This window comes from Copadichromis virginalis, linkage group LG19, assembly GCF_057382275.1.
Source record: "Copadichromis virginalis isolate Kocher_CV1m ecotype Utaka linkage group LG19, C_Virginalis_male_GT1.1, whole genome shotgun sequence".
NCBI lineage: Eukaryota > Metazoa > Chordata > Actinopteri > Cichliformes > Cichlidae > Copadichromis > Copadichromis virginalis.
The window spans coordinates 32,940,968-33,056,091 of NC_140636.1; the positions used below are offsets into that span (position 1 = coordinate 32,940,968).

Here is a 115,124-nt window from a genome sequence, read left to right on the forward strand (position 1 = left end):
CATTAATTAATCAAACTAGGCAATAAATAAATGCATCCATAATTATTTTAAGTATAAGTGATTTCATTTAAAACACTTAATAAAATATAATGTTTTACTTGTTTCTGATTGTGATTAATTAATGACACGTTTAACCCTCTAGAGTTTAAATCACATGGCCAAGTTAAGATTATATAGTAGCAAGATGCACTCTCACAGAGTCTCTGTTTCAACTTGTGTCAAAACTGTGACTTTTTAGCTTTCAAATTGTGTTGATAGGCCAAGTAAGTCCAGAATAAATATTTTACTCTGAATTCTGTTGTCAAAATTCAAAGCAGGATTTTTTTTTGAGGAAACCCCCAGAGCCTATTTGCAGAAAAACGCATCAACTAATCAAAATGTATTTGGTTGCGTAGGAAGAGGGAACAGTTGTGGGAGTGACGGTGGAGAAAAAGTGAGCGATAACAATAGCGAGTTTTCACATCTGAGAGATTTGTGACATTTAGAATGTTTGCAGTGTATACTTCAAATCAAAAGCAGCCACAAACAGCCAGTTGATCACAGAATATTCATTATAAGTTCATTATTTAACTATTACTTCTTTCCTATTTAAATTAATTAATAACAACTTAAATTATTTAATGATATATTTATTTAACTCATTTTGGCACTTGAGGCTCTCCATACTCATGTGCACTAACTCAGAGATGTATTACATGAAGACATTGGTTTTAGCTGTTTTACATAATCCAACTTAAGTTATATTATAAAAAGATACTTTTAATACCTAAATGAATCAATATATAAATTATATTGTTTGAGTATAATTACACCATGATTTTTTTACTTAGGAGCTACAGCTTTGAAGTAAGTGTCATCATTAATGTAACGGATACCTGGAAATACTGCCGCAAATGCCCAGATTAAATTACAAGCTTCAAAAGTCAAACTTATAGCTCCATACTGTAGCACCCTGTGCTGTGAGTAACACCCATTCAGTATCCAGATACAATGGTGCGAAGCCATGAACATGTGCTGCCACCTACTGGCTACAGATCAGCTTCTGCCATGCTGAAGAATTTCAACTACAATCACTGCTTCACTCAGTAAGTACTTGGAACTTAGGTGTTTTACTGATGTTTTGGCTCTCATTCAGTATTGACAGTCATGTTGCTGAGTTATTTGGCCCTCTAAAGGTACCTTTAAAGAGGGATCTCTTAAGGTTTGGTTCTCATTGGATGCGTCATCACCCCTGTTTGGATGAATGGGGTGGGGATGTCCAACATTACATCCCTCTCTGCTAGATGACCTGCCAATGGTTGATCAAATCTCAGCAACAACAAACCATAGGCCTGGTGTCGTAATCCAAACCTACCTGGTAGCTTTCATTCCTCTCCATGTATTCCTTCCCAGGAACAATCAGCTACTTGATCACCTGCTATAGTTAGGAAACTTTAGCTGTGTCCAATATCTGCTTTTAGAAATCCTATAATTGGGCTGGATGAAACTCTGACAATGTGGTACTCAAACTCCATAAAGAAATTCAGTTAAGGAGGATCATCAGTAGGCCCACACTGCCCACTCCAGTGCCAGGAATATAAATGGCAAATAGAAGCTAAAATTATTCCAGGCTTTAAATGATCATCTTTACATAATATCAAGACAGACACATTTCAGCTCGCAACTGTTCCAGTCATGAGACGGTGAACATAACATACGCCCTGCAGTTTTTCAGTCTCTATCCGTTCCGTGAATAAAGAGAAGACTACTTTTAAACAGGAAAAAAAATCATTTATTTCAATATACATTGCATTTAAAACTATATAACAGTATTTATTCAATATTTTACACAGCTCTCATCATGGAAATGGACTGAAGTTTTAGAAAATAAGACCAAGCTCTGAAATAATATGATATCCCAACCTTTAATTACTGCATGATTCCATGTTTTTTTTTAAACATAAAGATAATTATAGCTTCATACATTATTTTTGTTCTTTATAAAAGAAAAACCACACCTTTCCAAAGTAAGTTCATATGTTTCTTTGATGAAAATAAGATTGATACAGCAGTATTTAGTGATTCTTAATATGTAAAGCCTGAGGAACTGCTTTAAGCCAGAGCAGAATGGATAGGATGTGATATTTCGTAACAGGTGCTCAGTGGTCCATTTTGGCCACTTGAGAGCAATCAAATGTACAAACCAATATACTGTAGCTATGGAAGATACTGTGTATGCTGTCATTGCTGTGGAAGCAGATTTAAGAGCAGAGAGGAAGTCGAGAGTAAATGACATCAATCTGGGAACAAAAGTAATCTGGTCCTGACCGTCAGTACCACCAGAGGAACGGATGAATATAATTCAGTGTAAACACATATCAGCAAAACATTGCTCTTCTGAAAGGGCCTGTAGATGCATTTCAAACAGCAGAGGGATGTCTCTTAAATGTGGAGGCCCACTGCAATTAGTAGTCACAATATTGCACTATAGCATCATGAGAAAGAGAAACCCAGCGAGTATCAACGGGCCTGTATTCCTGTAGGCCAGCACCTGAAAAGGCCTCTGGTTCAAAGCAAATTATACACATTGTGGTGCTAATCAGGGCACTGAGTAATGAGAGGTCAACTCTCCACTAGGGGGCCTTCCAGACCTAACAGTGATGACTAAGAAATCCCTTTTATTCATCTCAGCGTGCAGGAGAGTCCCCGGAGAAAACTCAGTGTGCCGTGGTGCAACAGTAAAAGCAATGGGCACAGCCCATAACCGTGGAGAGGTGAATGGACAGTCTTGTTGAAATTCAGACTCCATCTTACAAAGTGATACAGAATTAGACATTCACTGCCATTAAAAGCATGAAGGAATCTCAATATAAAAGTCGTCCATCGTTCACTTTTGCTTGACTGGGACTGGTGGACTGGTGAAGGTTGCTTTTCAGTTCCAGTGCAGAGCAAATGTTTACTGAAGACATTTTAGTGTTTTTATTACCAGAATTACCGTTATTTACATGTTGATCACAACTTACATTCTTTTGATTAATCCAAGACTCGTGACAGTTCGGGCACAAATATAGGAAGCTCGCTAAAGCATCGGAAATATTTCACAAAGTCCTTTCATTTACACCGGAAGCTAAAAAACGAAAAGGAAAAATAAGAAAGAAGAGGGGGAAAAAGGAGGCCTGTTTCGATTTTGCTACAGAGGACCGCTGCACAATGCCAGTTTAATATCTGTTATTGCCAGCTTTTCCTCTTTCCTGTTTTTAAAAAACATGTACAGGCATTTGTGCATCATGTGGGTGCAGAGAAACCTGCTGACACACCAGAATCTCTTAGAAATATTAAATCGGAATTCAGTGGCTTTTTGTCTGGAATTTCTGACGTGTCATCTTTGAATGGCCATGCTTAGCTGGTACAATTACGACCATTAGGGGTTACCCGAGCAGTGCTGCTTTTGCTTCGTACACAGCTTTCTGTCTGTTGCATATGTCCTTGTTGTGGCAGACTGTGCATTCGCATGGTTTTCTGAGGTCAGATGCCCGCCTTGTCACTGTAGAAGGGCGTGACATGGAACATGTAGCAGTGTGTGCAGACCCTGACAGGCTTCACCTGACCGTATCGAGGCAGCGGAGCAGAATGGGAAGAGCAGCGAGAGCAGAAGATCTGAAACGACACATCATGCAGTGTATCACTTACCATCCACATGATAACGCATGAATTATCAGTTTGATCGAGTTCACGTTAAACCGAACAGATCGTACCTTTCCGCAGCTTCTACAGTGATGTTTCCTGCGGATAACAGTGAACGGAGCCTTGCAGGCAATGCAGGAGTTGCAGGCTTCATCAGGGACCCAGTCAGGAGGGTCTGCACAGAGCCAAAAAGAAACAGTAAACACAAAGCAGAGCTGTCACCAGCTTAACGTTTGCTGAGAGAAGGAGAAAGGAACTGGCTGACATTTCAAAAAAAATCTGTGTGGGTCTGTTTGTGGATTTGCTGACCTTCGAACTGGCCCTCACGGGCCTTGGCTGCCAATTCCGATGAGGAAATGGTCTCCTGACACAGAGCACAGTCCTCCAGGACTGCGCTGCGCATAACAGGCCCCGCTGAACACCATAAAAGAAGAAATGTGTGTTGTGTGACTGATTGTTATTTAGTTTAACAGCTCAGTTATAAACAACAGTGCAAAACTGCTGTTAGCAAAGACCCTATAGTGTTTTCTAAGCTGTTTTCACATATGAACTTAATTAACTGTTAATATGAAACAGTAATGGGAGGATGAAGTGACTAGATAATGTGACTAACAGCATGCAATTTAAGATTGCACTGCTGTGTCCATTACTGTGCAAGCTGTCGTTTTATTACATTTGTCATCAGCTTGTTTTGGGCCAAGCACCTGGTTCTGTTTTGATGTGGTTGTGTATTTTTCTTAGCATATTTTTCCAATATGACACAACCAGAAAAAGCCCCACTAAAACACTGCGTGTACTAGGGAGCTGGCAGTGTAAAAAGACATGCCTGATGTGCACTTGCACCCCTGTCAGGTGCCATCTAGAAAATTTTGGGGCGACAGTGCAGGCCTAACAGCTTTATTTAAAGAAAACAGAACTCGAGGAAAATTTAACTCTACAGCCAGAGAGAGAGACTGAGGAGGAGCTTCTTCCCGCAGGCGATACGGTCTCTCAATCACACCACCACACAGTACTGACCCACACATACAGTTCTTACACACACACTGGACTTTCTGGACTTTGGTTTTGCACAACACTGGTCACTATATTCTTCATTTCCGGTTAATACTTGTACAGCTGCTGTTATTGTGTATATATATATTTATATTTAGATTTCTTCATGCATTCTTATATAGTTCTATATTGTGTATTGTGTATTTTGTTGTACAGTTATTTTATTTTCAACTTTAATTTATATATTTATCTTTATCTTATTCTTCCCAGTTAAATTTACCCTTCATTCTAATTTGTGTTGTACAGTTATTTCATTTTTAACCTTAATTTATATTTTATTCCTTCCTAGTTAAATTTACCCTTTTTAATTTTTCATATTTATTTCCTATCTTATTCATAGCCTTTTCCTTTTTTTGTTCTCTTTAGGTCACGAGCAGTTGTCCAAGCATTTCACTACATATCGTACTGTGTATGACTGTGTACGTGACAAATAAAATTTGAATTTGAATTTGATATTCCTTACAAAGACCCAGCTACCACCATTTTTCGTCAGTTTCCAACCATGCCATAAAGAGCTAAAATGCTAGTAACATTTGCTATTATTTATTTATGTTGCATCTAACTGAGACTTTTGATGCAAATATCAGGTGTTGCAAATGTGGCAATGAGGATAAAGAGAATAGCAGTATTTGAACATGCTCTCCAGTGACTACATTTGTGAATTTTTGTTTTTCAAATGGGGGATTAAATCCCATTATAATGGGATTAAACTATTATTATTTATTTATTTTTAAACAAGCAGTTTTTCACGATCAGAAATGTGTTCTGTTTTATGTTAAGCAGCTTTTTTTGCTCACTTGGGGGTGCGCACCTATCACTGTTAATTTAGAGTTAATTTTTTTCACATGGAGCCTCATTAGGGAAACATCAGGCTCATTAAGTAAGGTGATAGGTATGGTGTGTTTTTAAAGAGCTTTTCACTGAAAGCAGCTGCCTTCAGAAAACGATGCTATTCGAGTGAACAATGATCACTCTCTGCACATAATTAATGCAAGCATTCATTTTTACACTGTCACACGATCCATAATCCATTGTTTTGATTAAAAGAAAATCATATTGTGGCCACTGGTTAAATCTTTATAAGAAAGTTTAATCTTTTGAGCAATATGACTAAATACTAGTTACTACTTCTGCTTAATTCAAAAGGCTGTTTTGACTTCAGTCTTTAGTCTGTTAAAGAGAGAAAGCAAAATATTGTAACACTAAAAATATCTCATAATCAAAAAACACCTTTCTGACCTTTCTTCTGCTTATCATTGTCTCCTTCCTCACACTTGGTTGCCATGACTTCAAAAAGAGTCTTGAGGATGCTGCGAAGGTCACTCGCATAGTTGGTCTGCAGCTGATCAGCAACACCTGCATCACACAAAAACACAGAATGGAGATCAGGCCAAGCGAGAAAAAGAGGTGAGTAGAGAGCGAATCAAGAATGAGAGCTTTTATACCTGATATACAGACAAAGAGACGGTGGATGAGGTCGCTGCTGCTGTGGAAACGAGATCTGATCTTGTTTCTGGCTGCTGCTTTGGCAACTTGTACGGCCAGCTGGATCTCCTGCTGGTCTGGGTCTTCTGATGTCCCTGAGCTGGGAGTCAGACTGCTGACAGGACTGAAGGGAGCGGTGAGACACAGTGAAGGATCATCAATTAACATCTGTCCCCAAACGTCCATACATCATTTTCACAGTCAGTTTACATCAATAAAAGCAGATTTCCATATTTAAAGTGGACCAATTATCCTTTTCCTGATTTTCCTCTTATATATGCATACAAATTCACTATGTACGAGACATCCTGAGAGCCAAACGGTTCAGTTTGCTCTTAATGCTCTGCTTCTGTTTTCTTTTTCTATTCTTGAAAACTGCACAATGTAGATGAGAGTGGATACTCATAATATAGTCACTTCTGGTACACAGCTCTGGCTGTGACAACAGCACCCCTACAAAGCCTCAGTTCAAACCTTCTGTTTGCAAGAGGCAGCCAATCAGAACAAAAGTGGAGTTGCCTTAAAGTGAGAGGAGCTAAAAAAGCTTGATTTAGACAGTAAATTAACTAATGGTCCAAAATAAAATAAATGAGGACCATCTTAACTTTGCAAAGCTACTCTGGTGGAGTCCAGGAATAAAATCTTTGAAGCTCCACTTTAATACAAAGTGGAAATAAATGCACAATAACACCATTTACTCTGCCCAAATTAACAAATGCATCATTTTTTTAAAATTAGCCATTAAAGGTTTCTTTAGTTACTGTGAATGTGAGCAGGAAGTAAGCACAAACATGAGACAGACACACATTTGGATGAATGATTTGTTACCTGGGTGTATATGCACTGCTCGACAGACTACATGTGGTGACCGACACACTCTCACAGTCACTACCTGACACAGAGCTGAGTGGAGAGTTCTGAAAACTAAAAATAACCAAATACAGAGATTCATGCATATATATAAAGACTTAAACAAAACAAACGGATATGAATATTAAGAGAAAAGAAAGTGGAAAATTGTGATGAATTAAGGAAAACAAAACAAACTGGATATGTGTTAATGGAGCATGGAGGAGTCCATGTTCGCCACATAAAATATTGTAAAATGAAACTGAAACACACCTGGAGCTTCTCCTGTTGTCCTCTTTGGTGTACCTCTTCATATCCTTATTTTCTGGATTTTCGTTATCCATCTCCTTGTCCCTCTGTCGGCCGCCACTAGTATGTCTTTTTTCAGTCCTCAGCTGGTGATTACATGGGGAGGCTCCATTTCTGACACTAGAGCTACAATCCTGAGCCTGGTGTCCCAGCCCAGGAGCCTCTTCGAGTGGCTCTGCAGAGCGGGAGGAAGGAGGGCTCAAATGGGCCATGTCGTCCTTATTGTTGTGTTCGTGAGGACGAGGAGGGAGCCGACAAGCAGAGGACTGAATGACAGCGCTGGAGGCAGGCGTCGTACAATGTTTGTCCAATCCCAGAGCGAGCCCTAAACCGAGTCCAGTAGTCTCTGTGGTGATGGCATCCTCGTGGCCATCCTCGCAGCTGCCACAGCAGACGCAAGAGTTGAGCAGGCAGTGAGTGGCCACCAGGGGGCCACAGGGCTCAATCTCAGAGGGAGTAGGCCGAGGTAGCAGCAGCTTGTCCACAGCCAGTTCTGTCAAGCTGGGTGAGTGAGGGTTGAAGATGACTGTAGCAGACAGCTTCATGCCTCCCATACGATGGGCGATGACTTCAGCTGTTTCAGACGCTGTCCCCTCTAAACCCATGTCCCACCCATTGGTGTAAGGCAGAGGTTCTGAACCAGGGACATTAGTACAAGGGGGACACTTTGCAGTTGGGCAGTGTGTGTTCAGGTTGCGTGGCTGTGGACAAGGCTGCTCAGATGTTGTCTCAGAAAACCAGCCGTTCCTAACCGAGTCTGGCCTTGGTGCGAGCTTGCGCTGCACAGGACGAGCAGACTCTTTGGGAGGAGAGGTGACATAACAGCGAGGCTCTCTGGTGATGTGTTCTCCTGCTGCATCCAGGTCCTCCATGAAGAAGACCCTGTCTTCCTCCTCTGTACAAATGCCCGTCCTTCCTCGGCTCCCCAAGATTCTGCGTGGAGAGACCTCTGTGCTGGAAACCCCACTGGAGCCTGCAGGCTGTCCTCTGTTGGGATCGTGGGCTGGAGATTGACCCTGGCTGGGAGGCGACAGCAGAGTCGACATCTCGTCTCCCACGCGGTACACCATCATGTTGAGCTGCTCCAGTTCCTCCTCATCGTACTGCATGGAGCATGCCAGCTCAGCCTCCTCTGCCTCCTCACAGAGTAAACCCTGCTCCTGTTCCTCCTCTCCCCTCACAGTTTCCACCTCCTCCCAGCCTTTTTCCACTCCTGCCAACTCTTCCTCCTGACTGGGACAGACAAGCGCAGCCGGTGGCTCCTCTTCTCCCTCACTCCCCCTTTTGGAGATTTCATTAGCAGGACTGCAGGACGAGTGATTCTCTTGGACTGGAGCTGGTACGCCGTTTGTGGCCAGCGCCTGGCTTGTGGACAACTCCCCTTCTTGAGAAATGCACAAGTTTCTCTCTAGCGTCATCAACTCCTCCTTAGTCAGGGTCTGGAGCAGGTCTCTGAAAAAAGCAGCACAGGATAGCTGGAGCATAGTGATAAACTGTGAAAAAATACATTTGTTGCCATGTTAGATATTCATGGCTTTTACCTTATTTTCTTCAGTAAAGTGCGAAAAGGCCTGAAGAGCTCAGACATATCCTCTGATTTTCGGTCTAGGTTGAGAGGTCCCTCTGGATACACAACCAGCCCACTAAAAACATGTTTAAAATTCTGTAAGAGGGTGCAAAGGAATGGAAAACAAAGAGGGCAGTGAAAGGACAGGCAACACTTACCACACAATGGCCAGTCTGGGAATTGTAAACATCAGTGCAGGTTCATAGTCATCAATCATGTCCTGTGTGAGATAGCCCAACTTTAGGGCCCTGAAATAAAAAAAAGTAGTCAAATTAACCGCATCATCTCTGTGTGGTATTTCACAGAAGAGGATTATTTAGCAGAAAAATGTCTGTCTATAAATTCACCTCTCCACAGTCTCACAGAAGAGCACAATCACCTCCTGCTGTACATAGTATTCTTTGGGAGACTTCACAGGCACCATGGCTGACACGTAGCTGCCAGTGGAAGAAAACAGAAAGTGGAACGTAATGACTTTTTGGCACACTTGCAGAAATATCATTAAGTGGACGATAAATCTAGATTAACCCAGTGCATACCACTGATAATAAAGTCTTGTCTCTATTTTTACCTGAGCTCAAACTCAGCAAAAAGGCTGTCAAAATGTCGCAATGCGTCCTTCATGCGGTCTGTGTACAAGTTGAGGTCTCGCAGGGCCTGGTCTCTGGTGATGTTGCGTACCTCCTCCAAGCTGCGAGTAAGATCCTTAGCTAGGGGTCTCATAGCTATGCTCTCTATCTCCCTGTTCATGATAATGGAGCCTGCAGCCAAACACTGGACAGGAACAAGCAGAGATAATATAATTATGCACAGAGAATTAAATTGTTTACGATGGCACACTTGGCATTCAAAAAACTCAGTGTGTGAAAAAAAAATTAAATATCATTTTGTTTTGAGCCAGAGAAAGGTCATTTTTTCCCAGATTGATGAAGTTGTGAATACACTACCTCGGCTCCAAACCACAGTTGCCCTGCCAAGTTGTCATGACGAATCTCCTCGGGGAACTTGACACAAAAATCTCTGTTGGCCCGGTCGAAGGGGATACATTCATCCATGATCTGACTGATGATGTTCAACACGTTGTCCTGCAGATGAACACGGGAGTGACAGAAAACTAAATTGAACTAGTGGCAGAGAAAAACACGAGCGAGTGAAAGTCTGTTCTTGAAAAGCGTTTTTTTGTTTTGTTTTGTTTAACTAATCTTGGTCAATAATCCGTGCTTAAACATCGGTCACCCTTTCAAGAAGGCCATTATAGCGCAGTGTCTGAGGACCATTGATTAGGACGTGAATGGGAACAACTTGACAAACACATGAGACCATTATGGCCCTCACAGCTACATTTTCCTTCAATAAAAACATTGAACTAAAGCCCATAATTCCAGCAGTGAAAATGCACTGTCACATACAACAAGAGCTAATCAAGAGCTTATGTGCCGCTGGCATGTACAACAGCCATAACAATGACTTACAATGAGCCTTTCACTCAACCGCAGCTGCACTGTGCACTGTAATCTTGTCGGGCACAGCACTGCGTCTTTCTCTGCTCGCCCCGAGGAGAGAGATTAAAAAGCTTTGAGAGGGAGAGCTTAACCACTGATTCCTTTATGGCTGTGTTCTGCACATGTGTCTGGGGCCGGTCCAAGTGCCACCTCAACGTCTGTGAGCGCCTCCCAGCAGGGGACACTGGTGATAACCTTCACTTATGTTTGTTTCCACGTATTCAGGAGTTGCGACTGCAGCGACACCCTGAATATGACACAAGACTAGCTTCCTTCCTCCTTTTTTTTTTTAAGCCCATCTCACTCTCCTTATTGTCCTCATCTGGCCTCTTCTCTGCCTGTCTCTTATGTTTCTCCATCCATCTCAATCTTTGTCCATTTTGAAAGGCACACGCACGCCTGTTCCAGCAGGCCACACTGTAAGAACAGCAGTGCCAACATAATGTGAGCAGCATGCCAGCAACCCCCGCAGAGGTCCATGAATAAGAGCTGATAGCTGCAGTGGCAGGTTCAAGCACAACATTTTGGCTTGAATGTACTTGCTTTCTATTCTTAGGGCCTCTGGGCTATGGGGTATCATGCTGCTTCAGTCATTCTCAAAAAACCTTAATGCCTTCGAGAGAAGCCACTCTAAAAAGCCTCCTCTCTAAATGTATAAGTGCTTAGGAATGGCTGTTAAATATTTTCATTGAAAAAAATCAGAGACTAATTAAAAATCAGCCTAATTGAGAATATAATGGAGAAGAAAAAAAAGGTGGCAGCACGGCAGAGGGAAGGATGGAGAGGAAAGAGAACAGTCGGGGATCAAGTGATGACCTTATTAGGTGGTTCTCCCCGTGCGCTCTGCCAGTGGGGAGGAGGCTAAGGCACAACAGGTCACATGAAAACCTCCCCTACCACCTCTAGGTCTTTCAGCATGACGCAGCATAGCAGCCATCACTCATGCCCAGCATCACCCGCTAATCTCCTCTCAGCCTTGACCTCATGAAAACCTGCAACAATGCGCTGCACGAGCACATAAATAACCCACCATGAATTCACACCTTAAGATTCTTGTTCTGTGGCTCAGATTCAACCTGATTTATATTCAGAAGATTAAAATGAGACCAATAAACCAACTCTAATCCCAAAAGGAAATCATCTCACGTTATAAAATGCCTCTTTCTAAAGAAGCCACTCCGGTAATCATTTACAGAGAGCCCACGTGACACAGGGCTCTGTGTTATCAGAGCAAAGTTAACTGTGTCAACTGATGGCTTCCAAGCAAAGTCTACTTATCTCACTTATCAGCAAGACTGTTTCATGCAGTGTTTACTAAGGCAACAGTCATATCACCGCGCCTGTGTCCGGAAAGGGATAATAGTGGCTGTCTTTATTTTTAGTTGAGAGGCCAAATCAGGTTAGAGTCAGGAAATCATGTCAATTACATTAAAACAAGCAAAGGAAATCAAAACCAAACCCAAAATCGGGGTTAATTTACCTAAATTACAGATTCGCGTATCTACATGCATTGCTTGTAATAAAAGACAGTGAAAGTTTTGCTTGTTATCTGCCAACCTGACAGGATCTGAACTGGTTGACCAGCAGGGTACATCTCTGAGGGTCCTTCCTGCCGTCAAGGCTATCCAGCTCTGTGGCCACCTGGTTCAGCTCTTCATCGGCGTAATAGAACTGGGCCAAGAGCTGAGGGTCTGTCCTCTGCACAGAAACACAAAGCAGTAATTTCAGTATTTGACAATCAAAGCAAGGCAATGTAAATGGCATAAGCTTATAAGTTTCAATTACTTTATGATGTGTATCTATCCTTTTATCACTGACTGTTATTTCTTACCATCGTTCATCTATAGAGATTAGGGGTATTATTTCTATTCACTTCTGTGTTTAACTATTGTGCCTCATCCATCACATAAAGCCTCTTCTCACTTTTTGATAAAGGTAGCCTTAGCTACAAAATTAGCATATTAGTATTATACTAGTATATTAGCATTTTCTGCAAATAATATAATATAATTGGCCATCTTTAGGCATATTTGAGTATTCTGGGTATTAAAACATAAGCACTGAATGGAATTATTAAAGACAGAAAGCATTTGATCCCCCAGAGCAGTAGTTTCTGAATGTTGATCTGTCAGACAATTAAAAAAACCATGAAGTGTTCATTTAATATTTTAGTGAATGTCTTTCATTTAGTAAACATTATTAACTTAGCGGCAAAGCAAGCAGTTCAAAAAGGTTGAGCACCCCGCCTGGTTCTGGACGGGGCACAAGGCACAAAGTCATCTGACCTAATCTTACATGTCATAAAAAGCACAGTGTTTACAGAAGAAATCACTATACATGAAAGCAAACAACAAAACCTTTACTAGAAACAATACAGACAAGGTAAAGCAAGGACTTGGAAGTCTTCAGACACTTTGGTAAGATGTTTGACTCCTGACCCAGATGTCGATATATAAAATATGTCACGTAACTGTTGTGTTTTTACTTTCACAACAGTCGCTGATATCATCTACCCATGCATTTTCTTAACAGCTGATCTTCTTCAGGGTCAACTCTGGACAGGTTGCCAGTCACAGGGCTAACAGCATGATCGCTACCGATGGCTTTTGTGATCATTCTTATGAAGATACATATACTCAAACTGACTTTAGCATTCAGTGCACACTTTATGGTTATGTCTTAGTGTTAGCCTGGATTGGATTTAGACAGACACTCATGCATCTTACCACAGGCCTTTTTCGCAGCAACCCTCTCACATTAAGCAGCAGGGAAACACAGGTGTTACTAACGACAGTGGCGAAGGTTCTGCTCGGGTTTAAATATGATTAATAACACCTGTGTTACCTAACCTTTCATAACAAAATTGGTGCTGTTTAAAATGCCCTAAAAATAAAACACAAGAAGTCATCCAATAGCGGCCATTGTGTTGCGTTTATCAGACATTTGTTACTAAAAAACAGAAAAATTGACGCTCTGCTCACTTAACAAAACGCTACGGTTATACAGCTGAAGCTAAACAAGATTTTTGGATGGATTTGTTGGGTCGGTGAGTCACTCACACTCAGGGTTTGAAGGGGGAATTTCTAACAGCTGAGCAAAAAAACAAAACAGATTTCTAGCTGAAAGATGATGTCACGATTCAAAATGGATTTCCTAATTATATTACTTTCATTACAGGGTGTAGATCATTATTCATCATTGTATGCTCTCTCTCTTGTTAACTGTATGCATTGAGCCTTGTGTTTGGTTGATTATTACTGATTATTATTTCTCCTTAAACATGGCAACATTTAAGGGAATTAAGTGGAATAAGATTTATTGCCAAGAAGCATAGTTACAATAAAGAACCACCCTGCAAATAGAAAGGAAACCAAGTAAAAGTAATAAAAAATATTTTCTAATTTGCTCTTCAACTCTTTACTGAGGAACTAATAATCAAGTAAGAGAACTGTATGTTGTATTCATTCATTACCACTTGTAGACTGCACAGTGGATTTCTAGGTATAAATACATTTTGTTCTCTATCTTACCACTTTCTGCGTAGGCTGTACAAGTCAGTGGTATAATGTATTAAATCTCTGTTGTTATTAATGTTGTTTTACCACTTAACCTTTTGTTAACAGGTGGAGTGTTTATGTAAACGTACTTTGTACCCAGCTGTCAATTTAACGCTTCAAGGCAACTTTTCATTTCTCATACAGGAGCTAATCTCACACGAAAGGAGCAAAATAAAAAGAGCACAACAGAGGGAGAAGTCACGCCAAAGCAATTAAGCACTAACAGGACACAGAGGACGTATAACAAACCAACATACTGCTGATCTTTAGGGACAAAAATAAAATCAGGTAAGTAGGGCGCTGTAAAGGCCAGCGTAACGCAGGTTGCTTTCCCATTTGCTGGGATTGATTTGTGAGAAATACAATAGAAATTCATATTCGTACATACGCACATTTCACAAACACATACAGTATGAGGAAATAAATGACTAACCCTGCTAAAATCTAAACAAAAGGAGCTAACAAAGGTTTATAAGCAATGCTGTGCAAAAGTCTTGAGCCACACCTTATTTCTTTAAGTTTTGTTAGGAAAATAAGAAATCTGAGCAGTGTTTAGAGGCGCAAACATATGAAGGGCATTCAGAGTTGTTCTTTCAAGTTTGGCCACATTTTCTGTCCTCTATCAAGATGATCCAACACTGCTTCAATAATGCTGAACTTGGGGCTCCTGTGTGTGTATTTTTTTTCCTATCCAGGAACAATTTTACTCCATTTGGGGTCATTGTCATATTGAATAATGAATCTGTTGCTTTCCAGATCGTACTGTATGGTGGATCCAATCTGACAATAACTTTTCTGCACTCATAATTTTAATTCTGACAAGATCCCCAACATGACTGGCTGAAAGACAGACCCAAACCATGACAGAGCCTCCACCGTGTTAGAGATGGCTACAGACACTCACTGTTGTACCCATCTCCTGATCTCCTCCATACATTTGACCCAGAAATTAACATTTTGGGTTCATCACTCCATAAGACATGTAACCACTGATTTTCACTCCGGTTATTGGGCCATGTATCCAGTCTTTGCTTAAAGACTTGACTTTCAGATACTGTTCAACAACCTTTCATAGTTTTCAGCCCTGTCACTTCTTTGTGCCATGATATGTCATGTTTTCAGATAATATATCTTTGGGAATTACATTGTTGGTGCAAAAACTATTTCACGCCCATCAAACTGTGTTAAAACTGTGAAAATAAAAACGTTTTGAAATACCCTCAGAAAGCGTGGAAAACTAACTAAACTGCTTAAGGCAACTTTAAGAAATTACAAGAAATTTTGGCTCCTTGGAAGCAAAATACAAGGAAATGAGGAGTGGCGCAAGACTTTTCCACAGTACTGTGGTATAAAAGCTCCCTGGAAGAGCAGGTGTAATTAGAGAGCCTAGCGCTGGTGGATATCTCCTGCCATGTGCTCTTCACTGTGGCGAAAACGCACAACACAGCAAATCACTTCAAGGCTTACCGCGAAGCACACACACACAGCCACAACACACCAGGCAGAAAAAGATACGTTAAAAAAATGGAAACACAACAACGGTTCATCTATAATTGCAATTCAAACTTAACTGGACAATCTAGATACCAAATTTCCATTTCAAGTGTGCACAAACGCATACACACACATCCTGCGAAGGGCTTCTGTTAACCAAAAGGTTAATGGTTCTGAAAACGGCGACCACATACCGATGTGCATCATCACAAACCACGCAGCCTCAGTGATGGCACAGGAGCTCAAAAGGCCAGCATGACTGTGCAGACTGGAAGCAGAGAGAGCTGCACCAGTAAACATTTGCCTGCTGTGCACTGATGGGAAGTGTTTTTTTATGACGTGAAAAACCAGAGAATACTGGTATTTATCGGAACCTCTCACAGGATCTTTTCCCTTAAGTTTGCAGTGTTTCCTGTTGCACGATGCTCTCCCCATGGAGGCGTGCTTCTCTCTCTCTCTGAATATGATACATGGTGCTGTTCCCTCACTCTCTTGCTCATTAATAATGAAACAAACAGCAAGAAGAAAACAGAGATATCTCCTACAGCTGGGTCGCATTATTACTGCGAGGTGGAAAAACTACTGTGAACATGCTGCTCTAGAAAGGTTATTAGCAGTAACCAAACACGTCCTGGCAATCCTAATTAACACGTAGCGCACAATAAAAGAACATTTTGTACATTTTTTTTGTCAAGGTCAAACTTTTATTAGATGACAATGCAATCACAAGGAAGATAATGTGTCTTTCCCAGGTAAAGACCCATGTTAAGATGACTGGAGAACAGCGGCACTAAAGTGAAGCAGATCAGCATTTCAATTCGAGCTTAGGGCTCTTTCAGTAGGGCAGATGTTTGTCATTGCCAATACGACACCCACTTTGTATCCAAACACAGCTTTTCAACTTGCTACGAGTAAAATCAATAATATCCCAGCACATTTTGTTCATGTGTGTGAATTTTTATGCAATGTTTCATATGCCGTGTTATGTTTACTGAATAAGATGGAAGCAGGGAGCAGAGAAGGCCTTAACAAGGTTGCTTTACACCCTACTTACATAGACTATAAATGAATACATGATAAATCCAGGGTAATACTAAAAATATTTTCATGAATGAAAATGTTTTCAGTGACTTCAATCTGTTTATGAGGATAAAAACACCCAAATTGTGAGAAAAATGGTAGATTTATACAGGAAAAGTCAGATCACTGAGACTAAAGGCAGACTTCTGGGGGAAAAGGCCATTAAATGTTAGTAAAAGTCATAATTATAAGATTATCAAGATTTGTTTAGTGGTCCAAAGTTGAGTGAGCATTTTTTACAAGCACTCTTTAAATCTTTAAATGACCATTTGTTCAACCATTTTTTTAAGTGACAAAACAGTTTAGTAAAGAAGAGAAGATGAGCTTTACAGAGATAAGCTGTGTATCACGGTAGCACAAAGTAATCACTGCTATCTTAACACTGACAGAAAATCCCCAGCTCCGCCTAGTTTTTACCATGTGAGCTTCACATTACCTTACTCCTTGACTATGTTGGGAGGGAGAGAAAATTCATATGGTTCCTGAAAGATGAGATAAGTCCATCAGGTCTGCATGAAACTTGGGTGATAAAGGGTTAAAGGGAATATCATCTGATACTGATGTTTAGCTAATAAATAAATGCTTCTGTCATTTCATGAGTGTATTTGGCATCACTGTAATGGAAAAAAAAAAAAAAATATATATATATCTCTATCTATCAGAAGGCAACATTGCAGACATAGAGGACAGTTACAAGTACCTGGGGATCCCGCAGGCGAATGGGAACCATGAAGAGGCCGCTAGAAAAGCTGCAACCACCAAGTACCTGCTGAGGAGTCAGCTGAATGGTAAGAACAAGATCCGGGCCATCAACACATACGCCCTGCCCGTGATCAGGTACCCTGCTGGGGTAATAGGCTGGCCAAAGGAGGAGATAGAAGCCACTGACATAAAGACAAGAAAGCTCCTTACCATGCATGGAGGGTTTCACCCCAAGTCCAGCACCCTGAGGCTGTACGCTAAGCGGAAGGAAGGGGGCCGGGGACTGGTGAGTGTCAGCACCACAGTCCAGGATGAGACAAGGAACATCCAAGAATACATTGGGAAGATGGCCCCAACTGACCGAGTGCTCAGTGAATACCTCAGGCAGCAGAAACCCAAGAAAGAGGAGGGAGACGAGGAACCATCATGGAAGGACAGGCCCCTGCACGGTATGTACCACCGGCAGATAGAGGAGGTGGCTGATATCCAGAAATCCTACCAGTGGCTGGACAAAGCTGGACTGAAAGACAGCACAGAGACACTAATCATGGCAGCACAAGAACAAGCTCTGAGCACAAGATCCATAGAGGCTGGGGTCTATCACACCAGGCAAGACCCCAGGTGCAGGCTGTGTAAAGATGCCCCAGAGACAATCCAGCACATAACAGCAGGGTGCAAGATGCTAGCAGGCAAGGCATACATGGAACGCCATAACCAAGTGGCCGGCATAGTGTACAGGAACATCTGTGCCGAGTATAACCTGGAAGTCCCGAGGTCAAAATGGGAGATGCCCCCAAGGGTGGTGGAGAATGACCGAGCTAAGATCCTGTGGGACTTCCAGATACAGACGGACAAAATGGTGGTGGCTAACCAACCGGACATAGTGGTGGTAGACAAACAGAAGAAGACGGCCGTAGTGATCGATGTAGCGGTTCCGAATGACAGCAATATCAGGAAGAAGGAACACGAGAAGCTGGAGAAATACCAAGGGCTCAGAGAAGAGCTCGAGAGGATGTGGAGGGTGAAGGTAACGGTGGTCCCCGTGGTAATCGGAGCACTAGGTGCGGTGACTCCCAAGCTAGGCGAGTAGCTCCAGCAGATCCCGGGAATAACATCGGAGATCTCTGTCCAGAAGAGCGCAGTCCTGGGAACAGCTAAGATACTGCGCAGGACCCTCAAGCTCCCAGGCCTCTGGTAGAGGACCCGAGCTTGAAGGATAAACCGCCCGCAGGCGTGCTGGGTGTTTTTATATATATATATATATATATATATATATATATATATATATATATATATATATATATATATATATATATATATATATATATATATATATATATATAAGTGTCTCTGAATGTGTAGGCTAATGGTAAATGAACACAAACGAAATATTATTCATACAGGAATACAGCCAAATGATCGCAAGATGAGGTATTTATCCTCTTTGTCTAAATTCGACCTCTGAACAGAGAGAAAAGCTGTGACATCAGCAGTGGCAAGACAGGCCAGTTCGACTGGACAACTGAACAACAATGAGCGAGCCTATGATACAAATGTCAATGACCAAACAGGAAACAGGAGTGGGGGACAGTGAAAGACCTTTTTCTAGTCCGGACACAACACTTCTCACAGTCTGCCGGCATTCAGTTGGAGACTTTCTGAAGGATATAGGCCAACGCTGAAGAAGGAAGAAAAGAAGTGTTTGAGACAGACACCATGCTATAGCCTCCTCCTGCTGCATTCCTCACACAAGAGGAAACATTCCTGCAGCATTGCATCATGGGGGATAAGTCAAAGGCAAGCAGTGTTCACGGCATGCTGATTTAGGTAAAGGCAGGAATGCGTGAGCTGTTTGGTCTACAGAACCACACAGCATTGAATAATAATTTAATAAGAGTTAGTACAAAGGTATGAAAGGACTGAATTTCATGCAGTGTAGACGTCTGCATCAGCCCCCTTTTCTGACACTAGTGTGAAAACCTTTAAGACAGCTGCAACAGCTCAAGTGAATTTAAATTTAGTTGAGTTATAATGTGCTACATGTGAACAGACACAACATTATCGGACTAATGCAGCCATTACAAAGACATACAGACTACAGCAGCCCATTTTCAAAACCTGAAAATCTTCTGCACCAAAACCTTTAATCTCATCTCATCTATTTTAGCCTTTTGACGTGAATCTCTTTCCCCAGATTCAAATTCAGGCAGGGGCCTTTCTGTGTTGAGTAAACATGTTTTCTCTTGGGGTAACTCACTTCATCCCACAACCCAATGACATACATGGCTTCATTAATTGGTGATTCTACATTAGTTGTAGGTGTGATTTATCCCCCGCCTCCTGCCCCATGACAACTGGGATAGGTTCCAGGACCCCTGCGACCCTCAATTGGATAAGTGGAAGAAAATAAATGGGTGGCTGTGTTGACACTGCAATTAAAACTATAAGTGATCTCCTGGGTTTTCAAGACTTGTACTCATTGTTCCAACTAACAATGCAACATCTGGTATGAAATGCTCACAGCTGAAACAAGTCTGTCTGAAGGCGTGCCAAACTAGGCGTGCCTAGACAGGCATTATGCAAATGTGGCACATGGTTATGTAGATAGGTCATGGAATAAAAGCTTGGACTCCAAACAAGGAGTTTCAGGCAGTAGGAGTGGACTTAGGACCTTACAAACATTTTAACTGCACATGCTGTATATTCTGACACCCTCCAGGAGAGGCAAAACCCAAATTATTTTTTACATTAGCGCCCACTAGATGAAAAAAGACTCATAACTACATTTAAAAATAATAATGTATCTGCAAGGTCCCTTTTACACTCAGTAGTTAAGTGGTATCGACTGGAGAGCAGAACACATGTTCGTTAGAAACTGATGACATACTCACTGAAATAGCTTTACTGGCCTTTAAAAGTAAACCGATGACTTATTCACTAAAAAAGCTTTCCAGACCTTTGAAAGTAATAAAACACAGATCAGTCCTCTGTCACAGATTCAGATCCACAGTCTCCACTGGTAATATACTTTGTTACATGCGTCATGAGTCAATGATGATGTTACAGGCTCTTCTAAAAAAGCAAACAAAAATTAAAAAAGGCAAGCTATCCATTGGAAACAAGCGCCTGCGTTCATCTGCCTACATAAAAAAAACTTTGAAAGTTTAGAGAAAATTGTTAAAAGTTTTAGAATAACTGTGAAAATCTCTCTTAAAATTTCCTTAAAATAGCAGAGTCATATCGTGGTATAAAAGTTGTAAACATCTGGGGGTTTGACTCCCGAACTCGTGAGTTGTGTTATCATCATTCAACACCAATGACAGCTCTACCTTGCGTGAGGAAATGATTCAGCAGATTTGGCTCTTGTCCCCTGTGGCGTGCCACTCTCCTGTTATAGTCCTGCTGTCACTTGTCCTGGGTGCCCTCTGTCTGGGATGACTCTAAATCTCCATCCACTGCGGTCAGAAACTCATCATTTTAGGTGACCAAGATCCCAAGATTTCATCCAGAGTGACAATTAGAGTAAAAACCCCTCAAACATCATTTCACAATGACTCAGTTGAATTTCTGCTGGGTTTTTTTGTTCAACGTTAACATCAATAACATGCGGTGTCGGCGTGACTCTCATTGAAACGTGCTACTGAAAGTTCCCTGCCGCTGTGTGATCAGCATTTTGATCATCTCAGCCAGCTCTTTTCTTGAGCTGCTGATTTCATTCCTATTCAGACTGTGCAGATGATGACGGTTGTCAGGCTAATGCTTCATGAGCATCCATAGCATCGGTGCATGCACATTGAGCCCACTTGAGGGACTTATGAGAAACCTTGCTGTGCCCTCCATACTCTATTCCAGGCTCAATTTGCTGCCTTCTGGCTTCCTTCCAACGATCAGAGGCAAATATTGTAGGGGGAAACCAGTTCACTCTGCTTCTTTCAGTCAGCTGGCAGACTGGCAAAAAAAAGAAAAAACAGAAAGCAGCTGAGAACAGTTCATCACCTTATTTATTATTCAGGACTCAGCATAAAAGCCATGGCAAGAGCAAGCCAATCTTTTTGGTAGAAAACAAGGAAACTTCTGCAACCATTATTTATATGAGGTTTGGCAGAATAAAAAGTATAATCTTTCTAAGAATGCCGTGTTATGCTGATTTACTTCCAGTTATGTTGAGTCATTCCCTTCGTATTCAGCTCGCGTCAGGAGTTTCCTTCCTACCTCAGAGTTATTGATAGTCGGCTTTCATCCATAAATACCACATTTTAAGATATTTAATACATAAATCTTTAACTGTGTTCATGTCTGAGGAGTATTTCTGCACAAACCAGCTGAAAGTTGATCTGGGTCCACAGCACGCTACCAACTTAACTGAGTGCACTGACTCAGTATTATCAAAGTGCTCAACCCATCTGGGCTGATGACATAATCTATGAGCCCGTCTGCTCTGTGAGGGATGGAAATAATCCGGTGTTGTATTACAGCAATGACCCAAGCATGTGCCCAGCACATGGTCCGAGCAGGCAGAGTGAACACACAAGTGCACTGAGGATTTAGGTGGCCCTGGGGCTTGTTCAGTATCCCACCCCCCCATGGTCATGTGGTGACACATGGGGACACCCCTCGTCCCAAAAACCTCAGCGTTCTTATGCAAGAAATAATCTGGTTATACAATCCGGTAATGTTTTCTGGATCAAGGCTAGAGAAGGGAACGCTTTTTTAGATTTGATAAAATCACAACTTTTTTTTTTCCATGTATCGCTCGGTGTCCCAATCAGATGAAAGCATTCGTGGAGATGCTCAGACCCTTTTCTTATGCTGCGATGACCAGACTTTAAGAATTTTCCTGATTTTAATGAATCAACACGCAAGTCCGGTAACGCACGTCCTCCCCGTAGTTTTGTCACACACTTCTAAGTCAATCGAGCTAACTCTGTCCACATACTGACTGTTGTGATCACTGAATGAGAATGAGTATTGTCCAGGATGTCACACAATGACAGCCCGGGATAACTACAGTACTTGTGTGGGCAAACACACACCTCTGTTTGGCGTCGGTGGAGATTAAAGCTGCGGTTATGCCTGATGCATCAGTTATTGCGCACAGCAATTATGACATCAACGCAGCGTTGTAACCTTTTATACTTGAGCTTCACTTACTGCTGTCTACCTCTAAATGACAGACGTCACTGCTGAGAAAAGTATATGCTACACGACTGTAATAGCAACAGAAGAGGTGATATAAAGGAGCTATGTCATTCAAGCACAGCGACAATTATCGGTTTATCTACACTTTTCTGTAGACAGTCGCACATTTTCCTTTTGGTTGAGCAATCCCAGCACAGCTTCTGTGACAACTGGGAATCCAACTGATAGTCTGTAAATATGCTTTTAAAGGAAGACCAGTACATAGACTCATGCCTCCACGTCAACCAGTTTGCATGCATGCCACGTGATGCAGGTTACAATATTAAACACACAACCACCTGACATTGGGTCATCAGCAATAATGACTACTTTTTATGCCACCATGAGCAAAGGTAACAACTGCAAGCGTAAACTAAGCTTACATTTATGCCAGTCATCATGCTTGTGCACATGGCATTATACCTAAAAGCCCACTCCTGATACCTCAACGTCACTGCAAAACAGCTAGATGCATACCCAGCATTAAAATTTAGATTAACATGATACAAAGGTAAGTGGAAAACTGCTAAACTTTTACTGAACACAGACTGTTTTGTTAGTCATGAACTGCATTAACTTAAAGCCTCCCTTTAGCACCAGAAGTAAATTAGGCCTTGAAACATTGCAAAGTTTTCTAGTGTTGATAAAGAACGGCATTACTTCTGACTGCAACCAAGTTACTGGCCATTCTCCCTCATTTCTCTCCCATCCTCTGCAGGTGGTAGGCAAAGCCCAAGGTGTGGGGGAGGGTACTTCATTCGCAGGTGCTTTGCTCATAGCCGTCAAAAATCCTACATTTTTAAAATGAAAAGAAATAAACGGAAAAGTCATGTTAAAAAGTTATTTTTAAAATGATCTTACGGCATTTTTGTAGCAATGAAAATAAATAAAACACTGGAACCCGATGCTTCCATAGGTTAGGGTTAAGGTTAGTTAGAAACCCCTCTGTCTGTGCAAAGGAAGTGTCGGGACAACCTGTGTATTATCAGAAAAATACTGCACTGCGGGATTTAGTACTAGATGCTTCAATATGGATGGCAACAAATAAACACAAGTAACTGGTTTGTCAGTGGTTCACCCTGCAGCAAGATAATGACCCAAAACATTAGAGGAAGAGGACAAGGCAGGCTTCAGATGATGGAAAACCAGCAGTCTCCAGACTGAATCCCCATTTAGGTGAACTCGATAAAAGGGCGAAGCAAAGCAAACTAAAAGAACAATAGGTTTGGTGCTGAAACATCCAATGTGTTATTTCTTGTGGTCTGAGTTTAAAATTTAGGATAACATAAGATATATTTTATTTATCCCATCATTGTTACATTCATGCATTACAGCTGCCAAACTACTAATCTGTATCTTTCCAATTCTTCAAAAACAGTTTTACCTATTACAGAGCATTACTGTGTCTAGAAGAAATTATAGATTTTCATATTGTTTCCCTTATTGTCACTATTATATTTATGTGCTCTCTCTTTTCATTTTAACTTAACCATACCAGTTTGCGCAATCTTTAAAAAAAATAGCTCTTGCTATTGAGGCCTTGAGTACATAAAAGCTACAGAAAAAACGACACAAACTGATAATCTGATAATTACTTAAACAGTTAAGCAAAGAGTGTGTAAAGCATGAATGTTCTTAGTTATAAAATTCAGTAAGAAAAACCCCTACAGTGTTGATAAAAAGCTGCATTATTCTCAACTAAAGCCAAATCCAAAATCTAACCTAGAAATACAAGCCTACTATTCTCCTTTCCTTCTGTCACTCACATCCTCTGCTGGGAAGACAAAAGCCAAATCATGAGGGGTGGCGCTTCATTTACAGGTAATTCCAAGAACAGTCAAACTTATAAATACAGACAAAGGTGATCGTGATGTTTTTCATCAATGATAATGAAGAGAGCAATTTAAAAGGTACCAATGCCAATAAAAACAGGGTGCAGAAAAGTGTACATCCCCCTCAGTCAGGACTGAGACTTGCTGATTCTCTGTGGTACTTCAAAATCTCACTGTTTTCCACGGCTACTTTCCTTCAATCATCGTGCCCTCACACCTCTTGGGTTCTGCTTACAGTCCTGCAATGAATTTAAAAAGGCTTTCAATTGCCTGGCCTGCCTGAATCTGCACTAGGGTCAGCTCTCTAAATCCCAGCAGCTGACACCAAATCAATTACCACGTGGCTGTTGGGTAAGCAGAATGGGATGTCCACAAGGAACTCCAGAAACTGGGCTAAATATGAAACCACAGTGACCACTGCTCACCAGTCTGCAGCAAATATGCAGAACTGGCTGTGCAAAGACTAACCCCAGACACAAGCACAGCGAGAGCATGGAGCAATTATTACAGAATAAATAAGCAGCTATGGTTCCCTCTGATAAGAATATATATGAAGTGTAATAAAATTTTAAATGTTGGAGGCATATTGACAAGAAAACGAAATCAAATGAATTAAAGGTACAAACAAGGATTATGTAAATACTTTACATGTAATTACACATTTGTTACAAAAGACATAATAAAGATTAAAATTGAAAACTAAAAAAAGAAGCAAAGTTGTAAAAATGCACTCTTGACCAGCATAAACTCAAAGATATATACTACTATCAATATTTGCATTGTACATAAACATTGCGATGAAAATCATCATATCACAGACCACAAGCTGACATCTTCAAATGACATAAACCCAGTGTTTTATTTAAAAAGCAACAATTCAGAATTAATATTTATCTAATTATCTGAAAATTTATCAGATTTTTTTTTGCTTCTATTAATCGTTTCAACTCTTCTTCCTAGAAGCCATTTAATAATTCAATAAATGTATTAGTAACAACTGTGTTAATGGGAATGAAAACTTGTGTTAGGTTTTGGTCTTTTAAAAAGCGTCACAAGTCTGATGACTGTGCCTTTTCCCACTTTCCAAACAGATGCGTCTGTTAGTTTGTGTGTCATCGCCACCTCTTCATACATGAACATTTCTTTTCAAATCAAATTCAAATGATGCATTTCAAGAAGGGCCCACACGGCCGGCAACAAAGAGAGAACAAAGGGAAAGCAAAAAATCTGTTTCTTTGTCGAAACCGTCAGCTGTCAGCGCGCCTCGCTGTCTTTCTGATGGTGTAAATAAACTTTTTCAGAGTATCTCATATGATGGTTTGACAGTGATTTATGAGCATGATAAATACTTGCCTGCCTTGACGTGTTTCATTTACATGTTAATAATTTTACAGCATTGTTCTTTATATAAAAAATGCATAGTTTCGAGAGATTTGATCTCATGCAAGCTTTGTTTACTGTTATATAAAATTCCCTCTGAGTTTTTATGCAGGAATGTTGACTCAAACATTGGAGCAGCTCTCCCCAGCCCAACAACAAATACCTGCTGAAAATTAATTTTTATCGGTTAGCTTCTTTAATCTTCCTCCTATTAGTTTGGGCCATAGTTCAGATCTAATGTGTGTATGATGGAATAATTGCAAAATGACATTGCTGACTGTGTCTTTATATGTGTGTGTACTTATCTTTAATTTGTGGTTTTAGTCAAACTGTTACGTTTTTTTAAAGTGTTGTACAAATGAAATTATTATTGTCAGTATTATGACTATTACTGTGTTGCGAGCTAAAAGCCAATCTGTTTCCATGCTAAAGATTAAGCAGCAGCACACTATAAACAAAAGTTATCACCTGCTTCGTTCAGATAAAGAGGAGTGCAGTATGAGCTATCTACACATTAAAATGTCCTGTGGGGAGAGGGGCAAAATTAGTAGCGTGCTGCAAAATGGGGTGCGTGCACTGGGCTCGGTGCGACCTGTGAGCCCCGTCACACTGACAGATGAGGTGGTGTGAAGCTGAAGGTCAGCTCCTGAATGCCTGATGGAATACCAGCACAGAGAGGAACACAGGTTACAGAGGAAATGCCCAGGTTTAGCCGCCTGTCTTTTGTAATCAGTCACTGTGCAACTTGATGAGCGAGAGGTGAGGAAACACTCGCCAACATTGGTCTTGGCTTTGTTTTCTGCAATGTGCAATGTAGCACACTCTTATTAATCCTTCTCCAAGCTTATCTTTTTGATCTACAACTCTTCTCCACACTAAATATAACTTGAGTTACAAAACACACCAGGTAGGAGAGCTCTTTATAGATATTTGGGTTGCTAACTAGCTGCATAAAAACCAGCTCAACCAGTTTAAGGATCTACAAAGTATGTAGAAAGCCTAACCTGTCAATACTGCAGTATTATGTCCTTCCAACCCATGCGTATTTCTTAGCAGGACATCCATCTTTACACATTCATCTTGTCCAGGAACTAATGCATTGAGTTTGACTAAGAAGGGATTGTGTGGCAGGGGCAAAAAAAGTCCTGCTCTGTGTGACTTATCTTAGAGGTACAGAGCAGCTATGGAAATATCAATAGCTCTGCTTCAGTCAAAGGAACAAGCTGATTCAACATTTTTCTATCTCCAGGAGAGCATAGTTCAGTGATAAACCACTTACTGTTGATGGAAATGACAATGCAATGTGGTGTTTGACAATAAATGCCAAAATATGGGGGATGGAAACAGATTTTAATTAGTACAGAAATATTTTCTCTTAGAACAAATTAAACAACTATTGGCTAGCAAAGTGCCTCTTCAGCACCATGTGCCAAAGTCATCTGAACTTTCTTTCTTTATTACTGTTGCCTTTTCATGCTGATTGGCACAACTGTAGAAGCTTTTAGCGCCTCTCCCCACTCCTTTGAGGCAGAACTGGTCATTTAAATCCCACAGACTCATGCGTAATTCTTTTCAATCCTACCATAGCTGTGATTTGGCAGAAAAGGCACTGATGCAATAGCTCAGCACTTTAGAGGCAGTAGTCGTTTACGAATGTAACAATACTCTGGTGAACCCCAACACTTTGGCCTGACCCCAGATCACCGAAATGCTGCGACAGCAAATACAGTTTGACTCAGGAACAGGGAATGACGCAGGTGTGTGTATGTGGTCCAGAACAGGTGGACAAAGTGTAATCAGAGGCCTTTTATCTAAGCCTTGTGTGACACTACTGTTGCAAAAGCTCTTATTATAATTACCCAATGATGATGTGATTCAGCAGTTTTCTATTATCAAGAAGGCTGACTTATACTCTACTTATGCTCCCAATTGGAAATACGTGTTGCCAAACCTTTTAAAGGTTTCGGATGCAAAACGCATTTTTCATGTATTAAACACTTTTTTTATTGCCAATGTGTGAATGAACTGTAGAAACTCCCTTCCTCCAAGGCTAAAAAAATCCCTTTACATTGAACATGAATTGATTACGTTTTATTTATTTTCAGCGATGCCCAGGAAACCCTGTCTCCAGCCACCTCCTCAGTTCTTCTGGGGGAACACTGAAGTGCTTCTAAAACAGCCAAGAGATGTCTCCAACATGTCCTTGCTCTGCCCCTGGACCCCTTCTTTATGGGATCGGAACAACTCACTTAGGAGGTGCCCAGAACGCATCTTAAGCCATAGGTTAGCTAGGAAAATAGATTGGCACTTAAATCGACAGCTCAGCTCACTCTTTACCATAACAGGCTGGCACCACTCCATCTGTTAATCTCCCTGAACTATGTTGCTCTGCTCACATTGTTGCTAGCCAATCGAATCATAATGTAGGGCAAGTCCACAACAGTCCCAGTTTCTCCTACGGCCTCTTGGGAAAGTTAATTGCCCACCCATGGTCTATGCTCTATAGTTTGGCTCAAGCTCGGTTAGCTTGCCTTGTGAGTGATCACAACTGCTTAGCTATGCAGCATATCTTGTAATCACCGCTGTTTCGTCCGATGATTCCTTGAGTGTGGAGTTCAAACACACAGTGACCTATCAGCTGACTTACCTCTTATCACAGGTATCATAATAACAAGGGTTTTTCTGAACATTATCATCGAGGAACTTTCAGTAAAGCAGGAGCATGCCAAGAAATAACAGTTACCTCCACCAGTCAACAGCTTGTTTAAGAGGCTTAATAATCTTTAAAGACTTACAATGTACAGCAGCTATGACACAGGTTTAACCTTTTAAGTGCAAGCCTTAAGTCAATATACTGACACAAACACACTGCTATAAAGTTAACAAGAATTTTCAATCCAGAGAAATGTTCACGTTCACTCATCCTAAAAGGTGCTGCAGTTGGCATATACTGAACTGTTCATTTAACAAGGCAACCAAGCCTTTAATACTTCCTCTGCTGTGTCAGGCATGTTTCCACACTTTGAGCTTGATTTAAGGAATCACAGCACATCCATTACTAGCGCACCCAAAAAGTGACGATTTTGCTGACAAATGTGTTTCCTGGGCAGGATTTGATTGTTTTGCCTTTTTTCAGACTGTATTCACAAATGGTATACAGAGCTGAGACAATCAATATTTTAAATAAACTGCATGAGAAAAATAGCTGGTAGGTATTTTGGTGGTCTTTAAGGCTTCAAATACAAAACAATGTTTTCTTAAAGTCCACCTTATCAATTGTAACAAAGTGTCTTTGTCCTGCCTGATATAAATAAAATATATTTGGACTTTGAACTGATACTACAACAAAACCATATTAATATGTCACCTTCTACTTTAAAAAAGGTTTGGATCTTGGAAAACGTCGACCAGAATAACAAATTCAGGTAAACTGTGCCATGTTTTATTTGTTCTTTGTTTGGAATAAACACATACTTTTATTTTAATCATGTTTTTTGCACTTTTTTTTATTTTTTAAAAAGGTGCTATTTTCTAGCATGTATATGCACCAAATGATAAACCCGTTTATTAAAAAAATATCCAGCAGAATCAATAATGAAAACAAATAGTTTTTAAGGAAATTAAAAACATGAGCTTTTGTTATAAAAATATATTCTCCTTTTAAAATATTTCCTCTTATGTGGTAACGACTTGATAATGACACTACTTTTACAAGCAAAACGAATATTTTTTCAGCTGGTCTTCAGTGGTCTTGTGATTGTTATTAATCACTGATTTATTAAGGTATTTCAAACCTTTAAAATAACAAGACAGAATCACATGAACACTAATGTCAGCTGAAGACAGATGTAAGTAAATGAGTATTAGCCCAAATTGGCAGACTGTAGCATTGTTAGTCCTGACTGCAGCTTCAAAACAAAAGCATCAACAACAACAAAGGGGATAGCTGCTGATTAATACAGTGTAACATCAGGAACACGGGCTAACGTTAGCAGATGTGCCGACAGTCTATGAAATGATCAGGCTAGCGAGCTCTATGCATAAAAAATGACTGACTGCAGGGGCTGACACAACAACTTACCTTGGGCTTATACAGCCACTTTCGAAAGCGGTTCATCGTTACCTCGCCACCTTCCTTTGTCACCAACCCCTCCTCTCTTCTCCTGTACCTGTGTGTCTGACACTATCGGCGGCTGGCTGGTGGCTAAGCTAGCTAGCGCTTCTTGGGTCCAAATAGGAGGAAAAAAGACAATGTACGGCAAGTTGTCCTGAACGTTACACCGAGGCTCTGAAGGCGCACAAAGGAGGTATTGGGAAATAACCACTTATTTCCATTTTCCCTGAAGCCCGAGGTTAGCAACCTGTCCCTCCACCTGCCCAGTCACTTTCCAAGTCCCCGACGATACAGACAACTGGAGCACCGAAGGCTCCGCTGTTCTCTGCCCCTCTAACGTTACTCGATGACAGTCACGTTGACAACATTCACCTCCCACTTTCCCAGGAAGTGGTGCGTTCAAGTGCTCCTCCAAAAATAGCTTCTTTCTCCAAAAGAACTCGATATAAACTATAGCACAATTCTACAATCCTCCTTCTTAGAACCTTACTGAGTTCCTTGGACTACCCCATTGTTCTGAATATGGGTTATTATTATTTTGGTTGGATAAATACAGCATAATATCTCATCATTTGCAATTCATCCCAGGATGAATTAACCTCATTTTGAGACTAAGTAAGGGCCATATTATTTTTATTGCTTTAATATGTAAACCCTTCAAATTTAAAGATGGTTTACTTTCTTTTTCCTCATGTAATAAAACATAAGCAACAGATAAGAAAAGTTTACTAATGACAGTTGTTTTCTGTTACCTAAGAAACAAATTGGAATTTACTACATTAAAATAATTTTAGAATCTGGAGGAAGTGTGTCAAATTGACACTAACAGTATATTCCATAAATCACAAAAAATGATTTATTTAACATTTTATTTAATAACATTTTTATCTTCTTAAAATGTTATGCAATAGCTTCGCTGGCCCAGCCCACTTGAGATGAAATAGGGTTTGACCCCCCCTTATCTAGATTATATCAATAGTGTATGCATATATTTAAGTATGAGTAGTGGAGGTTTTCAGTTTTTATAACTAAGTTGTGTGAGAAAAACAATACAGTAGCCCAATGTTGTTTAATTTTAACTTTAAAATCAAATGTCAGGCAAATACAGGGAAATTTCATCAAATAAATGTATGATTTAGGATGTGTACAGATGCCATTCTTTGCAGTAAAGACCATCCAAATGAGGAGCAGCAAATTAAGCACATTTTTTAGGTTTGTAAAAGAGATTAGAGAGAAAATATCAGTGGGGAAAACAATTTTCACTCAAAATACACTTCCAGGTTATTCCTTAGCTTTCGCCTGTATTACATGATTAACATCAGCAGTGTGTGTTTGTCCAGAAGCTATTTTGGAGTCATTTCAACTTTCTGTTTTCTAATACATCACATATAGATTAATCATAACATTAGTTTGGTATTTCCTAATTTAAATTCAACAAATGACTTTGTTTTCACTCCGGTTAAGAAATATGATTATGATGATCAGGTTAAACCAGGAACTCAGATGCTCGATTCTGAGAATAAAAACCCAGTTTGCATGTGATTTACCCAGTAATTAGCTTTTGTCCCTCAGATACCAACAACGTAAAATCCCTGGTAAGCTAGGAAACAAATTTTTTTTGTAAAATCATCATTTTTTAAAGCACAAGCCAACAACTTTCCTTCGGTTTTTAGAACGGGTTTCCATCTTGACCAGATGTTTTAACGTGTCAATTTGATCGCTTTCTGTCTATTGTAGAATTTCCAAAAGCACATGAAGGCAGCAGGAGACCAGCACAGCCCCAGCAAGACGTCACAACACGCTACGTCATTATTATTGTTATGGACGCCAACAAAGGATGAGGAGGGCACTCTGTTAATCTGTACGGATTAAAACTGTGAAATATTTAATATGTTAAACTGAACAATAATAAAACGCCTCTTTTGAATCTAAATAATTAATTTTTTTGCTGAAGCATTCCTCGTTTAACATTTCGAGCTGGGACGTATGTCTGTTTACGCCTGTTTTTGTTGCTAAGCAACGACGCAACACAGCGACGGCTGGAGACTGTCTATGAGTCGAAGACAGCAAATGTTTTTTGTGAATTGATGTCTTTCATTAGCAGCCCGGTTGGCTTGTCTATCCCAGGGAGAACTGTTTGTTCTCTCATCTCTCAATGCGTGAGCTTTGCTTATATAAACAGTTTATTTTTGGGCTTTTCTAGTGGATTTAAGATGGCATCAAACTATGCATCACTTGTGAAGGAAGCCGTTCAGCTCCTCGACAAGTTTAGAGCTAGCAGACAGTGTTTGGATGACTTCACAGAAGATGCTATGAAGGATCTGCAGGTATGTCAGACTCAGATCAATGTGAGTGGATGCATAGGCCTGCTTCTGATTAGTCTGTATTTCTTGTTTTGTCACAGGTAATGGACATGCTGCAGAGGAAGTTCATTCTTGATGTTGTTTCCGGATGTGTTGAGCAAAAGAAGCTGCTGGATGTAGTCATCAATGCCTTCTTTGGCCAGCACGTAAAATCAGTGTCCAGAGGTGAACGTAGCCAGTTTGTTGGTGAGTAACTTCATTGCTACTCCTGATTTCAGCCTGAATAAAAGAACTGACACGTTTTAATGATCGTCTTGCTCCCCAGTTATCTGTTACCTGGCCACATTTCTTCTTGATGACCTCGGGCTTCAGTGTTTTAGCAGCATTGTTAAATCTCTGGACATCAAGAAAATGCACATGGTAAGAAACACAAATTCTGGGTGCAGAAGAGGGAAATTAATCAGCAGCTTTCTTATGTTTCACTTTTCAAAATTAGTTTTTAGGTTTCTTCTTCTCAAACCTCACCACGTGGATACAGGATGAGTGGAACAACATCTATGATGCTGCCTTTGTGGAGAAACAGTGGATTGGGCCTCTACTCAGGTGAGAAAAGCATGATAAACAAAAATACTACTTAGGTAATAACACTATAATAACTCAAAAAATGAATGGAAAACTTAAATCTACACATTGTGTAATTCACTGACAACAAAAAGACATGACAGCAGTCAGTAGCAAACAAAATTTTTAATCCTTTGAGGGCTGTATTCAGTGATTGATTTGACGCTGAAGTCACATGAAGTTCGGCACAGCGTCTGTAGACTCTTTCATTCCTGTCACATAGGCTCAGTGTGAACATGCAAGAGAATAGGGAACTAAGGGGTGTTCATGCCATTGATCATTGAGTCTGTTTCCTCACAGTCTGGTCAGAAATGTGCACAAGTATTCCAGTGGAGGTTGTTTTGTGAGCAGAGCATTTCAAATTCAGACAACCCAAATGTTTGCGTGTGTGTCCTTTAGGTGGCGCCCTGAGATAGATATTCTCATGGACCAGCTTGCAGTCAAGATCTCTCAAGGGAATCTGCTCAAGAAAGCTGCAACCAAAACCACTGAGCCCCAGGAGTTCGCCCTCACCGAACCTAAACCACGGCCTCTACCCATGCCCGAGCTCATCCCACAGCAGAAGAAATGCAAACCAGTCAGTATCAGTTACAAAAAGTCCTTTAATTTGAGAATTTTTCATGTCCTCAATCCTTAAAGAGAATGTAAGCTGTAAACTGTGTAGAGGCTGGTGCGTCACTCTTGTTTGTCATGCAGGTACCAAGCAGCACCTACAAGGCTCCAAAGGAGAAGCAGATAATCGAGGAGAATAAACAGAAGAACCATCAAAAGGCTCAGGTACAATGAATCTAATACAAAAGAAGATATGTTTAACAGTTAAACGGCAGCTGGCACATTTAAGTTCAATAATAGTAGATATTATCAAAAAAATTTATATTTTTAAATTCAATTACATATACTGCCATTAAAAAGTTCGCTTATCTGTTTTCCACCAAAGGAGCTTCTGTATGAAGCGAATATCAAACAGTTCAGATGTGGAAATCCACAGAAGTCTGAGCACACAAAGGTGTGTATGTGTGTGACTGTGTGACTGTGTGTGTGTGTGTGTGTGTGTGTGTGTGTGTGTGTGTGTGTGTGTGTGTGTGTGTGTGTGTGTGTGAGGGTGGGCTTGTATTCTGTTGGCTTCAACACCATCTCATACTTGTTCCACAGAGAGTGATGTCCAAGATTGAGGAAGACTTGGATTCAAGGCTCAAGCCTAATTCCTTTCATTCCCGTGGAGCTCCTTCCAGTAATAAGGTAAGACCCAAGTACTCTGCCGGTTTCTAGATAGCCTAATGTTGGTGTAATATCTGCTGTCATGTGTATATTTTTTACAGGCTGTCAGCTATCCGATCAAACTCAACAATGCAGCTATTTTAAGGAAGGAGGCACTGTATAAGCGTTGGGTGGAGGAGGAGGTCCAAAGGTACAGCACAGCTTTTACCTGCTACTTTGACCTTTTCCAAGGTGTCTGCATAGTGCTCCACGAGGATGAAGTGCAAATCAAACACATGAAAAGTTGCATCCTTTGTGCGTCTGTTTTTAATACAGAATTGAGCGGCTGGTGCAAGGCGAGTGCGATCCTTCATCTTTCCTGCAGTGGCAAAAGGAGATGCGTGAGAAGGACCTTCAGGAGCAGTTGCCCAAGATTGAGCGCCGACACCTGGAGGCATGCATCAGTGAACAGGAGGCAGCTCTGGCCCGCAAACGTATAATGGAGCGCAATCAGAAGGCTGCGCAGCTGAAGAAAGAAGAGGTAGGTAAAAACCAAGTGGCAACTAATAAATAAAAGGAATTCACAGAGGATTAAACTTGTTGTCGTCTTCTTTATGGCTTGTTTGCTTTTTCTAGACCGCTCAGCTGATGCAAAGATATGCTGAGAAAAGGTTGCAAGAGGAAAAGGAAATAAAGGATCTGGTGCAGCAAGTGGCAGATGGCCACAAGAATTCAAAGGCAGCTAAAGAGAAGTTACAGAAGCTGAAGCAAAGCATAGGTGCGCCTCCTCAAGCAGCTTGTCAAACGGGGCATTTCACGTGTTTCTTTTTGCTGTTCACATCAATGTCATGACAAATTTCACAGTGAAAGAAGTCTCCGAACAGAACCAGGAGCTGCTTCGTCAAGCACTGGAGGAAGCAGAGGCAGAGATGAGCCGCAAATTTGAAGTCATCCGAGAAATTCACTGCATTGAGTCGCTTCCTCGCATGAAATTCAAGAAATTTGATGACACAGACGTAAGTGAAGGAAAGCTGCAGTACTATGCAAAAAAGAAAAGTGGTTTCAATGTGGATCAAGACTTTTGCACAGTTCTGTATCTTATACTGAGATGCTGTTATCGATCTCTGTGTCACAGTTATCTAATCCCATGTCAGACTGTAGGCCATGAGCTGCTGGGAGAAATGTCGCTGTATGAGACGAAGGAGCGGCTGGCCCATCTGAAGAACAAGCAGCAAGCAGAGCAGGAGGAGAAACGGAAGCTCATCCTGGAGGAGAAGCAGAAACAGAAGCAGCAGCTGATGGAGAAGCTGGATGCCATCAACTTCCACAGCAGCGTCCTGGCACAAGCTACGGCCATCAGGTCAGGAAAGTGGCAAACAAAAATACTCAAACGCAGAAATGTGCACATGTGCATGTACTGATGCTAGTTTTGGCATGTGGCAGGAAAGAGGAGAGGAAAGCCGAGAAGGAATTAATTCAGCAGGTGGTGGCTCAGGATGAGACGGTTTTAGCTCTGAAGAAGATGCTTGAAGAGAAAAAGCAAGAACGTCAAAAGCTCAAGCAAACTGAAAGCAAGGTCAAAGCCCCTGAACAGACAGGAGGACACACAGGGACACACAGCCAGGTGAGTGTAAAGTCCACAACAAAGAAGAAATGAAAGAAGAAATAAAACGTATCCATAACTCCTTTCTCTGTTTCCTCTTTTGCCAGGCGAGTGTGACAAGCTGGGAGGAGCTGGAGCAGAGCTTGTCGCGCCTTGTAGAGAATTTTTCTTGACTCAAGCTATAAATGTGTTTATCAGGCACTGCAATCTTATGACTGTTTAATTTAATAAAACACGTGTGGATAACATGTGCAGTCATTTGAAGTTGCACTTATGTACTGATGTTGATCGCTGCTTGGTTTTCTGCAACAGTCGAGTATTACGACTTTTTTTTATTTTTTGTTTCAATTACTGCCAAAGTTATCGAAACTCACGTCTGTACGTAACATGAAAAAAGGAAGCGAGCCTTCAACCGTGACTGATGAGGAATGTTTCCCTTCCCCTAAACAATACTGTTTTCTGTGGCTTTCTGTGGTTTTCTGCGTCTTGCTACCAATTTACTGTACTAAATAAATACCAAGAGTCAAGTATCATATCTTTTGGGACTATCCACAACAACAAAAAAGAGAACTACTGCAAGCATAGACACAAGAATTGAACAATATACAATAACATTTCTCTGTGATATTCTATATTTAGCACAAAGCAACATAAAGTATATTAATGATATGATTTTTTATTTTTTTTTGTAAAAATTAATTAAGTAATTTTCATGATAAATTCGTATTACTGCTTGGACCTAGTTTGAATCGCTTCACCTGCGGACCGGGAGCAACTCTGAGCCTAATGCATGATGTTTTAATAAGGCGGTGGTGTCCCTGTTGGTTGTTCCTTGTAACTACACCAGATCTGTCTTGAATTGAGCCCATTTCTCTCGGTTTTTTCCCTCTAAACCAAAATCACATGATGCCTTTTTGTCATATGACACTGATGAGTGGGCTGATTCCCCTGACAGCGTACTCTATGAAAACAAAGGAAACGCTGCCACATTTAAGAGATGAGATGCTGTAGACAAGCATTGTTTGGTGGCTGCAGTCGGTAATCTGGAGCATGGACTGTCGGGGAGTTCTGGCTGCGATCGCCGCCGCTTGTTTCATAGGTAAGTGGAGTGGCTTGTACCGTTAACGAAACGGCGGCGGTAATCCTATAAACCAAGGGTCTAATACAGAGATTTACTATATAGTATGAAAAAAAGCATGAAGTCACCTTAGGTTAATTCACTACTGAAAAGTGCTGATGGTTTGTTATTGAAAGTATAGAAACAGTAGAATCAGTTCTAATGTTGTTGCATCATGTAATTTAGACTTTGTTCAAAGCAAAACTTTATTACACACACTTTTCTTTGCACCAGGACACCATAATGAAATTAATACACTGGCTCACTGTATTTCCGTGGTACTTATTGCTTTTGTATTTCTGTTAATATAATTTTATCCGTTTTTACAAACTCCCTGACTTGTAATTCAAGAAGCATATCTATTTGGGAGAGAACTGCTGCTAACCCAGAGGAGACTGGAGCTGAGAAATCATATGACCCCTTTCTGAATAATTGCATTTCATGAGGAGGATGGCTCCTATTCAAGAAAGCAGTTAAGCGCAAGGCTTATGTGATTACTACCACAATGTGGGCTCTGTTTTGCTGATGTGCCTATACCTTTTGCAGCCACCTTTTTTTCTTTCTTTCCCTGTTGGATAAACTTTTTGTAAAATCATTCAGCTATAGTTGATTGAAGAAGTTCTTCCTCTTTTAATAAAGGCAATGCAGCAAGGTTGGCTCTCAGGTCACTCATCCACTTGCTAACATTTATTTTTCATACTTCTGTTGTGTCCCTGAGGCTGTGTCCTAGCTCAGTGCGTGTCTAGGGAGGAGGGACGTGAGGGTTCAACCTCAGTCCACAGCAACATTTCAAAGCAGGAGACTGAATCATGGAGAGATGCAGGGAGACAGGAGTTAAAATCCTGGTTATTATTTGCAATACTAATAAATAAACGAAAACATTCAAAGAAAAGGTATGCAGGAGGGTCCCCCAAAATGTTTGCTTACACTGTTTGTATTAATTATTAGTGATCATACCACATATTTTTGCTTTTATGCACTCGAGCCATAACTTTTTCACTACATTTAGGTACTTTTGAACCTTTTTAAGACAGCTGACCGCATATATACCATTGTGTCCTTCCTTCTCAGGCTTAGTGGTGAGCCAGACCACTCTTACTCCTGCTGTGACAGATACCACTCTGATCGAAAATGTGACCAGTCTGACTCTGACACCCGTGATTTTCAGCAGCACCACCTCAGGCTGCTTCACTTTTAACCTTTCTGCTTGTGAGCCATGTGCACCGGGGTCACAGTACGACAACAGTGAGTCAGTGACTATCATCTGCCATGGCTTTATTTTATGATATTTCTAAATATGCTATATTTAATGTCCTTTCTGTTAAGTACCTGGCTTTGCTTTTGTTGATATTAAAATAAGCTGTATGATATTAAAGCAGCAAAAATGAAGAGTAAAATCAACTTTTTGTCAATCCCCCCCCAGACACCCTTCTGTGCACGTGCTGTCCTGACTCAGGGCGGTGTGTATTTCCTGGCGCGTGCCTGCCATGCACCAGAGGATTTTATCAGCCACTAGCAGGACAGCAGCAGTGTCTACCTTGCAGCCGGGGCTTCTACACCAAGTAAAGACTAATTTTGTTCCAGCAAATTCAAACTTCACTTTTTTCTCTCTCTTTTTAAATAGAAATCCAGAGTTTACATCACTAATAATTTTTTCATATGCTGTATCCACTTCAGTTTCATTGGAAGTCCATTATGTCGCCCTTGCCCTCCTGGGTCCTTCAACAATAACACTGGTGAAGACTCTTGCACAAGTTGCTCACCAGGTTTGTTTATCTAGCAGTTACTCATTGTTTTCTATATCAGAAAACAGAGAGTGTTGATTCCCATACACATGCTTTAATTGTAAAATATTGCTATAAAATACACACAACTTAAAGAGAAAGGCACGCTTTATGCTTTTGATTATTTTCTGTTACAAAACAATGGATCCTCTTAGTGGATGTGGTTTCAAATAATAGCTTAAGGTTCAGGCTTCAGACTCCTCTAAACATTTGCTCGGTAGCTTTTCCGTATGATGTCACTCTGAGGTGATATCTGTATTATGGTTATCTCAGGAAATTTGAACAGGTCCCCTTAAAGTCTATAGATATGCTTGCATTAGTATATGTTGATATCTATAACTCAAAACCACAAATTATGTATATTTCTGTTCGTTTTTTAGGTTTCTTTTCATCGCAGGGTAATTCTACTTCATGTAAACCATGTGCACAAGGACGTTTTTGCAAGTAAGTTGGACCTGATTGCTGCTGGGACTGCATTTCTGTTTGTGTGTCCATTTTTCTGTTTTGTTGTTGTTGCCCTGTAACTGAGCAGAACTCAGTGTTTGGAAAATAACTTATCTAACCACCAAACTGAGCATCACATGCTTTCATCTCATGGTTCTGAGTTGCCTGCACAGTTGCACGCCACACAAACACACCCACACGCACAGACACACACAGGACTAGCGTCTGCTTTGAGTAATCTGCATCTGGCACAAAGTCACGAATGGCATGCACAGCCCTGTTTAAGTGGTTTATGTGACTCCTATTGAAATGAATGTAGTTCTGATTCATGACAAAAATGCATTATCCCTCCATTACAGTTTGAGATATGGTTACAGGGGGCTAATACTCCTTTGGATTTTCCCAGGTTATTTTTGAGAGTTTCCAGACTAGATAGGATATGTAGGCTCACGCGGTCTAGATGACGTGTCCCAAATAACCTTCACAGGGAGGCGTATTGCAAGATTCTTAATCACAGCTAAACTGTGGGTGTAAAAGAGCAACAATATTAGCTCCTTCTGTGGATCTGGGGATTTATGTTTTTTACCATTTAGAAACTGACAGTCATTAAACACTCATAGTCATATTAAGCAACTTCTCCATTGGCAGAGCTTCAAGGCTTCATTGTGAGAGTCTGGTGACCTCTTTGCCTGCTGAAAGCACTTCCTAGGGCTGATTGCAAGTTTGCTTCTGCACTAATAAAAGCGATATTCCTTTTTAGTCTGTCCATACTTGCCAGCCAAGCCTGAAAGCCTATCTCCTCACTGCCAGCGTCTGCCAGCAGGTTCCTGGGCTGCTGCCATGATAGGAAGTGATGTCTCACAGCCACGACTCCATATGTTATTTACAGATGCTAAAAATAGTGTTTGGGACTTGGCCTCTCTTTATTTTTTTAGTTTGATGAACTACCTCCTGCCACCACCAAGTTACAAAACATTTCTCCAGTAGTCACTGTTTTATCCACTGATCTAACTGTTAACTATTGACAACAACCATTCATATTATTAGTAGGATCTTTGATCAGTAGACCTGCTCCAAAGTGTTCACATGTATTTTACAGCTATAAATGTTGTTTGTTTGTTTTTCCTGACAGCTCATCGGGTTGTACTCAGTGCCAGATGTGTCCTGGAGGCACAGAAGCTCTGCAGACTGCCGCTAAGGACTGCTCTCCATGTCGGCCAGGTAAACTAGAGTATCTTAAATGGGCTGTCACTTAGTCATTTGTGTGAGTGTTTGCTGTGGCTTGCAATAGAGAAAGATAAGAATTGCTTTCCATCCCAGTGATGTGTGATTTTTGAACAGGTATGTACAAGGCCGCCCGTCAGAATATGTGTCAAATCTGCAGCAGTGGTTATTTTCAGATCCACTGGGGCCAGGAAAGCTGTGATATCTGCCCAGAGAATCACTACTGCCCTGTGAGTGCGCCACACTCTCTCCGATGAAATACATGCGTGTGCATTTAAAAGATATTTAGCGACAGAGCATGTTATTCTCTCAGAGTCCTGACGTGAACCCCATTCAGTGTCCGAGTGATGCCTTTTGTCCAGAGGGCAGCCTGGCTCCGGGCTACTGCATGGAGACTTTCTTCCGCAAAGCAGGGGACACTTGTGAACTGGCTCCTGTCACTATTGCTTTGTTAGTTATTGGAGGAGGGGGTGAGTAATACTAACAACGATTGTTTGATCCAAGCGATTTATTTATTTTTTGTGTCTGGTATTGTAATGGGTCATAAAGTTGCCTGTTTTCTGTAAAATTCACATTCAAATGAATTGAAAAAAGGAAAAAGTGATGAAACAAACTGGATTTTCAGTAACTTGACTCAGTTATAGTCCTGTTTATTGATATATAATAACTGTAAATGAGCCATGTTAATTCAAGCTCAATTCTTATGGCTAAATGCAGTCCTGTCAGGTGGTTCAAATAAAGATATAGTGAATTGAATTAGGAGTCATGGTCACATGCTAAAGCACTCTATGCCTGTAATGACGTGTGTGTCTCTCTCATATATGTCTGTGTGTTTTTTATTCCAGTGGCCTTACTTTTTATCATTTTAATGCTTTTACGTCGACGAAGAGAAACTGACGGAGAGCTGACAGTAGCCCGGGCTCCACTGTTACGAAAAGAGCGACCTCAAGGACGATACTATGGCCTGCCCTGTGATGCAGAACCTGTATATGCGGGCTGGTGAAGCACTAAGATACAAGAAGAGACACTGAAACACCTTATCAAACCATCAGCCTGTCAATTGCAATGAATCACTGGCCAGTGGAGGTTGATTCTTTGGTGAATTCTTTCTGTCGCAATCATTCCACTCAGAGAAAAACATTCCTTGTGTAAGTGAGGTTATTCGATTATGAGAGGTACGCTGGAATGACGAAAACAACATACATCCCTCTGCTTGGTGACAGCCTTTTTCACTTATGAAAAGCACTTTTTTTTTTTAACAAGGTAATTGATTTACTTTGCATTCCTGTTTCAGTGCACTTACATTAACATCTGTTGTCTCAGTGATTACGTGTAAACTGTGGATGATACTTTTTTTTTAAATTTAATTTAATTATATTTCTTTTTAGATACTTTTGCTTAAAGGTTTTTAACTGCTTTTTAAGGTTATATTTGTATGTTTTAGAAGAAAATAAAATATTCTGATTTCTAACCCTTTTCAAATGCTATGTTATATTGTGGACTAGCTTTAAAATAAATGAAAACAAAAATCTGTATTGTCTTGATAATTTGTCCTAATATGCTGGGACAGTATAAAGTAATTTATTTCGAATGACCGTTAATAGGTTGTAAGTAATAGCACCTGTTATCATTAGTGTCCTCATATTAATTTATTTACTGGAGGAAAAAATCTTTTGGTGATATATCTTTTTAACAAGTACTGATTCTCCATATTCAAAACTTTTGATTGGCTGCATGTACTATATGTGTAATTAATTCAAATAATATATATATGTAAATATATAAACTTTTTATAAACAACTTTAAAACTCAAGAAAGACTCACATTTCACAGATTTCAAAACATTTTGAAAGACACTGGCTAATTTAACCAAGAAAAACAACGTAATTAATATCAGAACAGAATGTGTAATAACAACTGCCTTTCAGCAACATACAACACAAAACTGTAGTGTATTTTATCAAAGACAAACAGTGACAGTACAATGGCCTGCCAGCAGCAAAGAGTAGTGCTTTTATAACAGCCTTCAAGTAAATCTGGTGATATTATACCTTCCATTAGTGTGTAGAAAGTGTAATTTAGGCTGTGTTTTAATGGTTCAATTCTTGCTCCTGTATGCTGTGAATGTGGTGTTATACTGTCTTCTGCTAAGCGGAGAATTAAGAAATACAAACACTGTCTTAACCAGCTCTTTATAACTACCACAGCTGACATTACATGTGTCGCTTGTCTACAAAGCTTTGAAAGTAAAATTAGTTAAAAGACATTCTGAAGCAGGGCAATGGTTTTGACTTTAAAATGTATTTGAATACGTTTTAAAGCTTTTCCTACTGATAAAGTCCTCCCCCACCATGGCCATTCATGCCACAAAAAAGTAGTTAAGTAATAAATAAACAATTAAATGACAGAAAAGTTCCTGTTATCTGCTATAGAAAATTCTCTCTCTTTTTTTTTATTTTTTTACAATGGCTCTACAAGAATAATAAAAAAGCTTCTGTTCAACAATTACAGACAGTAATTGAGAATTGAGAAACAAATTGAGATGTTCTGTTGAAATTGCTCCTCTTTTTCATATATTTACTGGGCTTTTTCACATGAATAATTAGTTTGACATGTCTGCGCTGTACCATCGGGGTTCTGATCACTCCCCAGATCATTCTGCAGTACTCCTGCAACACCAGATACACAGTTGGAGAGAACCGCGCACCTCAGGAAGAACAGATGGCCGTTACAACCCCCCACAGCCTGACACCTTCCATCAGGGAGTCAGGCTGATGCTGAGGATGCCTAAAACCACAGAAGTATGAATCAATCAATTCTTTAGAAATTAGTCATGGAAATATTTTTTGAACTATCACACTCTATTCTCAACATTAATCAGGCACTTGAATCCTCTTTTGCTAGTTTTATCTGTAACAGGTCACTGCTGCAGGTTGTATACTGTATATATGTGTCAGTGTTCTGCCTTGAAATGTTATGACAGTTGCAACCACTGTGTTGGAGTTCGGATATTCTGTCTGTGCCTCCGTGGGTTTCCTTCTACAGTCCAAAGATGTACATGTTAGGTTCGTCTGTCCCTTTGTGTCCTCGCTGTCTGACTGGTGATCTGTCCACGATGTACTACTTCTTGCCAGGTGTCAGCTGGTATAGCTGGTGAAGAAAATAGATGGATGAATGGATGGATGCTGTGGCATAATTATATTTACTGCACAACACAGCCCTACGCACAGCAGTCATTTTGATGAATCATAGCAGGGAAAGCACAGGCGTTATTAAGAACATCAATCACTATTTCATTTAGCTATCTAGATTGTGGATATTTGCTCCAGCTACATTTCTGTCATGGGCTATCTGTTCAGTAGGTACGGGGAAATTTGCCAGACTAAATAAATAAGAAAACTGAAATACTGATTTGGTCTTCCAGCAATGAACAGCAATGAACAATTCTGAAAAATGGCAACTCTCAGGATCTCATGTTTACAGTGTGACAGCTATGTAGACAGACACAGCTGGAAGCTATATCATACTGTATATACACCAAGTAGACTGAATACAGGAGTATTTAATACATTTGTATTGGATAAAATGTGGTGTAGTGTGGTGCAGTGCCGGATAATCTTTTGATTACTGTAATACATGAAAGTTATATTGAAAAGTTATAAAGGACATAAATAAACAGTGCCACAGAAATACTCAATTTATGTTAAACCCACACAATGACATTTTACAAAAGCAATGGTACAGTAAAATACTAGGTATTTTATTGTAAATGTTTTTATACATAATTTTATTTTACTAAACAAAAGCAAAAGCTTTTTTAAGCTCGTCAGACGGGGGTAAAACTCTTACTTAGGCCAGTCTTAAAGAACCAACCTTATGTACAGTATTGTATTGTCCATAAACATGTTTTATTACACTGAAATGTGTTCATATGCGATTTATGCACATTTTACAAGTTTGGTTTGTCTCAAAATGACTTGAATGGTTCTCTCTCTCTCTCTTTTTAGCCTGCTCTGGTTTGCCATATCCTGCACAGCACAGCCAACCATGTCCTTCACTAGGTGGCGGTAAAGCGCTGTGTCGCTTCAACTTAACTTCATGCTTTTAACAAGAAGGTTTGTCCTAACGGGCCACCGTACTTACTTGGGCGTTCAGGAGGAAACATGGCGGCCACCCTGGCAAGGAGGCTGTCCGGTGTGTAACTGCAGTTTGACATTAATACAGTTTTATTTCACCCTCTTGATGCGGTGCTTGTTTATCATCTGTGTGTTACCGAGCAGTGCTGTTCAGTAACACATACAGAAATAGCTGAATTCGGTTTTATATTCATGTGTTTCTCTGTCGTCCTTGTGTTTGACAACAGGGTTGCTGAGGCCGCTGTCCGTGTCTGTATGTGCCCGGACACCACAGACCTGTCAGTCCAGCCTCGTTCAGTCTGCGCATCTCTACAGTTCTTTTACAGCCGCTGTCCGTGCTCCTCTCCAGGGTACAGTGTGGCAGACACCACGCTACAACATACTGCAGAGGTAAGGAGTGAAGGAATAGAAATATGAGGGCGATGCATTTGAGTAATTAAGCTCCCCAAAGTAACAGGCTAGGTTAATGTTCGTCCTAATCACGATTAGGTACAGGTTTTCCTCCAGGAAACCGTTTCACCGAATTGATAATCCGAGCTAATCTCATCTTGTGACACTTTTGTTGGTAGTGGACAGCCGGTATACAGCATAGAGGACTTGCAGTGACACAGCACCTGCTTTCCACGCTCACTGGGAGTGTTTTGTAGTTGTTTGTTTCTACTGTTGGCAAAAGGCGTCTTTATTTCGGATATAAAACACAAAAAAACTGAGATGACTAAAATGTGACTTCAACAGCTGCATCACAGAGTCTTTATAATGTAAGCACTTTGCAGCGGGTCTGAAAAAACAAAAGAGTTTTCTATTGTTTATTTTACCTAAAATAAATAATTTATTTCACCTTTTTGGACCCCCATTTTTTATTCATAATTTCCTTAATTGTAAAGGCAAAACAAATTCAATGATGTGCTGGGAACTGACATGACAGCATGTCACAGCTGCTGCAGATTTGTCCACTGCACATCCATGATGTGAGTCTCCTGCTCCACCACATCCCAAAGTTGTATTCTGGTGATGATGGAGCCATTTGCATACAGTCATTCTCATTGTCATGTTCAAAGATATGAGTTTGAGAAGATTTGAGCTTTGTGACATGATGCTTTATCCTGCAGCTGTCAGAAGATGAGTACAGAGGTCAGAAAGGGAGGGACGTGGTCAGCAGCAATGCTCAGCTTAGTTGGTGCTAAGGGCTCAAAATGTGCCAAGAAAATATCCCCACACTATTCCAACATCAGCAGCAGTGTCAATAGTTGATACAGGGCAGTTTGACCTGTTTTCATGTTGTTTACTCATATTCTGACCCTACCATCTGAATGTGAAGCAACAATCAAGACTCATCAGACCAGGCAAGCTCTTTCCTGTCTTGTTGTCCAATTTTGGTGACCCAGTATTAACTGTAGCATCAGTTTCCTGTTCAGAGATGCTCTTCAGCACAGCTTGGTCATAATAGTGGGCATTTGAGTTACTGTTGCTTTTCTATCAAGTTGAAGCAGTCTGGTCATTCTCCTCTGACTTCTGGGCCCTATTTCAGGAAGCCGGTTTAGTGCAAACTCTGAGTAAGTAAACCCTGAGTTAACGAAAACTCTGGGTTTTCGGTTTCACAAAGCGAGTTTAGATTAATTCTGAGTGAGTTACTATGACGACACACTCCGTGAAGCTAACCTGCCCCCTAGCAGGTTTACTTCAACTAACCCTGACCTTCTCCGCCTCTTTGTCAGAAACCTGACTGTAGGAAGTGTCGGACATGGCGTGCCCCTTCCTTGAAGAGCCAGTAGATGTTGAAGCCCAAATTCTCCGCAGAGCTCTCCGCCGGGAGAGAGTGATCAGAGCGCGTTCGGACATTTTATCATTTCCTGATGATTTCCTGTGTGAACGTTACAGTTTTTCAGCACAATCTATAATTTATTTGAATAACATCCTCAGGCCTAATATTGCTCATGTGACACATCGCGGACATTCTCTCAGTTCTGTACATATTATTTGTATTGCACTTCGGTTTTTTGCAAACGGGAGCTTTCTGTATAATATTGGTGACGCTGAGCACGTTTCCAAGGCTACCGTCTGTCGGGCAGTCAGGAATGTTACAGTTGCACTGAAACGTCTCCTGCACTCGTCTGTGGTGTTCCCCGGTCATAGACCCACAAGATTTATCAAAGAGGGATGCCACAAAATTGCAGGTATCAGGATGAACGAAACTTAATTCATGATGTGGTGATACTTGAACTACTACTTAAATTTTACATTTATTCTCACGGTTCCCAGGCGTGATTGGCTGTACAGATGGCACTCACATTCCAATCATTGCTCCTTCAGTAAATGAAGGAGACTATGTGAACAGGAAGTCTTTCCACAGCATTAATGTACAGGTACATGGTTCCCTGTAGCATTTCAAACTAACAAATTATTTCATTATAGTAATGGATGCTAATTTGTGTTCTCTGCACTGTGAAGATCATATGTGATGCTGCCAACATTATCACAAATGTGGAAGCCAACTGCTCAGCCTCTGTGAGTGGTGGTGGTGGAGGACCCCCACCTGTTTTTCGGGCCTCCGCTTTTTTTTCTGTTGGCTATAACGGGTCACATTTGAGCATACAGAGTAAGCAAATATGTACTTGTAATGTGCTCAGATAATTTCAATAAGTGCTTACAGAAAGAAAATTAATGTAGCCTCTAACTGCAATTGATTTACATGGGACAAACAGACCAAGCACTATGGCTCATAATACAATTACACCTTACCTGTTTGGACTATATTTTTATATTTCATTTTTACTTGCTGCCAGGAACGTTTGGGGCCTGTTGGGTTGCACCTGCGCTCACATCACATCACAAAATAAAATGTATGAAATAAAAAATAAAATAAAATATAATAAAATAACGTGTTAAATGGGTGGAAATCCCTAGATCAATGTTTAAATTAACACTCACGCATTGACTCTGTCGGCTATGTTTTGCCATGCATGCTCTCTTTCTTTTGCAGCTGTGGCTGTGTTACTTTTTTTCCGCGGAATTTGCATGTTATCGGCATATGCTGCCATCAGAATTTCGGCCTCAAGCGCTGTAAAATACATTGACCGCGCCTTCTTTCCCTTCGTCTCCATGGTGACTCGCTTAATCTGTGCTCCACTAATCAGGGCTTTATGTATCCTCGTGCGCGCGCTTAATTTGGGGTTAAAGCAACTCCGCGTTGATTGAACTAATTGTTATCAGCCTTTCTGCAACCGAATATTCCGAGTTGGACAGTTCGGGGTTACTCAACCCTGAGTATCGTTTTTCACTCTGAGTTTTCTAAACCGGCTTCCTGAAATAGGGCCCTGGTGTTGAAGCATTTCCACCCAAACTGCTGCTCACTGGATACTTTCTCTTTTTTTAGCTCATTCTCTGTAAACCATAGAGATGACTGTTTGGGAAAATCCCAGCAGATTAGCAGCTTTTTAAATATTCTGACCCTTCTGACACAAATAACCATGCAACCATGTTCAGAGTCACTTCTTCCTCATTCTGATGCTCTGTTTTCATTTCAGTACATCCTCTACATGACAAAAGCCACTCAGTTGCTTCCATATGAGTGGATAATTATATATTTGTGTTAACAAGCTGGTGAACAGGTGTACAAAGTAAGTATGTTCTTTGTAACAGCTGTTCTGCTTCTCTCTGTTGTTGCAGGGTGTCGGCACTTGTTCCTAGTCGAACTCAGCAGCCAAGCAGAAGTCTGACTTACTATAGTGTCAAGAAGGGGAAGAGAAAGAGTGTAAAATCTGTCACAGATAGGTTCATGAGGCTGCACTGTGGCCTTTGGATCCGACGCAAGGTTTGTATGTGTTACAGCTGCTTGAGTCATATGTTAATTGTAGGTAACGTGTTAAATTTAACTTCTTGATTTTGAATATGAACAGGCTGGATACAAGAAGAAGCTCTGGAAGAAGAAACCTGCCAGACGAAAGCGCCTCAGAGAGATCGTATTCTGTAGCAAAACACAATGCAAGCTTTTAGATAAAATGACAACCTCATTTTGGAAAAGGAGAAACTGGTACGTCGATGATCCATACCTGAAGTACCACGATCGGGTCAACCTCAAACCCTAATTTGCTGATTCACGTAATGACATCTTGTCTTCTGCTTGTAATGTAATGATGTTGTATATGTGTCAGATAAATCATCACATTTTGCCATACTTTCCCTGTAAGTTTTCTTTTAAAGCAAATACGCAGAAAAAAGAACAGACACAAAAGTTCTGCTTTATATTTAATGGTTGTAAGTTGATTTCACCAACGGAAATATTTAAACAAGTGAAACAAATTGATAGTCATGAACCAATATGCCATCACATCACGTCTTTTTGTTTCATAATTCACAATTAAGTTTAAGTTGAATTAACTTGACATTCTGGCCTGCCAGAAAAAAAATCTGAGGATACGTTAGTACAATGACTTGCGTGTCTCCCACTGCTTAAAGTGTTAAGTGGCTAATTTACCAGTTAATAAGACATGTTTGTATGCGTATATATTTATTTAACCAACTGATAGCCATAACATTTCTTTTTATAAATCAACTAAAGAAGAAAATGTTTACCAGCAAGGCATCTGAAGAGGCCAACAGCTTCACACAAAAGCACTTAAGAAATCAAATTCTCATACAAATTAATAACAAAACATCATGCAATGATGACTTCATCAATCTACACACAAGTATACAGATCTGCAACTTTGTAACATGTTTTTTCCTGTTTTGCTTTGAATGAATTTCAAAGAAATCACCTCCAACACTACCACAGATACTACTAATGCTTAAACACATCATTTGATTCCCCCCACCCCCCATTTTTTATAACTTTTTATCTGTTTAAAGAGGATTTTATGTGCATAATAAGTGTATCTACAACATCAGAGTGAGTGACGTGTAAACAGAACAGTTGTACCTGAGAAGCTTTTTGTTTCAAACCCACCTTAAATGATACAGATACATAGAGGAAAGTTAGAAATCTACTGGGCTAATCCTGTCAATCGACAACCAGCACAGTGATACTTTGTTTAGAACGTCGCCGAGGTTCAGGCGCAGCGAGTAAAGTTCAGGATGAAAACAAACAACGCTTCACCACGCACTGCTAATTCATAAAGGTTGTAAACCTGAAAAACCACTAAAGTCACTCTCGTGATTTTCTAAATAACAACGGAAGCAAATAACGGTAACGAGAGTCGGGCTTAGAGTTGCTCAGTTCACAGCAGAACATTGCACAGTGATTTTAAACATGTAAATAAAAAGATAAAACAACCATGTCCATATACAGTTAATGTTTAACCATGTAGTATCCTACTCTTGCTACAGCAGAAAAGTGACTTAATCCTAATTGCACTAAAAACTGCCAATTAAATGACAGAACATGCTTAGAAACTAAACAGATTGTCAAAAACAGTCAGCTCCACTAACGAAACATCTTATGTAATGACTTTTTTTCTCTTTTCTTTCTTTCTTTTCTAAATCTGTGATGCACGTGTTGTTTTTTGGTACACAAAAAAACTATTTACCACCGAAAAAACGCACAATAATGAAAGTGATTGATGGTGGTGTTCAGTGACTTATATTTATTTATTTATTCAGCTATTTTAGATTATTGAGGGCAGTGATTTCTATTCTAAACCTAGTGCATATTAATAAGAACACTGTTGGAAATGCAACATTTAAGTTTCTGCTATCTCTTTTTTTAAGGCTTTAAGAGAGAGGTAATAAACAGAATCATATCTGTCACTTGTTGCTTGATCTTCGCTTGGATAACTGATTGATTTATTAATACTTTGTTGTGATAATTATTGAAGTGCAGAAAAGCTGCTCTCCAGAGAAAAATTATTTCACGTGGGTAAAAACAGCCCGGTCTATGCTGTTGATCCTTGGCTTCTATCACATTCTCTTGCTCACTGTGCCCGCTGTAATGTTCAGTGACAGTACATTCTGTTTAATAACAGCAGACTAATGCCTGGGAAGACACACATGCATTTGCCTGTCCAGACTTGATAGATTAAAAACAAAGAAATCATAAAGATGAAGCACACATAAACCTGTACATAAATACATATTCAATAACCAACGAACTCAAAGTGTCTTCTCAGCATGGCACCCATTCACTCATTTCTCCTACCTCAACATTTTAAATCATGAGTCACTTGCTATATGCTGTATATAGAGGGGTCATCATAGGTCACTTTGGTAATACCTTATTCCAAAGCAGGGCTGCTTCAGTCATGTAGCTTTTGGCCATTCAGTATTTTTGTTTTAACTTCTTGCAGAAAAGGCAGCTGGAGTAGTCTTGAGGACAGTTTCACATGGCTTCATTGTTCGAAGAAAGAGCACTCCTGGATCTTGTGAGAGGCCTTAAGACTCTATGAGGAGGCTAGAAGGGACGAGAGAAGCGAACAGAGAGATGGAATTCAGTCAGCCAGTAGCTGCAAGGAGTCGCAAAGTATTTAAAGGATAAAGGCTGGCATTATTTTGTATTTTTCTTATTGTCAAGATGAAAGCAAAACTAAGAAACAGTTTCCCTGTTTTTCCAATTTACCTCTCAGACCAAAGCCTGTTTATTTCTACAGAAGTCATTAACAGGAGAGGAGATTGCAAATATTTACTTTAATTCCTTTTAAGGAGCAGACGGCAATTTAAAAAAATGTACTGTAAACATTACAAAAGAGGAGTAAACATTGTAGTAGTGAATAATCTTCTTCTGTGGATTATCAGCTCAGTGTGCTGGGACCAGACTGTCTCTAGGGTAAAAACACAGCATGTAACGCTTTCAAAGGTTGCCAAGTGCAACACTTTTACTGAAGAGGCCGCCTAGTATCACTATGACTGTGAATGTGTTGTGTTTAATTCTTTGTTAGGGACACCTGTTCAGCTGTTTATTAACACAAATATCTAAAGAGCTAATAACATGGCAGGAACCCAGTGCATTTACGAACAATGACCTGCTGGATATTGAGCATCAGAATGGTGACGAAAAGTGATTTAAGTGATGGCATGGTTGTTGGTGCCAGATGGTTCTGGTCTGAGTATTTCAGAAATTGTTGATCTACTGGGATTTTTCCCACACTGCCATCTGTAGAGTTTACAGAGAATCGTATGTAAAGAGAGAAAAATGCAGTGAGTGGTAGTTTTCTGGGTGAAAATGTCTTTTTGATATCAGATGTCAGAGGAGCATGACATGATTACCCAAATAGCCACTCTTTGCAACCAAGTTTATGCAGAAGAGCTTCTCTGAACACACAAGAGCAAAAGATCACTTCAGGTGCCACTCCTGCTAAGAACAGGAAACCGAGGCTGCAATTTCTACAGGCTCAAAAAATTGGACAATAGAAGAAATGCTGCCAGTATCCTAGTATTTTATAGGATACTATGGGTCCCTTAAAATCAACTCTTTATGACCACAGTACCTATCGTCTGATGGCTGCTTCCAGCAGGAAAATGTTGCATGTCACAAGGCTCAAATCATCTCAAGCTGGCTTCTTTAATACGACAGTGAGTTCACTGTTCTGGCCTCCACAGTCAACAGATCTCAATCCAACGTAGCAACTTTGAAATGTGGTGGAACGTGAGATTCCCACCATGGATATGCAGCGGACATATCTGCAGAAACTGTGTGACGCTATCATGTCAACCTGGACTGGAATCTCTGAGGAATGTTTCCAGTATCTTGTTGAATCTCTGCCATGAAGACTAAAGGTAGCTCTGAAAACAAAATAGGCTCCACCTGGTAAGAACAAGGTGGTACTTAAAGTGTCTGGTGAGTGTATGTTGAATCAAATGTGGCACAGAATAGCTTAAATGACATCAGTGTTTACTGACTGTTGAGAGGCTGTTCATAATTTTAATATGCAGCTTAATTAAGAGCTTGTGTCTTTAAAACTTGAATTTGGCCTGGTGGTTAAGAGAAGCATGCTTTACTGTTTTTCTCACGTTTCTCTTGTCAATAGCGAGACCTTAGAGCAGGGGTGGGCAATCTCAGTCCACGAGGGCCGGTGTCCCTAGATCTCACCTTGGGTCAACACACCTGAATCACACAATTAGTTCGTTACCAGGCCTCTGGAGAACTTCAGGACATGTTGAGGAGTTAATTTAGCCATTTAAATCAGCTTTGTTGGTTCGAGGACACATATAAAACCTGCAGAGACACCGGCCCTCGTGGACTGAGATTGCACACCCCTGCCTTAGAGAATAGTAATGAATAGGTAAGTTTGGCCTTGCATCATTGGAGCTGTTACTAACTGATTGGGAGGGGGAGGGAAAAAGTCCTAGGTCTCGAGGCGTAAATGCACATTTGTTTCTCAGCAGAGTATTTGTGGCATCAGGGGACTGATGTGGTAATAACTTAAAAACAACAAAAAACTACAGTCCCATGTTGATTGTGATGAAACATTATGTCACTTAGCGCATGTGCTGTGGCTCACTGATGTTTCTACCAGGGTTTGGGTCGCACAGGAATAAGGAACAAGCTCTTTCAGGCTTTAGCTACCCAGGCAACACTCATTTGTAGTATCAATTCATTGTTGATTTTTTCATGTGATCTTCTGACAACTGAAAAAAAAATATTGCCAGCTTTATCCTTTAATAATCCTGCTTTATTTAGCTGTTCATTGAGAACGCCAATCAAAGACATACTAGGTGTTGAGGTTTATGAATGAATGCTGGTTCATTCCAGGGAAGGATTTCACACAAACATTTCCACATCAAAACTAAAAGTTATTCTAAATGGGTGAAACACACTAGAAGGCAAACCGTGTGAATTTATCAACAATGTTTAATATTTCCAAAAAATCTGAGTCACTGCAATCATGCAATCATTATTTGAACTAAATAATGTTTCTACCAAGTTAATGCATGATTCAGTTTCATCAGTGCAGAAATTCTATTAGCAATCTGGCTCTCCACCATCGCATAGGTACTGGACCATGATGATTTATTTAGGCACGCAGCAGCAGAAATTAGTGAATCATTGAGTAAATCACCATTCTCAAGGGGCAGTTAGGATCAGACAGCAGCTGAGCAGCCACGTTCACAAGGCAGTGTACCTCAGGAGCCTTCCGCTTAGTCAACCTGAGCTGTGGAGATTTTGACGCTGCCTGCGCCTCTTTCCTCACCTCCTCAGGCTGCTCCAGAGCCACCGGAGTGGGAGGTAGAGAGGGTGCGGAGGGTGGGGTGGACTGGGGTGTCATAGTGGGTGTAATGGGCGTGGGCTCAGACTCAGAAGTTGAAGCATTCTGGGACAGAAACTCCTTGGAGTCCCACTGGTCCAACCCCAACACCTCAAACTCAGTCATGTCAAAATCCTGCCCTGTACCGTGGGAAAAGGTCGGCAGCAGGGAATGAAAAACTAACCAATCAAAGGCCTAATGCTTCCCATTTCATTACAGAAGAGATGTAGCTGATTTTGGTCAGTTTGGGGATTACGAATGCTCATATCATAATGCATCATCATCCTGCATGCTGCACGACTGAGATCAAACACCAATTTGCTGCAGCAAATACAAGCATAACAAGGCTGTTCTTATTAGCCCTCCTTATGTCCTCCTTTCTATTATTTTAAGAGTCAGAGTAAACCTTCTTAGCCTGTTTTCCATGTCAAATAATGCCACAACAGAAGACAAAAGATAATATCGTAGAAGCTTTAGTGATTTTGCATTTTGGTGATTTTGTTGTTGTCAGCAAATCCAATGATCTCACAAAAAGATCAAAACCACAAAAAAGCAACTTTCTGATGCCTCTGCGCCTTAAGCGCCATTGTTATACAGAAAGTATAAAAAACACATTAATGAACCACATCTTAGCTCCAGCTGACATTTATTATGATTCATATTAATTTTAACTCCACCCCAAACCAACCATGCAACTAAAAATACAGCTCGCCAAATGTGTATTAATCCACAGCTGAAAATAGTCCCCAACAAATGTATCCAAGTAGCTACACTGCCCAGCTGTTTAGGACATTATTTAGACATATAAACATATGCAGCCTTAAAATGAACAACAGACAACGTCTAAGTCACAGAAAGTAATGGTTTTGGTCTTTTACTTGGATTTGTCGGCAATAACAAAGATCCTCAGAATGAATGAAAATTCAAACGCTGGCTCAGATGTTTACAGCAGCTTGGTTACCAAATATTCGATGACATACCCTTGCTAAGATTCATTATTTAATAATACCGTAACCCCATCGATATTAACAGTTGTTGTTACTTCTAAATTTAATTACATGAAAATTTTTTTAAATTATCTGAAAAATACAGCACCGAATTAGTACAAATAATAACCGATTCCACTGTTAAAGTTGGCACAAAATCCCTCCAGCTGCATGCGAGTTTTGTCACAGGATGGTTAGCCCTGTGAGGGCCTGACCTGCTCCAAACAGGAAGGTAGGGCTGAGGTTAGGGGGCCAGTCAGGAAAGCTGAGGTACTAAACAATATCTTTGGGCTTAAACGAGCTTGAACAGGAAAACAGATATCGCCTCGATAATCTGCGTCACACAAACCAGGCAGGCACTGCTGCAGCATTGTAATGGCTCCTACAGTGTGCTCATCGAGCCCATATTTCCATATTTTTCGGTATGTTGTGCTATTTAACTCATTTACATTTTTATAATGCTTTATAAGACTATTATTTGTTGTTTGTTTATTTAGTTTTCAGGGCTACTGTAGGTGGCATGAAGCAGTATGGAAATCACATCTCCTCACCCTTGTAGCTCTCAGACTTGCTGCGCATCATAGGTCGGGTTCGGTGCTGTGCGGCTGCAGGCTGCGTAGAGTCGGAGCTGCTGTTAACAGGGTCAGACTGGTAGGAAGAGAGATCCTGCATGCTGAAACTCCTGAGTCTGTCTGACAGAACTCCTTGACCCTAAACCGGGAAAGGCTATGTTTTAGTATCAGCAGCAGTGTGAGACAGGCTGGGGATGACATGGCATCATGAAATACACAAACATTACAGTAATCTGCTGCGTCCTCTGCTTCAAAAACAAATGTTCAAAGCTTCATGAATGTGATCGGCCGCAAAAACAACAAGCTTGACACATTATTTACAATGCCCGAGCACCGTACCCCCAGTGCAGTACAAAACAAATGTCCAGAGTCTGCATTACCTTTGTTGCAGCCATGACTGCAGCTGTGGCTGCAACGTTCAGTCCTTTTCTCCCAAAATGCACCAGTGTGTCATAGCTTTTGTCCTTTGCTTGGCAGATATACTCATCAATGTCCTAAACAAAGAGCAAAAAAAAAAGAATCACATGAACATGATGTATCTCATTGGCATTGTGTAATTGCTGGACAGCTGTTTCATGTGTTGCTTGACTGCATCATTTCATTCTGTGGCTTTTGATCTTCAGAAAGCTCATTTATCCATTTCCTGCCACACAAACAGAGGGGGGGAAAAAAGGTGGAAAGGAAAAGACGAATGGAAGAAGACTGTGACATGTCTTTGCCTTTGTCCAGCGGACACATTTTTAAAAGCTTAAGTGGGAAAGTGAATTGGCACAAAGGCACTTTTGTTCCTGAGACAGTCGCAAAACTCCAGTTCTATTAGACACAAAACCACGCGTGTTAGCTTAAAGCCTAGACTGAACATTTTGCCCCCTATGCCTTTCCTTTAACGGCACCAGAGGAAATAAAGGAAGATACAACAACAAAAAGGAAAGGGATTTCACCTTTTCTTTTGAGGAAAGCGTGGGATGAACAAACTTCCTGTATAGCACACTGGAACCTTTAGTGTAAGGGGATAGCAGCCACACCACAAAGGCTATCTTCAGTTCATAGTAGAAAGGAAGCCTGCAGTGAAAACACGGAGTAGCAGTAAAACACAATAACTTGTGTTTTTTTATGTCTGCCATAAAGATTGTTAATGATAACCCTACAAGACTCAAGACAAGAGTTGAAATATATTCCCCGGAGGGCCTCTGTACGATCTTTGACACAAAACATCTGCAGTCACCTACCAACAAAGAAACATGTCTGTAAACACTTCCACAGATGTAAATAGGGCAAATATTATCCAGTACATCATCCATTTCACCTGCAATGTCATAGAAAAGTCAAATCTGTTAATGCAAATCCACATAAAACATTTCTATTTACTAATACATCATGGTGTTACTATTGTAAAGCTAAAAACATTTTACTCACGTATTCTTTCACATCTTTGGACTTCACAGCTTTATAAGAAGAGTATGCAGGATATAGTGTACCAAAGACGAGTCTAAAAGACAGAAAACCGATTAATATTCAGACATAAAAAAACGTGCCACAAAGACATGTTTAATGCAATAAAACATGATTAAAAACAATAAACTGCTGTGAAAAAGTCTATGTTTTGTTTCCAAAGTGACAGACTTTCTTGTAATTTTTAAATTGATCTCCATCAATAATTCTCCAGGCTTTCTGAAAATCTTTCAAATGTCTTCTTTGGACACTGGCTGTTGTTTAACTCATATGCTGTACAGTCTTTGTACTGCAGGAACTATTGGTTCCTATGACTACCTGTGAATCCTTTGAGCACCTAACCCAAGGGATGAACCAGTGTTGTGACTACACATAACTGACAACTTAGTGAAGAAGTAATTTTATACCTTTAGGCACTTTGTTGTTGTCAGGTTCCCATAAAAACACAGTTTGACAGGCATAAAATAGTATTTTTGGACCAACAAGATGATTCCTAAAGAGCCAGTAGCTGAAACTTTGTAATTTCTCAGCATGGTGTGCAGCGTGTCCTTAAAAAATTTGAGGAAAACTGACAAGCAGAGAACAAAAGACATTTGATAGAAAACAGAACAAAATGCAGGCAACATCCAAAGACAAGCTTTGAATGTCCTTCATAAGCTTGGAGAACTATTCCTGAAGACTACTTAAAGAAACAACAAGAAAACTCATCTGTGAGAGTGGAGGCATTAAAGAATAAAAGTGAACACATCAGATTTTTACTTTAAAGCTTATTAGTATTGCACAGCCTGTTTTTTTCCTCTATACTCTATTTTCATGTGTATTTGCATGTTTTTAATAAATCGCTGCACCTATTTCCCATTTTCCTAGCAAATTACGAGGGGTGAAAGACTTCTCCACAGCAGTGTATGCTGTGCATTAAAGCAATCCATATATAGACATTTGGGAATAATTCTTTCTTCTTAAGCATTTGTATGTACATTTTGTTTTGAATCTTTGGACCTCTTGTAGACATTTACAGGTTTCCAGGAAAGATGAGGTCAATCAGAAACTGTAAAGTATTACTCATGGCTAATACGGGCTTGGCAGCTGACAGATAAAGTCAAGTCATTTCAGGTAAAATTAGTTCACATATGTTGTCTTTTTTCTTTAAATTCCTCCTCTTATGCAAGCACCTGTGCTGCTGGGTGTCCGGACAGAGACGTGGACTCTGTGAAAGTGCTACAACCAAGCAACAGCAACAGCTGCGTAAGTGCGACCTGATCAAATTACTGACCCACATCATGTTGCTCGGGCCTGGCCGGCTAACTCGGAGTTCAGAAACACAAGGACGCTTAAAATATCGACGCAGCTAAAACCTTTCTGTTGGCCACCGATCCAAAAACGAATCTGCATAACCAAGTTTTGAGCTGCCAAAGCGCTGGCAGTCCAATCAGTGTAACAAAATCTCGTTATCGAAATGTAATTGCTTCCCTATTTCGAGGTTAGAGCCTACTGTTGCTTTACACAGTCTGCAATGATGCTGATTCATAGTTTGTGCAGGCGAAAAATAGCCATGACCTACACTAATAATAATAGGAAACAGGCAGCTATTGATATAAAAACATGGGGGTATATGCATCCACTCTTATAACATGAAATGCTCTTGCATTGTAACCTGAGAAGGCTGACCCATCCCTTTTGGGTTTTTTTTTCCAATGTGGGACATCCACACTCAATATTGGTCCACTCAAAGACCGCTCCTGTTGTTCAGACACCTCGCCACTCAGTGACATTTAGGGCTTCTGGCTATGAAAGAAGCCCCCAGATTTCAGGATCTGACTCATTTTTATCATCTCGTATGACGATAATACATTATTCACTCAATAACGTCATCTCTTTGTCTAGAATAAAAAACAAATCACTTGATAAAAACAAAGAGTGGCAGACTGCTGCGCGCTGCCAGCCTGTTAAGAAATACAGTAGGTCTATACAGGCCCGGGGCTCATTCCGGCTGAAACGACAAAGTACAATCCCATCAAACCCGGGCTGCTTTCAGTCAGAAATGAACAGCACGACACTTGCTCTCTATGTTGACGTCTGATTCTGATTAAAAAGGCTGTCAGGCAGAAATGCGGGGGCTTGTAAAGCGCGCAGCTTCTCCACCGTTAATGTGCGTCTCGATTTGCCACCTGCAACAATCAGGCGATGCGATCTGTTCATATCCCTCTATGACAGAGAATGTTTTAAATGAATTTAAAAAGGGGACTTACACCACAAGTCTAGAGATGATCCAGGAGACCATTGCGCTGGGAAGGCGACAGGACGCGCTGTCTGCAGGGAGGAGTTTCCTCCAGATGACAGGCGCGTCCAGGCGGCTGCGTGTGGACGCACACAGGCGGCAACGTGATGCGGGATAAACAGTGAGCGGCCTACAGCTCTTATCCATAGATGGCAGTGTTGCATTGCACAGACAGCAGACACACAACATGCCGGAGCGTGAGTCCTCAAGCCCACAAGGGTGTGTGGATGTGTCGATGCAGGGTTGCAAAGGAGACAAATATCTCCTGTTCCCCCTCTCCGTGCTCCTTTTAAGCGTTTGTATTCTGTAATCCCTTTCAAATTTACCTTTTAATACTGCAACCAAATCCCCGTAAAGCTCAAAGATCCACAAACTACCTCCTACTTGGAATAATACGGTAATACTACGTGGCCGATATGTTTGAATGAATACTTTTGTGGTCATTTAAATGAAGGTACACACACACATGCATTACTGCAACGAAAACATTTTAATTAGCGATTTATCTACAAGTAAACTTCTTGATTGCTTGCTTTATGTCCGAATAGTAGAGAGTATTATCCATCACACTGCCTCAGAGCTGCAGATAGGAACAAATGTTTTAGCCTGAACACTCTTGAAAGAAAAGATTAAAGAAATGTATTAAACAACTGTAACGAGAACATGGTGTTTTCAACTGTTACCCATTAACACGTCATGCTCTTTAAACTACACACAGGCCCACTTCAGGATGCAGGGTTCTGATGTTACTACTATTCTATGGTGTAACATTTTTAAAGGGAATTTTTACAATTAATCAAATGACCACAAATCAAGTGACACTGGGGAATTTGAGGAAGATGCAGAGTAGCTAGTGTGGCCTAAAACAACGAGCAAGAGTCCAAATATTTCAGATTGTACTGACTGTAATCTTGCTCACAGTTGACATTTACAACTGAAGGTCAAACCTTATTAAAATGACCTCATAAAAACTAAAAAGTGATTTCAAGGACAGGGACATTGCCTATCCTCGAAATTCTCATCCCCTGGTCCCAAACCTGAGAACACCTGCATTACCAGAGCAACAGTACCTTGGCTTTGTCTAGCCTTTCACACACAAACTGCAGCCAGAGCACACAGGCGAGGTTTTGTTACCGTCCAACAAAAGCTGCCAAGGGAGGGCCGTGGCTGGCAGAAACTTGACCCTTTTGTCCATTTTAACAAAACGGACCAAAAACCCCCCAAAAACAAACAAAAAAAGAAAAAGCCGGTTTGAAATGGGGTGAATTGAAAATGAACCCTTCCTAAAAATTAAAATTCTGCTCCTTTAAAAAAAAAAAAAAAAAGAAGAAGAAGGCATTAGTTTATTATAGTTTGACACATAGCTCCTGCATTTAATTAGATAGACTGTTGTCTTTGGAGTAGTCTCATTAAGGTCTTTATTGTTTATATAGGCTATTTTTTTGTGTGCCGGTTGAGCCATTTTATCTGCCAGACAGCATTAAACCGACTGTGTGCACTACTTTTTCTGACCCGCTGATTGGCTGATTCACATATCCCAAAAGGCCTACTATAACAAGAAGAGACCTGAGATGTTAAAAAAACAACACACAAAAAAAGAAAGGTTAGCGTGATCAGTGCTGCAAGCAGAAACAGGCAGAGACAAGTTACTGGTAACTGTCAGCTTTATTCTTAAAAGTTAATTTCTTTTTTTCTCCAAGACATAGAAAAAATATACACACAGTACATCCACAGTACATACGTTCTGAACACCCAACTTATTTCCTCTGCTTGTTTCTGTTTAGGAGGGAATCATGGGGATGAAGTCAAACATTTAACGAGCTGACTGCTAATGTCAAAAAAACAAACAAACAAAAAAAAAGTAAAGTAGTATGCGTGGAGTTTCCGATCAGTGTAACGTGTATAGCCACAGAACGAACAGACACATTTTGACTGGACTGTACAGAAAACAAAAAGTGAACCCCATCCACCAACATCTAGTGTTTCGGATTTTGTAGGTTAACTACAGGTAAACGGAACAAACAAAATAATAATAATTTGATCCTAAGTGATTAAAAATACAGCTGAATGGCCATTTCTGATGTGACTTGTCATCAACAGTTATTCAGTCTGTTGCATTTGGGATCATAAATACTTCCACAACCAGTCTATAATAACTTTGGACAGAAGAAGAAGAGTATGATGAAGCACTGTAGGCACAGCAGGCTTTTCTTACTTACAATATGTACACCTTCTTACCCTTCTGCTTGACTTTGGATAATAAAGACTTACCCAGGGTTTACCCTTGATAATTATACACAAAAAGCAAAAACGTATTTTCTTCTGGCTGAGTAAACCAGATGACTATCGAAAAATTGACTGTCGTAGCACAATGTTAACCCCAAATGATTATGTGAATTTATAACAAGAAGCGATGAGGATACTCGAAACTGTAACCTCTGCACCAGAATGATCTCTGTCCTTCACGGAGTGAGCCACCTGACTTCGACAGGCAGCACAGCGGCAGTTCACCTTAGCTCCTCAGGGCTGCCAATCTTGACTGCATCTCTTCAATGTCCTCCTCTGACTCTTCATCTGAAGCCGCAGTGGCTCCAGCGGGCTCCATTTCAGGCAGGGCATCTGTGACTTTGTTCGGTGCTTTGCCAAGGGCACCTGACAAGAGAAAGCAGAACCAGCGTTTTCAGTGTTTTGACTTTATAGCTGATCTGTGGTTCAGACTTAAACTCCCTAAAAAAAAACCCCAAAACAAACAAAAACAAAAATGTGACTTTGAGCTGTGATTTTATTTTTGTCACCTGCTGTGATATCAAAGAGGATCCTGTCGACTTCCTCCTCCGCTGCTTCCTCCATCTCCTCTCCGTCTTCCATGCTCTCAAAAGTATCTTCCATCATTTCCTCAATGATACCAGCCTGAAAGGTAAATATGCCAAGTTTTAGCTTTACTATGAAAAGTTGTGAAATTTCTTTGGCACAACAATTAAATTGATCAAAAATTTAACACAACTGTAACTAAAATAATATCTCAAATTCAACAAAGCAAAATAAACAGAATTAAAATATTAGACAACATCAGTGACACAGTGTAACAATCACGTAACAATAATATCATGGTAAACAGTGACCTTCGTCATCTCCTTCGACAGCTCCCTCATGGTGGCCTGGATCTCTGGGATTTTGACTAGATTGTGCATGGCTTTCATGACGTCTGTGCTCTTCTGCATTGCTCCAGCAACACGCGCCACAGCTGAAAACACGCAAAACAGATTTCCTCAGTGACAGAGAAGAGCATTGATGATCACAATGTCATTAGAAAACCTGCTCTAAGTGACAAACTAAGTACGCCCTCCTCCCCATCTTGTGCGCTGCCACACTCACCAAGCTGATTCTTCATGCTGAGAACTACAGAGTTCATCTGTGCTTTGGAAGCGTGAAGTTTTGTGACAGCTCGTTTGGACTGAATCACCTCCTTCGCAAGCACCACGCACACATCTTTCTGTCCCTTTTTGGCAGCGTCTTTGATGGATCGTTTAACTTTTTCTTCTTCTCTTTGAATATCTGAAACCAAAATATGTCAATTTCATTACACAGACAACACACAATTTATCAGGTCTTTGATTATATTTATTACATATACAAAAAGCTAATTTGGTATCTTTATGACTTACTGAGTCAAATGATTATTTTACACCTTCCAGATGAATAATTAAATGACAGCAATTATCAGACAATTCAAATACATTGTACTTACACTAGATTTATAACTCCTCAGTTTGGTTATCAGATATTTAGGTGAAAGTGATATAAACTGAATGTAAACGGTCCTGGAAGTGTCAAACTCTGGCTGTAGTCTTACCTCGAATTTGTCTGTCCACCACTCTCATTTCCTTCCTGATTTTATGATTCCACTCCTTAACCTGAAAGAGCACATTATCTTATTAAAACATGACACAGTCTCTGTTTCTCGGCCAGCTACAGGTGGATGTACATGTAATATTCGTTTTAACACGGGTGTCGCAATACAACGACGCCATGTACAGCTGCTAATATGTAATGGCTCATAAGGTTGGCTAAAGTGAGGACAGCAATGGTTTGTTTACAGTGAAGACTTATATTAGCATGTATGCTAACAGGCACACTACTATAGAAAGCATAAATCGGCTAATGGACACGTATACAAGCGTGTGATCTTGAATAGTGTAAAAAAAAAAAAAAACTATGTAAGCTAATGTCAAACTTGTTGTTGTTGTTTTTTCAACTAGAGTGCTGTTGACTACTTAATTATCAGCCTGAAGTATCAACATACAGGACGGACAAGCCCTAGCTGTGTGACAGCTAACGTTAGCAAGGATAGCTAGAGCCACTGTCTTTCTTTGCTTTTTGTCCACACAGCTCTTAAAGACAGGTTCTGGTCACCATCAGTCAGTACTTACCAAATCAGCTGCTGGCTTCTCCTGTGATTTCCCGAACAGTCCCATCGTAAACAATGTGTTAAAAGGCAAGCTAACCTATTTGACTTGAACTAGCTGGCTAGCACAGCCTGTTAAACTATCACTTCCTGTTCTGGCAAGGGGCGCCGCGGGCTGAGTCCGAATATGAGTAAACATTCACGTCCTCAACAAGAAAACAGGGAAATAAGAACAAGTGTTCAAATAAAGCTGAAATCGAACGAGACACTCAGCAGTGACGTGTTATGGGTTTGCCCTAAAAAAAACTGAAGGAATTTGGATGGAATCAAAAAGAAAGGTATTACAGTTTCTTTTTAAAAAATCTCTCTATTCTCATTTTAGTTTAGTCTTTATCATTTTAAGAGTCTGCTATATTATTATATTTTATCTTTTATGAATATAGTGTTAAATAAATAATAACAAGGTCTTCGATGTCATGTGCTGCTGTTCATCTCAGGTTGCATTTATGTACTTGTAAAACTGGCTAAGGACCTGATTTTATTATTATTATTATAAATATTTTAATTATGTTATTTAATTATGTAAAACCTTAGAATTTAAAGAATGTGTGCATTTTTGTTTTGTTGTGCCATTTAATACCATGACTTTAAACACTATGAAACCCCCCCAAAACTCACAATTAAACATTTATTTTGGAGATAGATAGATAGATAGATAGATAGATAGATAGATAGATAGATAGATAGATAGAACAATATGACAGCAATTTTCCGTTATTGTGTTGCTTTGCTAACAACTTGCGGAAATCTGAATAGGCTGTAGTCAAAGTTTAAAAATATTCAAATAATATAATATATTGGGTAAAGTATAATAATATAAAACACCCCCTAAAACTAATTTTTGTTTTCTTTCTACTGATATAAAATCATGTCTTTATTACTATGCACCGGTTGGCATAAGGCTGTTATGTGTGATTCTATCTTTACTGGAAATTGCCTTTTGTGTGACACGCTTACCTAACTTAAACACGATTCCTTAAATTAATATATACATTTAGGCCTTTTATCTGGAACATTTTATCTTATGGTAGGTACCTAAACAACTTAGCCAGAAAAGTTATGTATATCATATTTTGTTTAAACAAAGAAGTAAACATAAACAGATAAAACGCATTGAAATAAAACCAATGAATGAAATGAATATAATTCAATGTGATTACGCGCAGTGCAACCCTCTGTTGTCATTTCCATGGAGATAAGACACGTAAACAGCAGCGTCATATGTCGCTATAAACAAATGTTTGCAATAACAGTAAATATTACTGTACCGACTTAATAAACTTGTATGTATAAGCAATATATCGTCTTAGGGCACTCTAAGCTTTACCTCTCGCAAACAATGCTTTCAGGTAGCGCTTACGTACCACTATCTCATCAGATATGATCTAGCTATCAGTAATGTTAAAGTCATAGATATTATAGTTGTATGCGTATTGATTTTGAGGCACGTGAGATGTGAAGGTAGAAACTGTACCTGCAGGTTAAATTTAGGGTAAAATTTACGTCAGGCCCGTGCCGATTACCGATGACGTACTCAATGGTCCCCTTTTCCAGGTGGTTCTAGATTTTTCTGTTATCGATTGGTTGCCGCACCAATCACGTAAGGACATTGGGTGTGACGCAGCCAATCACAGGCGTACGTGGGCGGGTCCGAGGAGATACAGTCAGTCGGAGCCGCTGGGTGATGTTAGGGCTGCCTGGGAGTGGGAGAATCCGCTCTGGACATCATTGCTCTCTGGGATTACACTGAATGAGTTTGCTATAAACAGCTTTACTTACATAACAGCTAGTAATTCAGTTAGTGCACGCTCGGCTAGCCGTGTCGTATATTTTCAGAGCGGACGACACGCTTAAATAAATTTAAAATTAGGAACAGACCGCCATTGTGTGTTATTTTTCCCCCTTCCTCCTAGGTGTGAGTGCGGTCATTTGCGGAGGATAACTTGGGTGAATTTAAGAGCGCTCAATATGTCAGTGGTAGGCATTGATGTGGGTTTCCAAAATTGTTACATCGCTGTGGCCAGGAGCGGTGGCATTGAAACCATTGCCAATGAATACAGTGACAGATGCACGCCGTAAGTATAGCCGAAATATTGACAGACATCATCGCCGTGTAAGTGTGGTCTGCCTGTGAGTTTGTTACGCAATGTTTGCAACTGGAGGCGCACTGACTGAGCGGTGTGATGCACAGGAAGGCAGCAGGGATGGTGGCGGCGGTAGTGATGCGGCCTTAGTTCATTTCCCGTCACAGCAGGTTATTATAGGTCTTTTTTAAATAACAGTTTATTTTTGTAGGTAGTTGAGATGTCTCCTGGCTATCACCACCGAGCTGCGCAGTGCACGACAAGCTGACTCAGTTAACCTACTTGTATTGTACATGTTATTTTGTTTAATATGCGTTTTAAAGTGTTTGCATACTGTACAGACATCAAAGGATAACGAATAGGTTTTGACATGGTATAACGATAATGCGTCAGTTAAGGCCCGTCTACAAACTGCATCTTTAACGCATGCAAGTGCTTGATCAGAAGTGACAGAGGATTAAATCCCAGGGTGAATGTAAGGAATCAACTTGGCGGACTGAAACAAATCATCTCCAAGTGGGTCTCCGTTTCTGTAAACTGAATTTGCTGCAGCATCCGTGGAAAGGAGACTGAGAGGAGCATTGCACCTTTAAGTGCATGAGGATATTTTTCTGTGGCAAGGTGAAGCTAGGGAGTGACTTGTCACTGCTAGCCAATGTGAAATGAATCCTTGTGTGAGGAGAAGCGTTGGTCTTTGTCATTAAACACAACGATTTTCCTGTTTTTTCTCTCTTTATTTTGGATAGAAAAAGCTTAATTTTCAAGGTGATCTGCTATGTCTCACTGCCCTAGTTTGTAGTTCTTGTTCAGACACTCTCCCCCGTGAACTATCCCTCATGGCAATGCTCAACATTTCAGTTGGCAGCCATCGAAATTGCAGTTCTTCTTCGTACGCCACATCTGTTAACAGGATTACTTCTGTTTGTTTCCCATTAAGGGCCTGTGTGTCTTTGGCCTCCAAAAATCGCATGATTGGAAATGCAGCCAAAAGTCAAGTAAGATCATCCATGAAATTTTATTTTTGGCAGACACATTACATCTTCAAACAGTTGTCTTTTTTTAATCTTTGCTAAGTATTTCCTTTCTTTCAGATTATAACAAACTTCAAAAATACAGTCCATGGCTTCAAAAAGTTCCACGGCAGAGCATTCGATGACCCATTTATCCAAGCAGAAAGACCTAAACTGCCTTACAGCTTGCATAAGCTGGCCAATGGAACCACTGGAATTAAGGTAAAGTACTTTACATCTTTTTCACCACTTCCCATTTTTTTCCCCCCATCTTTGCTTTTTCCATCAACTTCCAAGCAACCGATCACCTTCACCCTTTTGGTTTTTAATTTGCTTCGGGTCTCCCTAAATGCTTGAGTGTTCCTAGGTGCGTTACTTGGACGAGGATAAAGTGTTCACAGTTGAGCAGATCACGGGGATGCTGCTCACCAAGCTGAAGGAGACGTCAGAGAGCGCCCTGAAGAAGCCGGTGGTGGATTGTGTCATCTCTGTGAGTGATGAAAACGGTGCACAAGACTTGTCGGTGTAATTCAGAACGCGGTTTTGAGGAGAACATTAAGATTTGTACTCTGCTTTACAGGTCCCAAGTTTTTTCACAGATGCTGAAAGGCGGTCGGTGTTCGATGCAACTCAGATTGCAGGGCTGAATTGCTTGCGGCTAATTAATGACACCACTGCAGGTCGGTGTTCTTGGATACATTAGTAACTTTATGAAGTGGCCATAGTCAAACATGGAACGTAAGGGTTGAAAATAAATGTCTTGTCTATGAACAGTGGCTTTGGCTTATGGGATCTACAAGCAAGACCTTCCTACACCAGAAGAGAGGCCGAGAAACGTGGTATTTGTGGACATGGGGCATTCGTCATTCCAGGTGTCTATCACTGCCTTCCACAAAGGCAAACTCAAGGTTAGCCTTTTGCCTTCCTTCTCGTCCTCCAGCTGCATCTGCTCTTTTGTTCTTAAATTCTAAACTCTGTATCAATCTGGTGCGTCAGGTTCTTGCCACAGCATTTGATCCATACCTTGGAGGGCGTAATTTTGATGAGGCATTGGTAGATTACTTCTGCGAGGAGTTTAAGGGCAAGTACAAGCTCAACGTGAGGGACAACCCGAGGGCTGTGCTGCGGCTATACCAGGAGTGCGAGAAACTGAAGAAGCTCATGAGTGCCAACTCCTCCGACCTGCCTCTAAACATAGAGTGCTTCATGAATGACATTGATGTTTCCAGCAGGATGAACAGGTAAAAACCTATTTGTTGTTTTTTTTTCATCTCAATAAGCACACTTAATGTGGATATCTAAATTGTTTTTTTCCAATGTTTAAATCCTCCAGGTTACACTTTGAAGAGATGTGTGCTCAGTATCTCATGAGAGTTGAGATTCCATTGAAATCGGCCCTTGAACAATCAAGTACGCCCCTTAGAGTTATTAATTCATTAATTGATATTAATGTTAAACAAAGGAAGAATCTGCTCAGGAATGTGTATGTTTTGTCTGGCAGAGTTGAGTCGGGATGATATCTGTGCAGTGGAGATAGTTGGAGGAGCCACAAGGATCCCGGCTATCAAAGAGAGGATCGCCAAGTTCTTCTGCAAAGACATAAGCACCACCCTCAATGCAGACGAAGCTGTAGCAAGAGGCTGTGCACTGCAGGTTGGAAGATCCTCAGATATTAACACCCAGTATTTCTTTCCAATGTAATATGAAAAAAAATAGTAGTGATAAAATGGAGTAAATATGTGTTCGTCTTTGTGGTTTTGCTTGTGCGTATGTGTCTGTGTAGTGCGCAATTTTGTCACCAGCATTTAAGGTTCGGGAATTCTCTATCACTGATGTGGTTCCTTTCCCGATTACTATGCGCTGGAAATCACCCACAGAGGATGGATTGGGGTAAAGATAGCACCACTCTACAAGAGACAGTGTTTTTTGTGATTATGTGTCTGGAGGACAAAAACTGGTTTATGTATACATAAATATATGTATTTCTACCCTGTTTATAGGGTAGTCCTAACCTACAGTACTGTGCAAAAATCTTGAACCGCTTTCAATTCAATCTTTAACTTTCAATTCTTTATATTTTGTAAAAAAATATAAATGCAAGGTGAAGGTGAAAAAAATGGAAATAGGTTCAGCAGTTTAGTTCATTTCAGTAAAGATGAGGGGACTTGGAAAGGACATGACTTTTCCTCTTCTGTAGATGGTTTTTAGGCCTGTCACCTTTTTCTCCTGCGCTCCACTTGTCACTTTATTCTCAGATTTTTTTTAAGGACACCCTGCACACCATTCTGATGGTAACAAAGTGCCTAAAAATACCATTTAAAACTGGTCCTTTGCTAAGTTGTCTGTTATGTGTAGATACAGCATCGATTCGTCACCTGAGTTAGGTGGTGTTTTCATGCTAGAGTGATTCATAGGTCAGTGTAACTGGTTCAGTAAATAAAAACATTCTGAAAATTGTCAGTGACTGAACTGAAATTGAGGGAAAAAGCAGCCAGTGTCCAAAGAAGAACTTTGAAAGACCTTCAGAAAGCCTGAAGAACTATTGCTTAAGACCACTTTTAAAAACATGAGGGGTAGCTCAAGACTTTTGCACAGTACTTTAATCGAAAATATAATAAATACCTAAGAGGTCTAGATAAGAGTTGATTATATGGGCATTAATCTAGTGACCTTTTTCATTACTAAAGACTAAAAGTCTGCACTTCAATTACATATTGACTGATTTACAATCCACTGTGGTGGTGCACAAAACACAAAAACTGTGTCTTTGTCTCAAACATTATGGAGGCTACTGTATGTATACTTACTGCTTTTTGCTCCTCCAAATAGACGAGTCAGCTCTAGGACACAGTATCTGCTGACTGTGATTACTTTCCATTGCCTGACTTTGCTTCTTTTTTTTTGGCTAATTTGTGCTACAGAGAGTGCGAGGTGTTCAGTAAGAATCATGCTGCTCCTTTTTCCAAAGTGATTACCTTCCACAAGAGGGAACCCTTCGACCTTGAAGCCTTTTACAGCAACCCTCAAGAACTGCCCTACTCCGACCACAGGATAGGTAATGGTGCTAATTCTGCTCTATTAGCATCAAAGTGATCAGTCCTTACTTGGTTTTACATAGACATTGCATGTATGCATGTATCAGGTTCCTTTAACCAGCTGCACAAGTATGCAGAAAGAGGCGGCTAATGTAGGTGCGCTAAGTAGCTGGCCCAACAAATTGGATGGCAATTAGGAGTAAGGGAAGCAGGTTCTCGTGTGACTCAGCCGAACATCATAATTATCTGTACTGTATGTGTATCACCATGTGGTGGGTGGGTGTGTTTTCTCAAGTGGGATATCTTTTTTTTTTTTTTCTATGCAACTGCCAGTTTCCTGTCACAAGAACATGTTGAGGTCCTCCTCTTTCCATCTGCTTCCAGGCTTTTTTTCAGTACAGAATGTGGTTCCCCAGCCAGATGGTGACAGCTCTAAAGTCAAAGTCAAAGTGCGCGTCAACATCCACGGCATCTTCAGCGTGTCCGGCGCTTCTCTGATTGAGAAGCAGAAAGGAGAGGGCGAGGACATGCAAACTGATACAGAGCCAGTGGTGCAGAATGAGAGCAGAGCAGAGGAGCAGGTAGGATTATTGTTGCCACAGTCACTCTTGTGATGCCACAGATGTCAGCTGGTCAGTTTCTTTGAGCCGTTCAGAGTTAAAGCACAACAGCTATTGGATAGAATGGGTACTATTCTCATAAAGTTTATGTTCCTTATTGTTTATCAGTGGATTTCCGCCACTTAAAAATCAGCTTTTTTGTAGTTTTTTGAAAGATACTATCATTAATTGATCTTTTATATGCAATGAAAAATATCTAATGCTGTGACACCTGACTTAAATCTTCGTTAAAATAATTATGTATGTGTCTCAGATCAAAATGCAGGTGGATCAGGAAGGCCAAACCCAAGGGGAGCCGCAGAATGAGGATGCCAGTTCCAGCAGTAAGGTTAGTCAGGCTGCGATTTAAGGATGCTTTAAAACTGCATGTTTTTATTGTTTGTTCTTGCTCATATCAGACTGTATTGATAATAAGACAAGCAGAACCCTGATACTGATATTGTTGAGACATGCTTTCAATTAAATTAAGTATTAAGTAATTCATGTATTGTCACAGATTCTGTATGCGAGCTGCTGAATTCATGTCAGCGCTGCTCATTGATGCATCTGTGCTACAATTAGATGGACTCATGCAGTATTAATTAGTCTAAAAAAAAAAAAATAGATGATTATTTTGGCAAGGTGCCCCATGTTTGGAAATCCAAAAAGGCCTCATTGTGTTCTCTGGTTTCCAAATTTAGGAGGGAGCAGCTGGTGAGAAGCAGGACCCAGCAGCAGGAGGAAGCAAGCCCAAAGTCAAGGTGAAGAGTATCGATCTTCCCATTGTGATCAACAACATTCGACAGCTTGACAGTGACGTCCTTTCTAACTTTGTGGAGTATGAGGTGAGTGTTGCAGGTGGCCTTTAGAAAAAGCCGAGTCATGCTCTGATACAAGGAATTTTATATCTATGTATGAACATCTACTGTTGTAATATATTTATGACAGAAATCAGGACAAGCACAGGTTTTATTCAGAAATGTCATACTGTAATATCGTATCGCCTTGGTTGAATCATCCGTAACTTTTTTTATTTTTATTCATTCATTTTAATTTTTTCATCATAGCGTCAGATGATTATCCAGGACAAACTTGTGAAAGAGCTGAACGACGCAAAGAATGCTGTGGAGGAGTATGTGTATGATCTGCGGGACAAACTTTGTGGGATTTATGAAAAGTACATCACTGAGGAGGTAAGTAGTACTTTTTGCATCTATTATAGCGGTAAACGACTATTATATCTGAGACGATGTATGAAGAACTGATCTGTATAAACATTTCATGTTTGTTAATAACAGGACAGCAACCGGCTGACGCTGATGCTGGAGGACACAGAGAAGTGGCTCTATGAGGATGGGGAAGACCAACCCAAACAAGTCTATGAGGAGAAGCTAGATGCACTTATGGTATGTTTACATTTATTACAAGAAAGATTTTGCAGACTACTGCATACAAAAAAATATTTATGCCCCAAATGCTAACTTTTAGTAATTTGATTCGATGTAAATTTTCCATTTTGTTACATAAGTAAATAAACCGGTTCTAATATAGCGCTTTGCTACTCTGCTTGAGCACTCGCTCATACAACATGTCTCATTCACCCATTCATACAACCACCAGCCTTATGATTAGTAGATGACCTGCTATATATCTCCTGAGCCACAGCTACTACTTAGCACGCATATTTTCCTTAATGATTACTTGCTTAAATAAACCTTTGATTTTATAAATCTCAGTGGCACTTTACCCAGAATTGTTGCTTTATGTTCATGTTTCATTCATTCATTATATAATCTTATAGATTGTAATTTATGCTGTGATTTGGAACTTTCTAAAAGTTACGTTGAATAAAGAGTAAAGATGTAAGAATATTTTAAAGTGGTAGTAGCTTTCAATGTTAACGCAAATTTTTTTTATTCTCCAGAGGTTGGGCCAGCCCATTCAGGACCGGCACAGGGAGCATGAGGACAGGCCGAGAGCATTTGAGGAACTGGGAAAGAAACTGCAACTCTACATGAAGTTTGTAGATTCCTACAAACAGAAGGTAAGCCCTCTTCTGACTGTGATGTTCTTCCATTACTCCTTTACAGGAAAAAGACAGAAGTAGGATTTGTGTTTGGAACTGCATGTTTTGTGCAGTGCGTTACAAATACTGTGTTATGCGAACAGGAAGCGTGATAAGACATGTACACATAGATGACTTGACACTTATAAGAAATACAGTCTGTAACTGATACTTGAGGTATGTGACAAAATAACCATTTATTTTTATATTTTACTGAGAGAATATGTTGATGGTGTCTTACTATGTTTATATCCTTGATCTTGTATTCTAAGTGTTTAAATTATTTTCGTATTTTAGCTTATATAGTTTAAAGTGTATTTTGTTATGGGAAAAATATAATAGGATGACTTTGTTTTAAAAGAGATACATTTTAGACCTGCTAAAGGTTTTCTTCGTCAAAAACTCTTTCCCAGGACGAGCGATTCCTTCATTTGAGTGCAGAGGAAATGAGCACTGTGGAGAAGTGTGTGACTGAAAGCATGGGCTGGATGAACAGCAAGATGAATGCGCAGAGTAAACTTGCTTTAACTCAAGACCCAGTTGTCAAAGTAGCAGACATGATCGCTAAAATCCAGGTGTGTGATCCGCTTTTTAAGATCTAATAATCTTCTTCCTTTAGTGAGAATGACATCTTCTGATTCTCCTTTGCTTGCTTCTTCTCCAGGAGCTGGAGGACATATGTAATCCAGTGATCAACAGGCCAAAGCCCACAGTGGAGGAGGCCCCCGAGGTGAACGACCAAACCAGCGGAGCTCACAACGGCCCGACGGCTAAGCAGGGAGGAGCGGAAGGAAAGAGGGAAGCAAAGGGGAGCCAGCAGACGAAGCCGGGCACAAAAGAGATGGAGGTGGACTGAGATCTGTGTCCGACGCGCAGACTCCGCAACCATCAACGCGTTTACCGTCACACGGCATCTAGACAGGCGCAGAAAAATCAACACCTGGGAACATTTCTCAGTCCTCATCAACCACTTATGTGGATCTGTTTTTTTTGTGTCCTCTCCCATTGGATTTTACCATTTGAGGTTTTTTGTTTTCATCCTTACGTGTGACACTGGTGTGCTTTAGTCTCTCAAAGGTTTGCCATACTAAAAAAATTAAAGAATGCCACAATAGATGAAAATATGAGTCTGTCGTAAAACCGATTCCTTCGTATCTCACAGGAAGGTACGCTTTGTGTTTTGCATTCCACGTGTCTCTTAAGTGTCCAATATCACCCATAAGAGAAATAGACAGTGCTGTCCATGCCACTGCTAGTGCAAACCTTTTAGTTAGTATACAATAATACAAATTATATTTGTATTCAACGAGTTCGAAGAGATATGTCCGTGTCTACAAACTGTAAATATTATTTTAGTAAACAAAAGCAGCCAGCATAGACATGTACATAGAGAACACATTCTAGTGTTACAATGGAAATGCTCATATACCAAGTTTCCTTTAGTGATTGGTTGCCTATTTCCTTTTTTTTTTTTTCTTGCATTTTTCCATATTTAATTGAAGGTGGGGGAAAAAATAAACGCATTTGTCTGCAAGACTAATTTGTACGTGTGAAATGATTGATTTTCAGAAGAAAGTGGCCATCTGTGCTGTACTTATGTTTTCAGATGTGATATGGAAAGTTTCAATATATATATATATATATTGAAAGTCATTTGTAGCAGTCATTTACTCTTAAACATGCATTAACCTGTAATGTTTATAGATGGCCTAAGAAACCAGATCCCGCAGACTGAACATGAGTCCAGGGAGAAACTACCTCAGGTTACTTTAAACCCAGGATCCTCTTACTGTGAGGAATGTTTTGCCTTTACTGCACATTATGGTTCTCCATTTTTGTTTTAAAACAAACTTTCTTTGTCAGCAAACCAAGACAAATGAGAGGTCGAGTCCTGTGATTAAAGCTGATTTAAAAAATTAAAAGAAAGTTACTGGATTAATTCACGATTAGATAACATTTTCTTTAATAATACACGTATCATTTAAATTTATAATTTTAAAAGTAGTAGCTGATTCCATATATGCAGTTCCTGTGTCTGGACGACCACTGATATTAAATTAAATGTAGATCATTGAAGCTTCATGTAACTCCATCGCAGACACGGGGCGCTTGGAGGAGGCGTGACAAAGCTTAATGTTGTCAAGTGACGCGGGGTGTGACGTAGCCACGGAGTAACGGGCGGATATTTTCAAAATGGAAGATATGGCAAAGTTTTGGAGGGGAACGCGAGAACAACATTTATTTGTCGTGTGAGGACTCCTGTAGCGGCTATCCATGCACTCTGCCTATCGGGGAACATTATTACAAACCTGCACGCGTCTGCGAGGCGAAAAGCCGCCACGATGAGTGTTTCGATCGGAGATAAAATTGAGGTGAGTGCTTTTGTTGGGCTAACGCCCACAAGCTAGCGTCCACTCGGACTGATGGCTTGTTCTCGTGTCAAGTCAAAGGCTGGAGTTACAAGTTAGCTAAACAATATCGCACTGAGAAGGAAAAAAAACACTGTTTGCTTAATATAATGGGGATATGTTAAACTTTTATTTAGTCATAGCTAAATATTATACTACTTAACATCAATTACTAAGGCGATAGTTCAGTTTTTCGTTTTTAGCTTGTTTCACGTGTCGTAAAGATATCGCTCTTTACGATTGCCTAAATGTATTCTTCTTCTACTTATTATTATTGTTGTTATTATTATTTAGTAGTACTAGTAGTAGTTAATGTAGTAGAAAATGTCAACATCGTCTCTGCGGGTGTGTAACCATGCTCCCCCAGGACAGACATTGTTGTGTCGCGTCAGTTTGGGACCCGTCATGCTGCTTGGAAACGGCTACAAGTGGGTCCTCATTAGCGGGAAGAGACCCGGGATAATTAAAGGTTTTGGTTGGCCATATGACGGCGTCAGGTGTTAGTGGCTTGTTTGACAGTTAACGTTTGTTGTGGGTGGATTTCTCCCGTGTGGAGTCGTTGGTGGTTGTAGAGAACAATCCAGCAGGTCGCAGGTTACGGGAAGGATGTTTGACCAAGTTCTTCGCCATGGCTTTAACAACCTGACTGCTGACTCCCATGCTAGCAGAGATGAGAAAGGAGGTTTTTGTTATGATCAGGAGTCGAGGATCGAGGTGTTTGCTTTTAAAGCTCTCGCTTCCCGTGGGATTTAAACTTAAAAATGAAATCATGCTCACATTTTCCTGCAGATGCGTTGTTTGTACAACTTCTCTTTTTGTGCACGCAGGACTTCAAGGTCCTCACTCTGCTCGGGAAGGGCTCCTTTGCGTGTGTTTACCGGGCCAAATCGGTGAAGACTGGTCTGGAGGTTGCCATCAAAACGGTGAGATAATCTACATCTTTATCAGTGATGCTGTAAAATTGTAAACTTGGAACTACTGGGTTATGACATATGTTGCCTCCCGTGGGGTTCTTGTGGTCTCTTGACCCGCCCCACAGATGAGCTCTCAGTGTTTCGTTGCCATTGTGGGTGGGAAACTGATTATTAGGATCAAACCAAACTGTACAACATGCCACGCTGAGCCGATGAGTGGCAGGCGTATAATTATCTCTGTTGTTCCCATCTGCAGATTGACAAAAAAGCAATGCACAAAGCCGGCATGGTCCAACGTGTGAGGAACGAGGTGGAGATTCACTGCCGACTGAAGCATCCTTCCATACTGGAGGTAACGCTGACAAGCCACAGATGATTTCTTGCCATGAAGTGCTTGATACACAACACCAACCCTGCTGTTTATTTAAATTTGCCTTCTCCTGTAGTGTATCTATACAATATACATTTTCTGTTTTTTTATGCATCACACACAGTTTAATGATGCACTTTAATAATTTGAAACGTGTGAATGCTTGCTTAGTGTGAGATTTACAGTTAAAGTTAACACCAGTGCTGTAGCTGTAGGGATTCCTGTGTCTTTGTGGGACTGTTGTGTTTGATGATGCATATATCAGCTTTCTGTATTGTTGTCATGGTTATACAGGGCGTCCTTGATAGTACTTTGTGTAGGCGCGCCACCGATTTGTTTCCACTTCACTTAATCAGTAGTCTGGCTAATCTTCAGCTTTAAAGATTAACCAGGAAAGCAGGCAGTGGTGGTCCCACTGACACAGCTTTCAGGACCACAGTAGTACAATCATTTTAAAATCCAGTCAGATATATTCTATATTTTGTTCTTTCTCAATGTTTCCATATTTTGAGACGATGGTAAATGAATCATATTGTTATGTCTTTTGTTTTTGTAAAAGCTTTACAACTACTTTGAGGACAGCAACTATGTGTATTTAGTGTTGGAGATGTGCCACAATGGAGAGATGAGTCGGTACCTCAAAGAGCGAAAGATGCCTTTCTCTGAAGATGAAGGTCAGGCACATGTGTTTTTGTTTAGAAGCCTAAATATGAGTTGTGTTGTCAGCTTTGTGAGTTGCTACTACTGTAAAAAACCCCAAAAACAAACCCCAACAACAACTTTATTTTCGCCCCACAGCGAGACATTTCATGGACCAAACAGTGAAAGGGATGCTTTATTTACATACTCATGGGATCTTGCACAGAGACCTGACTTTGTCCAATCTTCTGCTGACCAGCAACATGAACATTAAGATAGCAGACTTTGGCCTGGCCACTCAGCTCAAACTCCCAAATGAAAAGCACTTCACCATGTGTGGCACACCAAACTACATCTCCCCAGAGGTGGCCACTCGCAGCGCCCACGGGCTGGAATCAGATGTTTGGTCACTGGGATGCATGTTCTATGCTTTCCTGATGGGTCGCCCTCCATTTGACACAGACACGGTCAAGCACACTTTGTCCAAAGTGGTTCTCGGGGACTATGAGATGCCTACCCATGTTTCTCTGGAGGCTCAGGACCTAATTTATCAGCTGCTGCAGAAAGACCCCGCCCAGCGACCCAGCCTCTCTGCAGTACTGGACCACCCATTCATGACCCAGAGCCTGCTGGTCAGGACCAAAGAGCTGGGGCTTGGGGATGACGGGTCCATTGACAGTGGCATTGCCACCATCTCCACAGCCTACACCTCCTCCACCTCTGCCAGCAGCGGCAGTCGCCTCCAGAAGCGAACCAAGCACATGATAGGCTCTGCTCTGCCTAATCGCATGGCACCCATCCCAAGCCTTCCACGCCAGCCCAACAGTGCCTGTTTTGAGGATGGAGACCAGTGGCAGCAGCAGCATCCGCTGGAAAGGTTCAACAGAGAGGGCAGGAGCAGGGCGGCTCATGGTGTAGAAAGCGGAGAGCCTCATTCTCGCTACCTGAGGAGGGCTCACTCTTCAGACCGTCCCATGTCCACTTCAACAGGTTCAACTCATGCTGAGCTGGGGCGATGCCACTCAGAGGAGACTCTGGCTGGTATAGGACGCCCAGTCTTCCCCGTGTCCTCCACTCCACACCCGTTTTCAGAGCACGGAAGACTCCCATCTCCACCTGTCAAGCAGCCAGCAAAGTAAGCAGTCAGTCTGTTGATAATCTTTTTTTCTCTCAGGTTATTGAGACTAACAGATGACACTCTCTATTTCAGTTCTGGGTATTTTTCCACAGAGACCGCACTTCCACCAAATTTGCAATTTCAGGACTTAGAGGGAGTTTCTAATTGGCTCAACACTGAAGGTAAAATAACACTTTTGTGCTCTTTTGGTTGTTTTAATCATGACTACAAAGTTTTCCAAAAGTTTTGCTTTCTTTCTCAGCCTCTGGACAGAGGTCCGCAGATAGCAGCGCCCACAGCAGTAGAGGACCTTTAGGTGTTCACAACTCCTGGTCAGATAAGCCCATGAGCCGAGGCGCGAACCTTCACTCCAACCTGCACCACCAGCTTCTTTCCAACTCCGACTCATACAGGGAGAACATCCCTGGATTAGAGTTCCAACCTCCTCCTGACAGAGAGTTAAAGCTCTCTTCAACCAAACCCAGTACAGATAAGCCGAAGAAAACGCTGAGAGACGTAATCCCGCCTCTGTGCGCCTCCCGACTGAAGCCGATCAGACAGAAGACCAAAAATGCTGTTGTAAGATTTTAATCTTTTTTTTTTTCCTTTTTTTTTTTAAATTTCTATGTGTGAACAGTGGATATATTTTTAGATATCTCATCTTTTTTCTTGTCTTCTATCCAGGTGAGCATTTTGGACACGGGTGAAGTTTGTATGGAGCTGTTAAAATGTCAGAGTGGTCAAGAAAGAGTCAAAGAAGTCCTCCGGATTTCCTGTGATGGCTCAATGGTACAGTTTCTGTAGGGCAATCAGCATTTATCATGCAGTTACTTAATAAATCTTTCCATGTTTGAAAAAAATCTTCAGTCTTGTAAGTTGTGGCTTATTATGACCATCTGCTGTAGGTGACGATATACCAGCCTAATGGTGGAAAAGGTTTTCCTGTGCTGGACTGCCCGCCAGCTCCTCCAGAAGATATTCTCATTTGTAGCTACGAGGATCTTCCAGGTATTCTGACGGATGCATCCCACCCATTAATATCAGATTAAAAAAAAGTGAAATAAAATTGTAATTGAGCTTTTTTTTTTTCTTTCTTTTTTTTGTCACAGAGAAATACTGGAAAAAGTACCAGTATGCCTCCAAGTTTGTTCAGCTTGTTAAATCCAAGACTCCTAAAGTGACCCTTTACACCAAGTATGCCAAGGTCATGCTGATGGAGAACTCTCCTAACGCGGACCTGGAAGTTTGCTTTTATGATGGTGAGTCCGAGGTGTTTGCTGAACGTCAGTAATGAGGTGGCTGAGCTGATGAGTCTAAATTAACGTGTAATAACTGCATCGTGCAGGCGCAAAGACCCACAAGACATCCGAACTTGTGCGAGTGGTGGAGAAGAGCGGGAAGTCGTACACTGTGAAGGGCGAGGCGGGGCTGAGCGGCCTGAGCCCCGAGTGCCGGAGGTATGTGGAGCTGTCGGACGAGGGCCACGCCATGTGTTTATCTCTCGAGGCCGCCATCACTGCAGAGGAGCAGCGCAGCACCAAGGACGTCCCTTTCTTCCCCATAATGATTGGCAGGTGACAGGAAAATTCTGGCCACCTCGTGACAGCTTTCCTTTCTTTTTTTTTTTTGTTATATTTCTCGTCTTGCGTGACAAATGTTTGTTTTCTTTTACTTCCCAGGAGACCCGTCAGCTCAGACGCTCCAGGCTCATCGTCTGCGCCCTCGCACCCGGTTCCTCCAGATACAGCATCACCTCCTAAACCTCCACAAATCACTCCTTCGGTAAGTTCTGACATTACAGGATAAAATGAAGAATAATGTGGATTTCCACGCCAGACGCTGAGACGTCTCAGGCAAAAACATGTCGTGTATGCAGTGTTCACTGGTTTCAGGCAGACGGATTCTTTCCACAGTACAACCAGAAGACTAATAGTGAAAAAATCAAAACATAAAAACAGCACCTGGAGTCATGTGTGGGTGTGCAGGCCGTGATGAGATCTGCATTTGATTTTTACTGATTTATTTCTAGATGATTTCCTATGATGGGTCTGACTTCACCACAGCCAGCCTGAGTAAGAAAAGCTCCCCAGTGCGACAGGACCTCATCCAGAGCACAGGAAAGGTGGTCAAGTCGATATTTGTGCCAAATGTTGGATGGGCGTCCCAGGTAATAGATGACTAATTAATATTTTAAGACTGGGAATGTGAATTGACACTTTGACAAAAACCAAATCCTTGTTTGTTTGTATCTGTAGCTGACGAGTGGAGAGGTTTGGGTGCAGTTCAACGATGGTTCTCAGCTGGTGGTTCAGGCAGGAGTTTCCTGCATCACCTACACGTGTCCAGAAGGGAAGATCACCAGGTATGAAATACATTAGAAATGTCTTCTGTGTTCCCTTTAAGAGATGTTTTAAAAACTTTTGTGAGAGTAGAAGTTTTTAATATGGCCATTTCAGAAGCCCCATCCACCTGCTGTTCACATCTTTTGTTTGCATGTGGCAGCCAATCAGAAGAAAGTTTTCTTAAAGATAATGGAAATGGAGCTGAAGGGCTTGTTTCACACAGTTGATGAACTGAGTGCTGTAACAGACGCAGAGTGGAGGACAAAGTAGCCCGAGAATAAAAATACAGAGCTTGTTATTTGCTGGATCTTTGGCCAGCTTTCCACACAGAAGAAGCTGCAGTGTATTTGTATGGCACAAAAAGTAAGAAGTGGTGTGTTCTCTGCAGGTATAAGGAGAACGAGAAGTTGCCCGAGCACGTTAAGGAAAAGCTTCACTGTCTCTCGACCATTCTCGGCCTGTTGGCGAGCCCGGCAGCGCGTCACCTGCAGTCCCATTAACACCTTGTGTATAGAGGCCTGTCAAAAAGCTGGAAGTAGCATTAGAAACCGTCATTTCTCTTCTTGTAAATATCTTCTATTTGTGTTGTTTTTACATGTACAGAAGACTGAGATTATGAAAAGATATATTTTTATTTTAATAAGCAGCTATTTTGTATAGTGTCTACATTAGCCCTGTTGGAAAACTTAGTGTTTGTGTGTCTTGTTTTTTTTACTGTTTCCTACTACTATGAAATGTGCGACCGATACACGCTGAAACAATAAAACATCTGGAGGCCGGGTGGAGGATCGCTGCACTTTCTTTTGCAGTCTTCTCTTTGCACTCCGTATTATGACAGAACTGTGTAGAAAAGAAATTAAAGTATTTATAGCCAGTTTATGGTTTCAGTAATAGAGAATTCATAAGCATAGTTATGGTAATATAACTGAAACTTAGCTGGCAGTTACCTCTCTTTATATCTAAAGGAGAAAAATGAGGTTAGTTACTCAAAGTAAAGTCTGTCACTTAAAATCAGTGGACCTGAAGTTTTAGAGCCCTGATAATTCACATGGTACAGGAAGAAAAGTAAATACCGATTTCTTTGGTGCTCAAATATTTGCATCCAGACGAGCTCCTTTTGGAAATGTGGTGCTAATTATTTCAGTCGATGTACGTGGAGTCCTGCTAGCGGTTAAACATAAATGGTATTCACCAAGACCTCTTACTAACTCGTTATTCTTGCATCATTCAAATTTTTCCAGACCAAAATACCACACAGAAACTGCTTTGGTTTTATTTGGTTAAGACATTTCATATAATACAAACCCATCACAGATTAGCTCAATGAAGCATCTTTATAGATTTGGGAGCTAAGAGCTAAACTGCTGTAATAGAAAGTCATTAGAGTGGATGTTTTGTTTTGAGATAAAATAGTGTATTTTGGGTAAACTTTCAAGGATCATATTACTATTCTTTTGTCAACAACTCATTTATATAGAAGGAAGGCAAACCATTAAATATAAGTTATTTAAAAATAAAACTAAACTGTCGTCTACATGATGTAAATAGTGGAGTTGTACTTGTGGAGCCATTTTTCACTCTTAGTGACGGCTAAAAACACTTCGCACTACAAGCTATACTCACACATTTTATGTACTGGAAGTGCTTTTTATCCATCCCATACACTCATACGCACATGGCTATATCAAAAAGATATCCTTGCGGACTCAAATCTCCGACTCTCTTATAAGCAGGTGAATCACTTGAGTATGATTGTTGTAAAACTTTAAGAAAAAAAAAGCAGTGAAACACACCCAGAGTAGTTTCACATGTTTATTTTGCCCTGTTGAATTGGCCATTTAATTAAAAAAGTCACAAAATTGAGGATTCTTCTCGATTACAGAACCGATACAAAACGACATACTGTACGGATGCAAGCATAGGCGCATATACACGTACTGTACAAGACACCCAAGAAGTACACATTCAGGTGGAAGCCGGGAGCATGATAACACCATCTGGGTTGCAGAAATGACCAAGAGTGGGATTAACCATTTATATTTCCCATTTAGAAGCACAGTAAAGAACACGAGATAGGACACAGTATAGTGGCGTACACAGATACTCAGCCTTTTCCAATTTAAACAGGGACTCGACCACAGCTTCCTAGGTGAGGAAACACCTAGACTCATTTTAACCTGGTGTGGTACTTTTGAATTTATTGTTGCTTCACTACATTCTGAAGGCAAATCAAAACCAGGATACTCAGAAGGGTTGTTTACACATGTAGCGAAGGCCAACTTCCACTGTGCCGTCGCTCTTCTTTTGTCCCAGAGAGATGCTGGTGAGGTGGCCGCAATGACACAAATATATCCGCTCACAGGGCAAGCAAGAGGACGGTGGGTTCCCTTGGATGCTGATGGAGGAAAGAAAACAGCAAGGGGAGCTCTCTGGGACAAGAGAAGGAACGCAGTAATCTGTATTTGCTGCAGGTTGGCACTCATTTCCCACTAGATGCTAGAGGGATGCAACAACCGCTCAGCTGATCTGTCCCTTTCACGTCACCTGAACAGCAAGACCCAGAATTTTACCGTCCCTCTACGTAAATCCCCACTTTTTCAAAAACATCACTGCTTTCGTTTATATAAAACATTTCCCCCATAAAATCTCAAAATAAAGTTGCTCTTAGTAGATGTAAGGACATTATAAGATTTTAACAAACTCGTTAAAAAAAAAAAAAAAAAAAAAAATCTCACAGTGAACACTGGGAACGACAGCTGGACCTCCACCTACTCCCTTCACTTAAAATGTGACACAAATACAGCAGCTGGAACAGCAGACAGGTCAGAGAATAAGGTTTGAAGCACATGAGTGGATTGGACTGTTGGTTTAGTTAACTGGAAGAAGCGCTGAGAGACAATAAAGCTGAACAAATAACTCAATTATCTCAGACTGTTCAGATGAATACTCACTTTAGTTGGGTATTCAAACACAAACACACACACACACACACACACACACACACACACACACACACACACACACACACACACACACACACACACACACCTGATTTTCTTATTAATCCCAAGTGACAAGCTATACAGCAGCCCCAAGTCTGTCCGTCGGTCAAGTTTGCCTCAGTTTGCTCGCGTGACAGATACAAGCAGTGAAGACACTTGGGGAGTCTGTTTAAGGAGACTACAACCCCCACTGGAATTCTGAAAATCATGGAATTTCTCGGAAAACATCCACAGACAGATAACATGGGAATGTGATCCTCATCTTACTGCACTGGAGCGACTCAAACTGCGACTCAAAAAGGATGTAGTTTGTTTATCTAACACACAGAAAAACACCCCCACCCACACACCATAACAATCATTACGAAAAGAAACTTGGTCACATGGTCATGGAGATTTTATCCTCTTAAGATTTGAAAAATAATGCTCTTTTTCTTTTCTCCTCCTACACTCAAATTATATTTAATGGCACTCGGGAAAGAAAAAAAACAAAACACTGCTCCCCTGTTTGTTTAAACCAATAAAACAATCTCATCACTCTCTGCAGTCGATTGGCCACAGTCACATAGCAACCTGGGATCTGTGGAGTAGTGTTCAAATGCCCAAACGCCACCTCTCTCTACGCCCTTGCACGTAGCACTCAGTGGTATTGACCAGAATACAAACACACATCACTGGCACAGTTGGCCACAGTGTAAATGTGCCTGTGTGTAAGTGAGTGTGAGAGAGATACAAGGGATCATACATTGCACATCTAGTGGCACATCATTCTCCAGTCCTGATTCGGCCATTCTAATTAGTTACCTCTTCTGGACCCTTTCATCACAGAGACCTCACGCAAGAGAGAGAAAAATAAAATCAGCTATTAGACAAAAGTTCCCAAAGCTCACATTACAGTACTGTTAAAGTCTCATTAGACAAAACGAGGAGAGAAAAAAAGGCAGAGGAAAAAAAAAGCTTACATCCAATCACCATTATTTCCAATAACTATATAGGAAAAAGGTTTGTGTCTCGATTAGATATATTATCATTAACATCATATTTACTATGATTATTAATTATTATTATTATCACCACTGTCATCCGTTATTTGTTCAGGGATCAAATAGGGAGGTAAGGGGATGGGAGAGAAAGAAAATAAAAGAAAAAAAAGAAAGTCAGTCACTGGGAGGAAGCCTTGGTAGCTATCGTGGAGACACAGTGCTGCTGGAAGTTGGGTGACATAGAGTTGCAGCCCAGTCTCTGCAGCTCTTTTCCCAGCATGCTGCAGCAGCCCGGGGCTGGCGGGGCAGTGTTGGGTACCGTGGTGCTCACCGGGAGGCTTTTGGGCTGTTCGCCGGCAGGAGGAAAGTCAGGGTTGTGGCTCTGAAGCACGCTGCTGATGTGGTTAAGGAGGTCGTTGAAAAACTCGGGGACGCCCTCGTAACCTGGAAAGAGAAGGCAATATTAAGAAGAAGAAAAGCAGTGACTTCTGGCTGTGTGCTAAATAAACAATATTCTACCTAAATTGTTCTTATAAAGCTGCTCCTGGACACTAAAGGGAACATAAAAGAATTTTTTTCCCTTTAGTGTCCAGAAGGACCCTGAACTTCATATTACATTAAAATAAGACTCATACTTAAAGAGGTTTCTGAGGTCATAGCTCAAAAGAGCCTAGGTCTGTGTTCCCATACACCTTGCAAAAACAGAAGTCGCCCCCTGCTGGCCATTAGAAAGAATGCAGGTTTAAGGTTTTCTGCACAAGCTTCATGCTCTCTTGTGGTTAATAAAAAGCAGAAATGCAGTTAGCAGAACCTGTAGCTTAAACAGTTTAGGATTACACAGGTGAAGGCTGCTCTAAGGATGGATTCATTATAACTCCCAGTAAAATCGGAGGTTTATTTTCCACTTAATGAGCAGATACTTTAAAGAAGATGATTTATGTGTGTGTGTGTCTGTGAGATTGAGGCTGTGCCTACCTGGGAATGCATTGATGTCAATGACAGCGTGCTGGCCTGTTTGATTGTTGATGATTACATCGATGCCAAACAGGGACACGCCCAGTGCTTCTCGCAATGACCTGGACAATTCTCTGATGACATCATCACTGGGTGGCTGAGACACTCCCTCCACGTTCTCTCTCTGGGTGAAACAAATATTAAAATGTGCATTAGCTACACAGCCTTTAAAAGTCAGGGTTGTGGCCCTGAAAAGAACAAAGACATTAGAAAAGAAACGAGATGACATTTCATTCAGTGACATTTTGGACGTACCGAGGTCAAGTCTGAGGACGACTCTGGTTTGGAAACATTGTGGCTGTTGAAGAAAATGGCTCTCCTGTCTGAAGCAGAAACAAAGGGAAAGGGTGAGGCGGAATTTTAAAGAGTGTTGACTACACGAAACATAAGAAACTCCCAAAGAATTAGTTCCCAAATCACTTTTCCGACATCAATGGAAAATGTTCGCTCCATGTGTTCCTACCATACACTTTCATGTAGATCAAATAAAACATAAGAACTGGTGAAAAATATAACTTCATTATTGAGAAACCTATTTAAGCCTAAAAATGTGACAAAAAATGCTGACCCGTTGAGATTAGTTCCTCATCATGTCCAATTATACATGTTCTCTTCCTGTCCCCACAGTGACTTCTACATTTTTTAAGGCTTTCAATATCTGTGACTAAAGGTAGGATTAATTATTGATAATCATAAAGGCTGCAAAACAGCAGTACTTAGCCTGAGGAACTGTAACCAATGCAAACAATCAGTTTAATATGTAGCTCATGATCCTGAACTAAACAGACTGTTTATGCAAGAAAACAACTTCAGAACAAGGCGGCTTTATTCCTGCAGCCTTATGTCAGACATCAGCTGTGGGTTTACCAGTCTGTTATTCAAATTTAAAAAATATCAGCAGGTTAGGGCATGAAGTGGAAGCAAATTATTAATTATTTTAAAAATGAACAACCTTGCTTGCCAGTTATACTGTTTGCTTATTTCCATGAACCCTCTGACAGTATGTTGTTTTGAATTTTCTCAATAGAGGATACACCAGACCGAAGGACCTTTTCTTAGTATTTAGATACTTTAAACACATCTTATTAAGGCTGCCATGCAAATGCTTCTGGGTGACTTCACTCAGTCTTTTTTCATTGGAAAGTTCCTATTTGACTGCAGTCCTGGTGTCACGGTGCAGCTGTCTAGATTTTCCATCATCTGCACTAGGTGGCGCCACAGTTCAACCATGGCCTTTAGTAAGTAAAACTCATGTTTTCTAAATTTGAATACCTGGTATTTAAAAAACAAACAAAACCCCCAAAAAAGAATGTAACTAAACCACACTGATGTAATTCTTTTTCATCTTAAAAAGTTTTCAAGTCATCCAGGTCGAGTCTGTGAGCTGAAGACAACATCATATCCTGGCCTGCTCAGACCTCCACAAAGGATAAACCAAACAGCCACTTGATAAATGCATAGCCCAGCCACCTCAGCAGAACAAGACTCGGCTGTACACCTGCACCTAAAGGATCAACAATACTGTCGAGGATCCCAGTATTCACTTTGTTTTGAACAAAGATGGTTTGAAAGAGCAGTAAAGGAGGCAGTTTACATGCACTGTGAATGGACCACTTTCAAACGGGACAACCTCCACTAGGAGTAAAATGCCCAGGACTGTGCATGATTTGTTTTTAGAACTGAAGAAGCCTCTTGGATGAGAGGTGAACCCTAAAGAACTGCAGTTGGCCATTTTTTAAGCTCTCAAGACAAGTTTCTCAGTCATACCTACAATGTGTTGAGTGTTCCATATGCAGTGTTGGGGAGTAACGGAATACATGTACCGCCGTTACGTATTTAGAATACAAAATACGAGTAACTGTATTCCGTTACAGTTACCGTTTAAAAAGGTGGTATTCAGAATACAGTTACTTTGTTGAAATAAATGGATTACACTGCGGTACTTTCCTGTTTCATCTTGTCACGGGTCAGGACTGTTTGGGTTTTGTTTGACAGCTACGTTCTGTTGTTCCAGGCGGCAGGGTTACGGTTGCCATGGTTACAGGGCGACGCTCTCTCTCTCTGCGACTGTGTTTCCTGGGTGAGAGAGCGCCTTTTCGTTGTTGTTGTTGTGCTAAGCTAACAGGCAGAATGCTACAAGCATAGCTCTAAAGAATGTAGCATCATGGGCAGTATAGTCCGTGCTGCAGGGAGAATGGACTGCCATACACGTTATGGGTCTGTGAGCGCGAGGAGGGAGAAAAAGGCGAGTGGAAAGGTACGAGTTGTCATCGAGGAAAAACGGGAGCTGGAAGCATGTAAATATAATAATAACCACTGCAGCCAAGAAGAGTGCCTGACGAGCCCAGTTGTAAGTAAGCTGTTAAGACTCGACTGTACACCGTGTTCGTGTTTTCCTCTGAAAACAATAATTTCCGTTGGAGCAGCCTTTCAACGCCTCTCTCTGTCTCTCGCAAGAAAAGTTGACCCACACAACAAAGTAAAGCTATTTTTCGGCTACGAGCCGACAGGGACCCCGCCGTATTAGTCAGAGGTCCCTTTACTACAGTTTGGAGTCGCGGACCTTCAGTAATAGTAATAAATCACACAGCAATAGTACATTCACGTAGTTGTAAAAAGCATGATAATATATTAAGTAATCCAAAGTATTCAGGATACGTTACTGTCATTGAGTAACGTAACGGAATACGTTACAGAATACATTTTGGGGCATGTATTCTGTAATCTGTAATGGAATACATTTTAAAAGTAACCTTCCCAACACTGTCCATATGTTTACATCAATAGGTTACTCATTGGGCTCGGGTGAGGAATTTTCTTTGATAAATGTGACAGGAATGTATCACAACATTTTTACCTACGTTTTCTCTGATTTCTAACTTGTAATGATTAACATGAATCAGTGTTCGAGAGAAAGGAGTGGAGGGAAACTGTCCAAATAAATCTGCCCTTCGGCACGGCGAAGGTCGCGGTAATGAAATGTTCGGCGGATTGGCTCATTCATTCCCTGGCTTGATGGGCAAAGCTTCACTTTAAGAAGGAAGGCTGACTAGGACAGCCCATCTCTCACTTTCCAAACACTAACCCATACTTCAACCTTTCAAAGCACCCTTTCCATCACTTTCTAGGTACAAAACATAATGCATAGCTTCAGGCTGTGGGGGACAATGACCTAAGCGCTGTGCAGGTGTATTGCTGTGCTGTGGTGAGCTTTTCTGTTGTACCAGCATTCCAGGCTGAAACCAGCCATCCTGTCTGCATGGTTACACAAAGCGGACGACTACGCTGTCGGCAAAAATGATTTGCATGTGGGCCTCTGCTGTATCACATGCAAATACTGGAGTCGTTTGTGTCTGGGGATAACCCTTTATTCAAAGACACGTCATGGGTAAAGCTTTTGACATGTTTATGGAGAAAAACACTGCTGCTCTTGTCTAGTTTTGACAACATGTACCAACAGGGTATAACTCAATTGCACTCTGCTGCACCCCTTAAAAGGGCGAACAGGTCCAATCACAGGGACCATAAAGCCATTTTATGAGCTCTTTTATTGGGTAATTTGGAGAAGCTGTGCAGATTGCACAGACTGACCAGTGTGCCTGTAAGCAGCGCTCGGACTTCCCCACCTGTCACTCTCCCTCTCACTGTGTGTCCGTTCTTAACCTTACCTGCAGGTCCAGCAGGGAAGTTCTTAAGGGAAGGTCTCTCCACTACAGTGTAGGAGTCTCCCACCACGAACACTTTGTAAAGCACTGCGTTATGGTTGATGAAACTCTGAATCACACAAGGAGGCTTCACATCCTTCAGGTCCTCTTCACTGAAGATAATGGCCATCTGTGGGCAGGAGGCCACACAATAAATGACAAAGAACTTGACAGGAAACATTGAGGTCAATCAGCAGTTAGAGGCAGGTTAAAATCTAACTTCATTCAGTGCTGCTTGTGCCGCTGAAATTGACACTCCTGGCAAGCTAGCCAAATAGACTTAATGCCTCCACAGTGTTATACCTACATGAGGTATAACACTATCAGATTTTGCTGTTTGGACTAGAGTTAAATGACAATCCTCTAACAGAACAGGTATTAGCTAAAGCAAACTTTTGAGGGTGTGAGTGACCTCTGAATCCTGCGGGCCTCTTACCTCATGGGAGTTGGTGCCATGAGCCACCCGTGTTTTGCAAACTGTGGAAGAAATGAAGACAAAGAAAAGCGCAGAGTTTACAGCAGAGCACAAACCCTTAAATTTTTTTGTTATATTTGAGATGATGATGAACAAAGAAACATGGCAACAGGTTTAAAAAAAAAAAAAAAAAAAAAAAAAAAAAAAGTGTGGTGAGTAGAAGGAATTAAGATGACAACAGCGGAGCTACTCACTGAAGGGGAATGAGAGTCCTTGCCTCTTGATTTGCTCCAGCACGTCTGGGCTGCACTCAGTGTTGAGGACCATGAATGGAGGAGAGCAAATCCTCTCATCTATATATTTAAAAAATTAATTAATAAGAGAAAAAGGTGAAAGACTATATTAATGCTCAGGAGATGTGTACTCTTGGTTATTTTCACTACAGAAACTTATAAAAGTTATTGCTTTGTTTAATCCACAGTTCAAATTTGGAAGATTTAAGACATCAAACTCATTTTCTTCTGCAGTTTTAGCTTTAACATACAGTTTCAACATAACATTTCAGCAACTCACATGGCTAACAGTCATATGCTATGACCTGTAGTACTAGGTCAAAAAGTTATTTTTATAACTCATCCCTGTGATGTGTTTACACAAGAAACACAGCAGAGGCCATCTGGTACTGTCCTTCTGCTCCTTACAAACACATACGTTAAATTAATCATAGCGACTACTTGCTTAACCTTAACCACCACCTTTTTGTTGTTGATCCCTTTAGGGATCACAGCAGTGACTCATTACTTCCTATTCCTAGTACAGTCTTCTGTCATGTCACTTCTGTCCTTCACTACATCCATGAATCCTCTCTGTGACATCCATCTTCAACATCCTTTGTTCAATAAATCCACCATCCCTTCTCATGTCCAAAATACTTCTTTTATGTCCATAAAATATCTAAGTTCAGGTCACCACAAAAACCCACACAAATACAATGATGAAATATAGGAAAGCATCCAATTTAATGAGGAACTAAGGATAAACCAGCTGAGGACACGCAGAGTCATCGGGCACGTCACCTGATGGACTCACAGGCCTGACATTTCACAACAAACACACTTGCAGTTACAATGTCTTTAAAATTCTCCAGTATTAACCACAGAAATTCTGCTTCTTTTTCACCCATCTCTATATTTTTTGTCTGTTTACAAGTATTTTTTTTCCATCACATCCTGCAGCAGCAAGTTGGTCAGTTCTGATAAGACTAAAAAAATTTTAAAAACATCCTGCAGCTTTGACAAGCGGCACCATATCAGGACTGGGGATGCATCTATATTAATGTTTTGTATTCTGTAATTTCCCCTCCGCAGTAGGTATATGGGGGCGATAAGGCGGACGGGTTGGAGATAACGCCACAGGAAATCATTGGCTGGGCCAAAACAACAGCTGGCAAAATGTTAATGACCAAAACACAATAGAAACATGCCAGTCTTTGTGTGCCGTGGGCCTCAGCAGTGGCAGGGCTCTCAGCTGATGCTAGTGCTGAGGTCAGGAGAATCTCATTTGCTTAAATTAAGTCCAGTGCAGAGTGCTGAACTCTGGGTGCAGTCAGAGTTTTACAGAAACCATGTACAAGTGGCCAAAAGGAACCACAGAAACAACTTAAATGAAGTTGTTGGAAGCAGAATTATCATATTGATGTTCTATGCTTTCACCTACCATCAACAGTTCTTTCAATAAAAAGACAAAAACAAACCAACAGAGGTGCATGTGCGAACAAAAATGTCCACAGCTGGTTTGGCTCCCCCCAGTACAGAGCTCATGTGACGTTGGGCTAATATTCTGGTACACTCACTACGAGCATCTACTCAACTTAAAGCTACAGAAGTTCCCAGATGTGCAAACTGAAGGAGAGCATCCCCAGCTCTGAGCTACTCATGAATAATTTCAGGAGAATCAGGTCTGTATATTTTCCAAATTCCTAGTGTATGTCTGTCCAGATTTGACCTTTGACCTTTTGGAAATAAACGACAATTTATCATTTTATTCCGTTATCCATTTTTGGGATATTTCATTATTAGGAGCATAGCAGTAATGCTATTGAGAGGTCACGCTGACCTTTAAACCACCGACATTGACATTCAAGAGCCCCGACCCAGTTGATTGAGATGAAAAGAAACTGATATGGGGATAAACCTAAAACATAATGGTGCTGGTGCAGAGGTGTTATATCAACTGTTGCTGTGCGAGGTGATAACGAAGCATATAAAGATGCTTGGTGTTAAGGATCCTCTTATACTGTTATTTCACAGAAAATTAACAGGCAACAATTAAAATCATACAATTGTAGCTAAAATAAGAGATTGTAAGAGATTCAGTGTAGTCTATAAACACGATAACTGTATAATTTTTCATTTCATGCATACAGGCATTTATGTTACTATATACAGTAGCTTCTTTAGCCAAAGAAAATGATGAAATAACCTTAATCTTACTGTACAAAACTAATATTGTAAACACACATTTCAGTTAAGACTGAGATTATGTTGCTGCAACTTTAAACTGCTGAATTTTTGCAAGCAGTTTTTCTTTAAATGTTTTTTCTTTATAGTGCTGACATTTCAAGTGCAATAACTCTACCTTGAAATAAAGTGATTTACATAGCCAGGCTCTACCAGTCTGATCCTATGACAGTTTTATCACATGCAGCGGTGATTCTGGTGAAATGTTAGCTACAGCTGTGAAAATAATGTCTTAATAACCCAGGAAAATCCTTTAGGTACCTCCATCTCGTGATGGGTCAGAGAAAAAGACATTAAACCTTCCCCTGCTCTGCTGCTGGCAAACATGTGTTTCCACACTATTTAGAAAACTAATTTTCAGGAATGCGTTTGATTTTTATGTCCAAAGAAAATAAATCTGGTTATTTAGAAAGACTTAACCACAAAGGGTTTATTTTTGGTTGCTTCAATACTCTTGTTCTCTTGTTCTGTGCACTACGACCTTTGCCTGTGAAGCTGGGACCATTCCAGGGCTGGCTTCATACCCGCCAGTGCTGGGAGCAAGCCTGGAGGGTTACCCATGAGTCATCTGTGCACTGCCTACAACTGTGTTCCCTTTTAGTGATGTTATTTTATCAGGTCAAGAACAGCATCATAATAAAAAGAAAAGCCTGATGGTAAAAACATGCCCATTACGTCACTGAGTTCCCAAAGATTGATAGTGTTACATTTGGCTAAACAAAAACCATCAAAAGCCCCGAGCCTTGTCAAATGAGAAAAGAAATTCAAGCTCCAAGTTCAGGTTTTATAATAAAAAGAGCAGAGACTGGTGGACACGCGTGAGTAGCCAAGTTTGTAACAGTGTGCATGCTTGGCTCTGGCTGACACTTTAGGGGGGAAGGAGGTGGAGGGGAGGATCAATCTCTGGCTCTGTCTAAACATTACATGCTTGCAGCAGACCCAACGGAGCCAAGGACAGTCTTTATGGGCCTCTACAATGGACAATGAGGTACTTTTTAAAGTGGGATTATACAGTTACGAAGTCTTCAGGATCAGGACATCCCTTATATTAAGTCATTCGTCCACTAGATTACAACATAAACACACAGTCAAATAAACTCCAAATGCATAGGCCTTAACCGGTCACTCAAGAGGAAAGAAAATAATCAAAAGGCCTGTTTTAACACTTAAACTCAGACGACACTATTCTCTTGTTTGGGGATTTAGGTATAGGGAACTACAGAGAGCCAAGTTTCATTATACTTGCTAAACTGTGGTGCTGTTTAAGTGAAAGGCTAGACTCTCTTGTTGCTATTTAGAGCTTGTTTCCTAGAAACCCGAGCATCCTCTCTTTGCTGCTCTCTTCTTGTCCCTCCAAAGCAAAGCAGCAGGATTTTTTAATATTCTAAATTGAACTGGAAACACGGCTATGCCCCGAGAGCATTGCTTGTGTCAATGTCGTGCTCTAAGAGGCTTACGCTCCGATTAAAATTATGAGTCATTTATGGAAAAAAAAAAAGAAAGAAAAAAGGAAAATGTGATTGTTTTCCCACAACATGCAAATCCAGGTATTATGTAATGACGATCAAAGCACAGTAGGGCAGGTGAACCTGACAGGCAGAAACTCAAGGTGGCACTCTTTGAGCTCACAACTGTTTCTCATTGTCATTCACAGAAATATCTATAATTAAATATTGATCACTTGCATAAACTGGCTCTGCTGGTCCTCACAGAGACAGAATAATACTGCAGCACAGGGAGCACAACTGGATTGTTGTATGAATAGTTTCAGTTTAATTTCTGTTATCTTGAGCTGGAGAGGAAAATGTTTAAGACTAAGAGTTGGTGTGACAACGGTTTCTGTCTATAAAAAACAGACTAAGATATCAAAAACTCATGTATACACAGGAACCAGCAGATTCCACTAAGTAACATAAACAGTTACCTTGGTCTGGCTCACATAGGAAACACAAAGCAACTCTGACAACAGATCGGAGCCAAATTTCCAGTGACGCTGATCTATTAGTGCTCGTGTGGCTCTTTTCTGGCTGCTTTACATTAAACACAGCATTAGGACGAGCTAAATCTTGCACTTAATTTTATTTTCATTTAAACAGTTTGGAGAAGAACAGCTAAATGCACTGTGACTGAGGCCATTTAATACTGAGAGGCCACTCGAGTGACAAAATAAGGTTTGCTTTTCCACAAGCGCACCTCAAGTGTTTCCTCCTATTGAGTACTATTCTGAGTCATACAGACTGAAACATGGCTCTCTATGGTCTTTAAGTACTTGGTTGCCTTGGCAGCTGCTTCAGGACTCCATGGTCTCTGCTGATAAGGAGGAGGAAGAGGCTGTGCCTAGGAAAGCAAGGCTCAAGAAGAAGAAGAAGAAAAAAAAAAAAAAAGGAAGACGAAGAAGAAAAAAAGAAAAGAAAAACCCCAAACCCTAAAATCTCTTACACTATCCTCTTCTTTAACTTGGGGCGTATGCTGATAGTCTACAGTCTAGTATTACAACAGGTTTACTGTATCATTGCTTCTAAAATGACTAAATTGTCATGGATGCCTTGGCATGCAAGCCTAACTGTGAGCAGACAGCACCACTTACATTAATGGAAGTAGAATGGTGAAAGGAAAAAAAGAGCTTTGTAAAATGCAGCTAGTGAAGCATCTTCCTCTTCAAACCGATCACACACAGTGAGGCGGAGTGATGCATCTTAAACTCGCTGTTGCGTAACAGCAATCGTGTCTGTTTGGATAAAAAAGACATCGTCTTCTTGTATTTCTATTTTAGGAAAGCACCGACATGCTGATACAGCTCTGAGTCTTTGCTCTGACATCAGACTGCAGCTCATCACACACAAACTTGGTGAGATCATAATTATAAAGGTTTATTTTCTCCTGCCATGTATGGGTTTAAAGGAAATGTGGATGAGTCACAGGTGTGCTTGCAGTGTGTGTCAGTAGGGAATGTCCCTCTGTAGCTAAAAGCCATCGTCTGCTGGTAAGTTTACTTGATCAGTGACAGGGGAAGGTGTTGCTCGAGTGACCTGAAGGCAAGTTCTGATCATGCTACGATAAAGCAGAGAGAAATAGAAAGGAGGAACTATGATATCAGCAAAGTGCTCAGCTCATGTTTATGTAAATATAAATGCGAACACTTAAAGTAACACAGTTCAAGTGAGAAGCTACAGCGCCTCTCTGCTCCCCCTTCCCTGGGATGTGAAGAGCACAGTCAGAGGTCCTAAAGGTAACCTCAACTTCCCTCTCAATAACATTAAACAGAAGGCCGTGGCTTTTAAATCAAAATCAAAGCCTATTTTTAGACAGCTTCTGTTTTCACATAGCGAGCTAGGAACAGAGACACTAATGGTGCTAGCCATCCACTTATCTCACAGTCGCCCGAGAACAAAGCTGAATCTTTAATGGCGAACGGTTTATACAAAGCAGGACATTCAGTTCACTCAAAGAACAGAACACATCGCCCAACTATCTGTCTTCTGTGAAAAGTTAACCCTAAAACACTAATGTTGGGTGATTTTCATAAATCTCACTTAGTGGTTGTGTCTTTTTGTTTATTTCTCCCACAGTCGTCAGTGATGCAGGGAGACCGTGTCTTCACTGGACAAGGCTCACATGTTACAGGAATGGTTCCAAGCTTTGTTATTCATTTGATTTGATTTTTTTACCCATCATCCATTTCCTAATTTATCACTAATGTTAGTGCGTTTTTATGAGCTCTCCCCAGTGATACTTCTTTCACTTTATGAGATGTTGTATAGGAGACATACGAGAAAAGTACCTCAATTTGTCATGTACTGTTGTACTTGAATATATTTTTATGACAAGTATGTTTTATTGTATATATTATATCGGGTACAAAAAACCTCCCAAAAACCCCCAACAACTACCAGGTGTTAGTGACAGTGTCTAAAGTGTGAGTACAGGTTTTAATTAGTGAGCAAATCCTCTCCTCCACTGAAATACGCTGATTTGTTCCAAAATTTCTCCAATGCAACTGAGCCTCACACCAGTTAGTCTCACGAAGTTACCGACAAGACCTTACCTCGCATACAGCTTTCTAATCTGTGGATGAGCTGGTAGGATTTGCAGCGATCCAGCAGAGTTCGGATAGCTGGAAGTGGATCCAGGATGATAGTTTCAGGATGGGCATCAATGTAGTCCTTGAAACACAGATTTACAAACCTCTTAATTTTTACATTCAGAGAGCATTTACCATTATTATAAATGTTATTTTTCATGTATGTCCACACAGATGCAGTTCTCTGCATCATGACTAAACAGGTTTTGTATTGCTTACAGTAACATAACTATGGTCAAAGGCCATGACTTAAAAAGAAAATTGCCATTATTGGATATCTGAATCCAGATATCCTGGCTATGATTTCCCAAAACTTCTTATTCTGTGTAAATAAACCGACTTTTTGGAAAAATAACTGATGACTTACTAATGGAAATGTTTGTGGCTTTTATTTATTCATTTATTTTTTTTAAACGTAACTAATGTGCTAAAAGGGCAACCATCTGCCACGACACACACACACAGACACAGACACACGAAATGTTAAACAAACATAATCACGTAGACAAATCCAAACACTGAGTTGAAGGGTCAACATGCCTCAATCTGTTTTTGTGTGTAAGCTAGAGAGAGCATGAGATGTATGCCAGCGGGTCTTTATAGGTTACATCACTGCATCTCTGCATGACCTGCTGTTAGATCAGCATGAGGCTGGCCATTTTACATAACTGCAGTCCCCTTCTCTTCTCTCGCCTTCCCGGCTTTCCTCCGACTCAGTCCTCACACCACCTCTCTGTTCTCGGCCGCTCTCCATCATCTCCACACTTGATTTTCGGCTACATGGATCCCTTTGCCAAGAGTTCATTCCGAGCGATTTCAAACTGAGTCACAAACGCTGTCAGGTGGAGCTGGCTGGCCTACACATTACACAAACAGCCCGCCTGCTCACATCGCAACTCCGCTGTCACACACATTTAACATGAAATTAAACATATCGTGCAATATTAAACATCAAGCACATGTACAGTGGAAATAAATGTCTATTTTTGAACAGAGTCTCAGCACACACACACACACACGCTATAGCACAAAGAATGTAAACCGACGCCTTTGCCTTGACATGGAGGACCCATCTGCAGGATTTGCCGGGATCTAACAGGCAACGCTAATCAAAGCCAGTCGACCTGTTATGTAAGTAAAATATGCTGGCACGGAAAAAATAAATAATAAATAAATAAATCCAAACTAATCTTCCAGGAGTTCAGAGGAATACTCTGTGATAGGGACAGTCACTTGCTGAATTCTGCATCTCAGAAGAAGAAATGCAGTTAAACAGAGACAAGAGGGGGAGTTGAGAAAGAGATCAACGCTTTTTAGCAGGTGCTGGAGAGGAAAAGAGCCAGACGTATGTCAGCGTGGGTGTAAGAGAGGGCTGTTCGCATTTCAGAGCAGATCCGTTTCCAGAGAAGAATAAATGGGTTTGTCTTTGGGAATATGGTCAGAAGAGCATCTAATCTGTCCTGCTGATTGTAAGCCATGTCTGTGATGCCACAGTTGTCAAACCTGAAGCGATACATTATTTTTAGCATTTGTGTTAGCCACAACTACAACCAGATGGGTGCGATTTACCACATCAGTTCAGCTTACATAAGATGTCAAGTACAGAGAAGCCCGGAAGACCTAAATTACGACTGTAGCGATCTACACCCATTTGTCAGCGAACGAAAAAAAGAAAATCTACAACAGATAAAAGCGCCTGGTAATTAGCTACAAATGCCATTTTATCTTCGCAGTTTAGTTGGAGAACGCAAATGATATTTGTCCAAGGTTTACTGCGAACACGGCTCGCACCTAGGGCCACTGAATCACCAGAGTGCATCTCAGGACGACATTTTGTTTTCATAAAAAGCTATTTTAGAGATGACGGTTTATTCTCTCCACGACACAACCGGGTTATTTATGATCACAGCTGTGTAACATTAGAATTACGCCAACACATATATTTCCAGTGGAAATGTAATCACAGATGACAGTTGTGTTCAGGTAAACACGCAGAACAAAAGAGGAGAAGACTCAGCCACAAGACTTGGCTGCTGATTTACCCGCTGATATTAAAGTCAACCACTAACTACAGTGGTAAAGTTTGAGTACTGACTAAAAGGAAGAAAATACTGTAATAAAACACAAAACACACACACTTCCTCTGAACTGAAAAAAACCCTACAAAGATGTTATCGATGCTTACAGGATGACATTTCTTTGTAATTCGTACAGCCAACTGAGAGGAGACCTTTAGCTTGAAGATCAACTGGCTGACTGAATAAACATTAAGGCAACGCAAAAAATACAGAAAAATTCCCGTCTCAATCTAAACGACTCATTCGAATGTGCACAGTTCAATTTTATTTAGTAAATAATGATATGAACACTACTAAGCATAGGGTATGCATTAAGATGAATGATGATTAAGAGGGCTGCCAGACGGCTACAGCTAACAGTAGTGGTAAATCAAAGTGACAAAATCTCTAAGCTTTAGCAAAAGGATGAATTATATATTTAAATAAATAAAAAGCCTTCAGAGAACTTATGAAAGGGTCACCAATTATCCACAGGGAGCCACAATATTTTTGTTATGTTTGGGGGAAAACCTAATAATAATTTTAAAACCATCCAACACTGGACATACTTAGCGTGACTCCTAATTCGGAGCAAGCTAATGGCTAATCTATTATCTTAATAGGACAACATGATGTTGACCTATTAATATGTTGCTGTCAACATATTAATGCTGTCAATGAGCACAACTTGAAGCAACATTCATTATTCTGCAAAAACTTGAAAATTGCAATAATATTATAAAGTGAGTGTCGAATTTTTGTATAAACCTGCAGATATGCTTTTTAGCTCTGCAGAATGGCTTACATTTGGAGTCAGTCTCAAGTGGCCACTGTATGAGCTACAGTTTTAGTTTTCTTTCTGAGCCCTTGAGGGTTTCAGCTTGATGAAAACCAGCCACATTTTGCTCAGTACATGGTATTAGGCAGCTAAGAAGTTTTTGCTTTGATTGAACTTTTAAAGACAAAGGAGCAAATCCATGCCTTGCTTCTGGAAATTGACAAGATGTGAAAATGTAAGTCAAAAATTGCACTGGTTTGCACATCCACAGGAATCTAGAGCGCTTTTTATCATACGTAACTCACTAAATAACAAGTCTATATGTACACTGTCAAGCATCAAATGCAGGCCTGTGCTAATATCGACCAGGTTCTGCAGGATGTCAGCGATTGCTCCACTCTCACATCCTGTTTGCCCTTCTTAATTGAGCAGTCAGGGACATGGTGACAGAATTGCGTGACTCTGATCACGATTACAGCTCCTGAGTCACTAAGAGAGAGACGGAGGCATAGTGCAAGATAGTTTAATAAAATTCATTTTCACACCATCTGTACCACTGCCAGATTAATGAATGCATACACAGAGAAGAACAGCATGTTTCTAAAGTAGGTTTTCAGCTCCAAATTTGATGCGTTGAACATGAGATTTTTCTTAGTTCAGGAAGAACAAAAAAAAGTTTCAGAGATAACATTAAGGATTTATGAGTGACCACGTGCTCAAATATAGCTGCTAATGCATGTATGTTCCTGTGATCTGCCTGGCTGATTCTTTGAACACATTACCTGATTCCTTGAACTGGGTCATTTACAATCGTAAATGTAAAACTCGGTCACCCATAAATGTTTATTGCCGGTACTAGGGCTGCAGTCAAAACCAATCAGTCAAAGCCAATCAGTCAAAGCCAATCAGTCAAAGCCAATCAGTGTCGCAAGACTTTTCTGCATTTGCGACATTTAAAAAAAAAAAAAAAAAAAAAGCTTTTTAAAGACCAGTTAATCTCAATATTGAATGTAGGCTGCATAACCTGTGAAATTCTGTGTCAAATATTTTGAGTAACAAATTATTTTTTGGTTATTTAACAGCCAAAATAGAACAATAAATATTAATATTAGCCATGCAATTGCTTCAATAATAGCTTCATCTAGATATGGATCTATGAAATCAAGACAAAGAATAAGTATTAAACAATTTTACAACTTAGATTGGACCTGTTTGATATTTAATAAAACATAAAATTGATGGATGAATAAGAAGTTGGAGTATTTGTTATCCAACTATTAGTAGAGATTATTCATTATGGCACCTACACTATTACCATTCCCAAGGTTAAGGATGAACTTAGACGGTTTCCCACACATACAGTGTATTCATTTTTCTTAATGTGTGTGTGTGTGTGTGTGTGTGTGTGTGTGTGTGTATCTATTTTCTTTAGATTGTTGTGTGTCCAAATGAACAGGCCAAAAGTGTGAATAGCATTCTCTAGGCCTTGTCCTCTCCTAAATTTTGGTTTTTCTATTTGTGAATACATGGGGAGGAGGGAGGGATAAGCAGGAAGACAGACCGATGCATACCTGTACTCTTTGTACCAACAGTACAGCCTGTGAATCATTCTGGTCAGCCTCAAGGATAAGGTCAGTCAGTTTGTGGATGATGACATCCAGGGGTCCATGGTCCTCTAGAGGCTGGGTGAGGTCCAGCTGAAGACAGAAGTGTAAAACAGGTCAAAGATTATTGTGCAGTCTGGGATGTATTAGCCATTTTTGAAATGGATATCCATCAGCAACCATATACACACACACACACACACAAAATAAAAAAAAAAAATTTATCTTTATAAAACTCAGGTGTTACTATTAAAAAGTCACAACTGCTTTGAAAAATCTGTGACTTACTAACGCAATATTATAGATTCTTGGCCCATTAGATTTTAGTCAGGGTTTTAAGTGCTATGGGTGTGGGGGTTATTTTTGTGTCTCTGGCTGCGGAGAAAGGAAGTGTAAAACCAACACTACAGCAGTTACAAATAAGCACTTTCACACCTGCAGTATGCCAGGTCAACATCAAGTCAATCCTGCAATTTGTTGAGTTCTTAAGTCACGGCGTCCCGCATTTCCTGCAAAATCTGCAAAGACCTACTGCTAGTAAATAAGTCATAGGATTTCTGCCTGACCTTTTGGGTTCCTTTTGTTTAACCCACCATTTATTCACATCAGTTACTTCTTGCATACACGCTAAACAGAAAATCTACATATTCATGTACTTGTAGATGCATCGCTTCAGGTATGAAGTGGTACTGGTAAAGACACATAGTTGCAATTAATGTACTCATGAATCAGAATAATGGCTGTAGTGAACTAGCCTGTTATTCAAAATCACTCCTACCATATAGAACAATAGGGGGGGAAAAAGAAGAGTATACAAAGTAAACAGTGGGTAGATTTTGTTTCATCCTGAAAAACACATTCTTTTATGCTTAACTGCTTCCCTCTTACAAGGATGATGAATTATTTTTAAGAAAACAGTGGCTACATTTGGAAAGTCATTAATCTGTCACTTTAAGGCTTATTTACACTCCTAATCTCCTAATACAAGACAGAAATCTCTCTTAAATCTGTAAGTTCTGGTCTAGGAAACACATTTTATTTTCTGACTTTTTGGTTATAAAAACATCATAATGACTGATTTTACATAGTGTTCTACCTCTTTATTTACAGCTTTAAATGTGGATTAGCAAGAGTTTGGTTTTTTTTGCTTTGAATTACACCCGGATTTATTTCTGGCATCATCTTTGAAAACTCCAGCCTCCCTCTGGCTAGACCTCGAGTCTCATTGAGCATATTCGACAGCCTCTGAGAAAAAGCCAAATTAGCATTTGTTTGAAGTTTAACGGTGTTGAAAAGGGCTGTCTGCTGAGACCAAGTAGCTAACAAGTAGACAAAACAAGGCACCAAGTTTGATAAAGCATATGCAGGTTAGCACATGCATGTAGCAACATCACAAGCGACAGAGGAGAGATGCTAGAATTTAGCAACCAGTGTCGAGTGAACATGAACATGATGAAATTATTACCACAACGGGGCTGTCGCTGTGTTTAGACTGTTATGACAGAGTTTGGTCTATGTGAGATAACAACTTTTAAAGTTATGACAGTTAGTTTGGTGTCATGATTGCAGTTTTCAGTTAGTTTTTAAAGAGGTCCTTTTGATGTGTGACGTGAAGACAGGGCAGGAAAAATAACTCCAGAAAAGGGGTCTAGATCAGTGAAGACATGCTTTGATACACATTAATCATTAGAAAACTCTGGTTAGACACCAGCAATGTGTTTTCTAACACATGTAATAAAAATCTGGCAGTCTTAAATATCTGAGGCAGTAGTTCCCAAACTTTTTTTGCTGGGCCCTCTTTGTTTTACAAGAAAAATGTTCCCCCCCCGCTCCCACGCACGCCCCAATACATCCTCCAACCACACACGCCCATATTTTGCTCCATTGCGGTTTATTTCACACCTCAAACATTTAGTAAACAATTAAATAAATACAAGTAATCTGTAATAAATTACAGTAGTAAGAAAGTAAACTACTAACTCTTTTACGCTACGTCTGCACCTACACGGGTATTTTTGAAAACGCAGCCGTTTCGTCCACACGTAAACAGCGTTTCAAATCACCGAAAACTGAGATTTTTTAAAACTCCTTTTCTGCGTTTACGTGTGGACGAGGAATACAGAGTTCGTCACGCAACGTCAAAGGTATGTGTCTTTTTTCACGTCAGCTGTGCGCCACGTTATTGTTTACATGAGAGGAATTGCAGAATGGCAGATAGAGACAAAATACTGTTAATCTGACTATCTTCAGGTTTTACACGCAGTTACTGTCCCTCCATTTACAAAGGCAGAGGCGTCACGGTGTCATTATTTTACGTGTAGCTGTTTTTTTCCTGTGTAATAATATTCAACATATCAATACATTTTTCAAAAAAAATGCCTCTCTGTGCAAAATGGGTTCAAAAACATAAACAGCTGTGGGATACTGTTTGTCCGTGATTTGAACCGGGGGATTAAATCGTGGCAGGATCAGCCTGATATTATTTGTATCCCACTGTAACTTTACTGTATAAAGAGCTAACATCTCCAACATGTCAGGAGTAGTTAGTAGTTGGTCATTACAACAAGTGTTTGTGAACTAAAAATCAAGAATGTGGGATACTGTTTGTCCGTGATTTGAAGAGCCCAGCGCTGCTCCCAATGAAGGGAAAACCAATTCTGCAGGGGAGACCTACCTCCGCACTTGTGCAGGTGAAGCCAAAGAAAAGATATGCTTCATCATATTTTCTAGTCTTTGGCTTGGAAGGAAATTTGTTTGGAAACATATTCAGCGATGCTTCATCTCCTGCTTTGCGTCTGTGGAGGCGCCCCGTGCTAGCAGTGTCCAAGCATTATTTTTTTTCCCCCCTTTTCATACCGAACCCCCCCCCCTGCAATGGCTCTGCGCCACCCCTAGGGGGCGGGCCCCACACTTTGGGAAGGTCTGATCTGAGGTAACCCCTTACACATTTAACTTTGCACATTATCAGTTCTTGAATGTGCAAAATATGGTACTGGGGGGAAAAAAAAAAATCGTATAAGGTACAGTGCTAACAAGCACGATTAGCTCATTAGCTAATCAGCTAATGGGCTAATCGGACAAACTCAGACAAAAGACAATGCAGCCACACCTTTCCAAACAAGCTAGAGGTGGGCAGATCCCCAATATCCTTGTGCAATCCATACATTATGCAAACTGAGAGTGAATACACCTTAGTCACACAGGTGTGGATCAATACAAGAACTGTATAACTGTACAGAGTTTCAGTTGGTTTAGGATAGGCCACTTCCAGAGCCAACATCTTCTGGTTAATGATTGTTAGAGATGTGATGGTTAGTTACTAACTTGAGTACTTTTGGTCGAACTCTGGTAAATCAGTTGTACAGGAGTGGTATATTGGTTTAGATAGTGTTCTTTACAAAGAGCATTTTGCACAGAGGAAAATGCAATCATACTATAACAATCATAGCATAAGTATGCATGTATGTAACCGAGGAGACCAAGCTTGATGAAACTTTGGATAAACATTGTATAGGCCATATAGATGTTGAAACTCAATGCCCTAGGCAAATATTTAATTAAAATCCCACAATAGTATACATTTTATAGGTCAATTTAGCAACAAATGGGATGTCAGACTAGACTAATGTATTACAATATAACATCATACTACACATGAATGCATGTTTGTATATTCCTTAGCATAGAGTGGGAGTTTGTTAGTATGGCAAATATTTGAATTTCAGTGTGGTGTGAAATACTTTCATATTTGTAGCATGAACAATGAATACTAGACACCATGCAGGCTGCAGAAAATATTCCACCATGCAAAGAAATGTCACGACATGCTGCTTTTCAAGTTGAGCTGAATTTCTTTAAGAGCTCATTTTCCTATATCAACATGGCATTTCTTCCTCTGGCCATCTTAATACTGTTGGATTTCATTGTAATGCACTGAACATTCCTGCCTGTAGAAACACGCCCTTCAGTTCACACCCTTCAGCAACATGTTAACATGAACTGATTCTTGAAAAGTGAATCTGCATCTGTGTTGTTTGTAACTACATGAACTGAAGGCTTAATATGTACCAACATAGTTGAAACTGTACAGAACATGATCGCATATGTAACTTTACTGTTACCATATTAAATTAAGGAGAGCAGAACCTCTGATTTTGGTAAACTTTCAGTTTTGTTTTAAGCTCGAGATGTTAAACATATTATTAACACAGGAGTACATAATCTTACAATCATCATATCACCCACCCCAAGTCAAGAGATCTCTGGAAACCTCTGAGAGCAAAAGCTTTCTGATAAATATTGCTGGTACAGTTTTTACATACAAGTGTCTAGTGGATTCAAAAGTCACTCAACCAGTTTCATGAAGTGAAATGCAATGGAAACAGGAAGGCAATCGATCATATTATGTAACAACTTCTACAGCATTTGTAATAAAAAAGGTTTCAAAAACAAACACTGCTTTATTGAATTATTGTTGCGCCTATCCAGCAGGTTTATCAGGAATCGTGTGGTCATAGGACACATAGACACTGTGGTGCAAGCATATGGCAGATGTATAAAACACATAAACATGCTGCCATGACCTGACCAATGCTGTGTTAGCAAGTCATACTCATAAAATGTGTTGTCACCTGTGGTCAAACAACTACTGAGTCTTTAACACTAGCTGCTGTGAGCAGCAGTGATGACAGGGCTACGCCAGTGGCAAGAGCCACCTTTTTTTTCTTTTTTCTCTACCTAGCAGTGTGACAGGGCCTGCCTGATGGGGATTTGTCTCTACTGAGGCACTGCTTTTAATCTTCTGCTTATATGACACACAGAGGGCCCATCCACAGCCTGGCCCTGCCACAAAAACAGGACTCTAGATTGTGGGGTCATCACCCATTGGCAAAGACACATCACACAGGATGAAGCTCTCTCTCCTCCCTGTGCACTGACAGAATGACCCTGCTTTAGAGCTTATCCCAGAACCCAGCAGTAAAGTCACTGATGTCCTTCTAAATGCTAAAAGCAGAAATGTCAGCTGATGGTTTTCAAAGTCCCTCTGGGACTGAGAGGTAGCAGTGGGCCGTAGTGGTGACGGACAGCGGAGAAAAAAGGCTGGGTCCTGGAGGGAGAGGGTAGGTCAGGGCTAACATATTTTCAGCTTTGATGTAGCTCTGCTGTGGGGCCAGTCTCTCCCCTATGGGAAACTAACATTCATGATCTTAAGCAAACAGCAAAGACAAAGCTTGTGGAGTGCTTTGCTCATCAGTAAGTACACTGCACACAAATTATAAGGACCACAGTCATTATTTGGCGATGCCTCTGCTTAGTCTCATTCTAGTTCAGCTGCATCACACCTGACTTTTGCTTTGTTGTCAGGCAAACCCAAAGAGTATGTGCAGAGAACAGACAGACATGTGATAAATCATTTATTCTGTATGCCATGTTGCAATGATGGCACGCTAGGGTGAGTGTGCAACAAAGAAAAAAAACAAAAAAAAACATGCATGCACAAGTCTAAGACAAACTGTGGCTGCCAGACATATCTCACATCAGCAAAAGATTAACACAAAAGGAGAGTCTCCAAATTCTCCACATAAAAACTGTATGGAAGGTCAAACTGGGAGCTAATTAGGCTAATGGCTCTCTCCTCAGCAGTTTACAGAGAGAAGACTTATCCCTGCTGAATTGATTGTGCAATCTAAGCTTTTGAGGAACTGCCTTTCATCACACGATCAACATAAATGCTTTGGTAAGTAAAGGTTACCCAGCATTAGACAGGTCTGATTTTACTGCTTTTGTAGGTAGCTTACAAAAACTTTAAGTAACTTCCTTAAAAGGCGGACCAAGTCATGCAGGATGAAAATGAACAAACTGCCAAGATGTTTTCAGGTGAGATGAAGAAATAAAGCATCAGCATAATTGTACCAAGCCCACTGACAAGAGCTGATAAGATAAAGGAGGTACTGCACAGTCCATTGTATTCAGACCATTGACTAAATCATTCGTCAACCACCCCTGAACTCCCACTACACTGCACACATGTCACATAAAAACTGGGGGAAGAGATAAAGTAGCATGCCGGAAATTACCTTTAAATTTTTGAAGCACTAAGGATAATAAAAACAGCGACTTGATAAGTTTCTCTGGGCAGCCAACTCAAAAATTGGCTCATCATTTGAGATTCCTTTTCCTGAGAGAGAATACTGGCTTTCAGGAGAACAACCCTGGTGAGTTAATCTCATCATACCCATGATATACACAACCTAATGTAGGGATCATGGGGAAACTGGCTCTTGTAGACTCAGTGCTAAAGGGTCAGTATTGATGAGCTTCAAAAACGTGCACAGGGGAGGTAATGGAAAGATGAGAGGGATGAGGGGTACAGCAAAGGTAAGCCTTGGTAGAGCCTAGAGGAGAAATCATTAAAGTCTGACAATGGAATCTTTTTCACTTTCGTCAGTCCTGACGCATATACATACAGAAGGGTTTCCCACACTGAAAACAGAAATATAAAATTAAGTCCCTTGGGCGGCCAGATTTAGCAAAGATCTGTTCACACGAGGTGACGTCATAACCACTTTCAACCTCTTGGGGAATACAACCTCTCGGGAAGTGCACCTCATTAACTCTGTCACTTCAACTGTGGAGCTTTTTTCTACACAACAACAAAACAAGACAAAAAACAACTGGTCTGTAAAACAAATCACAGTGGGGCTGTGATTTACCCATTTACTATTGGTGGGGACCTGAACTTAAAGATTTTCCGCTTCTTTTGTCCAACAAACTATCCAAAAGCCATACATACACAAGTCTGATATAACAAAAGACAAAGAAAAAAAAGTTTCTACTTGAGAAGCTGTTGGGTGGTTTCATTAAAACACTTCTGATTGATCAAAGTCGTACATACAGCACATAGAAAACAAGCAATTTATTGTGCATTAAGGCTGTAAACCGACAATGAATCAACAGGTTTTTATGCCAAAAGGATTCATTTAGCCTTGGATTTTCAGGGTTGACTTGATAGCACAAGGGCCAGCCTGTCTGTCAGACCACATGGAACAAGGTTAGCTGATTACACTGGCTGACAAAAATAAAAAATAAAAATCTGCACCAAGCAGCAAGAGAAGGTTAAATTGACTTGACATCCACAAAAATAGCAAAAGTTGTCACTGTTTTAAGCTTTTAAGAAAGCATACCAAACAATAATAATCTTCCCACTACTGTAATTTTCTAAGTCTCTAAACCAATTAAAACTTCAAGACTAATTTGTTTACCTGCTTTCCGTCTCCCTGTGTCCTCTCCAGAAAGACTAGGTTTAACGCGGACCTATGTTTTGACTTTCCCCATATATACACTATCCCAGTGGTCTAAACATCAGAAAACATATCATAGATTAGAAAATAAGAGTCCCCAGGCTCCAAATTCACTAGTGCAATAGGAAACTAAATCTTTGTACAACAAGGCCAAAGTAGGACAACGGATACTGTTATCTTTGTTTCTGATGTGGCCACGACACTGCAGGCACTGACAGGAACGGACACAGCGCGGCCACCCAAATCATTGGTGTGCATTCAAAAACACTTCTGGCTCTGTTAGTAAACTGAACTGTCTCGACTGGCAGTGACAGCCCAGCTAAAACTAACAAGTTTATGCTGATTTATAGAAGTCAGGAGAAAAAAAACCAAAAACAAACAAAAAACAAACAAACCCCACAACAGTGAAAAGCAGGTAGTTGTAGATGAACTAGTAACAGAGAAGATAGCAGCACCGTTCCAAGCCCTGGGTACATCCTAACTTTGGGCCTGTGAGGATCTGCGGTCTCCCAGGAGGGGCTGAATGCATAGTGGGAAACAAAGCCCTGCTTACTTTGGGACTATTCCCAGGACAAGACTCTTTCTGGGTGTGCTGATATTGTCAGCACAGCGAGAGGAAAAAAATAACCTCAAAGTGAAGGAGAAAAAAAACCCAAAACCCAATCCCACAAGATAAAAAGAAACAAAGTAAAAGGCTGAGAGAAAGGCAGGATAATTTCCTCTTTAATTTCAGAGAGCACTCTAAGTGACAGATACTGTTGTGCACAGAGCTCCCAGTACTTCGTGACAATTGTTACTATGCTGCTGAATGGCCTGTGCTTACTTACACTCTATAGTATGCTGGGCAAGAGCCGTTAATGACAGCAGCTTTTCCTTCCCTGAGGTCCGTATTTACTGGGACATAGCTCAGCACTCAGAGGTAAATTATTACTATAGGCAGACTAGTATTTATTTTGGTACACCAACAGCTCCCACTGAAAAGAGCTGTATCTTCTTCTATTTATGCAATTTTATATCATAAAAGTATTTCTGCTGATATGACTTTTAACTGAGGATCTGAATACTTCAACCCTCCACACACACTCACAACATGAGAAGCTGCTCGCCCAAATAGACTCTTGTGACAAACAAGTTGAATTGAGGTCAGGTGTTGAAATATCAAGTTGGGATGACTTTCATCACAGCTTAACAAGGAACATGGGCTGTTGTGATATACTGTGACCAATGACGCTACATACAAAAAAAGCAAGACTGTGAAAAAACTACATCCTGTCTGTAGGAGGTTATGCACTTAGTAATTGGCCAAAGAAATATATCAAATGTAAAGTGTTGTAGGTGGATTGACTTTCAGGCATCAAATATGAATAGCAGAGATTCAAAAGTATCACAGCACAAACAAACAAACAAACACATGACCAAAGAAGTAAAAAACACACAAAATCAAACTGTGTGCTCTTCTTACCTGAACAACTTCTATTCCTCTTTTCCTGAAAAAAAAGGACAAAATAAGACTTTTTATTTTGTAGAAGATATAAGATGAAAATGCTCAGAAACAGACATTGCTGTTTATTTAAGGACCTAAACGCTAAAGGCGTGTTATATAAAAGTATATCATGTAGTGTAGGTGAAGATGCCTTTGTTGTCTTTGAGTCGTACAGACGTAGGCTCAAACATTCAGAGCAGAAGACTGATAGGAAGTGAAAAGCAGAATTAAAAATAAATAAATAAAACAAAACACACGCGTACGCTCGCTCACGTGCACACATACACAGCTAAATGATGTACGATTGGTCTGATTTTAAATATTTATTTTTCCATTTGTGTTACACCATGTAAGACATGTTTCTCAATCATTTGTCCGCACTTGTCTTGCTTTCATAACAGTGGTTCCTCCAACTGTGGGGTGCTGACCGAATACTAAGTTCTAAGGGAAACTAAACAAACAAGAGTGTGCTGACGTCATCACACCAAACTTTACTTAACTAAAATTCAACTAAATCCACTTTTTTTATTGGTAATTATACAAATAAAAAGATTAAAATTGGTAGAACACGTGGTGTGAATTTTGAATAGGTTTTTGAGAACCACTACCTTTTAATCTAACACAAATCTTTATGTAAATTCACATCAAAGGAGTTCCCCTCCATAAGAGGAATTAAACAGAAACTCATATCTCTCCAATAGTTTAACTTCATGAACAGTAAGATGCCTGAACCAGGGACACATAAGCCTTCTGCATCTGAAGATAGGAAATAAATGAAACATTATCTTAATTTAGCCACAAAATTTATCTGCAAGTAAGATTATTATGATGGAAATACTAAATCCCACCCACAGACCTGGAGAAACTGCAGTTTCTGTGCAGTTTCTACCTTTTGGGAACAGCACAGAAATACTAGACTTTGGGTAGAAATAAAAAAACAAAAAACAATAGGACACAGCAGTATTTAAATATATATGCATAAATTTAAATGTGAGATGGCTTATCTCTTTTGAGAGATGAGCATTACTAAACTGGCACCACACATTTAAACCTGCTGGGTGTATGCCGGTCCTAACACCTGCACTGAGAGGAAAACCTCAGCCCAAACAGAAAGCAGAAGAGAGGGCATTTGTACAATCCTGGTTCAGCTGGCTCGGCGAAACCCTACTAGGTCAATACAGAAAGTTAGCCAAAGAGTTTCTACACAGCAAAGCATAACAGGAAAAACTCCAATGCTTAATGCAGCGACTCCTAGTTGGGGGAATTCACAAAGAGAACACCACCAGCCTAACACTACATCCAATTCATCCTTTCCAAGCAAGCAGTTTTTGAGGTTGCAGTCCCATGGTAACAGCAGTGCAACCATTCACCGCTTCACAACAATGTGGATATTTAATACTGCAGCTGGTGCGTTTCATGCGACGTGAATGAGGTCTTTAGTTTCGTGAGATATGGAGATCCTCTGCTCTGCTATATTGTTACACGGTCAACACAGTGAAAGGGAAACCTTTCTCTCTCACACACACATACACAACCACTTTGATACAGGCACACTGTACATCTATAAACCTGGAAGTTTAGCATTTAAGGCACATCGTGTGGCATTAACAGTTACCAAGTTGACAAAGGGTGTAAATGAGATGGTGACCATAAAGTAAATAACATTTTATGCATAGCTAATTAACCATACAGAAAAGTATTTTGAGCATTTAAAAAAAAATAATTTTTAAAAAGTACCAATTATTATCCAAGGGAAAACGTAGGCCATGAGGATATTCAAGATTTGTCTGTTAATATTTTACTCCGTGGGGCTTTACTTAGGTGGATCAGCCAGCTATACTTTGAGGTATTTATTTATTTTAACCCTTATCTGTTTAAAACCTAGATTAAATGAATTACTCTCGATTTTGAAAATTCAGAAATTGATGTTCTGCTCCAACGACTCTGTGAGCTAAACGGCATGAAGAACATTCTGGAGAGGCAGCTGATTTTTGCTAGTCAAAAAATACAAAGCTTCTTTCGACTACTCCCTTACTCACATGGGATCACCACAGCAGATGGATTCACAAATTTGATTTGGCAGACTTTTAGACTAGAGGCCCTTCCTCTCTTCTCCTCTTGCTCTTGAATTGGAGACCTTTTACCTTTTAAATATACATGTTATTAATTATTTGTTTATTTATCTTTTTCTGCTCATTTCAGGTTTATATACAAGTCTTCCAACAATTTCAGTAAACTCCTTGCATTTGTTATTATTAGTATATTGTAGTATAATGTAGATGAGAGTTGTGGTGAAACTGAAGAATGAGAAAATAATATTTTCAGATAATCTAATGAAAATCAGGGTTGCTGCTTTTTAAAGCATCAGGCATGTGTGCCAACTGAAAAGATGCCTCTCAACTGCTGTGCAAGCTGACATGCGGACATAAACTCAACTAGCTCTGACCAGCAGGAACCCCAAAGTCCAGATGCAAGAGACAGGACAGACTCTTCAATTATGCACACACAATGTCAGCTGCTTACCACATGATGACAGGGGAAATTCTGTCCAGTCACTGTTTAAAAGTAACACTGACACATGGTTTATCTTTCATAATAATAAATGATGCAGGGAAACAGATAAATTTAAACCATCAAGTAAAAATTGCACTTCATGAAATTAAGCACAAAGGGTCACTAAATGAATTTAATACTACATAAAGTCTCTTTAATTTGGAACAGACTTCCTCAGACGCACAACACCAGGTCCAGATAAAGTTTAAAATTGCCACATCCTGTACCTCTTTTCAAAAGTCGCGGCTTTTTAGAAAACATACATGCAAGGTGGTAGGGTGTTCTTAGTGCCATCCTTCCTTTCCTCATAACATTTGTTTTCTATGCTACATGACTGGAGTAGGAAAAGGAGAACTTGAAGAAAAGTTTCCCTGACTAACAGGGAGAAGTAGTCATGTGTGAACATATAGTGAACATATACAAGCCACATTCACTTTGTGGCTCATTTGCAGTTATCTGCTGTGCCATTTGTTGCAGTTTTCAAAGGCTATGCGTCACAAAGACCAATTCTTAATGCTGAGCCAGAGCTCTTCGTGTCAAACATATCGAACAAACCTATATCCAGCTCATAGGGAAGAAGGTGGTGAGCAGGATGCAGGGAGGAGGGGAGGTATGCTCGGAGCTTTATGTAGAGATTAAAAATGTTTCGTGGATTACAGTGTGGTAATCTGTGCTGACTCAATCAGGTTGCTTTATGAGGCAACACACTGTTGGAAAAGGTGAAAATCCTTCTGGAACATATCAACATATCTGATGTACTGAGGCACATGTGTGCAAAATCACAGGACCGGAGATTACATTGTTTTGTCCAGCCTCTCTCAGATTTTCAAGACATGTTACTATGTGATAACTAGCCCTCATACAGTGCAAGTAGGTAAGGTCACATCGAGCCAAATACTTATACTGGAAACTAGTATGATACCTACTAAAACAAAAAACGGCACAGTGAACCAGCTAGAGCTTCTCTCTCTCACCCTTTCATATTGCTATAAGAGATTCAACAGTTGCTCGGATTTTTTTTTATTGCAAATATTCAAAGGTAACAAATTGTGTCTGCTTGATTAACGACACCCATCTCTTGTCTGAAGTGTCTGGGGAGTTGCACACACTGAAAAAGACACCTACAGGAAAGTGAAAGTGAGAGTAGAAGACAGAAACTAATAAAAGCACAGAGTTTTGTCTTTTTCCCCCTTTTTTTTGACCTCACTTTAAATGTATTTGCTCATTTATTACTAAATTTTTTTGTTTACAAAGTTAGGAAACAACGTCTAAGTCAGGGCTCATATTAGTGGAAAAATCTCAAGTCCATTAGCACTTGTATCCGAATGGTACCCAAAACCGATACTGTACTTCAGTATCTGTACTGAAAACGTCAGATTGCTGCATCACCAGCAGCTAGGCAGCTGTTGCAATGAGACTATAAAGCGGCTGTCTCGCCCTAATGCCCTTTGACAATCTGATATACTGTACAGCACCTATCGTAAAACAGCAAGGACGAGCTCACATCTGCTAAGAAAATATAGGCCCTTCAGCTTGTGTAACACTTGACTCAGCTGGATAAGAGACACAACAAAATAGTGTGCACACAGCACTCACATAGATGCGTCTGTCAAGGCTGGGGGAATCTGTGCAAATTCTTACACCAGCCTTGACTAAATTCATGTTAGGACGATGCATTTGGTAAGAACAGGTTTATTTTCTGTTGATAAACAGAGACAAAAGCCTCAGACTGAGCTAGCACTGTTCCATCTACATATGATAAAAAATGATATGGTGGTCAGAGTTGAACATCAAATGCTACTTTTTAGATACGTTAATAAGGAAGAGACTTTTTCTTTTAGACCACATTTAGCTGCTTTAAAGTTTAACGCTCTGAGCCAACTGACCTAATAATAAAACTGGTTTTGTCAGCTTATCCTGTTACACATTTACCATGCACCAACAAGCACTGTGCCAGGACATACACAAAACAGGCTTGTGCCTGATCCTTTGGGGAACCCATTTCTTCACAATACAACAGAAAAGGAGATTAGCAGTACGGCTTCAGGCCACATCAGCAACCTTAAATGCTTAGCATGCATGAGTAGGGATGTCACTCACTGACATTTGGTGAGCACGTTTGTGTGAAAAGTGCCTAAGAGCTTAAATCTGTGAGAAGAGTCCTCCTTGTCACAGAGCCTTAAGGGGAAGTTTCGATGAATTGTCACATAACTTGTTAACCATAGGGGCCAACTATGTGAATGCATGTAGTTTGACGGCTGTTCTTCAATCATTTCAACTGCACACAATAAACTGGAGTTAGTTAACGAACCTGCACAGATCAGCAAAGGCCTGGAAATTCAGTTTCTTCATCTTCTTCTCGCTGAGCCAGTAGCCGACTCTCCGGCCTTTCAGGAAAGTCTGCATTTCCACTGTGCCCCTGGTCCTTTTTTTGCAGGTAAATGGTGCAACTAATGACTCAACCTGGACAGACGAGAACAGACCCCCCCCACACACACACACACACGTTAGTGTCACAACAGCCAACCAGGGAGCAATCTGGGGAATAATTAAGTTCACTGCTCGGTTACTGATACGTTGCTCCAAAGCAATAAGTGACGTCTTCTACCAGTCTGTCTCTTGGATATTCACGGTCTTGTGGTTAGCATGATATAGTTTCCAAACGTAATATTACAGTGCATCTGGCTGAGCATCAGCGAATCCCACACACTGACCCTCTTTTGCTAACCCCAACTGCTAACGTTAGCTGGCTAGCTATGTAGTGACAATCTCCAGAGCTAACCGATGGCGTGCAATTAGGAAACGCAAGCTAGCTTCCTAGCTTTACAGGCTGAACACAGTCGTAATACGTGCCCATAAGAAATGAGTGAATTGTTAGCGGAAACAGCTCCTGGTTACCTAAAAATAAGGCAACTCCCTCAACTAGATAAAGCTGACATCGGGAGGCTATAGAGAGCTAACTAACCTGGCAGTTTTAGCACAGTTCCCCTTGAATTTGCGTCCTCTTCAGAAACTAGCTCGCGTAGTTTGCCATTCTCAGCCCGTTCGCTGGAGAAGGAGTAACAAGCACGATGACAGGCACCGCTGGGCTCACGTTGAGATGTTGCTGGTGTTTTCTCTCTCAGTCTCTGAACTGGACTGCCCGCACACACCCAGGATCCAGGAGACTGATGCCGCCTTCACGACCCCCTCGGAAAACACCACCCCTGCCTGACTGACTGTCGAATCACAGCGCGTCTTGCTTTCACGCGCCTTCCTGCTTCCACTAATGATTATCTTTCCTGTTATGATATAGAATAATCGAGTCATTGTTTATCTATAAAATGTAACAAGATAATTAACGAAAAGACGTCCCTTAACTATATATATATATATATTATCGTCATATTTTCCCATTTCAAACCCCTCAAATGTTAATTCATGATTTGAATAATTAGAACAAGTTCTGTTGATTTGCCTTTCTAATAATAAATGACGAGATGCGTTAATACTTATTTCGTCCCTCCACATTCATCATCTCTTCCAGTTTTTGACCCGTAACAGACAAGAGAAGCATGTCACACTAGCGCCATCCGTTGGAAAACTATCGAAACGTCCAACATGTTTTCCCCATGCTTAAACCCCATGCTGGCGGGGCGATCGTGGCTCAAGAGTTGGGAGTTCGCCTTGTAATCGGAAGGTTGCCGGTTCGAGCCCCGGCTCGGACAGTCTCAGTCGTTGTGTCCTTGGGCAAGACACTTCACCCGTTGCCTACTGGTGGTGGTCAGAGGGCCCGGTGGCGCCAGTGTCCAGCCTCGCCTCTGTCAGTGCGCCCCAAGGTGGCTGTGGCTACAATGTAGCTGCCATCACCAATGTGTGTGTGAATGGGTGGATGACTGGTTGTGTAAAGCGCTTTGGGGTCCTTAGGGACTAGTAAAGCGCTAT

At 40.6% G+C, this 115,124-nt stretch overlaps 9 protein-coding genes across 13 annotated transcripts; 5 read left to right on the plus strand and 4 right to left on the minus strand.

Annotated features, from left to right (window-relative positions):
- Positions 1 to 1,762: 1,762 nt before the first annotated feature.
- Positions 1,763 to 30,102, minus strand: zfyve28 (zinc finger, FYVE domain containing 28). Of its 2 annotated transcripts, XM_085441116.1 has the most exons (14): positions 29,733 to 30,102; positions 11,986 to 12,126; positions 9,874 to 10,011; positions 9,498 to 9,700; positions 9,274 to 9,363; positions 9,085 to 9,174; positions 8,901 to 9,002; positions 7,324 to 8,811; positions 7,030 to 7,125; positions 6,162 to 6,325; positions 5,956 to 6,072; positions 3,973 to 4,077; positions 3,735 to 3,838; positions 1,763 to 3,636 (listed from the first exon to the last, which is right to left on the minus strand). In XM_085441116.1, exons 1-14 carry the CDS (start codon positions 29,766 to 29,768, stop codon positions 3,505 to 3,507), a joined length of 3,006 nt encoding a protein of 1,001 aa, XP_085297242.1. In that variant the 5' UTR covers positions 29,769 to 30,102; the 3' UTR covers positions 1,763 to 3,504. The 2 variants fall into 2 exon arrangements, with proteins under 2 accessions (XP_085297242.1, XP_085297243.1); XM_085441117.1 differs by lacking the exon at positions 7,030 to 7,125.
- A 1,425-nt stretch (positions 30,103 to 31,527) lies between these two features.
- cfap99 (cilia and flagella associated protein 99) lies at positions 31,528 to 35,737 on the plus strand. The gene is made up of 15 exons (XM_085442103.1): positions 31,528 to 32,092; positions 32,170 to 32,314; positions 32,394 to 32,488; positions 32,565 to 32,671; positions 33,089 to 33,266; positions 33,386 to 33,466; positions 33,627 to 33,695; positions 33,842 to 33,928; positions 34,009 to 34,097; positions 34,223 to 34,427; positions 34,523 to 34,664; positions 34,751 to 34,902; positions 35,041 to 35,246; positions 35,330 to 35,510; positions 35,597 to 35,737. Exons 1-15 carry the CDS (start codon positions 31,853 to 31,855, stop codon positions 35,660 to 35,662), a joined length of 2,043 nt encoding a protein of 680 aa, XP_085298229.1. The 5' UTR covers positions 31,528 to 31,852; the 3' UTR covers positions 35,663 to 35,737.
- A 582-nt stretch (positions 35,738 to 36,319) lies between these two features.
- On the plus strand, positions 36,320 to 41,614 carry LOC146686555 (uncharacterized). Its single transcript, XM_085442304.1, has 9 exons — positions 36,320 to 36,588; positions 37,678 to 37,851; positions 38,030 to 38,168; positions 38,284 to 38,372; positions 38,771 to 38,834; positions 39,967 to 40,055; positions 40,176 to 40,288; positions 40,372 to 40,528; positions 40,904 to 41,614. Exons 1-9 carry the CDS (start codon positions 36,540 to 36,542, stop codon positions 41,059 to 41,061), a joined length of 1,032 nt encoding a protein of 343 aa, XP_085298430.1. The 5' UTR covers positions 36,320 to 36,539; the 3' UTR covers positions 41,062 to 41,614.
- A 2,557-nt stretch (positions 41,615 to 44,171) lies between these two features.
- mrpl35 (mitochondrial ribosomal protein L35) lies at positions 44,172 to 48,368 on the plus strand. The gene is made up of 4 exons (XM_085442684.1): positions 44,172 to 44,252; positions 44,422 to 44,584; positions 47,861 to 48,005; positions 48,091 to 48,368. The coding sequence occupies exons 1-4, from the start codon at positions 44,222 to 44,224 to the stop codon at positions 48,277 to 48,279; spliced, it is 528 nt and encodes a 175-aa protein (XP_085298810.1). The 5' UTR covers positions 44,172 to 44,221; the 3' UTR covers positions 48,280 to 48,368.
- Positions 48,369 to 49,686: 1,318 nt separating this feature from the next.
- reep1 (receptor accessory protein 1) lies at positions 49,687 to 58,771 on the minus strand. Of its 2 annotated transcripts, none has more exons than XM_085442680.1 (8): positions 58,630 to 58,771; positions 56,345 to 56,417; positions 56,158 to 56,234; positions 55,870 to 55,990; positions 55,309 to 55,422; positions 54,908 to 55,067; positions 53,248 to 53,510; positions 49,687 to 50,579 (listed from the first exon to the last, which is right to left on the minus strand). In XM_085442680.1, exons 1-8 carry the CDS (start codon positions 58,659 to 58,661, stop codon positions 50,508 to 50,510), a joined length of 912 nt encoding a protein of 303 aa, XP_085298806.1. In that variant the 5' UTR covers positions 58,662 to 58,771; the 3' UTR covers positions 49,687 to 50,507. The 2 variants fall into 2 exon arrangements, with proteins under 2 accessions (XP_085298806.1, XP_085298807.1); XM_085442681.1 differs by having other exon boundaries at positions 53,317 to 53,510; positions 58,630 to 58,765.
- A 1,533-nt stretch (positions 58,772 to 60,304) lies between these two features.
- Positions 60,305 to 64,697, minus strand: chmp3 (charged multivesicular body protein 3). Of its 2 annotated transcripts, XM_085442682.1 has the most exons (7): positions 64,598 to 64,697; positions 63,089 to 63,269; positions 62,512 to 62,572; positions 62,034 to 62,213; positions 61,781 to 61,902; positions 61,454 to 61,568; positions 60,305 to 61,310 (listed from the first exon to the last, which is right to left on the minus strand). In XM_085442682.1, the coding sequence occupies exons 2-7, from the start codon at positions 63,131 to 63,133 to the stop codon at positions 61,171 to 61,173; spliced, it is 663 nt and encodes a 220-aa protein (XP_085298808.1). In that variant the 5' UTR covers positions 63,134 to 63,269; positions 64,598 to 64,697; the 3' UTR covers positions 60,305 to 61,170. The 2 variants fall into 2 exon arrangements, with proteins under 2 accessions (XP_085298808.1, XP_085298809.1); XM_085442683.1 differs by lacking the exon at positions 63,089 to 63,269 and having other exon boundaries at positions 64,598 to 64,696.
- An 89-nt stretch (positions 64,698 to 64,786) lies between these two features.
- hspa4l (heat shock protein 4 like) lies at positions 64,787 to 73,456 on the plus strand. 2 transcript variants are annotated; one of them, XM_085441194.1, is made up of 19 exons: positions 64,787 to 65,198; positions 66,145 to 66,202; positions 66,299 to 66,439; positions 66,585 to 66,707; positions 66,798 to 66,897; positions 66,992 to 67,125; positions 67,214 to 67,458; positions 67,551 to 67,627; positions 67,719 to 67,870; positions 68,001 to 68,107; positions 69,139 to 69,272; positions 69,637 to 69,833; positions 70,126 to 70,200; positions 70,553 to 70,696; positions 70,919 to 71,044; positions 71,150 to 71,257; positions 71,776 to 71,895; positions 72,330 to 72,491; positions 72,581 to 73,456. In XM_085441194.1, the coding sequence occupies exons 1-19, from the start codon at positions 65,092 to 65,094 to the stop codon at positions 72,770 to 72,772; spliced, it is 2,502 nt and encodes an 833-aa protein (XP_085297320.1). In that variant the 5' UTR covers positions 64,787 to 65,091; the 3' UTR covers positions 72,773 to 73,456. The 2 variants fall into 2 exon arrangements, with proteins under 2 accessions (XP_085297320.1, XP_085297321.1); XM_085441195.1 differs by lacking the exon at positions 64,787 to 65,198 and adding an exon at positions 65,226 to 65,377.
- A 613-nt stretch (positions 73,457 to 74,069) lies between these two features.
- plk4 (polo-like kinase 4 (Drosophila)) lies at positions 74,070 to 80,502 on the plus strand. Its single transcript, XM_085442644.1, has 15 exons — positions 74,070 to 74,288; positions 75,152 to 75,247; positions 75,495 to 75,590; positions 76,168 to 76,282; positions 76,407 to 77,382; positions 77,458 to 77,546; positions 77,627 to 77,943; positions 78,049 to 78,153; positions 78,270 to 78,372; positions 78,474 to 78,623; positions 78,710 to 78,938; positions 79,044 to 79,146; positions 79,394 to 79,531; positions 79,620 to 79,726; positions 80,095 to 80,502. The coding sequence occupies exons 1-15, from the start codon at positions 74,259 to 74,261 to the stop codon at positions 80,204 to 80,206; spliced, it is 2,766 nt and encodes a 921-aa protein (XP_085298770.1). The 5' UTR covers positions 74,070 to 74,258; the 3' UTR covers positions 80,207 to 80,502.
- A 1,002-nt stretch (positions 80,503 to 81,504) lies between these two features.
- Positions 81,505 to 114,441, minus strand: LOC146686561 (inositol-tetrakisphosphate 1-kinase-like). Its single transcript, XM_085442647.1, has 11 exons — positions 114,166 to 114,441; positions 113,512 to 113,663; positions 108,627 to 108,651; positions 99,831 to 99,956; positions 95,389 to 95,506; positions 89,079 to 89,177; positions 88,846 to 88,886; positions 88,374 to 88,539; positions 84,961 to 85,028; positions 84,667 to 84,829; positions 81,505 to 84,135 (listed from the first exon to the last, which is right to left on the minus strand). The coding sequence occupies exons 2-11, from the start codon at positions 113,604 to 113,606 to the stop codon at positions 83,870 to 83,872; spliced, it is 1,167 nt and encodes a 388-aa protein (XP_085298773.1). The 5' UTR covers positions 113,607 to 113,663; positions 114,166 to 114,441; the 3' UTR covers positions 81,505 to 83,869.
- Between the last annotated feature and the right edge of the window lie 683 nt (positions 114,442 to 115,124).

What these genes read in the sequence shown, in the direction of transcription:
- zfyve28 (XM_085441116.1), bottom strand. Translation starts at nt 29,768, where the DNA reads ATGAACCGCTTTCGAAAGTGGCTGTATAAGCCCAAG. An exon ending in ACCAGTTCAGATCCTGTCAG is followed by an intron (nt 10,012 to 11,985) that starts GTTGGCAGATAA and finishes GTTCATCTGCAG; the next exon opens with GACAACGTGTTGAACATCAT. An exon ending in AACTGTGGTTTGGAGCCGAG is followed by an intron (nt 9,701 to 9,873) that starts GTAGTGTATTCA and finishes GTTCCTGTCCAG; the next exon opens with TGTTTGGCTGCAGGCTCCAT.
- cfap99 (XM_085442103.1), top strand. Translation starts at nt 31,853, where the DNA reads ATGTCTTTCATTAGCAGCCCGGTTGGCTTGTCTATCCCAGGGAGAACT. An exon ending in TGGATTGGGCCTCTACTCAG is followed by an intron (nt 32,672 to 33,088) that starts GTGAGAAAAGCA and finishes TGTGTCCTTTAG; the next exon opens with GTGGCGCCCTGAGATAGATA. An exon ending in CGCAGCTGAAGAAAGAAGAG is followed by an intron (nt 34,428 to 34,522) that starts GTAGGTAAAAAC and finishes TGCTTTTTCTAG; the next exon opens with ACCGCTCAGCTGATGCAAAG.
- LOC146686555 (XM_085442304.1), top strand. Translation starts at nt 36,540, where the DNA reads ATGGACTGTCGGGGAGTTCTGGCTGCGATCGCCGCCGCTTGTTTCATA. An exon ending in GGGGTCACAGTACGACAACA is followed by an intron (nt 37,852 to 38,029) that starts GTGAGTCAGTGA and finishes ATCCCCCCCCAG; the next exon opens with ACACCCTTCTGTGCACGTGC. An exon ending in GCACAAGGACGTTTTTGCAA is followed by an intron (nt 38,835 to 39,966) that starts GTAAGTTGGACC and finishes TTTTCCTGACAG; the next exon opens with CTCATCGGGTTGTACTCAGT.
- mrpl35 (XM_085442684.1), top strand. Translation starts at nt 44,222, where the DNA reads ATGGCGGCCACCCTGGCAAGGAGGCTGTCCG. An exon ending in CCTGGCAAGGAGGCTGTCCG is followed by an intron (nt 44,253 to 44,421) that starts GTGTGTAACTGC and finishes GTTTGACAACAG; the next exon opens with GGTTGCTGAGGCCGCTGTCC. An exon ending in CGCTACAACATACTGCAGAG is followed by an intron (nt 44,585 to 47,860) that starts GTAAGGAGTGAA and finishes CTGTTGTTGCAG; the next exon opens with GGTGTCGGCACTTGTTCCTA.
- reep1 (XM_085442680.1), bottom strand. Translation starts at nt 58,661, where the DNA reads ATGGTCTCCTGGATCATCTCTAGACTTGTGGT. An exon ending in ATCATCTCTAGACTTGTGGT is followed by an intron (nt 56,418 to 58,629) that starts GTAAGTCCCCTT and finishes TCTGTCTTTTAG; the next exon opens with ACTCGTCTTTGGTACACTAT. An exon ending in CTAAGCGGAAGGCTCCTGAG is followed by an intron (nt 50,580 to 53,247) that starts GTACACTGCCTT and finishes CGTCCCTTCTAG; the next exon opens with CCTCCTCATAGAGTCTTAAG.
- chmp3 (XM_085442682.1), bottom strand. Translation starts at nt 63,133, where the DNA reads ATGGGACTGTTCGGGAAATCACAGGAGAAGCCAGCAGCTGATTTG. An exon ending in TGTCGAAGGAGATGACGAAG is followed by an intron (nt 61,569 to 61,780) that starts GTCACTGTTTAC and finishes TTTACCTTTCAG; the next exon opens with GCTGGTATCATTGAGGAAAT. An exon ending in CCTCTTTGATATCACAGCAG is followed by an intron (nt 61,311 to 61,453) that starts GTGACAAAAATA and finishes TTCTCTTGTCAG; the next exon opens with GTGCCCTTGGCAAAGCACCG.
- hspa4l (XM_085441194.1), top strand. Translation starts at nt 65,092, where the DNA reads ATGTCAGTGGTAGGCATTGATGTGGGTTTCCAAAATTGTTACATCGCT. An exon ending in TACAGTGACAGATGCACGCC is followed by an intron (nt 65,199 to 66,144) that starts GTAAGTATAGCC and finishes TTTCCCATTAAG; the next exon opens with GGCCTGTGTGTCTTTGGCCT. An exon ending in ACATGATCGCTAAAATCCAG is followed by an intron (nt 72,492 to 72,580) that starts GTGTGTGATCCG and finishes CTTCTTCTCCAG; the next exon opens with GAGCTGGAGGACATATGTAA.
- plk4 (XM_085442644.1), top strand. Translation starts at nt 74,259, where the DNA reads ATGAGTGTTTCGATCGGAGATAAAATTGAG. An exon ending in GCCTTTCTCTGAAGATGAAG is followed by an intron (nt 76,283 to 76,406) that starts GTCAGGCACATG and finishes TTCGCCCCACAG; the next exon opens with CGAGACATTTCATGGACCAA. An exon ending in CTCCACAAATCACTCCTTCG is followed by an intron (nt 79,147 to 79,393) that starts GTAAGTTCTGAC and finishes ATTTATTTCTAG; the next exon opens with ATGATTTCCTATGATGGGTC.
- LOC146686561 (XM_085442647.1), bottom strand. Translation starts at nt 113,606, where the DNA reads ATGCAGACTTTCCTGAAAGGCCGGAGAGTCGGCTACTGGCTCAGCGAG. An exon ending in ATTAGAAAGCTGTATGCGAG is followed by an intron (nt 89,178 to 95,388) that starts GTAAGGTCTTGT and finishes TTAAATATATAG; the next exon opens with ATGAGAGGATTTGCTCTCCT. An exon ending in TGACATCAATGCATTCCCAG is followed by an intron (nt 84,136 to 84,666) that starts GTAGGCACAGCC and finishes TTCTCTTTCCAG; the next exon opens with GTTACGAGGGCGTCCCCGAG.